The sequence below is a fragment of the Spermophilus citellus genome (genome assembly GCF_964194105.1).
Source record: "Spermophilus citellus genome assembly, chromosome: 2".
Classification (NCBI taxonomy): Eukaryota; Metazoa; Chordata; class Mammalia; order Rodentia; family Sciuridae; genus Spermophilus; species Spermophilus citellus.
In genome coordinates, this window is record NC_138183.1 from 178,368,538 (window position 1) to 178,512,716 (window position 144,179).

The 144,179-nt window shown below is 36.7% G+C and overlaps 2 protein-coding genes and 1 pseudogene across 3 annotated transcripts; 2 read left to right on the forward strand and 1 right to left on the reverse strand.

The window, feature by feature from the left end:
• The first annotated feature begins 14,308 nt into the window (after positions 1-14,308).
• CHORDC1 (cysteine and histidine rich domain containing 1) lies at positions 14,309-32,695 on the forward strand. The gene is made up of 11 exons (XM_081273080.1): positions 14,309-14,501; positions 17,922-17,971; positions 20,093-20,149; positions 20,821-20,978; positions 22,630-22,733; positions 23,505-23,563; positions 26,445-26,515; positions 27,413-27,518; positions 29,288-29,407; positions 29,901-29,963; positions 30,212-32,695. Exons 1-11 carry the CDS (start codon positions 14,438-14,440, stop codon positions 30,356-30,358), a joined length of 999 nt encoding a protein of 332 aa, XP_081129206.1. The 5' UTR covers positions 14,309-14,437; the 3' UTR covers positions 30,359-32,695.
• Positions 32,696-32,839: 144 nt separating this feature from the next.
• NAALAD2 (N-acetylated alpha-linked acidic dipeptidase 2) lies at positions 32,840-92,511 on the reverse strand. Its single transcript, XM_081273029.1, has 19 exons — positions 92,284-92,511; positions 91,327-91,438; positions 85,766-85,952; positions 83,879-83,980; positions 82,930-83,055; positions 80,415-80,601; positions 75,865-75,958; positions 74,764-74,862; positions 69,842-69,927; positions 69,476-69,595; positions 69,307-69,389; positions 67,146-67,209; positions 66,146-66,213; positions 65,191-65,282; positions 59,946-60,036; positions 49,729-49,993; positions 46,415-46,496; positions 45,033-45,125; positions 32,840-42,786 (listed from the first exon to the last, which is right to left on the reverse strand). Exons 1-19 carry the CDS (start codon positions 92,363-92,365, stop codon positions 42,597-42,599), a joined length of 2,223 nt encoding a protein of 740 aa, XP_081129155.1. The 5' UTR covers positions 92,366-92,511; the 3' UTR covers positions 32,840-42,596.
• An 18,556-nt stretch (positions 92,512-111,067) lies between these two features.
• On the forward strand, positions 111,068-117,577 carry LOC308637034 (tripartite motif-containing protein 43-like; annotated as a pseudogene). The gene is made up of 6 exons: positions 111,068-111,466; positions 112,289-112,384; positions 112,973-113,203; positions 113,935-113,957; positions 115,552-115,649; positions 117,064-117,577. The product of its transcript is annotated as a tripartite motif-containing protein 43-like (transcript).
• The last annotated feature ends 26,602 nt before the right edge of the window (positions 117,578-144,179 follow it).

Genomic DNA, 144,179 nt, shown 5'->3' on the forward strand with positions numbered 1-144,179 from the left:
GAATACAAGTAATGGGGCTGGAGTTGTGGCTAAGTGGCAAAGTGCTTGCCTAGCATGTGTAAAGCACTGGGTTAGATTCTCAGCACCACATATAAATAAATAAAGGTCTATCAACAAGTAATAAAATAAGAAAAAATAAAGAATACATGTAACAGTAAATGTGGCCAAGGATATGGGGAAGACGGTATACTCATACTTTGCTGGTGGGACTGCAAATTGATGCAAATACTCTGGAAAGTAGTATGTAGATTATTTAGAAAACTTGGAAAGGAACCACCATTTGACCAAGTAATCTTACTCCTTGGCATATACCAGAAGAACTTAAATCAGCACTATATTGATGGAGAGGTAGCTCAGTGGTACAGCACCCCTGGGTTCAATCCCTAGTACCAAGAAAAAAAAGAATTAAGAAAATATATCACTGTTCATAACAGCTCAATTCACAATAGCTAAGCTGTGGAACTAACCTAGGTTCAATTTAATAGATGAATGGATAAAGAAAATGTAGTACATATGCACAATGGAATATCAGCCATAAAGGAGAATGAAATTAATGCATTTGCCAGTAAAGGGATAGAAGTGGGAGCTATCATGCTAAGTGAAATAAACCAATCCCAGAAACCAAAGGCAGAATATTCTCTATGATGTGCAGATGCTGACTCACAATAGGCAGGGTTGGGGAATAGAGATTCACCAGATTGGACAAGGGGAATGGGGAGAATGGATGGGGGAATGGGAATGGAAGAGACAGTACAATGAATCAGACATAACTTTTCTAAGTTATTATATAAATACACGACCATTATAACTCCACATCATGTATAACGACAAGAATGGGACATAATATCATACTATGACATGTCAAAATATATCTATATTCACATAATACTAAAAGAACAAATAAAAAAGTAGGAAAAAAAGATTTTAAGTCCATCTGCAACCTTAGTTCCCATTTAACATGTAACTAACATACTAATAGTTCCAGGAATTAAGATGTGAAAAACTTTAAAAATGATTATACTGTCAAAGACTATCCTCTGTCCTCCTAAAATTCATGTCAATGTTTACACCATCTTACAGTCCTCAAAATTCTGAACACATTACAACATTAACTTAGAGTTCAAAATCTCATCTAAATCCTATTCATTACCAAACATAAATTTCCTAAATTCCTTATTTTATAATTAAAATCTCAAAAGTATTTATTTTGTAGGGAAATAAACAGATCAAATAAAGAGAAAGGCTTTAAATATTTATATTTATATGATCCCAAAGTATATTAAGCCAAGAACAGATCTGGGTAAAAACAATCTGATGGGACACATTTTCAACTCCATCAGACAATCATAATAGTTATATTACAGTATGCAAAACAATGCTCTGCCTTTTTAAGATGCCTACATACTTGAAAATTGTAAAAATTATTTTCTTATTCTTTGAAGAATTATGCAAAATATAAACTTTTTGGTTGATAATGGCTTTCATTCATTACTTTGAAAGTGTCCAACTATTAATTGTTGGCCTCCATATTTATGTGCCACTCTTAAAAGACTTCTTTGTACATGATGAGTCATTTCATTCTTGTCTGCTTCTAAGATTTTCTTATTGATTTTTTGCTTTTGACACTTTTATTATGTATATCTGTTAATACCTGAGTTCATCCTAATTAGAGTTCAATGAGTTTCTCAGATGTGTAGATTTATGTTTTCACCAAATCTGAGAAACTTTCAGACATTTATCTTCAAATATTCTTCTCCCTTTTGTCCTCTCTCCTTTTCCTCTGGAATTCTTGTTATATGTATGCTGGTAAGGTGTGATAATGTTCTACACATTTGAGACTCCGGTTATTTTTCTTCATTTTTTTACCTTTTCTATTCCATAGTCTGGATAATGTCAATTGACCAATATTAAAATTCACTGATTCTTCTTGTGTAAGGCCTACTCTGTTGTTGAACTTCTGTAGTTAATCTTTCATTTGACACTGTACTTCTCCATTCCCTAAGTCTTTTTAATTGCACTCAGGGGCACTCAACCACTGAGCCACATCTCCAACCCTATTTTGTATCTCTTTTAGAGACAAGGTCTCACTGAGTGCTTAGCACCTCATTTTTGCTGAGGCTGGCTTTGAACTCAAGATCCTCTTGTTTCAGCTTCCCAAGCTGCTGTGATTACAGGCATGCGCCACTATGCCTGGTCCAGTCTCATATTTTCTTTTTATTGTTTAGACAGTGTTATGGTTTGAATCTGTAATGTCCCCCAATGGCTCATGTGTTGAACCCTTGGTCCCCAGTGCAGCAAAGGTTCAGAAGTGAGCTCTTGGTAAGTGATTGAATCATGAAAGCTCTGACCTCATCAATGGATTAAACTATTAATAGGTTCATAACTGAAGTGTAGATTACTGGAGGTTGGTATGCATGATATATAGAAATCTCCATTTAACCAGTAGCTAAACACAAAGCTAACAGCAGGAGCTACATATAATAGGGATTGAAGAATTTGCAGAATTAGTCAAGGAAATAAATTTTTTTTATTTTTATTTACTATTATTCATTTACTGAATAGCTTATTCTTCATATGCACAAAATCCTGTTCATGCCATGTGGATTTTTTAGAGTTTCTTAAGAATTTCTGTGGTTTTGACTCAGCAATTTCACAGTTCAGGTCTTCTGTTAAAGTTTTTATTCTTATATGCTGCAACTGGTACCACCTCCTCAGGCAGCTGCCATATAAAACTATCACTGCTGACTATTTTCAGCAAACATTTTGAAGACAAGATTTTTCCCTACAGGTAAATTTTGAATAGGTCACATAATCCATAACCCATGAAAATGGAGCTCTTTCAAGGAGCTGCCAGAAAGATCAGTAGTGCCATCAAACTGATGATGGGGATTTTTTTTTAATTCCAAAATGATTCTGCCCTCTGCAGTTTTAGACTGCTGGATTTCATAGCAACCATTTAGCCAGTGAGAATGAAAATAGAGCAAATTAAAATGCCACACAGCTTGATGTTCTAAGCAACATTTAGCTCTTTTATAGAACAACTACTTTTTGGATTATTGCAAGGCTGGCTAATTTCAAGAGTTCTAAAAAAGTTTACTTAGTAAATTTTGTCATTGTTTTCATGGATGAGATCATTATTTTTTTGGGGGGGGGGGTCCTTACTCTACCATTCTGGAGTCCTAACATACATGGTAAAATATTTTGTTATTCTTCAGTGCTCAAGGTTAGAGGTCCAAACTCTATCAGTCTTCAAAGTTTCCATATGGTTTGGTCAGAGAAATGCTGAGAGCTTTTAGCTTTTCTTTTGTGTAGATAAGTGGCAAAATGTTTTTATGTTTCACAATATTACCTTTAAATGAATTAGATTCTCATTATCTTTTAAAATGCATTTAAACTCCAATTTCAGTATGAAGAGTAACACAAAATTGTATATATAACTTACTGACAACAGCTTACTTTATCTAGCTATCTAACATTAAATAATTGCTGCCTATGGCTTTTTAACCCTATTTTCCCCTGTTCGGCCAGGTTTGGATACAGGAAATTATGAAGCATTATCTAGCTATAAAACATTAAATAAAATGAATAAATGTCAACTTAATTTGTTATTTCTATATAAATCTGAGACTTACAATTTAGGATTCAGGGTGTACAGTAACAATAATTATGGGTCTGCATGGGTTAACAAAATTAAAGAATAGCCTTAAATCTCTTACACATTTAGGAAACAGTGTTAATGATCAGAAATTGACTTAGTCTAAGTAAACAAATATAAGACAGATCTTTAAATAACAATGTGGCCTTTGTATGACCATACACAAAAGAGAGCACTTACTGGTTATCTTGCTAGTAAATTTACATAAACTTTAATTTTATAAATTTTATATAACACTTATATAAGGCTTAGATGGATATGAAAGGGTAAAGTTTCTAAGCCTTAAAGCCTGAATTAAAAAGTGAAAGACCAGGTATTGTTAAGTTCCTCTGCTACACCCAGAACCTGAAATTCCTGAGATAGTTAAGACAACGCCCTACAGTCATTTAGCCTAGGGCCCTGTGCAGTTTGTCAGGTAAGCATACAGGGCCCGAACCAATCAGTTTGAATGTGTACCCCGCTTAGGAGTGACCAATCACCCCCACCCGACCTGTTCCCGCCAATGAACGTGCTAATCATGTATGAGAGTTGTTGTTCAATTTTCCCGCGCCTCATGCTGATTTGTTCTGATGTATGCAAAGCCCCCGCCCTCCCCAAAAAGTGTACTTAAGCACTGCTTAGCCTCTGCTCTGGGCTCTGGGCTGCTCTCGCTTCTTGAGTGAGCCTAGAGCCTCACCACGCTGAATTGGATCCTCAATAAATCCCCTTCTGCCAATTGCACGAGTGGTCACTTGGTGGTCTCTTCCTCCGACGTTTCGCCGGACCCTTACAGATATAGTAATCAGATGTACACATATACCTAGTCACTTATGTTTCTGGTGTCAACTATACCTATACCATTATAATCTAAATGACAACTGTTTGTTTAGCCAGTTATAAATAAATCGTTTAAGACTTTAAAACAGGTGCAAACACTAAATTCTTTAAGACTTAGTTTCACTAAGTAATGAGACCAAACAAATGCATATATAATGAAATTATCTTCATAGATAAGAGTGAACCAATGTTTTAGATTTTTACTTCATGTCAGTACACCAAAGTTGAAATAACTGACTGTGCTAACAAAAGACCCGGGAGGAACACAAACTTCAAAACCCAGCTCAGGTCTTTTCCCTGGTTTGTGAAGTTTGCTGAGTACGTATCCAATTTATGTTAAAATTGATTTACTCATTTTTAATTTAGGTTACCCATGAAAACCAAGTTTAGTTAACATTATAAGTCATTTTTTTCTGTTGAAGAAAAATCCTAGAAGCAGCAATGAACATTAGAAGCAATGGACATTGTACTTAAAATATTTAATAGAAAAGGACATTTCCCATTATCTGATCATCTGGAAAAACAATGTGGATTAGTGATTTTGATGGCTTCATTATCTTTCTTTACCCAATTTAAATTGAAGTTTTGAATCACATGAATCAAAGTTATTTGGATCAATATTTTTGAATTTTGAGCACTTTTTTTTTTTTAAGAGAGAGTGAGAGAGGAGAGAGAGAGAGAGAATTTTTAATATGTATTTTTTAGTTCTCGGCGGACACAACATCTTTGTTGGTATGTGGTGCTGAGGATCAAACCCGGGCCGCACGCATGCCAGGCGAGCGGCTACCGCTTGAGCCACATCCCCAGCCCCCTGAATTTTGAGCACTTTATATGTTGATTCTGATATACATGTGTAAACAAGACAGTACTCAGAACAAATAAGTAAAGGCCTTATAAATTTTAAAACTTATTAAAAGTTAACCCTTGTAAATTTTCCTCTGAATAAAGCACAGTGTAAAAAACTTTTAAGGCTAAGGATGTGGCTCAAACGGTAATGCGCTCTCCTGGCATTCTTGGGGTGCTGGGTTGGATACTCAGCACCACATAAAAGTAAAATAAAGATGTTATATCCACTGAAAACTAAAAAATAAATATTAAAAAATTCTCTCTCTCTCTCCTTAAAAAAAAAATTAAAAAAAAAACTTTTGTAGTTGGATAAAATAGGTCTGATCAGAAATTTTAACTTAGGTGCACAGAATAAAACTCATGAGCTCAGAATTTTAAAAACAAGAGTCCTAGAAAAAAATGATATGACCATGAATTATTTTAGTAAAGCAACATGAGAGAAAGAGGAGAAAGATAGAAAGAAAAAGAGAGAAAAAAGCTCTAAAATTAAAGAAACATCTTTTTTTTTTTTTTTTTTTTTAGTCTTAGGCCCCCTGTTGAGTCTGCCATTTTGCATTCCTGTGCTAGCTTCCTCCTGGCCTAGGCCTGGGAAATTGCTGCCTAGGGCTTTTTAGCCCTATTTTCCCCTGTTGGTAATTAGGCCAGGTTTGGATACAGAAAATTATTAAACATTATTAGTGGAGATGAGGAAGATGGCAGGGTCAAAGAACAATTGGGCCTTAGAATTGGTGGTACTGACAAGTTAAAGGGGAGAGGTATTGGAGTTGTTTTGTGTATATATATATGAAGGCCATAGAGTAGGAGAGGGTTCTCTCCTAGTTGGGGACATCCCAGCATTTAGGAAGTATGGAGAGATAGAGAGGTGAGGAGGCCCAGAGAACCTGAGGGTTCTGAGAAGTCTGCTTGGGGTTTTGGACATTGTTGAAAAGCAAAGGGTTGAGGCCTTGGTGAGGTTTAGGTGTGTGAGGAGAGGTCCAATGATTGGTAGAGTCTTTGTAGAACAAGAGGTTAGCATGATATTTGTAGGTATTATGGGAGTCTGAAAGTAGGGATTAAGTGGCTGTATATGTGTAAGGAAGTGCTTGCATCAGGCCATAAGGTGCACAGGTAATGATCCAGCACAGCTAGTCATTTTTAGTAGTGAGAAGCAGAGCCAGCAGATGGTTTTATTTTGTTTCAGATATGTTTGGTTAAGGAGTTTGTAAGTAAGGTTGAGAGTATGGTACAGGTGGTCAATGTTAAGTATAGTGAAATCAGAAGATCCAGAGGGAGTAAAGAAGAGTGATATCATTGGGAGAGCAAGGGGGAACAGGAGCAGGCTGGAAAGATTCGGAGACTGTCCATGAGAGCAGGTATGTGGAGGACTAGGAAGGTCCAGATTGGGAGAGCTATGGGATGCCAGAGGTGCTGGGGGTAGATGTGGGGCATGAGCTGGGATGACAAATAGGGAGGAGACTCATTTGCTGGATCAAAACGTGGGAAGCCTTGGGATCATGGAGTTAAGAATGGTCCATAGAGGGCTTAGTGGCCAGGAAGAGTTGAGCAGGTGAACAGGAAGAGCAGAGGGAGGATTTGGAGCAAAAGAACGAAAAGGGCTGAATATAGATAAGTTCCCTCCATTTTCTGGAGCGCTCACAGAAGTTATGTAAGTCCCCAAGAATGGTTAGTCAGCCAAATAGCACCATTGTCTAAATCATATTGAGGCCTTGCTTGATTGGAGAGAAAAATGAGTTTTGTACCTTCTTGTCCAGGGCCAAATGGAGAGGCCTAAACTGAGTTAATAAACATCCCAAAGAGAAGTGGGACAGGTATTGAATGGACTTATTACCATGGTGAGTTTACTAGAGAAGGCAAAAAGGCAAGTGTCTTTGAGTCTCAGGCTCCCAGTAGAAATTAGAGGAAGAAGCCCAGGGAGGGTCATCACCCCATCGCTGGGAGTTCTAGACTAACCCCAGTGGAAGAGGGTTCCAGAGGGATAACTGACATGGAGGTCTATACTTGGTGCCGAGAGAGGAGAGAGAAAACAAAACAAACAAAAAAATTAGACTCCATACCCAGGGGGAGACTCACCAGGGGATAGTCCATCTGGGGATCAATTGGCCCATATTCAGTGAATGGCTGAGGTGCTCCAATTAAAAAGGAAGATTCCTTGAGAGATCTGAATGTTCCATTTTGATTGAGGGTTTACCAAATCATGTCAGATCCCTAGAGGGAGAGCAGGGTCGATAGTGAAATGTCCCCCATCTGAGTCACATAAGGTTAGGATAGAATGCTCAAAGAATCTCTTGAGACAGAGTTCATGTTTAGAAAAAAAGTTTATTGACAGGTAAAACGTGGCAGGTTGTCCATAGAGTGGTACAACAGCCAGAGTTATTTGAATCAGGTTTTTATATCTTTTTTTTTTACCAAGGAAAAAGAGCAAGCTGGAAATGGCCTTGAGTGTAATAAGCTAGAATTGACCTTGGGTATAGGTGGTCTGGTAAAGTTAATTCCTGTATTTAGTAACCTTGGGTGGGGGCGGGACATGGAAACAGGGCATCCCAAGTTTCTTTTTCTTGGCAGCTCAGGACCCCGTCCCAGGCAAAGATGTTGTTCCAGAACCAAAATGGAGTCACTAATGTCCAGGATATCCCATTAATTAATCTTCACAATATTATTAACAATCATTATTTTTAATAGATAAGAAAACTAAGGACTATAGATGTTAAATAACTTACAAAGTCATTAATATGTTCTGGGCCACTGTGGGTACTGAACTTTCTCAATTAGTAATCAGAAAGGAAAAGATTAAACTTCTTTACAAAATTAAAAAAAAAAAGATTCTTGGGTTGGAGTCAATAAAACAATAACAAGAAGCAATCTATCTGCTGTTTATTAAAGAAACAACCAAAACAAAATGACTGAGGTTAAATAAGAATGAATGAATGACCTGAGGTTTATTAGGCAAAAACAAAGAAAAACAGCAAAAGCTAAAGCATTAACATCAAGGCAGATTTTAAGGCAAAAATGCTAAATGATACAAAGAAGCATTTCTTATACTAAAAGCATAAAATAAATTAGGTAGATTTTATAAAAAGACATGTACCTTTTCAGGATGAATAATACAAAGTCAAAATGCACAAAATCCTCAAAATATAATTATAATAAAATTACACATTTTTCTGAGTATTAGGTAGATCAAATAAAATGTCATAGAAAAGTCTGTTCTTCACATTAGTTATATCAAAGATATACACATACTTTAAAAAACATATCTACGAATAGAATAAAAACCAAAATATTATAAATCTTTGTCTTTATAGTCACTCTTTTCAATGATTAATGCATCATATTTTCTTCATAGCAAAAGTTATTTTCAATGATAAATAATTATCCTCAATGACAAAATTAAAAAGCAGCCTAACTTGTGTAATCCTAAATGAAGGTACTGTGTGGTTGATCCTTCCTACTGAAGTACAAGTAAAGCAAACACATTTGTGAAGGGACTATTTCTCGGCCTTTCTTTCTGTGATTTTTAATGTGTATTCACTAAATATAACACTCAACAATGAAAAATTTAACCCTCTAAACTGTTTTTAGCTAACATTAGGCCAGTATTCAGACTAAGTTAATATCCTCATAAAAGGAGGAAAGGGGGAAAGATGAGTTAATGGTGATGCTTCTTTTTTTTAAATAGAAAGAATTTTTTAATATATTTTTTTTAGTTTTCAGTGGACACAACATCTTTATTTTATTTTTATGTGGTGCTGAGGATTGAACTCAGTGCCCCGCACATGCCAGGCACGCTTGAGCCACATCCCCAGCCTAAATTGTGATACTTTTATACTTCTTCCTAGATGAAGCCATAAGAGAAGGACCATTAAGTAGGAGGGGTGTGTGTATAGGTGTGGGTATGTGTGTGGAAATTTCATATTTTCTTTTTTTAAATAATGGTTTGCTGCACAATTCAGTTAACCCTAAATCTCCCAGACTCGTTCCTAGTGGAATTTCCTCTGTTACAGGGCCTGGCCAACGTGGATGGCCCAGCGGGGAGGTTGTTCAGTTGATCAGATCTTCATTTGTCTTTTCTACTTTCTGTGATTCTGTCTGTCCCCTTCATCTTTCAGTTTTGAACATGGTGGGAGAGATGCTGCTGATGGTAGTGTTCTGTTTTCTGAAGGTTTCAAGAAAAAGCAACATCAAACAAATAAGCAAACAGTTTCTGCTTCCCAATTCTGTAGGACTAGGGGAGATCCCAAAGCTGTTTTGAATCATACAGATGCTGTCTCTGACACTATTTTGGGTGTGGGATTGGCAGTGGGTGACAGAAGTAAATGAAAGGCAAGAAGAAGAGCCAAGCAAAGGGATCTTGGGTCACTGTTCCTTCTACCATAGTTGTTTTAGAAATTCCAGCTTCTAGCCAGGCAATCCCATAATAACTCTATCATAGTCTCAGTAGTTACCTTGGGCCAAATGTGGGAAAAGATGCTGAGAAAGGTAATGTCTTTTTGTTGGGTCTGACACACAGTAGAATCAACAGGTAGGGAGAAGTACATCATGACAGAGTGCAGGAGATGATCCAAAAGGTTGTTTTCAAGGTCAGAAATCCAACACAGGTCTCACTGGCTTCAAATCAAGGTTTTGGCAGTGGTGCATTCCTGTCTGGAGGCTCTAGTGGATCATCTGCTTCCTTTCTATTCCAGTTTCTAGACACAGTCCATTTCCCTTGGTTGTGGCTCTTCCTCCCTCACCCCCTTTTTTATTTATTTTTAATTTTGAGACAGGGTCTAAGTTACCCAAGCTGGCCTCAAACTCAAAATCCTCCTGGTATTACAAACATCTACCAGCATGTATACTGAGCAATATTTTGGCCCTCTCAGAAATCTTGATCTCCTGCTTGATTTCAAATCTCAATTTCTCTCTCTCTCTCTCTCTCTCTCACACACACACACACACAATATTCATAATTGCTTTTGTACCTATCTTCCCAGGTTAATCAACCTTTCTCCAATAGTATCACATAATGTTCTAAAGGCTTATTGAAATTTATTCACTCAATTACTATAAAATACTTTCTGAATAGATAATGAATGGAAGGATATTTCTGTCTAATTCAGTATCCATTAGCAACTTGTAATTATTGAGGAACTGAAATATGGCTAGGCCAATGGGCAGGGCACATGCCTATAATCCCAGTGACTATAGAGGTTGAGACAGAAGGATGACAAGTTTGAGGCTAGACTCAGCAACTTGTTGAGACTCTGTCTTGACATAAGAAATTAAAAAAGGCTCAGGTGTAGCTAAGTAGCAGAGCATTCCTGGGTTTAATCTTTAGTATTGGGAAAGAAAGAAAAAGGAAGGAAAAAAAAAGAATGATAGAACTGGATAAGGTGGTACATGCCCGTAATCCCAAAGACTTGGGAGGTTGAGGCAGAAGAAATACCCAGTTCAAGTCCAGTCTCAACAATTTAGTGATGACCTCAGCAACTTAGCAAGACTCTTGTCTCAAAATAAAAATAAAAAAGGGCTGTGGCTTTGTGTTAAAGTACCCCTGGGTTCAATTCCCAGGCTGGGTCAAGCTGAGAAATGTTCTAAATTTTAAAAAAACAGACACTTTGGACACTGCAAAAAAAAAAAAAAATTCTCAATAATAAACTTTATATTGAGTATATGTTGAAATGATAATATTTTAGATACACTGGGATAAACATAATTGAAGTTAATTTCATCTGTTATTTTACTTTCTTTAGTGTGGCTATTATTAAATGTAAAATTACATTAATGTGATGGTCATCATTATACAAAATACATGTATGAAGATTTGAATTTGGTATCAACATACCTTATATACAAACAGAGATATGAAAAACTGTGGTATATATGTGTATTAAGAATTGTAATGCAAAAAAGAGAGTTCATGTATAATGGCATAATTTGGTGTGAACATACTTTATAGAGAGTTATCAAAAACTGTGCTGTAAATGGGTAATAATGAGTGTAATGCATTCCACTATTGTCATGTATATAGATAAAAAAAAGGATGGATCAAAAATATATAAATAAACGTTTATTTTTTGTATTTTGAAAAGGAAGATTATAAGAAAAAAAAGAAAATGTAAAATGTCCTCACGTTTCTGGCTCATACTATATTTCTATTGAACAGTACTGTTCTAGGGATAACTACATGAACGTGAACAAGCAGTCCATCTTTCAAACTGATTTTAGTCTGGTTAATAAAAACAACAAACAAAATCATATACATAAACATACAGACACACATGAACATACTCATACATGAATATTGTATATAAACCTAGGGAAGAAGAGTAGTATAAATCTTAATTCAAAATGATTATTTCCATATTGATGAAAACTTTGCTTATAAAATACTGCCACAAAATTTAAATAATGAGGTTGAATGATTTTTACAGATATATACAACTTTTTCCCTTACCAAAAATTATTTGAGAAATATTTCAAAATGTAGAAAAGTAATCAAGAGTATTATAATAATAGTTCTTTTCCACCAAAAAGAACTGATGGTAGTTTTATATTAACTTATTTAAGTCTTTTATTAATAATAAGATAGTTAAAGTTAAGGTAACTTTGGATATGTTTAGGACTGGGGAGAGGGGAAAGCTGGATGGATATAGGAAGGTTTGTATGTAAACTCTACATGTAACTAAGAGTTTCTTACTTTGTGGTTAGCACTAGACTAGGAAAGGAGTTGAAATCTGAAATAGAATGGACTGCACTGTTTCTGTACAGATTTTTTTAATCACAAGAAAAATTAAATTTTACCATTTAGTAAAATACCCAGAGTAAGAGCATAAGGTTTCCACATATTATAACTCCATTCCTTCTTTTATTCTTTGTTTTAAACATCTGTATTTATAAATGCCTTGGAGGGAGGGACATTGAACAGAAATCTTTAAAAGAATTATTTTAGTAATTCAATATTCATTGCTGAGTGATGCAACTATTGTCGACTTTGTTATTTTGTTCTTAATAGGCTTCTGCATTTTCAAAGAATCTATTATAAGCCAGGCATGGTGGCACAGGCCTGTAATCCCAATATCTCAGGAGGCTGAGGCAGGAGAATCACCAGTTCAAAGTTCAGTAGAAGAGAGGCTAAGCAACTCAGTGAGACCTTGTCTCTAAATAAAATACAAAATAGGGCTGGGGATATGGCTCAGTGGTCGAGTGCCTCTGACTTCAATCTCTGGTGCCTAAAGAAAAAAAATCTATTATAAGCAATAATTTTATAATTGTAATGCTATGAGTAGAAAAAAAAACTGGCACTAAAAATTAAAACTATTTAAGAGTGAATATACTAATAATCCTAGTAACATTGCCATGCTACTAAGATACTCAGACAATGACTTTGGTCAAGATGAAAATTTTTTTAAGAGTGCTTGATCTTTTCATTTCTAATTATGTATGATTAATTTCTATGGTCTATTATATCCATGGCTGGTAAAATTTTTAAAAATGGCACTGTCTTTGGAAAACAACTGAATATATATATTATCTTTAAAATATTAAAATTACTTAAAAGGGCTTATGCCCTTTACCCCAGTATTGCCACTGCTCAAACATTTTCCCAAGAGGGGAAATGTATGTGTGTATGTGTGTGTGTGTGTGTGCGTGTCTGTGTATACACACACACACATATATACATATATATACACATATATATAAAAAATTGATCATTGAATCTTAGGTACAATTGAGAAAGTTGGTGAGATTAAAGAAGAAAAAGTTAAACTACAGTGCATTATAAAAAGTATAATAAGGCATTCATAGGTGCATGCAAACAATGCTAATTCCAACATATATTTCCCAAACTTTGGATGCTATTCAATAAAACAGCTCATCTTTTAACAGAAATTATGAAATAAAATAGACAAACACTTATGCAAGGCTAGGTGAAGGATAAATTTGTGTGTTTATGCCATGATTATTACATAAAAAGTTAATATTGTTAAGTATAGGAAAGGAAGATAATACGTGAAAATGAATAGCCTTTTTTAACTGGGGTAGGAGGACTGAACATCTCTCTCATGAACAATCTTGGGATCCACGGAGGCATTATACAACTTTCTACTTTTACTTTCTAGCTACCATCATTTAAAATTATCCAGTGTTATCTGTCATCAAAAGCATTTTCTTCCCAAAAGCCCCATCTGATAAATACAAATTAGAACTAGTGTTGTTTGTAAGCGCGCTATTACTGTCCTTTATATTTAAAAAGCACTTGAATTTTTTCCAGAAGTTCCAGAATTAGAGAACTGAGTACTTGCAAAGGGATAACCAGAGGCTAATTTGAAATAGCAACCAGTATCCTAGGGTCTTGGAGAAATAGTAACAACTTCTGGCATTGTATTTGACCCATAATTTTCTTTATTAATCTTAAATGCTTTCTACTTCCAAAGTGATTTGACCGCAACTGTTATGAGAATTGGCCTAGACGCCTGCACTTCCTCAGTGCTGCCCACAGCAGCAGAGTGGACATGGATGGACACTGACACGCACTTACAAGGAAAGATTCCTCCACTCTTCCTCTCATTTACTCACTACGCGATCTGCGCGGGGTCGGTGTGTGGAAGGAAATACTGTAGTACTGTGTACGCACTTTGAAACAGCCAAGGGGTAAAGAGATATCAAAACTGAAGTATAACCCCCCAAAAGGACGCAGGGTCGTGGAGGGAGGCGGAGGGGGCGAGATGACCAGCTCGCTGCAACAGAGACCACGGCCAACAAGGACCACGGCCAACAAGGCGCGACTCCATCGCGGGAAGCCCCTCAACCCCCAGATATCTTCAATTTCTCCTCTTGGCGCTTCAATCTACACTTGCCCAGCATACACCTCCGACCTCCGCTGTCACTCGCGGGAGCCTGACCTACCCACCCGGCCAGCAACAAGAGATCCCGCCTCCTCCTCCTCCACCTCCGCCTTTTCTCTTCTCTACTGCGCCTGCGCGACCGGAAAATTCGCGAAGGTTCCTGAAGCGGAACCGGCGGTTTCCGGAAGCCGGCAGCCGCCCTAAGATTCAGGTCAGCGCTTGCTACAGCAGAGTCTGTCGCACTGTCCTGCGGTTCCCGGTGTTTGGTCCTTGCCTGTAACGGTGGGAGAAGAAGATGGCCCTGCTATGCTATAATCGGGGCTGCGGCCAGCGCTTCGACCCCGAGAACAATTCGGATGGTAAGAGAACCGCGCTGCCAGCTCCCCCTTTCGCCACCCAGCGATCTCGCGGGAGGCCTCCGGGTCCTCCGCGAGCCGCGGTGGCGCCGCGCGGGCCGGCGCCCCTCCTGGGCCTCCGCAGCTGCTGGAGACCCCGGCCGCCTTCCCCCAGCTCGGCGCCTAGCGAGCGCCAGCATCCGGCGCCTTCTTGCACCGGCGAAAACCCTGCCCCGTAGCTCCGACTGGATCCACGTGTCTCCCGGTCGACCCTCACTCGTATTTCGCCTCCAGTTTTGAACGAACACTCTTAACCTGCGTTCCCGCAGTCTCCTTGGGAAGTTAAAAGTTAAGGAGCCCTGCTAGCTTGCTTTGCGGTTCCGCTAGTATTGTTGACCGTGATTCCTTGGGGAGAGTGCGGGTATAGAGAGAGAGCAAAAGGAAGAGCGATGGGCAGCCGGTTAGCCTAGCATTTAAGTTTTGCCTCATTTTTAGTACAGAAGTTTGTCTTGAAAGTCTGCTCTACCAAAAAGTTTTCTTTGGTTAGAGAAATTGCTTGATTTTTCTTCTCTGAGTTTTGACACATCCGCCGTGGTGGCACATTTCATTATCCTTTGCAAAAGAATGTATATTCTTTGCAATGACCTCTTCGTTTTAATATGCCATTTTCAAAGTGCCCTAGCGAAGTATCCCTACAGCGCTTAGGTGTAGAGTTCCAGATGTAAAGTGAAAGCAACTACACTAGGTTAACGCTGGGAAATAACCACCGAATCTTAATTTTGATTCTTAAATGGAAGAAGGAAATAAGCTGATTCCTTGAATATTATAGGAAATGATAGTACTTCCTTAAATTCAGCTAGCATTTATTGTGTTTTTTTTTATCCCAGACATTAGTCTGTCACTTTACCACAGCAACTCTGTTAAGTATGTAGTAATAGAACCATTTAATAGATCAAAGGAATTCAACATGACAGTAACGTGGTTCAGCTTTGTGAAAGAGATTAAGATATTTGAAATATTTATCTTGGCAGGCAGGTGAATTGGTGACATCATTTAAAATAAGATCATTGGTGCAAGCTTTTAAGGAAAAGATAAACCCAGTTTATGTATACTTGACATTTTTATAATATAAACGTGATATTACCCAAAGGGAATGTTAAGATGTTTCAGTGGGTAACAAACTTGAGAAGAGGAATTTTTAGTGTCTAATGTTGGTAATGTTGATCGCCTTGTGTAAAAAATGAATGGTGTTTTTAGGAAGTTATCTTTGGATCTTCAGCTCAGAGGAGTTAAAACTTTTTGTTGGAAGTCAGTGTGTCCATGTGGAAATGGTGCTGTTCCTGAAAAAGAAGAGGGGCCAGGAAAGCCAACAGTGTAAACAGCCCCATGGATTGGTGGTCAACAGTACCAGATGCAATAGGAAATTCCAATAAGATTGGTGAAAGTTTATTCACTTAAGAACAGTGGGAATTATTTTTAGAGACTTTGGATAAATAGGCTAAATTGGTTGAGTGAATGGAAGATCAAGGAGATGATAGTAAGGATTAGAAGATAACTAAAAACACACTGTAGACTTGATTAGGAGAGACTTTTTATAGAATATGAGAGGATTGACCTTGTACAATAACTAAAATGGCATATTAAATGGGTAAAACTGAAGGTACAAGCAAGTTCCAAGTTATCTCTTGCATGGAGCTAGATGGCTGGTTCCATCATTCTTTAAAAAATCTTAATCTACACTCAGTACTTTGTTTCTTCGTGGTGTGGCATAATTCTCATGCTTATTGATTTCTCTGAAGATTTTTTCCCTATGAACAAAAATCAGACCCTATTCTAAGATGATAGACATTTTAGTTTGTAATACAAATTTGGCAGGTGATTAAGTAAAAAAAGACATGGTTGGTGACTTGCATATATTAAAATACTTTAGGGAAAAGCAAAACTTTCAGATAGTATTTTATTTAATCCACACATATGAAGAAACTGAAGAGCAATACAATGAGAATTTTAGCCAGAGTCCGACCCAATGTGAAAAGCTCTTGATAGTTAACCACTGTGGTGTTGTAGGTTCTTAATCTATAAAATTTGATTTGAACAAAACTGGCAAGCCTGATAAAAGCTAAAGAAGAAAATGTCCATCTGCTTGTTACTAGCTTTTGTAAACAGTGATTTTCTAATTTTGTCCATACTAGTTACAGGATTAAGATCTGAGTCATTCCTGCTGCCATTCTGCCAGAACTGACCACTGTTAAGACGACTATTGCCTCATACTATTTATATTATACATTGTAGACTTTATGTCTGTACATTAAATTTAATATTAGACAATACCATATTTCTTCTCTACTTCTACTCCCCTTTCAATTTCCTGTCCTGCATACACATTTCAACTGCCAACTTTGTTTTTCATAATCTCTTCCTAATACATGGGCTTATTTGCTGTACTAGGAAAATACCTAACACTTTCTGACCACATTAGTATAGTATTTATATAACACATGGTTACTAATTAAGTAATATTGGCTATTAATTCAGGATAAGGAAATTGCTCTGGGTACAAGGAATTAATAATTTTAAGGTAACACAGGAATCAGGTAGAGGATGGAAAGATAAACAGACTAAAGAGCTTGAGTGAGGTAGCCTCATGAGAAAATTACAGAGGTGCAAGTTGACAGTTTCTCTAAGTTCATTTGCTATCTAGCCTGAGAATAAGTGTGTCTATATTATCTATTATCTATTTTTTTTACAAAATATTCTACATTGCTAATTGTAATAAATAATTTTTTTTTAAGAGAGTTAAGTAAAGATTGGTGGCATAATGGGGTTGGGAAACAGAAGCACTGAATGATCATGACAACCCCAATGAGTGTAGGATTTACACTTCTTTTTAATGAGGTTTGTACCTAGGAATTGATGACCTGTTTAGGATAGTTAAATTAGTAGTTAGATATTACAAGTTGTTTAAAATGTGGATCCTGTTCTTCCAAAATATGTTTTGGGGAAATCTCTTGAGCAACCTTTATGGATCAGTGCATGTAGGTACACTTAAGTTTAATAATATTTTTGTAAAAACAGAATAGAAGTATGTTCATAATCTTAGGCATTGAAGTTTGATAATAAACAAATTTTACCACAAAGATTAGAAGAATATAGAATATATAATGTTATTAATCCTTAAACTGTTCTGTATTTCCTTTTTTTCCCCCTCAGAATTTTTATCTATGGACATCATGCTCTTGAATTAAAATCTTAACAGTTACTATTAATATAAGGCACTTTGTGCTGTGCATCAACCAAGCATTAGTGAATTTTCAAGGATCTTCAGTGTTATGTACATTTGGAAAAGGAATTAAATCTTAGCAAACTGAAGGAAATAGTGTTGTATACATTTTTCCTACATACATTGTAAAGAATGCCTTATTTTTTCTTTTCATTTTTGACCAGATGCTTGCACATATCACCCAGGTGTTCCAGTCTTTCATGATGCATTAAAGGTAGGAACTATATATATTTTCAGTTTCTTCCTATTTGTATAATACATTTAGAAATGTAATAGTAAATATTTTCTCATCTTTTTTTACTGGCATGTCTGCTTTTTAAATGACCATTGTGGGGGGCTTTATGTGTGTATTCCACTAAAAGCAAAGAAGACAGTGAATGATGATGTTTACCGGTTATAAAATATTTTATTTGCAGTCCAAATCATTTTCCTAATGATTTCTTTACTTTCTAATTTTGAAGGGAAATCGAAGCAGTTATGATGAATCTCGGTCTTTCAGTTTATCACTGTTGGCCAATAAAAAAAAGCTATGAACTTTAGGAATGATTGTTACAAACATGCTAAGTTTAGAATATGTTTACTGAAGAGAGAGATTACCAGTTTTTCACCTGTATTTCCTTAATGTTCTGGAGAATTACCAGAAATAATAGAGTGTTTTCTGACCATATTTTTTATGATGACTTTAAAAAAAATGAAAAACGGATACATTTGAGGAGTTTCCTTTGTGTATCTAAAAGAAAATGCTTCCTGGTGGCTGTCCTGGTTTTAGGTACTACTGCTTTTATGCTGAGAAACATAAATAGCCTTATATGTTTAAATGTTGTTGATTTCTTTTGAATGTTCTGATGATCTTCCAGAAAGCAGTTGGACTCTTTTGGCATTTAACTGACGCACAATCAAATTCAAAGTTATATAGTAAATAACAGTTTTATGTTAGCTTAGTTCTGAGTGAGGAGAACAGAACTTCATTAGGGCACTTTGAGATTTAACTCTTTTTACAAAACTTGATGGGGATGAAAACTGTGTTTCTGTGGGGATATTTATTTTGCTGGTGGGGGGAGGAAATGGAGATTTTTCTCTTTTCTGGATTGCCATTTATTGATTATTTTTCTTTTATTTCTTTTCCCCCTATACTATTTCCTCCTCTCTGCTAACAATAGAAATACTTGACTTTGCAATCTTTAGCTTCCTATTTTTTCTCATTCTGTTTATTTGCTCTCCAATGTCACCTCTGGGCTAATGATTTTTGTAGCATATCTCCATTCATGTATCTGTTCAGCAAGTTTCTAAAGCGAAGTAATTTTTCTTTTTCTCAGTTTTGTGGTTGTACTGTTTATTATTATCTCTGTGATATTAACACTTTTTGTAGACTTAGACTTTCCAAGATTATTGGATTTCACAACCCAGACTGTTTGGGTGAAATTTGTGCATCAGTATAAGGTCACTAGTTTTCTATTTAATCAAGTAGGAAATTAAACTTGCAAAAGATAGGACATTTTAATGCTAGAAGAATATAATACTCTAGGAAAGTTCTTCTCAAGAAAAAACAGTTAACAACCTTATGCTTTATATTGATCCTTTTCTTATTTTACTGAGGACTAGCAAAAGACCCAGAGTAGAATTTGAAATAGCTATCTTGTGTCATATGTGTATCCCAGTATTTGATTTAATTGTGTATATATGGTAAGACAGAGAATCTTTCTAACAGGATAACTGTTTTGAGATAAAGCTATCAATGCTATTAAACAGTCTAAGGTGGTGGGAATTGGTTTCCTACATCTCTATTCAGAGAAAATAAAACTTAAAAAGAAAATTGGGTTATAGGTACTTAAAATTTTCTTAAAAAAAAAAAAGAAATCTGAAAGTACATGTTGTGTAAAAACTCAATACCAAATTCTTTATGTAGTTGAGTATATACAAAGTTAGTCCCTAATCCAAATTTGGGGCCTCTCATGTCTTGAGATTTCTGCCTTTCTTTTCCCTACTCTCTGTAATACGTTAGTAGAGATGATAACTTCACAGCCATTTTTTTAAGGCACTTGATATTTTGTTCAAAAATCACAGTGTAGTACAGCGTAAAATGTTTTTCTTCTGAAAATTAGGAACTATTCTTAAAAATAAGCAATTTGTTTTAAGGTGCTTTCTTTCACGATAGGCCATAATACAAATCACTGTTTTTTGTTTTTTTTTTTTTTATCAAAATTTGAAAAAACACTTTAAAGCTGTGAAATATGGAAGTTACTTCAGGATTCAAGGAGATAAGTATAAGAAGAGTGTTTCAGTGGGTTGTGGTTTCCATAGAAATAATTTTTAAGTTTTTTCTTATGTTTTATAGGGTTGGTCTTGCTGTAAGAGAAGAACAACTGATTTTTCTGATTTCTTAAGCATTGTGGTAAGTACTATTTTTTCCCTAGATTATCTCCCTTAATGTACATTTTATGGAAGCTCCAGATTTGGGTAGTCTGATTTCTGTTATCTATTGACTCATCCTCATCAACTATCAGATAGCACTTTACTTTTAAAATGGAGTTCACCTTCCTTCCACAGCCTTTATAATAATTTATCTGCTTAGGAGATAAGATTTTAAGATATTAATTATTCATTGGTTATTTTATGTTTTTGATGTTAGCAGTATTAAAAGAACATCACAGAAGAAAGTGAGTGGTGGGCAACCATTTAAAGTATTTTCAGTTAGGAGAAATAAACTGTTATGATATATAAAGATACCATTGAGATATAACATTATTTTATATTCTACTAATAAAAAAAAGTTCAGTATTATGGCCTGTATTTTACAGGTAAGGAATAGGATTTTGAAAGATTATCTTGCTTAAGGTCATACAGCTTTTAAGTAGAACTGGTACACAAATTGAGATCTTGAGTACAAAAACTTTGCATATAAATAACTTGTAAAGTCTTTCTTAAAATATTTTATTTAGAGGTACAAACTCATTTTCAAATTTAGCAAATATATTTAGTTCATTAAAATAAATCAACATAATAAAAGTGTTTCTATAGTGGCATATGACAAGATAACTCTTAATGAATGCCTTTCACTAACAGGGCTGTACAAAAGGTAGACATAATAGTGAGAAGCCACCTGAGCCGGTCAAGCCTGAAGTCAAGACTACTGAAAAGAAAGAACTATCTGAATTGAAACCCAAATTTCAGGAGCACATAATTCAAGCCCCTAAACCAGTAGAAGCGATAAAAAGGCCAAGGTATACTTTTTACGGTTGCTTATTTTTGTCACACTTGAATAATAGCGTTTGTTCATGATATTTCTATTTATCATTTTGCGTGATAGCATTTTTCTCTTAAATGAGCCTTTAATTTTATTCCCACTCAACTTGAGGCATGTACACAGTGAAACTTCATTGCAGATTTGTTTGTCATACTATCAAAACTACAGGTTTATCTATTACCAGGGTAAGGGATTCACACTTTTTTTTTTTTTCACTTGGCATGTGTCTTCATTGTGGCATGGTGAAGTTCTGTGAAGTGGTTGTTCTTGCATGAATTCAGTTTAAATTGAAATATGTATTCATACTGAGAACTTTTTCTCTATTGATCTTAATCTTAAACATTAATCCAAACATTAATCTTTACTTTTAGATGCCTAAAAACTGTTGTTACTAATACTGAGGAATTTTTTAATGCATTTGATTCTGAAGGCATATTTCTTTAAAGTGTCTTAATGTAGCTTTTGCTCATTTTTAACTAAAATTCAGTTCTTCATAGTCATTTTCTAATCAAACAGACGGCATATTGGGTTTACTTTTGTTAGGCTAGGTCTTCATAATGCACGTTAAGTACTGAATGTTTTAGAACCAAACTACAGAACTCTAAATAGATGGTAAAAAATTTTTTTAAACAGCTCTGAGAAATAATTGACAACACCTATTGAAATATGTATTCATACTGAGAACTTACAGTGTTCCCGACTTTTTCTCTATTGATCTTAATTGAACATATTTATAAAGTATTGAATAATATGGGACCAAGATAAGATCCCCAAGAGACTTTTAGTGTGTTTGCTCATTAGTATTCTTGAGTACAGACCATTGTTAAACTACTCAGTAAATTATTTTACTCCAACTCCATTTATCCATAATCCTGGGATACTTATCAAATTCCTTGTTAGCCAATTTGAAAAATTACTGGAAAAAGATAAGGAAACATTTTATCCTAATTAATTTGATGATACTACAGAAATTATGAGGATAAAGATTTTTATGCACTTGTTAATGTCAGTTTTTTTCATTGTGGGTACAGCATGAATAGAATTTTTACTTTTATTGCTTTATTTATTAATATTCTTGATATTTTTGAATGGACTTAAAGTGGAAATGTAAAACTTAACCATTATGAAATGTCATGAGGATTTTGTTTTTAACCTCTTCCCATACAATTGTATCTGAATTTATAGTTCCATCTACCAGTATCCATATACAGTAAATCTCCATACTGGTAGAAATGAGTATGGATTCACTGCCTGTATGTTATGTGCATAGCATTTTACTTGGGCATGAAACGTAGAAGTATTCCACAGCCCCGTCCTCGGAGTTACTCATCTTGTCAAACATAGATTCCTAGTCTACTCTCTTTCCACTGGTCCTGATGATTATTAATTGAATGTGCCTACAATAATGTAATTACTTGAGACTTAATGTTTTAACATAAGAAAGACCTTTTCTGCTAAAATGTAGATTGTAAAATATAGCAACTATTTGTAAGATACTTCTTATTAAGAATAACTGGATTCATAAAGCATTTAATATCTCAAAAAGAAGGTTTTAAGGTTTTTTTAGTTTGATTACAAGGACATATTTGGTACATTAATAATAGTAACAGGGTTTCAAAATTCTCCAGCCCAGATGAACCCATGACAAATTTGGAATTAAAAATATCTGCCTCCCTAAAACAAGCACTTGATAAACTTAAACTATCATCTGGGAATGAAGAAGATAAGAAAGGTAAGATTTTGTTTTATTGTATTATAATTTTTTCTATCCAATAAACTCAACCAAAAGTTTACTAAATATGACCAATTGACACATTATAATAAAAATATTTTTTGGGGGCTGGGGATGTGGCTGAAGTGGTAGCGCGCTTGCCTGGCATGCGTGCGGCCCGGGTTCGATCCTCAGCACCACATACCAACAAAGATGTTGTGTCCGCCGAGAACTAAAAAAAAAAATATATATATATATATTAAAAATTCTCTCTCTCTCTCTCTCTCTCTCTCTCTCTCTCTCTCTCTCTCTCCCTCCCTCCCTCCCTCCCTCCCTCCCCTCTCTCACTCTCTCTTTAAAAAAAAAATATATATATATTTTTCCCAAATGCAAAATAATAGCTCAGAATAAATGTGTAGTTTATTCTATTAAAATTGAGAATCTACTTAAAGTTTTTCCTTCTCTATGGTTTATTATTTTTTAATAGTTTAATTTCTTTGATAATCAAAAATGTTTCTTTGTGTATGATGTAAAATATATTTAATGTTCTGTGACATATACCTAATACCGTAGGACAAAATTATCCTTTCATAAATTCTCTTTGACGTGGTTATTAGATAAGTAGTACGTTATAGAATACAAATACAACATATATCCTTTTGACACTACAGAAGAAAACCTAATTACAGTAGATGAATATTATATGACTTTTTGTAGAAAAGTTGCATCTTAAGAATGGCACTGCAGTGAACTTCTGTTATTTATTTATTTATTTATTTATTTTTATTTTAGAAGATGACAGTGATGAAATTAAGATTGGGACCTCATGTAAAAATGGAGGGTGTTCAAAGGTATGTATTATAAATCTTATTATGTTATGAAGTAGAATTTTAATTTTGAAGAAAGAGGGTGCAGTTCATTCTCAATTTAGAAATTAGTTGTGTGCCTGTTATACATTTGGCAGTATGCTGAGGAGTAGGGCTGTAAACATGGAATACAGACTAGAATCATGTGAGTCTGTCTAATCACCATTTATAAGCACTTTCTATGTGCAGTACATTGTGGGGTGGGAAATACTGGTTATTACCCAAAAAATCTTTTTTTTTTATGGAGCTGGTATTCTAGTATGGACGCAAATACAAAAAAAAAAAATGTTAAATATGAATTCAGGTAGATATGAAACAAGTAAAAAGAAGGAACTAGAGTGTTTGGAGTTGGGAGTTATCATTTAATAAAATTGTCAGTTATGTTCTTTTTTACATGGTGACAGAATCAGAATTCTTTATAATATAGTAAATGAGTTGTATACCTGGGGGAAGAGTGCTATAGATAGAGCAAGCAGCATGAGTAGAGGTGTTAGAGCTTGGCTATTCAAGGAATAACAAGTTCAGTCAAGTGAAGTGTGATGGAAAATTACCTATCTTAGGAGTTACAAAAGGATGTCTGTGACTAGTGAGTAGCCAATATATGCTGAAGAACCGCAGTGGAATTGGAAGAGAAACCAGCTTGGATGCTATTATGGGCAGAGAGATTAGAGTTTATTGAGAAGTTGTTATGTATGCAATATGATCAAACATCTCAATGAGACCTTATCCTGCTTACTTTGTAAACATTTTCTCCCTCTCTTTTTCTCTCCATGGCCTTTAAAACTTTATGTCATTTCACTACTATCTAACTTGTCCCACCACTCATCTAAGGTTTATAATGTTTTGGTTTGTTCTTTTTATCTCTTGATGCTTTGAACAGTGCCTGACATGGCAAATACATGTAGAATGTATAGTATAATTGGAAATATTGGTAGCACTTGCTAATGGATTGCACGTAAAAGGAAGTTGGGACTTGAACATCTGGGTGATTGCTGTTGCCATTAAATGAAAAAGTGAAGATGATGAGAGGCCAGGTCTTTATTTTTCTCTTCTGTTAAGTTTAAAATCAGGTTGCTGATTAAGGGGTGGCAATAAAAGTATTCACATGTATATGAGGTAGAAGTAGTAGATAAAAGGAAATGATTAATTCTTGGAGTGAAGGCAGTACAAATAGTAGAGTAATGGAAGAAAGAAGATCAAAGAGAAAGTGTTAGGTGAGTTTTGAAAACAATGAATGAGAGTTATGAAAATATGGGGGCAAAGTGTATTTTAGTAGCCGTGATAGCAATAGTATAAAGAGAACGTTAAGTAATAGGAATGTTATTCAATTTGCTAGTGTGGAATTGAGATTAAAAGAGGTTAGTAATAATAATGGCCAAATCTTAATAGTGCTGGGAAGACAGACCTTACTTTAGATTATGGAGACCATTATAGAAATTTTAAATCTTTTTCATTGAGGTATATAACAGAAATTTGTTAAATCATGTACAAATACAAGTTTATAGCTAAGGGATTTTCAGAGGAAACACATCATCATGGTAGAGCACTCTTACCATTCATTTTTCCCTTCTGCAAAGGATACTGCATTTTTCTATCAACATTAGTTGTGCCAATTTTTAAATTTAATATAAATAGAATCATAGAGCATGTACTTTCTTTTTTGTCGTCTTTTGTTAGGTTCATGTTTGTTGCATATAGTCATGGCTTTGTTATTTTTTATTTTGTTTCATTTGATTTGTTTTCATTTTGTTCTTTTTTGAGTTGCCATGAATATTTTCTCATACAGGGGCACATTTAAATGTGGAAAGCACCTGGAGCTAATTATTGTATAAGGTGTGAGGTAAATCACTCACACTTTATAAATTAAGAAAGTGATAGTAATTAGATATTTTACTGAGATAGCAGAAATCAAAGGATGAGAAATGAGGTAGTAGAAAACTTCGTATAGTGTAATTACCTAAAATCTGCTAGGTCATGAGTAGGGCTAGGAAATTAAACCAATAGATTTTTTCAGAGTAACAGGATTTCATGATAGACTACATGTAGGTGGACGGAGTGGAGAAACTAAAGAGCACTTACAGATGTTGATTTTGAGAGACTACTTATGATGCCATCATATAAGATGGGAAGAATAGACATATGGGGAGTTATAGTGATAAGTTTAAAATCTAACATACTGGGATTTATCTGCTCACATGATAACTTAGGAAATAAACACGCTTAATACTTCAGATTTACAAAATGTAAACATCAAATTTTATGTTCTGTTCATGTAAATAGTTAATATAAATACAATAGTAGAGAGAAAATAGGCTGCTGGCTGCTTCCATGTTTTATTAATCTAACTTGTGAATTCATCTGTAGAGATTTTACATATAACAGCTTATGGGGCCTAGATCATACAAACAAACCATGAAGAGATCCATAGATATAAATATAAGTACATCTGCAGCTCATTTTACCATTTGAGGGAAGAGAAATAACCAGCACTATAGAATTTCCAGAATTATGTATTAGATTTCTGTTAGCATTATCAATTAACAAATTGATAATGCTAACAGAGTTGGTTATATACCTAATCATGCTGTACCTCTTTCTGATGAAGATCCTAATCTGTTTTGAATGTTTCTGTAAATTTAAATACATGAATATGGTTGAATTTCAGGCTATGAAAACATTTAATATGTTATCTATTGCCTACTTTTTTATTTGCCTTTTCACAGGAGCCTAAAATTTAACCATATGTAAAATGGAATAATTTTTTATTTCTTATTGGAATGGCCTGCAATGGAGTACTAACAAATATGTGTAAGATACAACTGAGAGATAAGGCAGCTAAATTTGTTTTTTTTCTTTTCTCTTTTAGACATATCAGGGTCTACAGAGTCTAGAAGAAGTTTGTGTATATCATTCTGGAGTACCTATTTTCCATGAGGGGTAACTTATGCATGACTAATTAAAATACCTTATGGTAGAGATTAGAAACTTAAACCTTCATATATTTAGGTACTTACCATGCAGTGTTATTAAGTATTCTACTTAAATTGCTGTTTAATTTTTATAGTAACTTAAAAATATGGGATTTGTCTTAACAGAAGAAAAACAAGATTGCAGTTATTAAGTGGCCATTGTGATTTAAACACTGTATTTTCCATTTCAATGTGATGCTCTTCTTAGTTGGGCTAAATTCTTTTTTGTTTGAAAGACTGTCTGACATTTGGCAGGACATTTAGAATTTTGGCTCAGGGGCAATTAAGGCATTACTACCCAGGAAAACTCCTATTTTTCCAGTCTTCAATTGAGAGTTTGTCTGTAGTTTAAAGAAATAGGATGCTTTCAAAATCTTCCTCTGTTTCCTTATGTTTCAAGGCTCAAACCTGAAGCTGTTGCAATTTTAGCTTCCTGTGTTAGATTTTTCTTAAAGAATGATAATTTTCTTCTACTTTGGGATTGACCATCACAGGTTGTGTAAACATTAGTTGTTAATTTCATAGTCTTTACCAGGTTATTGAAATGAAATGATTATAAATCTTGTTGTATCACTTTTTGTTAGCTTGATGAGGACACTGGAGTGCAGGCTACCAGTGGAAAATTGATTGGAATTTTGTGATAGTTTTTAGTCTATGTCAGGAGCTTCAAATTTACATAATAAGTGGCATTCTCATTTTTAAATTAAGTCTTTTCTCACGTGTGTCCATTTTTACTGTTCTGTAACTTAAGCACTGGTAAATACTAAAGTTGCCCTGATTTTTAAATTATACTTGCACTATAATATTTCTATATTCAATTGATTGTGAGGTTTTACTTCTGAAAATTTTTTATAATTATTTGAAGGATGAAATATTGGAGCTGTTGTAGAAGGAAAACCTCTGACTTTAATACGTTCTTAGCCCAAGAAGGCTGTACAACAGGGAAACACGTGTGGACTAAAAAGGATGCTGTAAGTAACCTTTTCAAAATAATGACACTGAATTGTGTTTGAGTCATTTTTGAGAGATTTGAAAATCTTTCATTTTATATTTATAGAGGAATTCTCACCCTCACGAATATTTTATTAATATTTTGTTAATGTATCCTTCTTTGTTGTCATCACCTTCATTGTGCCCAACCCCTACACCACAGAAAAAACTGGTCTGAATCAAACTCTCAGCACTGCCTGTTGAGCAAAATAGCTGTTGCATATGTTGGTGTAGGTATATGGGTTTTTGTGAAATACTAGAGCCTGTTAAAGTGAAGCTTATTATGAAAATTAATTTCAAATCCTGTTCCCACATTATGTTTTGTTGTTGTTTTTGGCCACTTAAAACTTTAACCATTTACAGATGCACAAATGCCTCATCTAGTGGCCAAGGAGTAGATTGCAGACTTGTTTCAGTAGAATTCTTCTGAATTCCTTTGCTTACTCTGGGGAAATATTAATTAATCTTTCATGCTGTACTGACACTAATAAACTCCAAATAATGACCCTTTTCAGTTCAGATGGACACAATAATATCTTTATTTATTTTATTTATTTTTATGTGGTACTGAGGATCGAACCCTTGCGAGGCAAGCGTTCTACCTCTGAGATATAACCCCAGCCCCAAACTTGTACTTTTTTTAAAAAACTTTTTCATACTGGGGATTGAATCCAGGGATGCTTAACCACTGAGTCACATCGCCAAGACAACAACTTAACTTCAAATATAGAAACCTTTATTTTTTGTATTGAAACAGGATCTCACTAACTTGCTTAGTGCCTCCCTAAATAGCTGGCTTTGAACTTGGAATCCTTCTGGCTCAGCCTCCCAACGTGCTGGGTTTACAAATGTGTGCCACCATGCCAGCAAAATTTGTGCCTTTTAATTTAGAAAGTTATTGTAAATTTTCAAAAGTTAGAAATTTATTCATATTTGAACTGTTGACTTTGTATTCACACATGGTTAACTATTATAAGTGTACCCTCCAAAGTTAAATAATTCATTCAGCATGAATCTTCCGTTAGTAGAAAGTTATGTCTGCCTTTGTATTTTTCCAAAAGTTCAATTTAAGTATTAGATATATGAAATAGTAGCTAAGGAAAAGTTATGAGTGATAAATTTATTATTTAAACTTAGTGCAGTTGTACCAAAATGTAAATGATGCCTTTTATAATGGTAGTGTCATGGAGTTTACTTATGTAATTTGATTTAAGTTGTTCTCATTTATAAGACAAATCACCATTTGCTTCTTTAAGAAAATGAATTGGTATGGCAATAAACCACTAATAATTGAGGGTTACTTGAGAGTAATTGAGGATTACTTTTGCTTTTTTCCCTTCTTTTCCCTCTGTATGTTAATACATAAGGACAAGAGGATTATGTGCAAATGGTCATTTTTTCTCCCAAATTATTATTACTTGTAGAAAATATATTGAAGGTTTCCATATTTGAAGTTGTTGTCTTGTTTATCCCACTGAAGCAAACATCCTTTCTAATTTTCAGTCTTCAAAGAATGTTTTAAAAGAGGTACTTAGTGGATAATAGGATTTAACTATTAAAATACTCTTGTATTGTGTTATTTTATAGTTTAAACCTCTTGGTGGAAACTTTGGGAGTTGATTGTCCTAAAAACATTATGTTCTTAATTTGCATAGTAATTTTCCTCTACTTTTCACGGGTCAAATTCTTCTTTTGAACAAGTTAATTATACGGTGCTTTTTAAACTTATAAAGGTCTTCTTACATTTCAGGGGAAAAAAGTTGTTCCATGTAGACATGACTGGCACCAGACTGGAGGTGAAGTCACCATTTCAGTATATGCTAAAAATTCACTTCCAGAACTTAGTCGAGTAGAAGCTAATAGTACATTGGTAAGTACACTAAACAGCTGAATCTAACTTGTCTTGCTCACATTGTTTTGACATTACTGCATTATGAAATACTGTTCTTATTTCAATGGATTTTAAAATCTTTCCCATATAAACTGGGCATGATGGCAATGCCTGTAATCCTAGCATCTGGAGAGATGGAGGCAGGAGACTCCCAAGTTCAAGTCTAGACTCAGAAACTTATTGAGATCCTGTCTCAAAATAAAAAATAAAAGCTGGGAATGTAGTTCAGTGCCCAAGTATCCCTGAGGTTTCAATTCCCATTACCAAAATCAAAAAGTCTTTTCCACATCAAAAAATAACTTTAAATTATATTCATGGAAACTTTTATGAATGAAAATCTAAAATTTATTATAGGGTTTTTTCCTAAAGCATATTGGAGATAGAGTAGCTTATAAAACTTGCCTGATAATGTGGTATTTCATCCTCAGTATGAAACTTCAAGTAAATTTTTCTTTTCTTTCTTTTTTTTTAGTTAAATGTACACATCGTATTTGAAGGAGAGAAGGAATTTCATCAAAATGTCAAATTATGGGGTGTAAGTATTATGAACCCATCAAAATTTCGGGTAGTTTAAAGTACCATTTGTAGAATAAAAGGCAAATACTTTAATAAGTGAACTACAGATCTGTAACTTTATTGTCCTACAAAAAAATCTAAATATTGGTATACAAATGGCCTTAGAGGCTTGAGGTTGGGATTTTTAGCATAAGGAAGACCAATATTTTCCTCTGGACTAAATGAGACCCAAGTTTATTTACTCTTACACTCCTTGATATGTTACAGGTGATTGATGTAAAACGAAGCTATGTAACTATGACTGCAACAAAGATTGAGATCACCATGAGAAAAGCTGAACCTATGCAGTGGGCAAGCCTTGAACTACCTACAACCAAAAAGCAGGAAAAACAAAAAGAAGATATTACAGATTGAGGTCGGGGGAGGGCTGTTGCCTATTTCAGAATTCTGAATGTGTGGTGAAGTGGTGGCTTGCTGCTGTAACTTTTTGTTGTTGAATCAGGCATTTCAGGGTCATATTAGGTTTTTGTTTTTAAAAGCCAAAGTCAATTTATCTTTTTGTGTTGCCATATTTTGCGTTCCATAAGATTGATTATTCATATCTTCTCATTGGTAGAACCATAGTTATGTCCCTTACTTGAAGAAGCTGGAAAATAGCTCGAGTGTAATTGCAGTATTTCTTAGTGTATTATTATTATGTTAAACAAAGAAATAATAAGGGACATTTGTTTTTTATACTTCTGTTATCTTATAATTATTAAAGCAAGATGAAAATGTCAACTTTTTAATCAGTTTTTTTTTTCCCCCTCTTTGTGGACCTTTTGTTCCTATAATACTTGAAAATCTTCAAGGAAGAAATGAAGTTCTGCATTGTTTTTGTTTGTTTTTGTTTTCCATGTGGGACAGTCACTTTTTCCAAGAGGACTATCCTAGGTAAAGTGGGGGCAAAATATATGCACTGACCAACAAATTACAGTTTATTCACGGTTAATTTAATTTTAAAATTACATCATTACCTATATTACTTGCCAAACAGTATGACTTAAGAGTAAAGGAAACAAGACTGGAGAGAGATCAATTTGGTTAAAATTCACTATTTTTATAAGACTTAAGCAATAATATTAAAAATCTTTCTCCTGATTAAGGGTGTTTATGTGATGTTATGACTAAATGGTACCTGATTTTTCAGTCTAAACCCTCTTAAAACCTTCAGTTACCTATTTAAAAAAAAAAAAAAAATCTCTATCTGGCCTTCTTGATAGAAAAATACCTAAAATTATATCTTAAAGGATTGTGGAAATACAATAGAAAATGAGAAAACTAAATACATAAACTTTGCTTTATGCCTACTATTACATGTTAAATAAAATAGCTTAATTCTCCCAGAGTCATTTTTTTTTTAAAGGCTTTCAAGTAGAGCTTGACAATTATAGTAATACAATGTTGATCATATATTGTATTTTATTGGTATTAAATATATGTAATACATGCTTTGATTTATTTATGCTTCTCAGACCATTAGTGAATAGATCACTTTTTGAGGTAATACAGAGTTCAAGAAGGAAATTTTAAGAAATGTTATGCCATTCAAACTGGCATAACTTAATAAATTTGGATATTATTAGGCTTATACAGGTAAACCCCTTGAGTATATTCTAGGTTAATAGAACTCTTGCAAAGAAAAGTGTGCAGAAGTACTATTTTAGTTCATAAGAGGTTTGTATATATCATTCTGTTACTCTTAGCAAATAACTAGTAGATATATTAGTTATAATAATTATTTAAAGATCTAGCTCTGTCACAGTTTTACAAAGTTTGGCACCCAGGCTTTGTTGACATTAAAACAAATGGCAAGAAATTTGGGGCAATAAAAGTGTGATCCAGATAGAGAATGTAACTGTTAGTATTGAGAGAAGTATTTAAAGTTTTGACAACTTGTCTTTTTGGAATTAGTAACCTGTGTTGTTTGTAGACATGGAACCTTGTTTGGAGAAAGAAATTGATTCGTAAATTTGATTTAAAGTAATTATCGTTATACCTTTTGTAATGTTTTCTTCTTGAGGCTGTTTTCTCCTGCAAAGTGTCTTCATTTTTTAGGATTTAAATATTATTTAAAGCAGGTGAGAAATTCAAACCTCAGACTTAGTTACAAAGCACTGATTATTTTTTTTTCCTTTTTGATACAACTATGTAATCTAGTTACATTAGTGAAACTCATAAAAAGATAGATAGGTAGAGTATGTTTTACTTATCAATTTTTCAAAAAAGTTAATAAAACTTGTTAACTTACTGAGTCATTTGTCTAGAATTATGCTATGTCTTTCTTTGCATTCAAAGTAATTAATATAACAAAGCAGTAGAAAGCTGGGTATGTGAAACATTTGGTAACTGACTTCAACACAGGAAACTTGAAATGCCATTTTTATTGCCTAGCTAGCACATTTGCTAATATAAAGAAAGTAATGTTGAGCTTACTTTTTTAACCTCTTATTTTGAGATAATTTTAGATTGAGTTGCAAAAATAGTAGAAGTTCTTTAAATATCTTTCTCTTATGTTAAAATCTTACATAATCACAGGACTTTTATATAGCTAAGAAGTTAGCCTTGGTACAGTAATGTTAACTAAAATAGAACATTTAATTTTAACCAGCTATTTTTAGTAAAACTCTTGAAGATCTATCCTATTCTTGAGTCCTATTCTAGTTGTAATAATTTTAGTTAATATAAATGATTAAAAATATTAACAAACGTTTACAGACTGATGATGTAACTTCTTGGTGTACCTATACAAGGCAAAGGGCTGATTTTACTTTATAATTTCATTTTCTGCCAGAAATTTTAATTCTTATTAAGTATAAATTGTTTAGTTTTCTTTAAACAGTTCTTCAAGCTCCAAGAATGAAGAGAACCTTAAAGCATTCTTGCACATATTTTAAGGGGCCTTAAAGCTATTGTTTAACCCATCCCCCACATTTAAAAAAACAACAACATTCATTTCTAAGCCTGTAAATGGATGTCTTGAATACACAAACAACATGTAAACTTTGAAAAATTCATTTATGAGATCTGATATCCATTTTAGGGCTGTTTGAATGTTAAAAGATTTTTTGTTGTTGTTGTTTTATTGCAAATTAAAGTCCAGCTTGTTTTAGTGTTGTTTTGATAGATTTTTGTTTTTCCTTTTTTTGTTTGTTTGATAGGTGAGAAGTTGTTTCTCTTCCAGCTCCTTCCCTACAATCTTAAAATTTAAATTCATCCGGTGTTGCCTGGCTTGCCTTTTCTAAATTGATTATAGATGCCTATGGCTTTGTGCATGTGGCATTGTCCCTAAAACACAAGGCTTGAAAAGTTTTTTTTTTTTTTTTCTGCAGAGCATTGCTTAATTTTAAGTTTTCATGGTGTTTGTTGATGTAGTTTCTCTAAGAAAGTTTTCTAAAGATCGTCTTTTCACTAAATCCTTAATTAATGACTTTTTTTAATTCTCCAGTTTAGTAGGACCCCTTTAATGTACAATAAAATGAAATAAAACAACAGTTAAACGTTTTTATGTTGCTTAAAGCTGCATGTCAAAATAGTTTGTTTTTCCTTTTCCACTAAGCAGATATCCTGTTTAGATGAATAGATTGTTAAATTATTTTTTAAAGAGATTTTGCCAATTAAAGTAATATTAGTGATTCAGCTTAGAAAATACAAACCTCCCTAAATATACTTCACTTCTCCAACAGAGACATTAAGTGAATGTATTAGTTTTATTTATTTATATTAATTTGTTATTATCTGTGTCCTTTTCAGACTGCATGTAATCTTAACTGTGGGTGTTTTGACCATCGGTATTTCTGTTTTTTAGTAAAGTACTTAGCATATTAGTTGGTTCTTTAAAATATTTTACATGCAGCAATAGTGGGCTACTCACTATTCAAAGACTTTAAATGAGTATGAACATAGTCATAATGAGGTAGTTTCTGTTGATATATTTCAATTGGGGAATATAATAATTATGAGATAGTTTCTATTGTTATATTACAATTGGGGAAACTGATTTATTGCTCTGGTTCAGCAACTAGTGAGTTGGGGAGTAAAGATTTCAGACTTAGGCAGCCTGACTGTATTCTGTGCTGCTAACCACTATTGTGTGCTGCTTTTATTTACCCATTGAATGCATAAGCTTTGCAAAACATTGACATATAGCATGGAAAATTATTAACAGTATGTTGATAAATAGGAACAAATTTTTTGTTAGATGTGTTTGGTTAGAAAATAAATTTATAAAATAAATTACACAGTCCTTCTGCCTGAATGGTTTGGTTTTAATAGCCTATTAAAAACTTATCACTTGTTATTTGACAACTTTTAGAATAGTCTCAGAATCCTCAATGCAAAATACCATAAAAGTTTCCATTGCCATTTTGTTAATGACAATACATCTTTTAAATGAGAATTCATATTTCTGCATTAATGAAATGGCATAACTACTGAAGTATAATCAGGTTCTTTGTTTAATTTGGAATGTCTGGAACATCTAACTAAGAATGTCGGAAGATAGGATTGTAAACATGGGGACTAAATAGTAAAGGATCATTTGAATTTTGACTTCATCAGGTCAAGATTATCAGAATACCATTTCTAGACAAACTCTGTTACTATCAGGAGAAACTTATTGGAAATGCAAATTATCAGGTCCAAACCTAGACCTACTACATCAGAAACTGGAAATAGGGTCCAGGATGTGCAGAATAATTTCTGGATTCTGATAAACAGTAAAATTTTCAAAATTTTAAAGCCACTAAGAACATGGTAATCTCAGTAGGCTTATTTTTTTTAATGAACTTTTTGTTTTAAGAAAATCTGGGATTTGTAGAACAAAGGTGACGATATTACAGAGTTTCTATGTACACAACCAATTTCACCCCTCATTGACGTATTAGTGTAATATAACCCATTACAATTAATTGAACCAGTATTGATTCATTATAAACTATAGTCCATGTTTTATTCAGATTTTCATAGTTTTTGCCCATTGTCTTTTTTCTTCAACTGTTTTGTCTAGGAGACCACATTATATTTAGTCATTATTCCTCCTGTGTTTCCCCTTGTTTTTTAGTTTCTTAAACTCAAACACTGACAGTTGGTGTGGAGTATGCTATAGAATGTCCCTCAATTGGGATTTGTGTAGCTGCTTTTTTAAAGATTGCACTTATTTATGTGTTTGGGAAAGAAAAAACACAAAATTAAAATGCCATTCTCATCTTGTAATATCAAGGGTATACATACTGTCAAAGTCATTTGAGCAACTGACTTGCTCTATGAAGATCTCTTTTATTCACCCTGTTGATCTTCCTCCTACTGTATAGTTCATATTCATGAGGGCATGGGGAGTTATTTTCTTCCATTTCCTTTAGGACAGAATATAGAAGCCACTTTGCACAGATCTTTCTTTTTCCATTAGTCATTCATTTGTATTAGTATAGACTCATAGATATTTTATATTTGTGGTTAAAATTTAATGCTACTTTTTTTTGCTTAATTTATTCCAAGTTATTAACAGTTTTTTCAGTTGGCTCCTATTTTAAATTTTTGGCATAGTTGTTTCACTGTTGGGTTTTATGTGTGTTTATGATTTTTCTTTTAGTGTTTGTGTGTGTTTGAACACTTATTTTGTGGCATTTCAAGATGTTCTGAGCTCATTTTGTGTATTTACTATCCAAATTGAAGAGTCAGCCATTTCTTTATAGGAGAATAGTTTTAAAACCAGCATCTAAGTACTAGGCATGTTTATTGCAATTAGAATATTTTTACCCTTAGGCAAGGAAACCTGTTTTTACTAACTTGTGTGTTTCTAATCATCTGTATCTTTGTTAAGCTAACCATGAACTCATATGTCTCTTAATTCATTACTACATATCATTCCAACCTTCTTCCCTTGCTTATCTGTAACTTCCCATGGGTTCCAAATATACTATATCCCTTTGCTTAATTCTAACATTGCAGTGTCAGTATTGTTAACCCAATTGCCCATGGGAAACAACTTTATCAACTACAGTGTGTGCATGTAATCTTTAGTTTTAAAACATTTCTAGATACCTGCATATTCAAAAAGTTGAGCACTTCTTCCTTTCATCTCTTTGTTATATTTGTAATACAGTGTGTATTTTATAGAAAGATCATTTTGATAAAAAGGAGCATTTAGAAATGGTATAAAGATCAGTTAGGATCAGGGCATGAAATACAGCAGGAACAGCAGTAAAAGGAGATATATGAGAGACTCGGTGTCTTGAAATGAAAGGAATTTGGTACTAGAGAGAAACTTGAAGATAACTCCTAGGTATGAGAATAGAACAAGACAGGGAATCTAAACAAGATTTTGGAGGAAGTGATTTTGTCAATAGGACTGTAAAGTCAGATCTTTACAAGTCAACATAAGCTATCTGGGATGACAACATTAAGGTCTGAAGCTTGCAGTGAGGGATCTGGCTCTCAGAATTTGGAAATCACAACTAAATAGGCATAATGTAAATGCATCACTTAGCTTTTGTGAATGCAAAGTTGATGCATTGTGAACTTTGAGGGTATGTTATTTTCATTCAAAAAACAATGATAATTCTGTTTTTGAGTATGATGTAGTGCACAAGTGTGGAAATAAGTAAATCCAATATAGAATCATATAGGTGTATACTAAATATTGAGGGTATGCTACCCAAACCATCTGAAATGGGTCCTCCGTATGAAAGAACTTTTTGTTATCAGAAGAATGGGAAAGGAAGGCTGAGTGAACAGAAGCAACAAAAGTCCATTACAGACCTTGATCTTGTGTATAGCAATGATAAAGCAACTTAGCCATGATAGATTCTTAGAGGAAAGTGTCAGTTTTGTGTGTCAAGAAAAGCCACTTTTAAAAAATGTTCATTACTTTAGTCTTATTATAATTAATGAGATCATTATAATTACAGTTCTTTGTAAAACTTTAGGTTCCCCACTAAAGAAGTCTGAATTTTAGTGACCGATTCCAGACTACTAGAGACCAACTTTGACCATTTTTGATGCCTTAAAGAATTCTTTAAGTCCCTTTTGTTTCCCAATAAGGTTACTAAAATTTATCAGCACAAATGATGAAGTAGGGGGCAGAGAAAGGAAACAAATTTGTAAAGCCAGAAAGCCTATGAAAATGGATAATGGGAATCAGAATTGGAAGATGGTTAGAGAAAATCTAGTCCCCTTTTTTTTTTTTAAGGCAGGGAATTAAATCTTTCAGGAAAAGTAGGTGTCTAATTACTTCAGTAGAGTAGAGGGTACTTCAAAAATTACATTAGTTGTCTAGGCTTAGGAATTTGAGAAGTATTTTTCACAAGTAGTAACTTGAAGCTGCAGACTTGATAGCTATTTCACAAATAAAATGTGTCGAACACTTTGCTAAATATGTCAGGTTTTGATTTACTCTTAACACCATTCCAAGAATATACTGTGTTCTGTTATCTGCATTTAGAGACAAAAGAAACCTTCATAACTTGCCTCAGATGGAAAATGGTGAGATTCTGTTTCAAAATTAGTGACTTATGGTTTAGACATTAGGTGTCCCCCCAAGATAATTAACACAAGAAGGTTTAGAGGCAAAATGTTTTTTTTTTTTTTTAAGATACGAGGGCCTTAGTGTAATCACTGTATTGATTAACTACAGGTGGGGACTCAGGTAGGGTTGGTTGGAGGAGGTGGGATGATGGGATGGGGCCAAGCCTCTTGGGATTTGTATTTTGTTCCTGGTGAGTGGAGCACGCTCTGCTTCTTGGTGGCCATGTCCTGTCCTGTTTTCCTCCACATACTTTTGTCATGATTTGTGCCTAACCTCAATCCCTGAGGAATGGAGCCAGATATCTATGGACTGAGACCTCTGAAACCACGAGCCCCTGAAATTTTTCCTCCTCTAAAATTATTCTTGTCAAGTCTTGGTCAGAGCAGTGAAAAGGCTAAATAAAACTTTTTTTTTTTCCTTGACTCCAGAGGCCTTAAATTTTGGACAGTGAGACAAGACATCCAAGTCAACATGCAAAACCAAAAATAGACTGCCATATCTTAATGAAGTTTATCCCTGCCTTTTTTAGTATCAAATAACTGAATATTATGTAAAGAATGTGCTGTCAGTTTTTGCAATAGTCAATTGAGCCATTCACTTTTTTAAAAAAAGAGAAGAGAGAGAATTTTTTAATATTTATTTTTTAGTTTTCGGTGGACACAACATCTTTATTTTTATGTGGTGCTGAGGATCGAACCCAGAGCCCCATGCATGCCAGGCGAGCGCATTACGCTTGAGCCACATCCCCAGCCCCAAGAGCCATTCACTTTTTTAATAACTGTTTAAAGGGCCAGTGAGCAGTTAACAAGAATAGGGATGGATTCTGCAGGACTGAGTGAAAGTAAAAGTCTCATGGCTATGAATTTGTGCCCTACAGGCATTTTGTTCTAATAATCTGTACCTATAAATAGCCTTGGGCTGATCATCAGTTGGAGTCACTTTTCTTTACATCTCTGTGTTAGGTGTAAACAATTAGAAGGCAATGTACATAGATGGTTCTCTTTGAATTAGTAAAAGAGAAGCAATATGTTAAAGTTTAGTATATGAGGCACACAAAGTTGAATCATTTCAACTTGTGTAAAATATCCCATCACATTACAAGAGAAAGACATTTTAAGAAAAAACAGTTCCTGAACTCTTGGTGTTTTAATGAAGAACCACATATAAAATTGTTATTGGACACGTCTGTATAGTTTATCTACTTTTTGTATTTATGTTTTGTCAAAATCTTGAAGTGTTGAGATTTCCGAGTAGTTTTTTTCTCTCAGAAGAACTGCTTTAATGGATGTGAAATTTTAAGTTTTACTTATGTTTTTAATAAGATGAAAGTGTCTCTTTAATAGTGTTGTAGTCATCACTTTGCTTAATTAGTTTTCATCAACAAATGATCTTTGGTGTGCTGGGGATAACTGATCAAATAAAGACACTTTACTTTCAAGCAAGATTCCAAAAAGAAAAACAAGATCATTAAATAAAAGTTTGCCAAGCTGGGCGTGGTGGTGCATGCCTGTAATCCCAGTGGCTTGGGAGGCTGAGGCAGAAGGGTCACAAGTTCAAAGCGAGCCTTAGCAACTTAGTGAGACCAGTGTCAAAAATAAATAAATAATATATATAAAGAGCTGGGGGTGTGGCTCAGTGGTTAAGTGCCCCTGGATTCAATCCCTGGTACAATATATATAAAAGAGTGGCTGTGGAGCATATTTGGTACACTTTATAGAAGTACAGACAACAAGAGTCCTGAACAGAGGGGAGGGAAGTTCATGAAGATGAGAATGCAAAAAAACCTAGAGTGGAAGGATGGCATGGCTACTACCCCTTGCACCAGTTCCTAAGCAAATGTCAGCATTGGATTGGGACTTCTCTTAATTCTAGTACAGCATTGCAGTTAATACAGCCTTCAAAAATCTCTGTTGATTATCTCCTAAATTAAGGTGGCTCAGTCCATGCCAAGCCTGAACTTTAGCCTAATGCTTAGAATTGGAAAGAAAACAGTTGGTGATCTCAGTTATCCAAGTATTCAGAGATCTTTAGCACCTCTGATTTTCAGTGCTTCCATAGTTCTGTGGAATCTGAAAATATCTTGAGAAAGTTTAAAATATAAAAGTATTTCTAAAAATATTTGTTGTCTCTAAATATATTCAATCCAATTTTTCCTAGTTGTAACTGGAGCAATTGTCTGTCAGTTACTACAACATCCCCAGGAATGAAAGTCCCTATTGAAGAGATTTTAAATAGTGCATGTATGCTTACATTTAGGAAGATCATTCTAAGTATAATTATGGATATAAAGGAGAAAAGGAAGTGGAATGATCTCAAGAGAAGTCATATCATTTAAGTGAAAGATGGCTTCTCTGAATTTAGATTAATTAGATTGGAAATTAGAATATAAGAACTATTGAAAAGGTAGAGGTATAGGCATGGTGGTGCATACCTATAATTCCAGGTACTTTAGAAGCTGAAGCAGGACAGACTGTCAGAAAAGAGAATATAGAGCAAATGACTTCATAGTTAGAAAGCAACAACAAGGGAAGGCTGTCTAGCTTTTACCTATGTAGCACTATCATTTATTTGGAGGTGATTATTTTACCCTAAACTAATTTCTACACTTAAAAGCTCAAGGATCAACTAATTGATGTTCTTTAAAGTATGAACTTCGGGAAAATATTCAGATGGCCAGTGTGTGTATATGTAAATGAGTATTATTTATATCCTCAGAAGAACTGCTAAATTAGAAACCTGGAAGAGGATTTATATTTGTGAACTGTATTGCATCCCATAATTTCATATACTTTTTCCTGTTCAAAATGAAATTTTTTATTTTACCAATTATAAAAGGAATATATCCTGATATTAAAAACTTAAGCAACCCAGAAAAATACTGAGTCTTGCCACCCCAAAGTAAATACTGTTGACATTTTGTTGATATTTTTATATTTAGATTTATCACTTTTTTTTGCAACAAAAGTCACGGACAATTTACCATATAAATTAAAATGTATATATCATCAGTTTTAGGATTATACAGTAAGTTAATCAGTTCTCCATTGAAATTTTGTTCATTACTTACTCATTTCACTATGATATAGAATGCTGCAGTAAACATCCTTGTGTTATATATTCTGATCAATTTCTCTACAGAACAAATTTTTAGAATTTCTAAGTGTATATATATATATATATCTTTCACATGCCTATAGCTTAGTGGTCTACTTTAATATTATGTAACTTCTGATTGTATTAAACATGTTTAATTTTTTTAGATGACTAAAGTAAACTACTGTAGTATAATAGGAATGTATGGCTTATTTAACTTTGATTTTAAAAATCATTCATAAATCAGGCAATACATACTGACAACAATATATTTCTTTGTTATTATTTTCTATGTATTCTTAAAAGAAATAATCTTTCACTCGGGGGAATAATGATTAACAGCTCAACTGTTACTCAAATGCTCAGGAAGAAAATTTAAAAAAAAAAACATTCAAATGTGTAATTAACATGGGATAGCACATACCCTACATCCAGTATCATGGACTGATTACAGTGTTTCCCACATAGCTGCTTGTTCTGATCAATTGTTGATGAAAGATGAGAAAAACAAAATAACTTGCCAATTAAAGGAACAGTAAGTTGCAAAGATTAATACTTTATCCCAAATACATATTTCAAGTCACATATGCTGGTTAGCCTGTGTATTTCTTCAAAAAAAGCTGCCAGCAGGAATAATACCCTTCAAGAGATTTCCAAACTTTTGTGTTTTGTCTCCTTTAGAAATGATGTAAAGAGTTAGAAGGAACTGATGTCCAGTTATATATAATTGACTCAGTTGGATAGTAGAAATGTATGACTCATGGGTGTTAATCCTCTCTTTTCTACAACACAGTGCCTCCCCATGCATGCCAGGCAAGCGCGTTACCGCTTGAGCCACATCCCCAGCCCCAACTTGTTATCTTTTTAAAGCAGAAGACTTTGTGGTATTTTTCATAGAATAAGTGGGACACAAAATTTATCTTGATGACTCAAGATTACTGTTACACATGTGCTTATTTTATTATGGGGAAATGGTGAGACACCCTGTAGTAATGTTGAGTTATAAAAGTAATGTCTGTTTCTAAATACCCCAACTCTTTGTTATATTAAATCACATTGTTGGCCTTGTAAGGAGTGGCAGATGTAGTTTCTCCTTGCAGTCAAACTTGGAGTTGTCCCTATTTTACCCTAAACTAATTTCTACACTTAAAAGCTCAAGGATCAACTAATTGATATTCTTTAAAGTATGTGTGCCTGCCAATAAATCCATTCTAATTTTTGATTCTCAACTCTTTTTGGTAACATGGTTGAACAGTCAAGCTAATTGAAACTTAATTATGTTCACCTGTAATTCTGTGACTTCATAAACTCTTGCAGATGCTGATATGCTTTATAGAAGCTAGACTGGAACTTTGGAGCAGCTACCTCATCACCTATTAAATTTATGTATTTATTCAGTAGAGTTGAATTTATCAAAAGTTTAGATACTATTGACTTTTTCTGACAATTGGCACTACATTGGCAATTTTACAAGAGAAGATGTGCTATCCCAGTTTTTCTACCAGACCTTTATTTTTTTGTAGTCAAATTTACCAGGGCATAATTTTCATACAGTAAGATGTAGACATTTTTAGTTTGATGAGGTATGGCAAATGTGTACACTGCTGTAACAGCTCAAGATACAGAAAACGCATTTATCCAAGAAAGATTTTCCATATCTTTGTGACCATCTTTTCCCTCCGGTCGTTTGTCCAATCACCAATTTATATCTAGTTTAACACTTCTTCATGTAAATGGTTTTGCTTTATGTACTCTTTTATGTCTAGCTTCTGTCACTCAACAATGTCTTCCAGTAGCATTGCTTCATTTAATTTTACTGCTGAGTAGTATTCCCTTATGGATATGTATTCCCACAATTTATCCATTTATCTTTTGGTAGACATTAAAAAATCAAGATTTTAGAACACTCTGGCTTCACAGGCCATCAAAAAGACTAACTTCATCCTCAGACTTTCAGCAACACTTTTAATAGTTATTCACTTAGCTGATACCTTCTTATAACACTTCTTTCAGTGTTCCTGCTGCTGCTTGAATTGTGAAAACTGCAATAGAAATATGTTTCTTTACTTCTGTCCAGGCCAAATGAGGGTCTGCTTTATTTTCAATATCAAACATAGCATCATAAATCCCAGGAAATGATTCTCCAGCATATTTGTTGTGGCTACTTGGAGCAAAAATGATGTGCCTAAAAGAAAATATTCTTATTATTTAAAACAAATGGAAATGAATTACTACCATAACTATATTCACTTCAGAAGTTATTTGGGAAAGTGAAAGGGTGCAATACATTATATATTCACTTAATAAAGTAAGTAACTTTTACAATCATACACGGAAAAATTATTCCTATACCACTGCAGTAGACAAACTCTGTAATGTAACTACTTTAGAATATACTTTTAATGTTTAGTTAATAGTCAAAAATGTATTTTAAAAAATACAGTGTAGGCCAGTCACAGTGGCATATGCTTGTCATCCCAGTGATTCAGAAGGCTGAGGAAGAAGGATCATAGGTTTGAAGCCAGCCTCAGCAACTTAATAAGAACCTGTCTCAAAATAGTAAAAGCACCCCTGAGTCCAATCCCCAGTACCAAAAAAATAAAATTAAAAAATCAGTGTAATTTTTTTTGGAGGTTAGGTTGTAGAAACCTCATCAAATTTTAAAATGTGTTAGTCCTTAGACCCTTAAATCCCAAGTCCTAATTATGGAGATAGTAAATGTTCAAATAGGATACAACAATGATTGACTTCCATATATATTTATCATGTCCTATAGTAATAAATAACTGGGAGAAAAAACTCAAAGTGGTAGAGTGCTTGCCTAGCACATGTGAGGCACTGGGTTTGATCCTCAGCACCAAATAAAGATATTGTGTTGTGTCCATCTGCAACTAAAAAAATAAATAAATAAATGAGATAAATTATAAAATGTGAGCCATATAATATAGCAGTAGGCTGCAGATAAAAAGAGCAAAACTATACAGTAACATAGAAACCTAGAAGAGATTATTAAGGGAAAAAATATGTAAACTCCTATATGTTTCCATTTATCTTTAAGTAAAGATAAATGTTCATATTATAATGTGTGCATGTATATGTATGCAGACAATATGTGTATTATAAGTAAATGTGTACATATATACATGAATACAATTTATGCATACTTGTAAACAATATATACAGATAATAATGATATACATTTTATATATTCATACAAATATACATATATACACGTGTGAGTAAAGAAATTCCCAATAAACACTGAATTTCTCTGAAAATAGTGGGACTGAGTGAAATATAGGAGGGAGTGATGAAAATGCCTTGTCTCTTTTTTTTCTATGTGCTCCTATAAAGACTGATATTTTTATATTTTAAAATAATAGATGTTTGATTATAAATAATAGAAATTTAAAGAGATTAATAACAAGACTATAGATATTGTTTTTAACTTTTTGATTTATATAATTAACTAATTGCCCTATTTCATTTGCATGAGTAAACATTTATGTTCTTATTTAAAATTTATAAAACTAACTGCCATGTACTTAATGTATGCTTCTTTAATTTTGCCTCGCTCACACTTACTACGTGACAGAGCTGGGCTCCATAAACTTCTTATAATTACTTAAATGTTAATAATAATCACTGACATTTAGGAAGGTAATGTATACAACAATTTTTGGCATGTTATTTGTTGATAGATAGCCTTAGCAATTAACATCATTTTAATTGAGATGGGAAAGCCATGGAAGCCACTTAAACTAAATCTCACATCTGTAAGTGAACTTGATCATATATTTTATGACTTTACATTTTAGGACCTTTCTAATTTCCACAAGAAACCATAATTTACAAAGGACCTTGAGAAAACATGACTGATATACAAAAAGAAAACCATTATATTTCTTTATAGGAACATGGTAGCCATCTTTAAAAAACCTAAAATGTTATATGGAAATGTTACTCTACTTTGGAGAAAAGATCTGGGCCAAAGGGAGAACATTACAGAATAATAGATTTCAGATCTTTATGAAGAAAGTTTTGTAATAATGAGACCTTCTCTAACAGACTGGACTTCCTCATGAAGTAATCTTCCCATCCTGTATGTTAACTGAGAGTCTGTAAGGATTCATGTAGATAGTTCAACTAGCTGAACTCTCCAAGATCTCCTTTTAAATTCTATGGCTTGATAATTTTGTTAGAAGAGTTCTTATTCAATCCTCACCATTTGTAGAAAAATGTGTAATTTTTTGGTATTATGTATTATACTAGTATTAGATGCATAATATGCCCATGTTTCTTTCAGTATACATAGTCACCCTCTATTCATTTAATGATAACAGTTTACAGCAGACTTCGGGTATTTTTTTTTTTTCTTGTCAAAGTGAGGTATTTGGTACCCTTTAGTGGATTCCCTACTGTTTTCCTTACCTATAGAACTGTCTCCCTGGTAAACCAAGGGGATCAATGAATGCTCTTTCCAGAAGCATCAATTGGTCATTCATAATTCTCACTGCAATGGGACTTTGAGAACAAGAAATATGTAATTAAAACCTTTACTATAGAACCATATTTAAAATAATATTAAATAAAGATGACATGGAAAAATAATTAAAATCAATATATTTTTCTTTTTATCAAAAATGCATATTAATCCAGTACTGCTTTACATGATAAACTACATAGCAAGGTCATCATTCTGGCATTTATAATAACAGTCCTACTGGTAATGATTTGTTTTTCAAGGCCACAAGATGATCAAAAAGAACTGGAAGACAGTCAGCTAGGCATTTTGGATAGTACAGGGTGAACTACCAAGTTGTTTCTGACAAGTCACTCAGCCTACTATGGAAGAAATGAGCCAAATAAAGGCAGAATAGCAAACAATGACTGAAGGTTTTAGGAGTCCACAAGAAGGGAAGGAAACAGTGGGCTGGGAATTCCTTTTGCACTTGAAATTTTCAGACTGTCATCTTGAGTTCCCGGGGCACTCCTACAATTCAAAGGAGAAGAAAGTCTCCTTAAAATGACTGACAAAGCCAGGTGTGATGGCTCATGCCCTTAATATCAGCAGCTCAGGAGGACAGGAAGGACTAGAAGTTCAAAGCCAGCCTCAGCAATTCAATGAGGCCCTAAGTAACTTCAGGAAACCCTGTCTCTAAATAAAAATACAAAAAAGGACTGAGGATGTGGCTCAGTAGTAAAGCACCCCTAGGTTCAATCCCAGGTACCAAAAGAAAAAAAAATGACTGGCAAAGCTTTCTGTTTTCTGATTAAGTCTGAAAACATAATGTCACGGACTATAATGTGGAGCAATTTATGTTTATTACATAATGTTTTACTTTGAATATAACTTTTAAACTATTTTCAAGCTAAAACTGGCAACAAGTTATATGAATTCGATAAAGAAAGAATTATAAATTGATGCATGGAAGTGTTGGAAAAGGACTATAATGAAATAGAGTACAAATGCACTTAAACCCATAAAGCTATGAATGAATACCAGCTAAACAACACAAACTCCTAAAAACACATTTCTAGCCCTTGTATTGAAATGAGTGTTTAGACTTCCATTTACAACAGTATCTCCTAAATCACCTGAAGTTCTTTTTAAAAAGCAAATTTTAATTCTCTATGTCTTGGGTGGGCTCTGATTTCTGCCTTTCTAACAAGCTTGCAGGTAATGGTGATGCTATTGATTTGCAGACCATAATTTGAATAGCAGTGATTTAGAGCTGAATGCTTAAGGGAGTGAAAACAGTTCATTCTTTCAACCAGATTATTCTTCAAAACAGTAGGCATCTGAAACTTACTTATTAAGGTCAACTTCTGTGAGTCTTCTATGAAAATCTGAAGCAGCCTCTGAGAAGTTTTTTACAGCAGAAAACAAGGAGTCTTTTTTTTTAAAGTAGAAAAAAGAAATTACAGGCATTAGTGAGTCATATTTTAATTTCATTTTTCTGTCCTCTCCACACTAATGTGATGGAATAGATGCTGAAACTATTTTGTTACTGAACCTTCTTGTAGATTCATGAAAAGTATTAGAATATGTCACCAAAAATATTGTATGGAATTTTTTAAATGGCTAAAATTATTCTTAAGGAAATTACCACTCAAAAATTTAGAATATAGATAATTCTTTGACCTATAATTTACCCAAAGCCAATATTTATTCCTTTATATATTCATTTAATACATTTTTATTAGGACAATTACTCCACATAAAACACTGAATATATAGCTATAAATAAATGATAATCCCTGTAATTGTTACTGGATTAAAACAATAACAATTTTTTTTTTCCTGGCACCAGGGATGGAACTCAGGGTCACTTGGCCACTGAGCCACATCCCCAGCCCTATTTTGTATTTCATTTAGAGACAGGGTCTCACTGAGTTGCTTAGCGCCTTGTTTTTGCTGAAGCTAGGTTTGAACTCTTGATCCTCCTGCCTCAGCCTCCTGAGCCAGTGGGATTATAGGTGTGTAACACTGAGCCTGACTCAATTTTAATGTCCAAGCAGTACATTTAAGATCTTACTCAAAAGACAACCTGTGACAAACTGATATATCCAGACTCAATGATCAGGTTTGACGGGTTAAACTATTCTTTAGTTTACAAATTAGGTTCTCAGGACTTTTTTAATGCTACAATTTATTGTTTTTCATGTTTTCTAAGCAGGAGTTGATTGATGGATACTGGGAATTGAACCCAGTGTTGTTTTGCCACTGAGCTACATCCTCAGCCCTTTTTATTTTTAATTTTGAGACAGGGTCTTGCTGAGTTACTGAGGCTAGCCCCAAATGTGTGATCCTCCTCTCTCAGCTTCCCAAGTGTCTGGGATTACAGGCATACACCAACCACTGCACCCGGCTTCTAAGCAATACATTATTGTTTTGCTATTTGCATCATTCTGTTATGCAGACAAAGTATAACATAAAGTATTCATTTTATAGATACAGCATGTACAGCTCAGACAACAGGATTTCTATTAGGTCACTCTGATAATTGGTACCTTCAATATGAACACATTTAGAACGAAAAACAGGGTCTTTTCATCCTAGATTTTCTTCAATTTTACTTGTGTTTTAAATCTTGCTTAAATAATAACAGATGTGATGGAAACTGAGGGAAGAGAGTATTGAAGTTTTTAATTTTAACTGTAATAACAGAAGTTACAAGGCACAGTGGCACATGCCTGTAATCCCAGTGACTGAGAAGCCTGAGGCAGTAGGATCTCAAGTTCAAGGCTAGTCTCAGCAACTTAGACCCTAACTCAAAATAAAACATAAAAGGACTGGGGATGTAGTTCAGTGGTAAAGCTACCTGGGCACAATCCCCAGTATTGAAAAAAAGAAAAAGAAAAATATACTGAAGTCAAGATAAGAATGGAAATGTTTTCCTAGAATTTAGTGACTGAGGTCAATGACAATTTCGGCAAAAGCCACTTTCAGTAGATAAGAGCACAATGAATTAATTTGTGTGGCATGGAGAACTGGAGACAGGGAATGCCAATTTTGTGTTCATTCATTTGGTAATTCATCAGACCTTTCTTCTTCATTGAAAACATTTTCCAAGATAATGTTTTTGACTGGCACTAAATGAAGACTTTCAATAGTGAAAGAAGTAGTACACATCAAAAAAAGAAATACTGTTGAAAGATAGAAAAATATTTCATCTGAAGGATAGTCACCAATGAAGAAATTACTAAAATAGAGCAGAGCAAGACACTGACAGAGCATACCAGGTCCCAAACACGGTAAGCTGGTAGAAGAATGAATACCATTTAAAGGGAGCCCTTCTGTTGAGCTTGTGTAGTTTATGCCTCTTGATTGGACCCTGACTTATACAAATGGATAAGTATAATTCCACCAAAAGGAAATCTGGGCACTTATAAAGGCAACTGTATGCTAAATAGCCAAAGAAATATCAAGGACTCTCTTCCTGTTAACTCTGCTTATTTCTCTAATTTAATCTCTTCATTTCCTTCACCATGCAGAGATACCCCAATCATTGATATAACCACAATTCTCTGTATTTGCTTTGCTTTATTTTATTTCCATATCAAAATACCTCTGTTCTTTGTAACTTCATAAAGATTACTAACACTTGTGTAATAATACTTAAAATAACATATGACCACTCCATAACACTTTTCTGTGCTATAGTACTCTGTGTACCCTCTAATATCCTATGCATTTTGTCTTCTCCTTGCCCACATAAGATTTTAATCTTTGAGTATTTGACTAAGTCTTATAATACAATCTCTCAGAAATAACAGCACTTTCGACAGAGTAAACAGTACATATTTTACAATTTTGTTATCTAAGTCCCCCTGAATAATAAAAGAAAGTGATAATTAAATAGTAATAATAGGCAGCATTTATTAAGCACAGTGCTAACCACCACTGCTTTTATACTACTTAACGATCTCCACAATAAGCATTGACATATTATAGTCTTTCATTTTATTGTTTCACTTCTTTAAAAAAAAAAAAAAACTGGGACATAGAGAAGTTAAGTAACTTTCCAAAGAACACACAGACTAAATGGTAGAGCTGGGATCTAATTTAGGCAATCTTCCAGACCCAATACTCTATGCTGCTATTCTACATTATATTTTAATCCCTACTTTATAGGAGATATATGAAGTAGAACCAAAACTGAGTGACCAGTTAGAAAAAGAAAGATATTTACATAGTTATAACATATTTACATAGCTTATAACTATGTAAATAATTCTTCATTTACACAAACACTAATGGAAATATTCAGTGATAAGAATGTTTAATACATATATGTAGTAGAACGGGTGGTCTTCTCTAATTTTCAATATTTTTACAATTTCTTCACTTTGCTTTTGTAAAAGTGAAAAATGTTCTTAAAGGCAGTATAGTATAAGGAATATTTACCAATCCACTGCTTGTAGCACTAACTCAGCCATAATGGATTCATTCTAGACACATCAGATTAAATCAGATTCCTAATTAAGTAGATGTTCATTTTTGTGTAAAATAATTAGTTAGGCAAAATAAGTAATTATGACTAATTCTAGAATGAAACAGTATCTATTTATCATAAAAGATAATATCATCAAGCACTACCTTAAAGATTATAAAATGTCTTACCAAATGATACCCCCTCCTCTTTCAATTGCTGGTCATATTTCTTGGATAAATTGAAGATACTTGCTGCATAGTTTTCCAAAGCTGTTCCATAGTCTTGAATATTGAAAGGAATGATTATAGATTCTGCAAGCTCATATACCAGTGCTCCTCGTAATTGAGCCACAGAGAGCTGTTTCTTAAATGTGGGGTCATAAAAATTCTCTACTAATTCAAATGTTTCATAAATTGTGTGATATACAGGGTAGTTGCTGTATTTATCTGTTTTCTAAAAAAGAGAAGATTCAAGTGTAAAATAAAATTGGATATTTATTCAAATTAAAATATTTTATGTTATCAAGAGAAGTGACTGAAGAATTAATATGTATCCTGAGTTTTAACACAATAAAGCAAAAATATTGAAATTTAATTAACTAAAATATTGCAACCAAAAATTCACTGTTTTAAAATTTTACCTTTATTCATTTTATATTCATGCAGCTTTTATTCAAAATGCCGCTGCTTGAAGTTTTTCTTTATTGTATTTCTAATAACTAAAATTAAGGAATATATATTCGATCTGCACATTAGCAGTTTGAAATTATCCATCAATTCAACTGAACAATGGTGTATTTAATGTCTTCCCTCCCCAAGAAGTGTATAACCAAATCATTTAACCTTTATTACATAATTAAGAGCTACTATAATGAACATTAATTATGGTATAGTAGGATTGTATAAGAATATATATATATATATATATATATATATATATATATATATATATAAAATTTTAGTTCTTAGGTCTACCTATCCTAAGTTTAGTTTACCACCTGCTACCTTGTTATAGGATTATCATTCATATTATCATTCTTATTTAGTCTCACTAGAAAAAATTTTGTCTTGGTCACTCTCCTTCTAATTGTCTGTTTCTAATCTGTAGTGGTCTTAGCAACTACATAACTGCTCAAATTGATGACAGGGTACAAAAGTGAAAAGGCCTTGAAAATGAATTAAAAGCTCACCTTTTATGTACAGTTGACCACTAAACAACATTGGTGTTAGAGATGCTTATTTGTCCCCACACATATATTTCAAAATTCCAGGATAACTTTTCACTCTCCAAAAACTGAACTACTAATATCCTGTTATTGACAGGAAGCCTTACTGAAAACAACAACAATTATCATATATTTTGTGTGTTATATTATTCTATATAGTGAAAATATGTGAGAATCAGAAAAGATTACTCTTTATTATGCTATGCAACTTACTGGAGAGACAACTGATAATTCAGGGATAATTAAGTGTCATATGGCATGTGAAACAGATACTTGCAACACTTAAGCTCACCACAATACAATAGAACACAGCTATGAAATTATTATAGTAGTATAGTGTAGACTATAATTAATTTTAATACTTCTTTACATGTTTATATTTCTTTCTCCTGCAAATGATACCAGGTCTCCGTAAGCATTTGTGTGTAGGTTTCGATAAATTCTAAATAGTAATAATAAACTTTCCTGGTAGTAAATAATAACACAGACTATTTTTTAAATACATTTAATGTATTCATGACATACCTAATCTTTTATGTGTATTTTTTGACAGGGAGGCTACATTATTCATCTGTACATTTTTCAAATTGTAGTGAATCTCCCAAAAAAATCTACATATAAATGAGCCCATGCAGTTCAAACCCATGTTGTTCAAGGGTCAACTGTATTAAGTATAAGGCATATTAGTTTACAGAATTTATATATCTATTTTGTAATATTCTGGAACTGTTCTAGCTTAATTCTTTGTTCTTAATTATATTTTGGACTGTCAATTGGATACATACTATGAACATACAAGATGTTGGTGTGTTGCACTTTTGATTTGAAAACTGATTAAAAGCTGTGAAAATCTGTGTTTACTAATGAAATCTTCAGTGTAATTCATGGTTTAATTTACTTTTTTTATTGTTGGTCGTTCAAAACATTACATAGTTCTTAATATATCATATTTCACACTTTGATTCAAGTGGGTTATGAACTCCCATTTTTACCCCATATACAGATTGCAGAATCACATTGGTTACACATCCACTGATTTACATATTGCCATACTAGTGTCTGTTGTATTCTGCTGCCTTTCCTATCCTCTACTATCCCCCCTCCCCTCCCCTCCCTTCCCATCTTCTCTCTCTACCCTATCTACTGTAATTCATTTATCCCCCTTGTTTTTTCCCCCTTTCCCCTCACTTCCTCTTGTATGTAATTTTGTATAACCATGAGGGTCTCCTTCCATTTCCATGCAATTTCCCTTCTCTCTCCCTTTCCCTCCCACCTCTCATCCCTGTTTAATGTTAATCTTCTCATGCTCTTCCCCCGTACTTTGTTCTTAGTTATTCTCCTTATATCAAAGAAGACGTTTGGCATTTGTTTTTTAGGGATTGGCTAGCTTCGCTTAGCATAATCTGCTCTAATGCCATCCATTTCCCTGCAAAAATCCATGATTTTGTCATTTGTTAATGCAGAGTAATACTCCATTGTGTATAAATGCCACATTTTTTATCCATTCATCTATTGAAGGGCATCTAGGTTGGTTCCACAGACTTGCTATTGTGAATTGTGCTGCTATGAACATCGATGTAGCGGTGTCCCTGTAGTATGCTCTTTTTAGGTCTTTAAGGAATAGACAGAGAAGGGCAATAGCTGGGTCAAATGGTGGTTCCATTCCCAGCTTTCCAAGAAATATCCATACTGCTTTCCAAATTGGCCACACCAATTTGCAGTCCCACCAGCAATGTACAAGTGTACCTTTTTCCTCACATCCTCCCCAGCACTTGTTGTTGTTTGACTTCCTAATGGCTGCCAATCTTACTGGAGTGAGATGGTATCTTAGGGTGGTTTTGATTTGCATTTCTCTGACTGCTAGAGATGGTGAGCATTTTTTCATGTACTTGTTGACTGATTGTATGTCCTCCTCTGAGAAGTATCTGTTCAAGTCCTTGGCCCATTTGTTGATTGGGTTATTTGTTTCTTATTGTTTAATTTTTTGAGTTCTTTGTATACTCTGTATATTAGGGCTCTATCTGAAGTGTGAGGAGTAAAGATCTGTTCCCAGGATGTAGGCTCCCTGTTTACCTCTCTTATTGTTTCTTTTGCTGAGAAAAAACTTTTTAGTTTGAGTAAGTCCCATTTGTTGATTCTAGTTGTTAACACTTGCGCTATGGGTGTCCTATTGAGGAATTTGGAGCCTGACCCCACAGTATGTAGATCATAGCCAACTTTTTCTTCTATCAGACGCCATGTCTCTGATTTAATGTCCAGCTCCTTGATCCATTTTGAGTTAACTTTTGTGCATGGCGAGAGAAAGGGATTCAGTTTCATTTTGATGCAAATGGATTTCCAGTTTTCCCAGCACCATTTGTTGAAGATGCTATCCTTCCTCCATTGCATGCTTTTAGCCCCTTTATCAAATAAAAGATAGTTGTAGTTTTGTGGATTGGTTACTGTGTCCTCTATTCTGTACCATTGGTCCACCCGCCTGTTTTGGTACCAGTACCATGCTGTTTTTGTTACCATTGCTCTGTAGTATAATTTGAAGTCTGGTATCGCTATACCTCCTGATTCACACTTCCTGCTTAGCATTGTTTTTGCTATTCTGGGTCTTTTATTTTTCCATATGAATTTCATGATTGTTTTATCTATTTCTACAAGAAATGCAGTTGGGATTTTGATTGGCATTACATTGAACTTATAAAGAACTTTTGGTAATATCGCCATTTTGATGATGTTAGTTCTGCCTATCCATGAACAGGGTATATTTTCCATCTTCTAAGATCTTCTTCTATATCTCTGTTTAGGGTTCTGTAGTTTTCATTGTATAAGTCTTTCACCTCTTTTGTTAGGTTGATTCCCAAGTATTTTATTTTTGGGGGGGATATTGTGAATGGAGTAGTTTTCCTCATTTCCGTTTCAGAGGATTTGTCGCTGATATACAGGAATGCATTTAATTTATGCGTGTTGATTTTATATCCTGCCACTTTGCTGAATTCATTTATTAGCTCTAATAGTTTCTTTGTAGACCCTTTTGGGTCTGCTAGGTATAGAATCATGTCATCTGCAAATAGTGATAATTTAAGTTCTTCTTTTCCTATTTTTATGCCTTTAATTTCTTTCGTCTGTCTAATTGCTCTGGCCAGTGTTTCGAGGACTATGTTGAATAGAAGTGGTGAGAGAGGGCAACCATGTCTTGTTCCAGATTTTAGAGGGAATGCCTTCAATTTTTCTCCATTCAGAATGATGCTGGCCTGTGGCTTATCATAGATTGCTTTTACAATGTTGAGGTATGCTCCTGTTATCCCTAATTTTTCTAGAGTTTTGAACATAAAGGGATGCTGTACTTTGTTGAATGCTTTTTCTGCATCTATCGAGATGATCATATGGTTCTTATTTTTAAGTCTATTGATGTGGTGAATAACATTTATTGATTTCCGTATATTGAACCAGCCTTGCATCCCAGGGATGAATCCTACTTGATCATGGTGTATAATTTTTTTGATATGTTTTTGAATCCAATTCACCAGAATTTTATTGAGGATTTTTGCATCTAGGTTCATTAGAGATATTGGTCTGTAGTTTTCTTTCTTTGAAGTGTCTTTGTCTGGTTTAGGCATCAGGGTGATGTTGGCCTCGTAGAATGTATTTGGAAGTTCTCCCTCTTTTTCTATTTCCTGAAATAGCTTGAAAAGTATTGGTGTTAGTTCCTCTTTAAAGGTTTTGTAAAACTCCGCTGTATACCTATCCGGTCCTGGGCTTTTCTTGGTTGGTAGTCTTTTGATGGTTTCTTCTATTTCCTCAATTGTTATTGGTCTGTTTAGGTTGTCTATATACTCCTGACTCAATCTGGGCAGATCATATGACTTAAGAAATTTATCTATGCCTTCACTATCTTCTATTTTATTGGAGTATAAGGATTCAAAATAATTTCTGATTATCTTCTGTATTTCTGAAGTGTCTGTTGTGATATTGCATTTTTCATCCCGTATGCTAGTAATTTGAGTTCTCTCTCTTCTTCTCTTCGTTAGCATGGCTAAGGATCTGTCGATTTTATTTATTTTTTCCAAGAACCAACTTTTAGTTTTGTCAATTTTTTCAATAGTTTCTTTTGTTTCGATTTCATTAATTTCAGCTCTGATTTTAATTATTTCTTGCCTTCTACTTCTTTTGCTGTTGTTTTGCTCTTCTTTTTCTGGGATTTTGAGATGAAGTATGAGATCATTTATTTGTTGGTTTTTTCTTTTTCTAAGGAATGAAATCCAAGCAATGAATTTTCCTCTTAGAACTGCTTTCAGTGTGTCCCATAGATTCCGATATGTTGTGTCTGTGTTTTCATTTAACTCTAAGAAGTTTTTAATTTCCTCCTTGATGTCTTCTAAAACCCATTGATCATTCAGTAACCTATTGTTCATTCTCCAAGTGATGCCTGATTTTTCCTTCCTTCTTTTATCATTGATTTTCAGTTTCATTCCATTATGATCAGATAAGATGCATGGTATTATCTCTACTCCTTTATATTGTCTAAGAGTTTCCCTGTGACATAATATATGATCTATTTTTGAGAAGGATCCATGTGCTGCTGAGAAAAAAGTGTAACTTCTTGATGTTGGGTGGTATATTCTATATATGTCAATTAAGTCTAGGTTATTAATTGTGTTATTGAGTTCAATAGTTTCCTTATTTAACTTTTGTTTGGAAGATCTGTCCAGTGGTGAGAGAGGTGTGTTGAAGTCTCCCATGATCATTGTATGGTGGTCTATTAGACTCTTGAACTTGAGAAGAGTTTTCTTGATGAACATAGCTGCACCATTGTTTGGGGCATATATATTTATGATTGTTATGTCTTGTTGGTGTATGGTTCCCTTGAGCAGTATGTAGTGTCCCTCTTTATCCCTTTTGATTAACTTTGGCTTGAAATCTATTTTATTAGATATGAGTATGGACACTCCTGCTTGTTTCCGCAGTCCATATGAGTGATGATTTTTCCCAACCTTTCACCTTCAGTCTATGTATATCTTTTCCTATCAAATGCGTCTCCTGTAGGCAGCATATTGTTGGGTCTTGTTTTATGATCCATTCAACTAGCCTGTGTCTCTTAATTGGTGAGTTTAAGCCATTAACATTTAGGGTTATTATTGAGATATGGTTTGTTCTTCCAGCCATATTTGTTTATTAATGTTACTAAACCTGATTTGTTTTCCTCTTTGATTACTTTCCCCCCTTTACTGTCCTACCTCCAACTGTTGGTTTTCATTCTTATTTTCCATTTCCTCTTCCTGTAATGTTTTGCCAAGGATTTTTTTAAGAGATGGTTTTCTAGCTGCAAATTCTTTTAACTTTTGTTTATCGTGGAAGGTTTTAATTTCATCATCCATCCTGAAGCTTAATTTCGCCGGATACACGATTCTTGGTTGGAACCCATTTTCTTTCAGTGTTTGAAATATGTTATTCCAGGATCTAATAGCTTTCAGATTCTGTGTTGAAAGATCAGCTGTTATCCTGATTGGTTTACCCCTAAATGTAATCTGCTTCCTTTCTCTTGTAGCTTTTAAAATTCTCTCCTTATTCTGTATGTTGGGCATCTTCATTATAATGTGTCTAGGTGTGGATCTCTTATGATTTTGCACATTCGGGGTCCTGTAGGCTTCTAGGATTTGGGATTCTGTTTCATTCTCAAGTCTGGGAAGTTTTCTCGTATTATTTCATTGAATAGATTGTTTATTCCTTTGGTTTGGAGCTCTGTGCCTTCCTGTATCCCAATGACTCTTAAGTTTGGTCTTTTAATGTTATCCCATATTTCTTGGATGTTCTGCTCATGGTTTCTTAGCAGACTTGATGAGCTGTCTATGTTCTTTTCAAGTTGAAATACTTTGTCTTCATTGTCTGATGTTCTATCTTCTAAGTGATCTACTCTGCTGGTAGTATTCTCAATTGAGTTTTTAAGTTGGTTTATTGCTTCCTGCATTTCTAGGATTTCTGTTTGTTTTTTATTACCTCTATCTCCCTGTGTAATTGATCTTTTGCTTCCTGGATTTGTTTATGTAGTTCCTTGTCAAAGTGATCTTTCATTGTCTGATTTTGCTGTCTCATGTCTTTCTTGAGACTCCAGATCATCTGAAGCATGTATATCCTGAACTCTTTATCTGACATTCCATCTGTTGCAGCTATTACCTCTTCTAAAGTTGAGTTGACCTGCATTGCTTGTGGTCCTTTCTTTCCTTGTCTTTTCATACTGCCTGCGTTTCTTTCTTCTTGGTGAAATTGTTGTTTTTTTTAAATTTTCCCCCTATTTATTTATATTGCTCTTGTATAGTTGGGAAATCTCCCTTGCAGGGCGGGTAGTGGCTGTGTTCCTCCTCTAATTAGGGTGATGTGTCTACCACGCTGGTCAGTCGCGGGTCTGCCCACCCTGCGGGCGCGGGTAGCAGCTCTGCTCTGCTCCCACTCCAGTTGTGGTGACTACCACACCCTCGGGTCGTTGGTCCTGATCCGGATGTGGGCGGCGGCTCTGCTCAGCCCCTACTCCAACTGGTGTGACGTGTCTACCACGCTGGCAGGCCTCTAGGCCTGTTCCGCTGGTGGGTCGCAGGTCTGCCTACCTTGCGGGCTCGGGCGGCGGCTCTGCTCCACCCCCACTCCAACCAGTGTGACGTGACTGCCTCGGTGCTACATGTCCACCACGCTGGCAGGCTACCGGGCCTGGCCTGCCAGTGGGTCGCAGGTCTGCCTACCTTGCAGGCTCAGACAGCGGCTCTGCACAGCCCCTACTCCAAATGGGTTGACTTGGCTACTGCGCCGTCGGGTCGCTGGTCCTGTTCCAGGCGTGGGCGGCTACTCTCTTCAGCCCCAGCTGCAGTTGGGGTGTCGTGATACCACGCCGGCGGGTCACTTGGCCTGTTCTGGGCACAGGCGGCAGCTCCACTCTGCCCCTCTGGCCCCCACAGCACCCAGCAGGACCCAGACCGAGATGCAGTTACCGCGGGTTCCCCAGCTCTGGGACAAAGCAGCTCTGGGAGCCTGAACCCGGCCGCTCCGAGCTCAGTGCACGCTCTGCTAGGAGCAGGTTCCCAGAAGCAGTCTCTGTGGGTTCCCCACCTCTGAGCCAAAGCGGCACCAGGAGCCAGAACCCGACCGCTCTGAGCTCAGTGCCCGCTCTGCTAGGAGCAGGCTCCAAGAATCAGTCTCCGCGGGTTCCCCAGCCCTGGGCCAAAGCAGCTCCGGGATCCAGAACCTGGCCGCCCCGAGCTCGGTGCACGCTCTGCTAGGAGCCGGCTCCAAGAGTCAGTCTCCGCGGGTTCCCCAGCCCTAGGCCAAAGCAGCTCCGGAAGCCAGAACCCGGCCTCTCCAAGCCCGGTGCACGCTCCGTAGGAGCAGGCTCCAAGGAGCGGTCTCCGCAGGTTCCCCAGCCCTGGGCCAAAACTGTTCTGGGAGTCAGAACCCAGCCGCTTCGAGCTTGGTGCATGCTCCACTAGGAGCTGGCTCCAATACACAGTCTCCGTGGGTTCTCCAGCCCTGGGCCAAAGCAGCTCCGGGAACCAGAACCTGGCAGCTCAGAGCTCGGTGCACGCTTTACTAGGAGCGAGCCCCAAGGAGTAGTCTCCACAGGTTCTCTAGCCCTGAGCTTGAGCAATCTGTCTGCGAGACGCAGGCAAATACCAGCCTGAAATCACCTGTTCCGTAGCTGAATGAGCTGAGATCAGTAGAAAACAGGGATGATTACATCAGCTCTCCAAGATGGCGGCCGCTGTCCTCCTCCGTGGTCCGACCCGTGTCGAGAACCGAACTGGACCGCTTCTCTCCTCCGTCTCAAAGCCAGAACTCAGCACTAAGCACGACCATTGCACCGCTGGCAGGAGCCCCCAGAATCCGCATCGCTGCACCCCCGCTCCGGCACCTCGCCGCTTCCCAGCGCGCGCCGCAGACTCCAGCCGCGGGGCGATCCGCCGATCAGGCAATGCGACCCTCCGTGCGGAGAAATCGCCCGTGTCCGAGCCCCCGCAGCCGAACCTCACGCGATGGAAATCCCTCCACTAGATTCTGGAGCACCTCAATTTCACTGGAAATTCCCAACAAGACAGCCTTCAGCTGTTTCACCTCGTCTTTCTCCCGCACAGTGACGCGGCGCACGGAGGTGATGCACTCCCTTTGCTGCCATCTTCCCCATTTCTTAATTTATAATATAGACAAGTCAATATGGTATGTTGACTATATCCAAGTTAAGTATATCATCTGGGTGCTTAGGTGACAAGGATGCAAACTAGACACTGCAGAACAGAAGAATATCAAGTTAATAATTAAGAGAAACTTGCTGTTCTTTACTTAGAAGTCCTGGACTCATGATAGGCAGGATTTGGAATATGAAGAGGGGCTACTGACAATAGATAATACGAGTGTACCCCTCAAACAAAATACATCCTCCAACTGCATTTTCCTCAGGAAAAGAACATCAGAGCCTACAAGATGAGGCTAGGAAAAAATAAATAAAACTAAGCTAGAAGATGAGATTTTTCCAACTTACCATGAATCAAGAAAAGAATATGAATAACCTACTACTGATAACCATGTGGCATTACTCTGTGAACTGCCATTTCAGTGAATAAACTTAGTAGTGAAATACTCACAAAATAATCCAAATTACTTCCTGGTTTATCTAAAAGAGCAGGCAGTCTGTCTGCATCCCTGGAGTTCTTCCCAGGCCACATGTCTATCTAGTGCCCAATGCCAAACAACTCAGAAAACAGTTCCTCACCAATGGAAGGTGGATTCATTACATTGTTCCTATAGTTTAGAACTGAAATGTCCCCCAGAGTCCCATGAGTTAAAGGGTTGGTCCTCAGGTTGCACTACTAGACGGTAGCAGAACTTTTAAGAAGTATGCCTTGTGAGAGGTCTTAGGTCTTTGGGGCATGATAGCCTGGAAGGTTAGTGGCAATACTTCTTATTCTTATTTCCCTCTTGGCTTCCCAGCTGTAATTAGGTCAGCAGCTTTCCTGCACCATGTGTTCCCCACAAGATGTGCTTCCTCAACCAGGCCCAAAAGCAGTGATGCCACTGACCATGGACACAATTCTCCCAAATGCTGAGTCCAAATAACCTCTCTCTATCAGTTGTTCACCTCAGGTATTTGTTACAGTAATGGAAAGCTGACTAACACAAATGCTATATATTGAAAATAATAAAGTGGCTTACCCTGTTCTTGGTGTAACGAACTCTGCCTGAAGCAATTCCAAGTCTCTGAAAATAAGCTTCAAAATCACTTCCAGATCCCAGCTTGTTGATTCTAGATGTAAAATATGGAAAAATAAATAAAAATACATACATACATGATATATAATTAGATAACACAAAGTTAAGCAGATGATTAATGAATCCTGCCCCAAGAGTAGTAAGAAATTACATAGTGTATGTACTACAAGGATTAGTACAAGCTAATAGCCTTTGAGGTAATTTTTTCCTAGCCTACATTGGAAAATTACTGTAATAAATTTATAAATCTGCATTGAAGACAACCAGAGATTGGCAGTGTCATCAAAACTTGTAGCCTAGTGATGAAGCCATCTTTCAAATTTTCAGCATCTAAGAAAAGTGCAAAGCAATGTAGCTATGGTGCCTACATTGGAGAACTATAGTCCAATATGAAATTTGCCACAAGGAAATCTATATTTAAGATCATGAAGAATCTATGTGTGCCTCATTTCATTCCAAAAACAAATCTATTTATTATATATTTATTTGCATATAATTAAAATCACTGTACATATGCACATGCATATATATGCATGTACATACATGATCTAATGATGTGAAAATTTTTTGTGAACTAATGGTGAGTCAATAAAGCAGAATGCAATATTATATTTGCATTAAGAACTGTGCCTAATAGAAGGAAAAAGCAGGCCCAAATCTTCACCATGTTGCCTTAGGAGATGACTTCCTTAACAAGACTCCTAAAGCACAAAAAAAAAAAAAATAAATAAATGGGATGGATTCAAACTAAAAAGCTTTTTCTCAGCAAAGGAAACAATCAATAACATGAAGAGAGAGCCTAAAGAATGAGAGAAAATCTTTACCACATGCACTTCAGATAGAGTACTAATCTCCAGGATATATAAAGAACTCAAAAACCTTAACAGAAAACAAACAAACAAACAAACAAATAACCCAGTCAATAAATGGGTTAAGAAACTGAACAGACACTTTAAAAAAGAACAAATAGAATCGATCAACAAATATATGAAAAAATGTTCAACATCTCTAGCAATTAGAGAAATGCAAATTAAAACTACTCCAAGATTTCATCTCATTCCAGTCAGAATGGCAATTATCAAGAATACAAGCAACAATAATTGTTGGTGAGGATGTGAGGAAGAAGGTACACTCATACATGCTGGTAGGACTGCAAATTGTGCAAGCATTAGGAAAGCAGTATGAAGATTCCTTAGAAAACATGGAATGGAACACCATTTGACCCAGATATCCCACTCCTCTGTTTATACCCAAAGGATTTAAAATCAGCATAATACAGTGACATAACCACATCAATGTTTATAACAGCTCAACTCACAATTGCCAAATTATGGAACCAACCTAGATGCCTTTCAACAGATGAATGGATAAAGAAAATATGGTGTGTATACACACACACACATACACACACACACACACACACAATGAAATATTACTCAGTCTTAAAGAATGAAATGATTGCATTTGCTGGTAAATGGATGGTGCTGGAGAATATCATGCTAAGTAAAGTAAGCCAATCCCCCAAACCAAAGGCAAAATGTTTTCTCTGATATGCAGCTGCTAATTCAGAATAAGGCAAGCAGGCAGCAACTAAGGAAGAGTAGAGTTACTTTGGATTAGGCAGAGGGAGTGAAGGGAGGGGAGAGGATACAGGGGTAGGAAGGATAGGAGAATGAATCAGACATTATTACCCTGTATGCATAAATGACTACACAACCGGTAGTGTGATTCTATATTGTGTACAATCAGAAGAATGAGAAGTTATATTTAATTTATGTATGATATGTTAAAGTGCATTTTACTGTCACATATAACTAATTAGAACACATTTTAAAAATGCCAAAAGAAAAAGAAAGTGTATATTTCCAAACTACTAGATTATTAGATGTGTTTTGAGATTGAGGCCTTGTATGCTCTTAAAATATCTTTTGTATTCTACTCTTTGTTGAACAAGGATGTGAAACTTTTATGAAAGAAACACATTTAAGCTTTCAAAAGACTGATTTGGGATATGAAATGAGGCTATTAACTTCCACCTTCATTTACTAGTATTAGAAATAGCACTGTAGTAGAAAATAAATATACAATAAATTCAAGGAAGCTGCTGTTGCATGAATGAAAAGGGGAAAAAATTAACATATTATATATTATACAAAATCTTTATATATAATCTGTGTATATGTTCTATATACAAAATCTGTATATATTATATATAATAATATTACATAGATATAACATATATATATATATAATCTAAAATAATTACAGGTCAATACAATTTGGTGGTTGCTAACAATGCCTCTTAGTAAATTTACAAGCAAATAGTCCATCATTTGTTTTTCTTCCCTTCATCAATATCATGGGAAGTTATATTTTTATTAGTATCTACTACATATTGGAATAAAATTTTATATAAGAATACCAAATAGTGACTAATAATATAGCAAAAACATTTTGATTGAAAATTTGCAAAATTACATCCATCTGTGCTCTATTATAGGTTAAAAAATATAACCTATAATAGAGATTATAGCTCTATGGCTGTGCTGGATGATTAGCAGAACAAAACCTGGGAGAAGAAAGCTTTTATCAACTTCACTCCATGGCACCAAAATAGACCTGTCACCAATGGTACACAATAGAGAACACAGAGTCTAACCCACAAAACTTCAGTTACCTTATATTAGACAAAGGTGCCAAAAACATAATTAGATAAAAGATAGCCTCTTCAACAAATGGTGCTGGAAAACTGAAAATCCACATGTAACACAATGAAATTAAATCTCTCTTTCACCATGCACAAAACTCAACTCAGAGTGGATCAAGGACCTAGGAATTAAACCAGAGACCTTGCACCTAATGAAAAAAAAAGTAGACTCAAATCTCCATCATGTCCATTTAGGCCCCAACTTTTTTTTTTTTTTTTACTAGTTGCTCAAAACATTACAATGATCTTGACATATCATATATCATACATTTGATTCAAATGGGTATGAATTCTTACTTTTCCCATGTGTACAAATTGCAGGATCACATTGGTTATACAGCCACATTTTTACATACTGCCATACTAGTGTCTGTTGTATTCTGCTGCCCTTCCTATCCCCTTCCTATCTCCCCCCTCCCCTCCTTTCACCTTTCTCTATCCCATCTACTGTTATACATTTCTCTCTTTTTTTCCCTTCTCCCTCACATCATCTTATATGTAATTTTGCATAACAATGAGGGTCTCCTACTATCTTCCGTGCAATTCCCATTCTCTCTCCCATTCCCTCCCACCTCTCGTCCCTGTCTAATGGTAATCTTCTTCTCATGCTCTTCCTCCCTGCTCTGTTTTGAATCGCCTCTTTTATATCAAAGAAGACATTCAGCATTTGTTTTTTTAGGGATTGGCTAACTTCACTTAGCATAATCTGCTCTAATGCCATCCATTTCCCTGAAAATTCCATGATGTTGTCATTTTTTAGTGCTGAGTAATATTCCATTGTGTATAAATGCCACATTTTTTTTATCCATTCATCTATTGAAGGGCATCTAGGTTGGTTCCACAGTCTAGCTATTGTGAATTGTGCTGCTATGAACATTGATGTAGCTGTATCCCTGTAGTATGCTCTTTTTAGGTCTTTTGGAATAGTCTGAGAAGGGGAATAGCTGGGTCAAATGGTGGTTCCATTCCCAGCTTTCCAAGGAATCTCCATACTGCTTTCCAAATTGGCCGCACCAATTTGCAGTCCCACCAGCAATGTACAAGTGTACCCTTTTCTCCACATCCTCGCCAGCACTTGTTGTTGTTTGACTTCATAGTGGCTGCCAATCTTACTGGAGTGAGATGGTATCTTAGGGTGGTTTTGATTTGCATTTCTCTGACTGCTAGAGATGGTGAGCATTTTTTCGTGTATTTGTTGATTGATTGTATGTCCTTCTCTGAGAAGTGCCCAGATTTCTTAATAAAATTCCTGTAGCGCAAAAATTAAAACCAAGAAAAATGGTATTCCTTCAAACTCAAAAGCTTCTTCTCAGCAAAAGAAACAATCAGTGAGGTGAATACAGAGCCTACAGAATGGGAACAAATCTTTACCACAAGCACATCAGAGCACTAATCTCTAGGATATATAAAGCACTAAAAAACCTTAACACCAAAATAACAAATAACCCAATCAATAAATGGGCCAAGGAACTGAAGAGACACTTCTCAGAAAAGGATATACAATCAATCAACAAACTTATGAAAAAAATGTTCAACATCTCTAGCAATTAAAGAAATGCAAATCAAAACTGCTCCAAGATTTTGTCTCACTCCAGTCAGAATGGATCTATTAAGAATATAATCAACAATAAGTGTTGGCGAGGATGTGGGGGAAAAGGTACACTCATACATTGCTGGTGGGACTGCAAATTAGTGCAGCCGATATGGAAAGCAGAATGGAGAATCCTTGGAAAACTGGGAATGGAACCACCATTTGACCCATCTATCCAATTCCTAGGTCTATACCTAAAGGACTTAAAAATAGCATACTATAGGGACACAGCCACATTAATATTTATAGCACCACAATTCACAATAGCTAAATTGTGGGACCAACTCGGATACCTTTCAGTAGATGAATGGATTGGGAAATTTTGGTATATACACACAATGGAACATTACTCAGCAATAAAAGAGAATAAAATCATGGCATTTGCAGGTAAATGAAGTTGGAGAATATAATACTAAGTGAAGCAAGCCAACACCAAAAAACCAAAAGCTGGATGTTTTCTTTGATATGAGGATACAGATGAATAATGGCAATTGGGGGAAGGAGCATGGAAGGAATGGAGGAACTTTAGATAGGACAAAGGGGAGGGAGGGTAAAGGAGGGGGCAATAGGGTAGGAATGATGGTGGAATGAGTTAGACATCATTACCCTAAGTACATGTATAAGACATGAATGGTGTGAAAATATTCTGTGTACAACCAGTGTCTTGAAAAGTGTGCTTTAAATGTATAATATGAAATGAATTGCATTCTGCCATCATGTATAACAAATCAGAATAAATTAAAAAATACATATATATATATATATATATATATATATATACATTAAAAAATTCACTCCAATTATTGATGATACATATGAGGATTACATGTTTGGGGAAATGTGGGGCAGAGGGGAATTTATGGAAGAAAAGATGAATGTAAGTGATTTACCTAGGAAAACCTTTATTTTCAGGTGAAGGGTCTTTTTCCAACCAGCTTTCGTAAAGTGATTTACTCTCAAAACCATCATCTGGGCTAGACATCTAGAAAGATAATCAAATACTGGTGATTAAGAACAGAAACAACTAAATTTATTCCATTATAAAACTATATATTTGCTGGGCATGAACAAGCCCGTATTCCCAATGGCTTGGGAGTCTGAGGCAGGAGGATCACAAATTCAAAGCCATCCTCAGCAACTTAATAAGGCCCTATGCAACTCACTAAGACCTTGTCTCTAAATAAAATAACAAAAGGGGGCTGGAGATGTGACTCAGTGGTTGAGTGCCCCTGGGTTCAATCCTCAGTACCAAGTCCTCAGGTTAGAAACTATCTGGGTTACAGGCACAATGGTATTCCTACAGCTCTAGCTTCTGGGGAGGCTGAGACTGGTGGACTGCCCAAGCCCAGGAGTTCAAGACCAGCCAGGGCAAAATGGTGAGTCTGTGTCCTCTCTAGCTTTCAAAGTTTTTAGTTTTGATGGTCTTCTACTTTTATCATTGTTGTTGCCAAACTTTATCTTATGAGACCTGACAAAGTAACCATCCAATTTATATTTGTTGTATGAAAGGAGTTGCTGGGAAACACAATTTTTTGAACTCTGAGATTTTTCTGTAGCAGTTCAATGTTCTTTTCAGTGTAACAAAATGCTCTGTCAGATTAATATTGAGCCTACTATACATTATAAGTTAGGATACAATTAATAAGCACTATTATTAGAAAGAACAGACTGGAAATACTATCTTCACATTTATGTCACATAGTAAATTTCATATTAAAAGTTTTGTTTTTATTTGTCCTTTATATGAGTCAACCAACTTAAAATTAAGTGCCACTAGCTTAAGGGAAAAAAGTGTTATTCATATATCCATTCATCAGAAAACATAGTAAGACAGATCTTATATACCTCTTTTGTCAGTTTATACATCAACTGGTAAAGAAGGGGTGTACAGTCAACTCTGAGAGTATAATTGCCTGAAAAATAAATGAAACTACTATTTCATACTTCCAAATGAAACTTGAATTGTGCTTAATTCTTACATTATTTTAAAATTTTAAATAAGATATAGCAGTCTTTATATCAAATGCATCATTCCCATGGAATAAAAGAGGGTAGAATTTTCTCTCCAGGAATAGGAGAATCTGCCATACATATTTTGGGCTGAAAAAGGAGTAAATGGCCTTAGGTGTCTGAGGCAAGAGCTCCCACACAATTCAGACCTCATCCTTATGGCAGTATCTCTCTTAGGCAAAAGCAGTATAAGCCTACAGAATTCCATCTGTATTCACTCGTTCATTTCAATATTACATATCAAGATATTAGAGTATGTATGTATGCTCTGACATTCATCTAGAAAAATTAAAATTCAACAAAAGACTAGGGACATACATATGTCAAATTCAAAAGGAAAGAGTTTGTGCATATTCCAATAAATACAGGAAATATTCCTGTCTTTTTATACTTTTTAAGAAATTGTTTTAAAATAGGAAATATATCTATATAAAATATTCTGTAAATATTACAGGAAATATTTCTGTATGAAATATTCTGTAGAATATTTTTACCAAAATTTATTTAATATATCCATAGCAAAAATGTGGTTAATACTAGAGTTTAAGTAGTAGACCAAGATAGACAAATAAATATGGTAAATATAACAAAGAAACTAAGAGCAATAGGTTAGTTATGATTCCCAATAATTGATATGAATCATTATTTTCTCCATGGTAAAATAGAAAATTAAGTTATTACTGAGAAGTCTCATAGGAACAGAATATCTGAAATAGATAATAAGTTGGAATTTATAGACTTAAACAACACATAATGCATAATAACCATAAAGGAAAATTACTCTAAGTAAAATTTACTTTCTAAACATATTACTTAAAACTGAAATAAAATTTACCTTCTATAGATGAATCTGAATTGATATAAGCAACACTTCTCTCCTGGAGTATTTTTACATTCTCCTATAATTGAAGCAAAGTTGTTAATTCACAGTATTTACTATCATAAAAATATAAACAAAATAAGCACAATAGTTTTGTGGAAGAGTGATCTGCAAATATCTTTATAACCAAATACTTACACCTGCCTGTGACCATAGCTTCTGAGATAATGTTGATAATTGGTTGGTTGAAAACATTATGCAATTAAAACAAGAAAGAAGATTACTATGAATCAGTCGCTAATATATATAGTAATCGCAGAGAGACCCAAAGAAAAAGAAACATTTTCAATATGTGGTTCTTTGATTCTCTGAATCAATAGATGTAGGGATGAGGTTCCCAGATTCTGGGGACTCAGCCCCGATACACTAAATCAGAATTGCTCAATGTGAGGCCTGGAAATCTGTATCATCAGGTATCCTTGAGGATTAATCTTCACTCCTGTTGAGATTCACTAAGAGTGAATACCCATGTAAAGTTACCATTTTAAAAGCAAAAATAGAAAATATTCATACTATGTTAATAAAAATATAAAGAAGTGAAAAATAAAAAAGAACAGAGGAAAAAATGGTAGAAAGAAGGAGTGACAGGTTTGAACAAAAGTAATTCTGCCATACACACACACATACACAGAAGGGAACATGCTGAGAGAGCCCTTTACCTCTCTTTCAAGCTTTCTTCCTCATGAGAACAAGTTATAGTAAATACATTTAAGGCGGTATGGCTAGACCCAAATAACTGTCACCTCTTTGCTCTTGCCTACAAAGGCAAGATGATAGCTGCCTTTTCATTACATAGAAATGTACTCGGAGCTTCCACTATAACAGGTTTATAATGGAAATAAAGAAGATTTCTCATGTGTATTTATAAGTGTTAAGTTTGCTGTTGAATATGAATAAAGAGTCTTGGTAATAAACTAGGACAAGTATTATTTCTTAATCGCTATTTATATAAGTTAATGCAAAACATATTAATCACTTTCTGTTGTAAATTTCTTTACTCTGAGCTTCTGAAATTAAAGAAACAGACATATGTATTTATGTATATATGTATCATAAGAAATTACATATTTCTAAAAATAAATTCTTAATTAATATTTGATTCATCTAAAGTAATGTTCTTCCAACATGCCTTCAGAATACTAATGTAAAAATTAAAATCTACAACATACATATGATCAACAAAGCATAAGTGATATCAGATAAGTATCTCTGTGCATGATTGTATTCTCATGATTACTTGATTTGTATTATTTTCATAAATTTAAAGTAATGCAAGAGGAAATGAGTCAAGAGGGAGGCATTTTTTTAAACTAAACACAATGCAAAACACACATGCATGCTTCATAAGAACTCCATACAATCTGAACTGACAAAAGTTAAATACAGGTAGAAAGATAGCAAGTACTTTCACAGTGCACCTAAATTTATAAAAATGTATGAGCTCACCTCAAACACAGAAGAACTTAGAGATTACTCAATAGGGAGGCATAGGAAATAAACAAAAGAAAGGAGCATATGACACTTAGAGAATTCAGAGCCAGTTATGAATGAAAATCAATCATCTCTCAAGGAAAAATGAACCTGTGAAACTACACAGTAAATTGATTTATTAAAGTAATCCAAGTTACAAAGTTATCATTTTATATATATCCTTTTACAACATATATATCGTTAGCAAATGGTATATATGTTATAAAAGGCAAAATGTAACTATGGTTGCTATTTTATCTGGAATTTGTAAATGTGAAATAGTTATCAGAATATAATCATCTTAATTAAATAAGCTTTCCCAGAAGACCTCCAAGGAAACTTTAAAAATTTGAAAATTAGTTTCAATTTACATGTAAAAAGTGCTTCCTAATGTTGAAGTTACTGATTTTATTTTCACAAAACAAATGCAAATAGATTTGAGTAGATTTGTTTGTTGACTAAGAGGCTATTCTGTTTTGCCAAACTAATAAGAAAGTAAAAACAAATTCTATTTCTTAAATTCTGTCCAATCATTCTCCAAATTAAAACCATATAAAGTAATGGAGTCTAGCTGTGCTCATCCTGAGTTATATATTTGTTCTTTGTTGATCAAAACAGTAACAAGAACCTTGGCCATCTTATTTACCTCAGCCCATTCTGTAGAACCCAGCAGTCCAAATTCTTCTGCATCCCAACTGGCAAAAATGATAGTTCTCCTAGGTCTCCAGCCTGTAATCATTGTTAAAATACAGAGTTAGGTACACCTGCCTAGGAATAAAGGAAATATAAGGAAGTCACATTCTCTTATCACTTACCTCTTCTTATCAATTTTCCAAAACTCTGAGCAATTTCTTGCAAAACGGCTGTCCCAGTAGTTGGGTCAATACCTCCAAACACCCAAGAGTCACGGTGCCCTCCCAGAATAACATACCTGTCTGGAAAACAAAAACTTTGAATACATTATAAATATTTGTAATGTATGTCTTCAAATTAAACTTCCTCCTGCTTGAGTTTCTCCCACAAAAAAAATAATCAGCAAAAAGTAAAACCTTTAGAGTTGTACAATTTTCCCCAAATTTAGTAGTTGCAAATAAGTCAGAAAAATATCAATTGATGACTGAAATTCATATTTTCTTAGACTTAATCTTTGTAAAAACTGCTAAAAGAACTTGATGACTCACCAGGTTCTACAGATCCTCTAATAGTTCCAATTACATTGTAAATCCTTGTAATTTTATTGGTGTTATGAACTTGCATTCTAACTTTCCTAGAATTTTAAAAGGAATGAATTACTTCAAATATGGTATTATATTTACAGTTTTACAGTTTTCTTCCAACATTTTTTTTAGTTGTCAATGAACCTTTATTTTACTTAGATATGTGTGGTGCTGAGAATTGAACCCCGTGCTTCACACATGCTAGGCAAGTAAAAACTACTACTGAGCTACAATCCCAGCCCTTCTTCCAACATTTTATTATGAAAAATCACAAAACTACAGAAAATTATACAAGAATAAAAATACGTATATCAATCACCTAAATTCAACAATCTTTAATACTGAATGCTCTGTAAGGGAGCTGCTTTGTAAGGAAGTTGCAGACATTGTGACAATTTACACCTAAGTATTTAAGCATGCAATTTGAAGTCAGTTTTTCAAAACTACCTAATATTTATATTCTTCCTTCTCAAAGCTGTATTATGGATACTTATTTGCAATTCTAAGTAGTCTATTAAATATCTTGGGCATTTATTCAAAAAACTTTAAATGCATCTTACTTTAAGTATTAAAACATTAATGAAGACATCCTATTATTAATTAATAAACAGAAGGAACATAAGCCTATTATTTGAACATTTATCTTTATAATCTATGATGGTGGTCCCATAAGATTATAATACACCTGAAAAATCCTTATTGTCTAGTAACATTATAGTTGCTGTAATGTCATAGCCTAACATAGTAGTCGTACATTTGTGGAGATGCTGCTGTCCACTAAACTATTGCACTGCCAGCCATATAAAAGTGTAGCATGTGCAATTATGCATAGTACATAATATTATTTTTATCACTTCTTTAGAGTGTATACCTTCTATTTATTAAAAGTAAGTTGGTTATAAAATACTATTCCATGTTATACTGGCAAAAGCCTCATAAATCTTGTATTTAATGCAAATTAGCTAGATTTGTCTAAGTACATTCTCTAATGTTCAAGCAATAATGAAATTGCTAATATGCATTTTTCAGAACATATTCTCATATTGAGTGATGCATGACTCTATTAATTATATTAATTCCTACTGTTCAATAACTTTCTTCAAGACTATGAAAGTAATCCCTAGGTACACAGTTAAAGAACTGCCTGAGTGCTGCCTGTGAGAACCATGATAAATTCTGTTAAATGACAACTTGTGAAGCTCCTGCTAAAATGCACAATTACATAATAAAAAATTTTCAGACTCTCATTGTTGATTCTGATTTTAAATAGTCATTCATGAATATAAACTAACCAAATTAGAAAAAAAGGGAAAGTACAATCAAGCTCCGCCAGATAGGGAAAAAAAAAAAAAGTTTCATGAATCCAGAATGAGATGGGAAAATGTTAAACCATTTTTTCACAAGAGAACATAATAAGCCTTTATTTATTTTGGGGATGGAGGCACCAGTTGGTTTCAATTTGTGATTATTTTTATTTTATTATATTTATATTTATTATATTGTGTCCCACCAAATTACAGTGTGTTTCAGAATACACAATTAATCCACATGCAGCATTCCACTAAAAGTACCATGGAGAGAAAACTATTCAATGGTTTTTACATTTTAAGGCATTAAGTAAATTATTTTTGCTACTGAGAGATAAAAATTCATAACACAGCTGGGGTGCAGCTCAATGGTACAGCATTGCTTAGTATGAGCAAGTTCCTGGGTTCAATAACCAGCATCAAAAATGATAATGAGGATGATGATTATGATAATATATAAATACATAAATATTGTTTAGCATGTTTCTAAAAATATGATCCTAAAATATATGACTAGTAAGAAGCTAAAATTTATTGATATTATGTCATTAAATAAGAAAATTAAGAGTTAATGTAACAAATGAGAACTGAAGAAAAATGTTAGTCCAAACATGAAAACAAACATAGACCATCTGCTCAGACTCTCAAAGAATCTCATCTAAGTCTTTAATCTTTACATCTTTTTTTATTTTTAGTAGTTTTGACTTCCAGAGGTATTCAAATGAATATCTGTGAGCCAGGCATGGTGGCATACCCTTGTAATCCCACCAGCCTTAGCAACTATTGAGGCCCTAAGCAACTGAGTAAGACTTAAGTCTCAAAATAAAAACTTACAAGGGCTCAGGATGTAGCTGGGTTCAATTCCCAGTACCAAAAAAAAAAAAAAAAAAAAAAAAATCTGCATGTTTATCCTATCATCACTACAAACTCAATGCATCCCAAACAAACTGATCTCCAGGATGTAGGCTCCATAGGATAGGGCTGCTTGCCTCCTCTGTTCACTTCTGAACCCCAAGATCCCAGAATGGCACCTGGAGTTTAGTAAATGTTCAATAATATTTGTGAGATGAATGAATATACTCCTGTAAGAGAAAATTGTGAAAGATGCTAAATCATTTGTAATGAACTCCTCTCATTTATTATCTTCAACTAGACTATTTTACATCTCTGTACCACAAATAATTCATGTCCAATGAATTGGTATCTAGTGAAGTTTCATCTGAATCTTCCCTTATTATGAAATATGCCAGCTTTCCTACTGTTAAGTATATTAATTACTCTTGATTAAATCTGACATTCCTGATGAACTGATACATTTTGGTATTATCTGTAAATTCTTCTTTGAACCCATTCTTTCTTTTGGAAGGGTACCAGGAATTGAACTCAGGGACACTTAACCAGTGAGCCACATCCCTACTATTCTTTGTATTTTATTTAGAAACAGGGTCTCACTGAGTTACTTAAGATCCCACTAAGTTGTAGAGGCTAGCTTTGAACTCAAAATCCTCCTGCCTCAGTCTCCAGAACCTCTGGAATTAGAGGTGTGCACTGCCATGTCCACGTGAACCCATTCTTTTTTTAATTTATTCCAGTACTGGGGACTGAACCTGTGGCCTTGGGCATGCTAGGCAAGTTCTCTACCACTGAATTATCTACTTGGCCTTTTGAACCATTTTTAACATAATTCTGGTTTTTTTTATTAACTAAAGTTAAATGAAATCTGTAATACATGTTCATTTACATCCATCTAATAATCAGTTTTTAAGTTATCCTTCATTATTTTAGAGGTCCCTTTGAAACAAACGGTAGATTCATCTTGAAGAACAGATGTAGTCAGTTGAAACTCATTCTTCATATTTTCTATGGCTCTCCCAACTTTGTTGACATGCCATATGTCTAGTTTTACTTTTTTCCTTACTGGTTTTGTGTTTCGTTTATGTTTCCTCTTTGCTTAGATCAGAATAAGCTATTATTCACTGGTAGCAGCAATGATTAGAAATCTCACTTTATGTCTTATCATTTGGTTATCTAAGTGAATCAATGAATTCTGAAGATCTCTGTGGTAGGAGAGATAGGAAAGAATCTAGTTTTTAGGAATTTTTAACATTGTTCATTGTGCATTGTAAACTCAAATCCATCAAAAATTTTGTATCCACAGTGGAAAACAGTGTATTTGATATCTAGACCTGGGATTTCTTATGTCTTTGAGTTTACTCTTGAACTATGACTGAAATTATAGAACTGAACTTATGTTTTGTGTCTATCTACTCTGGTTTATAAATCAGATAGATTTTTACTTTTTGTTATATTATGTGTTTTTTTCCCTTCAGAAGACATAAGTAAACTAAATAGTCTCTTAAATTAAAGGAACTCTATAGTGATTGATTATAGAGATTAAAAACACAGAAACTGAATGCTTCTGAAGTTCCTATCAAGGAAGGAAGTTGAATTTAACCTAGTACTTTAACCTTTCTGAAATAAAAACAATTTCAAAAACTAAAAAACATTCTATCACACTGGGCATGGTGGTGCACTCCTATAATCCCAGTGAGGCTGACACAGGAGGACTGGGAATTCAAAGCCAGCCTCAGCTACTTAGCAAGGCCCTAAGCAACTTAGTGAGGCCCTGTCTCAAAAATTAAAAAATAAAAAGAGTTGGGGATGAGACTTGGTGGGGTGGTTAAGTGTCCCTGGGTAGAATCCCTGGTACCAAACCAAACCAAACCAAACAAAACAAAAAACAAAAACAAAACAAAAAACAAACAAAAAAAGCAAGCTATGGCATTTCTGATTTATCAGTGACATTTCCCTCTCCTGCAACATTTTAAGTGAATCAAACTTCTTAGTTCTAATCATGCAGGGTCATTCCACAAACTCTCTCCAAGTTCACACGGTAGCTAGCATTTCCTGCCTGCCTTGAGCCATTTGGAAATTTTTATTCTTTCTGTAGATCTAACTCAACAGATACATTCCACAACACTCCTCCTCTAGAATGATGCTTTCATGTGTTCAAAACAATGAGTCTACTGAGCTTTATAGTAGCTACATGATCTATTCATTTAAACTCATTTAATACACAGTAAGTAACCAATAATTGTTGGCTTCTTTCTCTGTTCTCCAATATTCCTTCCCTTAACATAACCTAATGTTTCACATACATATATAACATTCTGAAAGTTATTGGAAAAAAAAAATTTTAAACTTTAGGTGAAAGGAAAGTTTAAAAATTATTACTTGAAATGTTAAGTCTATAATTCAAATACAGTAATTGATGAAATTCTGAAACTAATGCTGAAATATTACCATAAAAATTCATTGATTCATGGTGCTAGGGATGTGGCTCAGTCATAGAGTGCTTGCCTTGCATGTGTGAATCCCCTTCAATCCCCAGCTCGCGGGGGGGGGGGGGGATTCAATGGTTCATTTTGTAAGTTCTTCTTAAGTGATATAAAATGATAAATTTTTCACTAGTGACAATAAGAAAAAGATATAAGCAAAATATGCCTGGTGGAACAGTTATCTTCACATTTCCATTGAAATATAAAACTTTTCCAAGTTATTAAAGTAATATAAAATTACCTGAAAGACTCATTCCCTGTAAAGCCAGGTCCTACATTGTAACTCACATTAAGAGCTCCTTTCCAGTTCTTATCTGGTGGAGCAGTTCCTCCCAAGTGGCTGTCAAGAGAGAATGAGATGACAGAAAAAGGCTGAGTATCACCATTTCCATGAAAAAAAAAATCAAGAAGTTCATGCTGAGGTAATATTTCACTCTACAACTAAGAATTATTTATTGACCAACTTGTCCATACCCCTTTTATTCTATATTCTGAGGAGCTTTTATTCTAATGAGAGAGCTATAACTGGAGCAAATAAGTAAAATATATAATATTTTGGTGCTAAGAGCTGAGGAGGAAAAACATATAATAGTGAAGGCAGTTGGGAAGCAAAAATCTCCTCACCCTTGATCTTACTTCTGTGGGGAAACAGTGAATGCAAGATATCCAACATTAGGAAATTCATAACTGGGTTAGGAAGAAATGAATTTTAAAGAAGCTGTCAACTATGTAGTGTGTACCCATAAAGAAATCATGAAGTTGTTCTGGCAGAAACATTTAAACAATGGGTTGGGAGATACGTAAAGAAACTTCAGTTTCAGAATATAGTATGAGCAAACATTAATTGTTGTTTACTATATTCTAGACTCTATGCTAACTAGTATAAATTAATGACAACCCCATCAGGGAGAAAATTTACTGCCCTTGTTTTATAAATAAGCAAACTGAATCAGAGAAGAATCAATTGGTCCAAGATCATACATCTAGTAAGTGGTAAGCATGATTGTATTTCTAAACTACAGGTTGGGTATAAATAAGTATTTATTGATATCTAAGTAAATTCAAATACCTGAAAACAAATCTCAAACCAGTATCCATTTTTATCTTTAAACATACCTTTGCATTTGAGAATTTCATTTAGAGCAACCAGAGCAATGTTTTCTTATTTCCTAGTCACTAAACTGACTGCTCCGGTTATGGAATAGAAGTGTGTTCCATCATTCCTACTTCAGGAATTATTTTGATACAAGACTTTACTTTTAACACAATTGGGTTTTATTGGTTTTAGATGAGAAAATGACAAAATGTCTTCCTCTCATATCCAACTAAAAAAACTATATACCGTAGTAATATTTCTGCATCATTATGTCCAATAGGATGTACAGGTATTTTCGGGATTCCAACTCCTTCTTCAATATTTAGTCTGAAAGTATAATCTGCAAAATCAAGTACATAAATGAAAACAATTGAAGAATCTGAGCAAAAACTATGTAGGAAATATTTGTATTATTATTATAGCTTTGCTTGCTATACACATTGTTTTCTGAGTACTGGGGATTGAACCCAGAGCTTCACCCATGGTAGGTCGGCCCTCTACCACTGAGCTATATCCCCAATATTTTTCTCATTTTATTTTCAGACAGGGTCTACCTATGTTTCCCAGATTAGCATCAAACTTTTAATCCTCCTGAGTAATTGGGATTATAGGCATGCACCAATATGTCCAGCCAATTTTGCTAGACATTTGCAATTATATAAAAATTAAAAGTTCCCCCCCAAAAAACCAAGCTATTGTTTTATTATGGCCTATTAGATTCAACAGTAAGAATTAAGTTGTTTACATTTTAAGGTAAAACTAATTGTAGGGTTTATAGATTCTCGATTTTGTTTTGACATTTCACCTAATTCTCTTTAACTTACAAGAATTTTCTTTAATTTCCTGAAGGATATTTTGAATCCTTCTTTGAGAAGTTTCAGTTAACTAGATGCCTAGAAAATGTATCTCAGATTCTAAAACTACAATTATTGGGAAAAATTGAATTCATAAGGTCTTGGGAAATTAGAACAAATATTTTATTCAAACAGTAATGCATTATTCTCTTCAAAGAAAGACAGAAAACTATTGAAAGCCTTAAAACCATGTAAGAACTTTTGGCTTTCAGCCAAGATTGAAGAAATGTTTCAAACAATGTAAAAATGACAAAATAGATGAAAAGATTGTTTTGCCAAACAACTATTTCTTATTAGATATAGTAATTGAGTATTGAAACAAAAAGTTTAACAATATATCTAGAAATTCAGTAAATATATAACTTAAATAGAAGTATCTATCTATTAACTTGGCCAAATTGAAATTTATAGAATACTGTATTCCATTTTTTTTCAAATACATATGAAATATGTGTTGGATACACTATATTTTGGACCATAAAACACATCTCAGTATCCATAAAAATCATAAAAGTTATATTCTCTGACCACAGTGAAATTAGAAACCAACATTAGAGTGATACTTGGGAAAACCCTGAATATTTGAAAACTAAATAACACAATAATAAATAATCTATGGGTTAAAGTAGAAATGCAAACTAACATGATAAACTATTTTGAACTGAATAAATAAAAATGGTATATCAAAAGTTGTACAAGACAGAGCAGTGCTTAGTAGAATAATAGCACTAAAACACCTATCTTAGGAAAAGGACAGGTTTCAAACAAATGAAATCAGATTCCAACTTAAAAGTTTAGAAAAAAGAAGAAAAAATTAAAGTTAAAACAATAGGAGAAAGGGAAAAAAATTTGGAATAAATCTAAAAATATATGAATCAAAAACAAAATAATAGATTTTAAAATGACACTAAAAGCTGGTTCTTTGATAAGATCAATAAAACTAATCAATCTCTAATAAGACAGATAATGAACAAAAGGGGAAACATAAATTGTTAAATAAAAAATAAAGGAGAAAATATCATTATGGTCTCAGTAGACAAAGTTTAAAAAAATAATATGAGTATTATGAAAAAATTCTACACTCTTAATTGTCTGACAAATTCAATAAACAAAATCCCTGAAATGAATTACCAAATTTCATTCAGGACTAGATAGATAACCTGAACAGTCTTATGCCTACTAAAGAAATTCAAGTGGTAGTTAAAACAGAAACAATTTCTACAAATAAACTTCAGGTCCAGAGGAATTATAGGCGAATTCTATCCCAATCTCTATAGACAAAATTTAACCAATTCTATATAAATTCACACAGAAAAATAAGGAAAATGTATGTGTCCCATTCCAGAAAGGCACAATACTATTACAAAAACATTCACAGACCACTTTACACTATGACCATAAAGAAAATATTCTTAAGAAAAGTTTAGCACACATGAAATAAAATAGAAAAATCAAAATAAATTGTGACCAACTAGTTTATTCCAGGATGGTATTGGATTAGCATAAAAATATCTGTATGGATTCAATGAAAGCATTAATAACATAGGATTGCTCAATATACAAAGAAAAAGCATTTTAAAAAACCCAATATAGGTTACTGACAAAAACCTTAAGCACATAGAAATGACCTCCCTCAGTCCAACAAAAACAATTCATTAAAACCTAGAGCTAATGTCATATTAAACAAAGAGTTGACTGTTGGTACATACTTGTAATCCCAGCTACTTGGGAAGCTAAGGCAGGAGAACAGAAATTTTGAGGCCAGCCTAGGCAATTTAGCAAAACCCTGTCTCAAACTAAAATTTTATAAAAGCACTCAGCATGGAGTTCAGTGGTAGAGTGCCTGCCTGGTATGTGAGAGCATCTAAATTCAATCCCCAAAATACTCTGCTACCAGAGAAAGACTGAATGTTTTCCTATAGAACAAAAACAAAGCAAGGATGTCTGCTCTAACAACTGTGTTCCACATTGTAAAGAAAGTGCTTACTGGCCAGTACAATAAGGCAAGAAAAAGAAATGACACATATAAAAATTAGAAACAAAGAAAACCGTATTTATTTGCAAATGATATAATCATCTATGTAAATATGCTAATGATATAATCATCTATGTAAATATGCTAATGGATTGTAAAAACCTTAAAAATAATTAGTGAATTTAACAAGTTTGCAAGGTAAAGGGTTAAGTTATTTTTTTTTCTAGAAATACAACAGCATTACTGTATATTGGTAATGAGCAATAGGACTTGAGATTTAATGTAATTTACAATAGTACAAAATTATGAAATGCTTATGAATAAATCTGACAAAAGATGTGCATGATCCATACAGTAAAACTATAAAACACTGCTGAGAGAAATTAACTAGTAAAGAGTTGTACTTTTTTCATATATCAAAAGATTCAAACATTTTAAGATGTCAAATCTCCTCAAATTGATCTACAGATTTCTTTTAAACTCACAGAAAAAAAAAATGTCTGTGGGATTCCCAGCTCTAAAATTCACATGGAAAGGACCAAGATGTGACAATAACTTTAAAAAACAAGAGTTGTAACTTAGAGGACTTACTTAAAATCCAGAATTAATAGCCACTGCCACATAACTACTGGCAAGGATATAAGAACTGGATTATTAGGTGGAATACAAAGTAGAGCAGTCTTTTTGGAAAACCAATTTGAAAATTTCTTTATAAGTTAAATATCAATCTGCCCTCTTATTCATCCATTCTTCTTCTAAGTATTTACCAAAGAGAAATAAATGTATACAGACTGACACTTACTTGTAAACTTGTTCGTAGCACTTTTATATGTAAAAGTTTCTGAAATGAAACAATCCATATGTCCCTCAACAAGTAAATGGATAAACCAACTCTGGTATAGCCAGTCAATGCAATATTAATCAGAAACAAACTATGACAGAAATGCCAACATGGATGGATCTCAAAATAATTATGCTGAGAAAAAGCAGAACAATGGTTGCCTAGGCATTGGTAGTGAGAAGGCAAGAAGAGTAGACAGAGAAAGGAAGAGTTTTAGGCGTAATGAATTTGTAAAGATGGCTTTACAGGGCTGGGGATGTGGCTCAAGTGGTAGCGCGCTCACCTGGCATGCGCGCTGCCTGGGTTCGATCCTCAGCACTACATACAAACAAAGACGTTGTGTCCTCCAATAACTAAAAAATAAATATTAAAAAATTCTCTCTCTCTCTCTCTCCCCTCTCTCTTTAAAAAAAAAAAAAGATGGCTTTACACATGTCAAAACTTCAAAATTGACATTTAAAATAACACTAATAAAAAAACCTTATTGGTATTTTTAAAATACAAATGAGTGATCTAAAGAAGCATACAATCCTAGATAACTTAGAAAATGTAAATCCTAGTTTGTTAAGAGCAATATTACTTTGGGTATGAGGAGCAACATTTCTGAAACTCTTGTCTAGTAAGGGTAAAAGGAGAATACCAACTGAATATTCCCTTCCCATGCCTACATGTCATGAGAATTCAAACTAAAAAATAATGCAAAGGCCAAGTGCAATGGCACTCACCTGTAATTCTAGTAACTCAGAAGGCTGAGGCAGTAGGAGTGCAAGTTTGAGGTCAGTATCACCAATTTAGACCTTAATTAACTTATTGGGACCTCATGTCAAAATAAAAAGATGTGGGAATGTAGCTCAGCAATTGAGTGCCCAGGGTTCAATTTCTAGCCCCAAATACATTCATATATATATATATATATATATATATATATATATATATATATATATATACACTACAAAGGCAATTATTTTGAATTCCTAGTATTAATAATCCAAAATTACATAATGCATACATTTTTTAGTTATTTTAATGTTATTCTACAGATGCTTGCTTTTTTCCCCATCTAAAACAGCAAGGAATCTTTTTGCAAAAAATGGTACACTGACAGGCTCATAGGCTCATCCATTACCTTTAGCTGGATAGCCTGGAGTGAGAGGGTCACCAGCACCATTCAAATTTAACACATTTCCTCTCTGCACTGCAGTTCCAGGAAGGTTCCAGCCTTTGGGATATGGCTGTACCCCAGGGGCAAAGTAGTCAGCTGGATCTGAGTACAAGATGATTCCTATGGCTCCTGCTAACATGGCATTTTTAACCTGTGTGAGGAAGGTACAGAAATGGCAAATTACTATTTATATAAAAAATCATAATGTAAGGAAATTTAGACATTGCACTTGATTATGCCATTACCTATTTAGTTCTCTTTGCTTTGAAGACAGTTCCCCTCTTTGTAGGCCTCACATTTGTGAAATATTCTATGGTTTCCAAACCTGAAAAATTAAAGTCTCCTTTCTTCTTTGGATATATTCTTTGTATATATATTTACTGTAGGGCAGATCATAGTGTATTAAAATGTCTTTTAAATATCTGTCTTCTCTACTGGACTGAGGATATTATTGAGAAAATACATCATGTCTTAATTTTAAATACCCACCCTCCAAAATCTCACACATCATAGAGTAAGCACTTTACAAATATTGGTTTAATTAAACTGACATAAAATTTTATGCAAAACAGTCATAGTGTATGAAGAACTTTTCAGCCTGTTTCTCAAAAATATTTTGAACAATGTAAATTGACCAACAATATGAAAATCTACCGTTTTATTCAGATTTTTCGCTGCTGTGACTAAAGGATTTGACCAGAACAATCCTAGGGAGGAAAAGTTTATGTGAGAGCTCACAGTTTCAGAGGTCTTAGTACAGAGAAGGCTAGCTCTATTCCTTGGGCTTGAGGTGAGGCAGAACATCATGATGGAGTGTGTGGCAGAGGGAAGCAGCTCACATCATGGTGGTCAACAAGCAGAGAGAGAAACCCCAGCTCCAGATACAAAATATATATACTATAGCCACACCCCCAATTAACCACTTCCTCTAGCCACACCCCACCTGCCTCTAGTTACCACTCAATTAAATCCAATTAATTTACTGATTGGGTTAAGACCTTCACAATCCAGTCACTTCTCTGAAACTTCCTGCATTGTCTCACAGGTGAGCTCTTGGGAGACACTTCATATCCAAACCATAACATCTACCCTGCGAGGTACTAAATCTTTCATCAGCAAAAGTATTATAGCAAAAGATGTAACTATCAGTCTTGATTAGCTAAAAGAGATCCCAATATTCAGAAATCATTTTGCTGTTATCAGTGAAAATATAATCTGTCACAATTTGGGGGAAGGACTGTTATAATTAGCCTGTCAAAATGCTGTACGAAGCTACACTATTATTTAGCCACTCCATTTCCAAGAATCTATACTATAAAAATGTTCATACAGATGTTTGAAGTGTATATGGACAAGAATGTTCACAATAGAATTATTTGTACTAGTAACCAATTCAAGATAAGCACTCGCTAACAAAGAAATGGTTAAATACACGGCTTTTCATTCCTACAAAATATTATGTTACCACTTAAATTAGTGAGATATTTATTAAGATATAGAAATTACTAAAACCAGCTATTACCCTAAGTGCTATAAAACATAAAGTCAGTTAGCCCTAGTGTGGCAGAGGGAAGCAGCTCTCATCATGGTGGTCAACAAGCAGAGAGAGAAACTCCAGCTCCAGATACAAAATATATATCCTATAGCCACACCCCCAATTAACCACTTCTTTAAATTAGTGAGATATTTATTAATTTATTTGCAGCACATGCAAAACAAGAATTCTACCACTGAGCTAGTAAGAAGATTGTTGTGAAACAATCCGAGTTTCACTTTGAGATTGTTGCTATAATTAGCATTCCCATTTTATATATGAGGAAATGTTGGCACAGAGAGGTTAAGGATCTTGCTCACAATAAAAGTGCAGGGGCCCAGAGAAGAGCAGACCCAGGTGGTAAGGATCCATGGACTGTACTCTTAAAGACTATGTTACATGACTTTCCGTGTAATGATATGAAAGAATATCCAAGTCATGGCTGAGTGAAATTATAAAGTTATCCAAGATACAGTGGATAATGACCTGTGTTTAATAAATACTAATTAGATCTATATATATTCTTACATATTATAATATATATTACTGATGTTATATAATATACTATATATTAAATATAATTACATCCATATATATGTGTGTATAGTAAATATATAGAGGTATGTTTATATATCACAGAATTAGGTTTGGAAAAAGCTATTAAGATTGATTATGTCTAGCCAATGAAGTTGAATAATGCAAGGGAGATTTTTATTTTTTAGTTTGTATACATTTCTTCAATTAATTTTTCAAAAGATATTATTCTTCTAATAAAACTCTTTTCCTTTATAGACATATGAGGTGAATAAAAAATAAAATTTTCTGTGTACCCATGGCAAGAAGAAAAGAAATTTCAAAGCAATTTTGGAAACCATGAGGCAAGCTGATCATTTACATCCACAGTATCTGTCCCCGTTCCTTCCCTCTAGAAAAGCTCCACCATACTTTATTTCCTCTGAAGATCTTCCCATATCTTGCAATAACAATCTTTCCAGTGCAGTTAATATTCATCTCTCTTTCTAGTTTGAAAAAGTCTTCAGTACGAGCATAGTTCACATATATGAGATCTCCCTACAGAAAACAAAAAGAAGAAAAAAATACCACTGCTAAAATTAAAGAAAAAAAATTTAAAATAAATGTGTTTCACAAAACTGCATCAGCAGAAGGTTTTTGTTTTGATTTCTTTTTTCTTTTTTTGTTTTCTTCATTTTTTTCTATACTGGAGATTGAACCCAGGGTCCTGCAGCATATGCAAAGCAAGAATTCTACCACTGAGCTACATCCTCAGTCCTTTTCTTTCCTTATTTGGGATTAATAAATATGCTATTCTATAGAATATTTTAGAGAAACTATCAAAATACTGAAAAGATAGGAGAAAAGGCAATCAGTAAGACATATTTTAAGTAGTGTGGTTTCTTTTGAAGAGATTATCAGTGTGTACAGAGTCATAAGAACTAGAGTAAATGTCATTTAAAACATTCACAACTATGTTTAATTTCCAAAATAACATTAATTTAACTGCTCATATGGTATGTAAATTCAGATTAAAAACAATGGAAATCAATTTATAAAAACATCTATTGCCCTTGCTGAATTAAAATCATCTTCAGAAGTTTCTTTGTTATTACAGAGTGGCATCTGCCTTACTGGGGTCTGTTTTTAATGTACTTGCTTTCTTTTTTGTTTTAGGTAGTCTTTTTTTAATTATTATTTTTATTTTGGGGGGCATGCATAGTACTGAACATAAAACAATGGGTGAGTATGTCTAATCTCCAGGTAAATTCCTTGGTTTTATTCCTCTACATAGTTTTTATACAATAAAGAAAGTTTTAAAAACTTGAATTAAAAATAATAGAGATAAATAAAACTTGAATTAAAAAATGTTTTACTTTACCTCTGGCATGCCTTGGGCTGAGAAAGCATTATAGGGAGGTACAATATTTGTCACATTCTCATATCCATCTGGAGGTGGTTCAAGATATGATGTTTTGAATACCTAGCAAGAAGTAAAGCATGTAAAGCTAGAAGAATAATTCCAGGTTATTATTAAGGTATAATTAATTTTTTCCAAGTATAGACTTAATAAGCATCCTAGATTCCATAATTAAGTAGGTAAATTCTACTGACAATAAGAAATAGCTCTATTATTATTATTATTTTCAAAATAATAGAAACTTTTATAAATGCATGTAGTCCCAGACAATTAAAAGCTACCATACAATGTAAAATGACATCAAAGTTGGACACAGTGTCATGTGCCTGTAATCCTAGTATTCAGAAGGATGCTACAGGAGGACCACTTGAGTCCAGGAATTTGAGACCAAACTGGACAACATAGCAAGACTTCATCTCAACAAAACCGAAAAGAGCAGGACTTCAAAGGCAGGACTCTTGGTTGGGGATGTGGTTCAGCGGTAGAGTGCTCATCTATCACATGTGAGCCCCTGGTTTCCATCCCAAGCATGAAAAAAAAAATTGCTAACAAAGGTAGCACACTTGTGATTTTCATTTCATGACTTTTCCTTTCAGCCTCCTTTGTGGTCCCTTTTTCTTTCATTTTTATTTGAATGTTACACATATTTTATCCCTAGCCCACCACTTGCCTTATTTTATATTCTCTCTCTGTGAGAGTTCATTGACTAACAAAATTTTGCCAACAGCTGTTGTGCTTATGTTGTCCAGACTCATATATTAAGAGCCCAAATAGTCACTTAGCTTTAATGTCTAAACTCAACAATTTAAAATATGAATTTATGTTCTCCCACCTGTAGCCGGTTCCTGGCTCTGCATCCTCTACTTCCATTAATAGCCTCACTAAGTTAGTCACCCACATCCTACAGTCTAGCAGTTATCCTGAACACTCTTCACTTCTTTCCTCCAAGACACTAAACAAGTCCTATATACTTCCTGTTTCTCAAAATCATCATTCTTCCTCACCTGCTAACATGCTAATTCAGGATTTCATCATCTTTCATCTGAACTACTGTCTTTAAATTTTAACTCCCTGCCTAGTCTAGGTGTAATCTGTAGACTCCCCCATCTATGTAAAACAGATAGAATTTTGTGGTCACATCCTTCCCATGCTTAGAACTTGCTTTTGTTCATGAGGGTCCCTCAAGACTATCTTCTCTGTGAAGCTTGTCCCGTTTATATCATTAAATGAAAGCTGCAAATACAGATGCTTAATAACTTAAATATTTCACTGGTCTACCTCTTACATTAGTCAGTTTGTATTTTACAGTCTTGGAATACATAAAAATCTTAAATTCTACCAATAATACTAAGATAGTATGTTTTCAAGTCTTTGCAATATTTTCTTCCAGCTAGAATTTTCTTACCTTACTTCTTCATATTGTTCATCTCTTGTGCTCTTTCATGACTTATATGTCAACTTATATAGGAAGACTTCTCTAACTCCCAGTGTGGGGGGCAGGTCTTGGGTGTGGGGGTGGGGTGAATGACCCATTTCTGTATAGATAAAGACCCTTTATCATACCATTCATGTCACTTACTATACTGATTTGAAACCCTGTATCCTATTGTCTGCCTCATCTTATTTAAGCAAAGGACCCATGTCCTAATCTTCATTCTGGCCTGAAGATCTAGCTTAGCATCATGCCTAACACATACCAGACACTGACTAGTTTACAACTTATTAACTTTTCTATATAATGTGAGTTCTACACACTATTAACAAATTTATATTTTTACTGGACTTTATATTCTAATCCATACAGAGTGTGGCATAATTATATGAAAAGAACCAACAATTCTCTATCACCTCAGTTCCATGTCCATCCACAATCGATATGCAGTTAGCATTTGTCTCATTAGGGTAAGAGAGGAGAACATCATAATGAGCCAAGTCGGCTGAATCTAGTCCAAATTTCTTCCACTGAGCTTGAATTTTGTTGGCAAGTAGTAAATTTTCTTCTGTTCCTGCCAGATGAGGAAGTTTTGTGAAAGAACTAAAATGAGAAAAAAGAAACCAATGAACAAACAAAAAACAAGTGTGAGTTAAAGAGTACATTCAGCTTGTGTGCCTAAGAAATTTTCTACATGCATTACACATCTTTTACATATTAAGTTATGAATTATATGTCAAAAATACTAAATGGCACAGCTAGAAATAATAATTTATAGATATGCCAATTTTTAAATTACTTATGTACAACTACAATTTTCATAATATTCTCCCTCAGAAAAGAATGCATTCCTAGGTAAAGACAATCAGAACAGATATGAGAAGACACCCTAAAACAAAGTTATACTGCTATACTAATGGTGCGCCTCCTTGCTGGTGGCTACTTATTCAGTAGACAGAGGACATTTGGGAAGAAATAATCTCAGTGTTTTCCAGGGACCAGTCAGGCACTTGTACACTTGACTTAACTGTTTCTACTATTGATTATGTCAATATAGTTGCTTGTTTATCTCACTAAGGTTAAGGTCTGTATATTTTGATATTTAAAATTCCCAGGGCTTAGCACTTGTCAGGTATCATGGAAATAATGACTGATCGAACTGAGTTTAGGCAATGCTACCTTGGTTCTGGGTGTAAATGAGTTATAGCAATTAAATGAACTCACAAATATACTTCTTACTGAGACACATTTTGCTTTAGGTGAATAATGTTTTAAAGTTTCTCAACCATCCCACTTCCCACTTGTGTCAGATGAACAATAATATAAACTTTTATAAATTATTTTTTAAGTTAAGCATAGGACAACCAAAAAATATATGGCAATAAAGGTCAATTAATATTTATTGAAAACTTTCGACATGCTAAGGACCCCACTGGCACTTTCACGTGTGTTATCTCATTCAGTCCTTACAACCTTCTACCTTTGTCCCCATTTTACACAAAAGAAACTGAAAAAAATGGTTGAATAGCTTCTTTATAATTGCGTAGCTAATAAGTGCTGGAGAAAGAAGCTGAAATTATACTTGTCTGAGTTTGAGAAATGGTGATATTTCACTATATATCACCTAATCTTATTACCCAACTGCTTACATCCTTGTATAGCTCCCTACATTCTGCATTATCAAATTCACACTGCAATGTGGCATAGGAAGCCCATTGGTGTCTGTCCCATATTTTCAACTTCATTTCCTCCCACTCTCTTTATTAACTGCTCTGGTCTATGTCATTGAGCATACTTCTTTTTCTCCCTGAAATGATTATGCTTTCTCTCTCATACCCTTTAGTCTTCACACAAGGTCTTCTCTCAGACATGAATATTGTCTCATCTACTGAATTTCTCTCCATCACCTTTCCCACCTGCAAACTGTTAATGGTTCATGAGGATCCCTCAAGACTATCTTCTCTGTGAAGCCCTCTCTATATCATTAAATGAAAGCTGCAAATACAGATGCTTAATAACTTAAATATTTGTTTTAAAAAGTATAAATGTGTTTAGAAAGAAGTAATTTTTATACATAGGGAAACAATGAGTCTGAGATATTTAATTTTTACTTTACATAATATATTTTCATTTTCTTTTCTGTAATGAGCAGATACTATCTTACAATTAGGGAAAAATAAATGTATTTTCTTAAATTAAGATGTTGGATTAACCATAAGCTTTTGCCTTTCATCTTTTAGAGAACCCACTGAAATGAAATACAGAAATGAAAAAAAAAAAAATAAGAAGGAGCAGCTGGAAATAACATCATTTACTTTTGAATTTCTCCCTGTGATGTAAGGTGGCCATCACATATTAACTTGGCAATGTTTAGGACAAAAAGCTTCTTTACAAAACAATCATTGCCAAAAAGAAAGAATTAGAATGACTGGCTTATGAACTAATCAGGAGATCCCTGGGCTGAAAGGAAGGTAATCATTACTGAACACATGCCCTCCTGGAAGAAGACAAACACAGTTGACATTCTGCCAACAAGAAAGTGATAGGGGAAAATCAAATTGTTCCCACAACTAATTCTTTTAACACAGTCTTGAATCTGTCCTTTCCCTGCTAAACTATTTTTCTGCATGTGTATACATTCCTTAAACTTATGATCAACAATTCCTCAATATCCTCTGCTCCTTCATGGAAAGTTTGCATTAACTACTGGCCTTAACAGGTATGTTCTGAGGACTTTGCTTATCTGCAATCTATTTAATTTCCATGCCCCTACCTATCTTGGAGCAAGAAGGATAACTAGGAGCCCTTCTTATTTTTCATTGTTTTTTTTTTTCTCATTCTTTTCCTTCCTTTCAAATAGCTCTTTTGGTGCTTATAACCAAATGGGTGCTCTCATTTGCAAAACTGTGGGCTATTCCTTTTCCTTCATTAAAGTCATGGACTCCTGGACTGGGGATGTAGGTCAGTGGTGGAGTGCTTGCCTAGCAACACAAGGTGCTGGGTTACATCCTCAGTATTGCAAAAAGTGAAAAATATTTTTTTAAAAAATTGTGGACTCCTAATGCACTGTATTTCCCTCTTTTCCTATTCCTATCATCCTTCTTAATATGCATTTCTGTATTCAGTCATACACAAAGGAAAGAAAAGCCAGTCTCAAGGATGTTCTTAATCATCATGAAAACCATTAATACATCATTTATCACCATATGTATGGTAATATATCCAAGGTAATATACAGCAATATAATATGGTATATTAACATAATATATTAAACATACTTTATAGATTACAGCAAAGTAATAGTAATAAAAATTTCAAGGTAAGAGCCAGCACCAAGGTTTACTCCTGATAACTCATGTAATTTTCTAGGTGCTTTCTTTTGGACACTTCATGATATGCAGCAGAGGTCAATAATGTTGACATCTTACCTGATTTTTTAAGTTATACAAATTTAAACATGTTGTCTCATTTCTTAAGATAGTCTGCATTTTATAGCATTTTACCAAATGAGCAATATAGACTACAAGTGATAGTCATCCCATTGCCCACTCATTCTTTTTCTGTGTCTCCAAAAAAGCATGTCAGAAAAAACATTTTGAATTAACTTCCTGATATCTGATGTACCTTGGTCATAAATTAGCTCAAATTTCCCAAGAACAGTTTAGCTGTTTTTATTCCTCATTATTGCTAATTCTAATTCATCCATGGGAATTAATATGGAATTGTGTGATCTCATTAAACCACAGCATGGACAAGGAGGAAATGTATCATGGAGTAAGCACTTCACTCTGCATATTGATCTCTAGGGTTCGGTTGAACTCTCAGAAGAAGAGAAATGAAGAATATAGGGACAAATGTCTTAAGAAATAATGAACAAAATCTTCCTAAGAAGGAAAGAAAAGTCTTTTCAAGAAATTTTGCAGGAATAATTGACTATTTGTATTTAAGATTATCATCAATCCTTAGATCGCACCATTATCAAAAATTAAGTCGATTTGGAACATTGACCTTAAATGTGCAAACTACCATTCTAAAACTTCTAGAAGAAAATATTTAAGACAATAGTCTCATAGACAAACTTAGATTAAGACAGAAGAAGTAGGAAGCATCAAACAAACAAAAATTGACTAAATGAACTTCATTGAGATTAGAAATTTCTGATCTTCAAAAACTCCACTATGAAAACAAAGGCCAGCTGCAGTAGAAAATATTTGTAATACATATGATTAACAAGGGACTTGACCCCAGAATATGTATTGGAAAATATATGGACAGAAACTTTATAAAAGAAGATATACTAATGTCTAATAAAAACATGAGAAGATGTTTAATATCATGAGTCATGAAGAAATGCAAATTAAAATTACGATAATATAGCACTATTCAACAATTAAATTGGTTAAAATCTGAACAACTGAAAATACTAAGCATTGCCCCGGATGTGGAGCTACTAGAATACTTACACTGATGGGTAGAAATATAAACTGTATGACCACTTTTGAAATCTCGTTAGCCTTTTCTTAAAAACTCTAAAGGGCTGGAGGTAAAGCTCAGTGTAATAGCACTTGCCTAGCATGTGCAAGACCCTAGGTTTGATCCCCAGCAAAACACACACACACACACACACACACACACACACACGAGAGAGAGAGAGAGAGAGAGAGAGAGAGAGAGAGAGAGAGAGAGAGAAGAAAAACACAGCAAATGCTTATCCTCCAACCCAATCATTCTAATAGAAATGAAAATTATATCACATGAAGACTTGTAATATTTATCTATATAAGCTTCTTTTACGATAATAAAAAGTAGAAGCAATCCAAATGTCCCTCAAGTACGCATTATAGAATATCTGTACAACGGAATTCTACTCAGTGATTTAAAAAAGAAGAAGGAATTAGTGACACATGCAACAACGTGGGTCAATCATTTTTATTTTATTTATTTATTTTTTTGGCAGTGTTGGGGATTGAACCCAGGGCCTTGTGCATGCCAGGTAAGCAATCTACCAACTGAGCTACATCCCTACCCACCTGAGTCACTCATAAAATCATTATTCTGAGTGAAAGAAGCCAGACAACACACAGAACATGCTATGAACACCACATTTATATAAAAATTTTAGGATATGCAAATAAATCTATAGTGATGTAAAACTGAACAGTGATTATGTAGGGTCAGGGGTGAAGGGAAGAACAAACTACAGAGTATGCTAGAAATATTTTGTATCGTGATTGAGTCTTGAGTCGATGGTTTGTTGCATACCACAGACATCTGTAAAAACTCTGAAGTTGTAGATATTATAGAGATCAAGATTACTTTATGTAAATTATCCTTCAATAAAGCTGATTTTTAAAATATCACTTCTTTGAAACAGCCTGAACACAGGAATAAATGTTATGCTAATTGCTTTCAACAAGTTCACAAATATCACTCTGAATATCACTCTTAGAAGATGGAAGATTGGCACTGATCATATTTTGTTTTCATGTTGCCCTATTTTTGAACCACAAATTTATATTAGCAAGAGAGGATCAAGGTTTAACCTGTGGCAGACAGAATCTGAAACACTGATCTCCTTTTCACTAAATCACTGAGCAAAGAACAAACTAAGTGAATACAGTGTATAAAAAATTAATAAAATTGCTGATTCAATTCAGGCTACTGATTACATCCACAGTGAGGAACAAAGAATAGCATTCACTTGCAGCCCAGAGCTGCATGAAGTTGAAACATCCCCCAGTAAGCCAACAGATACTTTTCTGGAGGATGAAATTAGGAAGAAAGACCTACTTCTTAACAAGTTATGGATTTCACACCAAGAGTGGTTTAAAGAGACATTTTAACTAACCGTAAATTAATGAGTAATATATAATTTCACACAAAGATTGTTCAACTGAATATAACCAGTTTTAATACACCTATGACTAAATAATACTTTAAATACTATGTTTAGAATAAAAATGCAAAACAAACCTACCGAAGAAATGATCTAATGTTTTCAGCTTTCATTTCTGACAACAGTTTCCCTCGTATACTTTGACCATGGTGTGGTGCATGGATTGTTTCTTTGAGAGGCTTAGTAAACCAGCCTGTGGGGGAGGGGGGGGAATACATATACACAATTACTTTTGACTTTATTAGAAGTAGAAACCAGCTGTGGTGCATTGGTGCATGCCTGTAATTCCAGAAACTAGGGAAACTTAGGCAGGAGGATCTCAAGTGTGAGGACAGCCTGGAACACTTGACAAGACCCTGACTCAAAAACAAAGAAAATTAAAAAGAAGAAAAAAAGCAAAAACCAAAAAAGGCAAAAAGAAAAAGAAAAACTGATGCCTAACAAATAGCTCATAGTGAACTTTTAAAAAAAGATCCATATAAAATGCAGAAAACCTCCACATTCCTTTGTGTGCTGCAATTTTGAGTGGGTTAAAACGGGTATTACTTGAGAGATGTGCTTTCCTTTCTTACATGTTTGCATCTCTGAGTTAAGGCCTTTCTCTTATTCTCGCCAAGGGATCTAATTTGTACCAGTTCTTGACACACAGGGAGTTTTCCAAAATTTATGTATTTAAAAGATAAAGAAAAAGTTCTTTGCAGTGCTTAGTCAATATTAGCTAATAATTTTGACTCATTACTATTACTTGGAAATGCAAATAAATTTTTCATCCCTGTAAACAGTGACAGCCCTAAATTCTCTTTTCAAAGCCCACAATAAAAGCCTGAACTCAGTGAGTTTATTTATTTTATTTTATTTTTTTCTTATTGCGGCCACAAATACATTCTGTTCGATTTCTAGTTTGGGTGCAGTTTATGGAGTTAGCCATGTCGTGAGCCTAACTAGACACTGGCCTGGGACAACCCACTCCCTCCAGCTACAGGCTTCCTCCCTTCACCTCTGCAGAGAGACAGCCCAGAGACTTGAGGGTACACTCACCCACCAGAAAGCCCACCAGAAAAGATGCCAGCACGACAATCAAAGACATCCAAAGGTACAGACGGCCCCTGGACTTCGCCATGGCTTCTGTTCTGAGATCTGGGCGCCAGCAGCCCTCGCAAAAGCTTGGGGCTGCAGAAGAGCAGAGAGCGAGAGCCTTGAAAGCGGCGACCTCCCAGGCAGCTTTCACCGCCGCTGACCGCAGCTGACCTTCCAAAAGGCGGCTCAGCCCTGCCAGTGGGTCCAGAGACTAAGGAACAGGAGTGAGCCCCCAGCTCCTTCTGGCCCCTGAAGTCCCCAGGAACCCTGGCGGGGAGAGAGGAAGCCCTGAAGAGGGAGGGGGCACTCTTCCTGTTGTCCTGCAACTTCCATTCCCTGGATCCTGCAGTATCCGGGCAAAGTCGGCTGTGGCAGCTGCGGGAAATGTTCCTGCTGCCTAAAAGACTAAAGCACTGTTTCTTCGCCAATCCCATCCCAAGAATTCCGGAATCTCGGCTGCAAAATGTATTTGAGCGTTATTTTTCATTCCTTTTTGATTGCTCCGGTTCCAGATTCTCGGACCCAATTTCCAACTTGTCAAACTTGGGAATAATCCAGATCCTGACTGCTCCACTGCAACTCACTAATGTCTCAACCATACATCAACACCAAAATGAGAATGAAATTCTTTTGTTCCACCCCCTCACATGAACAAGTCTCCAAATTCGGGTAATTCCTCTCTAACTGAGGTTTTCACATTCCTCACTGGAATGTTATAGATTCAAGTTAATACAGTTAGCCATGCAAAGGATCTTGCATTATTACAGTCAGTGAGTTTTGAGCAAATGTCACTGCCCCAGCCCTATCCTTCCCTTACACTTACCACACATTTTCTTTAAAGGTGTTTAGAAGATTTGCAAACAGAACTCCTGCATCCATCCATCTCACCCAGAGGGAAATTTTAGGAATTTACAACGGGCTACTCATATATAAGCAAAATCATTTTCTTTTTCAGCCAAAGCAACCTTTTTGCATGGGATTGGAAGGAGATGGTACCTCCAGGACTATGCCCTACCTTTGCTGCATTGTCTGCAGTTCTAATGGCCTTAGACAAGGCATCTTTCTTTGTTTTTAACAAGTTATTACAAGCAAATGATTTATTTCTCCTCAGTGTCATTGTTGGCTGATATATCTAATGTTTTTTTTTCCTCTTAGAACTTTTGTAAAATCCCTAAAAGTTAACTTTAAAATAAACATCTTTATTGAACTAATTGCTTTTTTAGAATATTTATATATTGTTTAAAGCCCGGCTAACCTCAGCTCCTTCAGCTACTGGCCCCTTACACATTCCTCAAGTGATTCTTCTGGTGTTTTTTATTTCAGAGACAAACACCTTTCCATGAATATTTTCTTTAAAAAATAAGTTGGTCCCTAACCCTATAGATACACAGCAGCATATACAGCAAGTTAGAATGAAATTATTGATAATGTGCAACAGCTGGTGAAATAATTATCCCCCTCAATCTTGGAGCACCCAGATTTATTTTATCTGTTTTACTAATAAAGAATATAGGGCTTTAAATAACTATCTAGTGTCAAACATTGGGACAAGAGTCTTCTCAATATCTAATATATAATATCTAATTTTATTTGTGCTTCACATAAACATTTTGAGGATCGCTTATGTAATTTGTTAATTTCTAGACCTTTGGCTATTTTTTTCTTCTGTTTTTCATGAAAACTTTGCTATTGCTGTATAGCTCTCAAAAGACATATGCAAATTACCTCTACAACAAAATTTTGTTGGAGAGAGACGGTGGAAACTAATGATTAAAATAGCTGCTTGTTAAATTAGTTTTTTCCCTACTCCTATCTTTTTAAAATTTATTTATTTATTTTGATTTTTTATACATGACAGCAAAATGCATTTCAATTCATAATACACTTGTAGAGCACAATTTTTTCTCTGCTTGTACATAGAGTCACATCATTTATGTCTTCATATACGGACTTAGAATAATGATGTTCAACTCATTCCACCAGCTTTCCTACCCCTATGCCCACTCCCTTCCCCTCCTTCCCCTTTGCCCTATCTAAAGTGCCTTCATTCCTCTCATGCTCCCCCTAACCCCCAGCCTTCATTATGCATCAGCATGCACATATCAGAGAAAACATTTGGTATTTGGGTTTTGGGGATTGGTTTACTTCACTTAGCATGATATTCTTGACTCCATCCATTTACCTGCAAATACCACGATTATATGCTCTTTTAATCCTGAGTAATATTCCATTCTGTATATATATCACAGTTTCTTTATCCATTCTTCAATTGAAGGGCATCTAGTTTGCTCCCATAATTTAGCTATTGTGAATTGTATTGCTATAAACATCGATGTGACTGCATCTCTGTAGTATGCTGTCTTTTAATACAGATCTGTGGTGTGCAGTGTTGTGGCTGGTGATAGTCTTCATACCCTGTCCTGTGTCCCCAGGTGCAGGCTGTCACAATGAACACTACAGAAATGCAGAAAATAATTAGAAATTATTTTGAAAAATTGTACTCCAATAAATACAGTTCTATGGTGTGCAGTGTTGTGGCTGGTGATAGTCTTCATACCCTGTCCTGTGTCCCCAGGTGCAGGCTGTCACAATGAACACTACAGAAATGCAGAAAATAATTAGAAATTATTTTGAAAAACTGTAATCCAATAAATACAGTTCTATGGTGTGCAGTGTTGTGGCTGGTGATAGTCTTCATACCCTGAAGACATCAAAGACATAGACAAATTTCTAAAATCAGATGATTTACCCAAACTGAATCAGAATGATATACACAAGTTAAACAGATCAATTTTGAACAATGAAACAAAAGATACCATCAGAAGACTACAACCAAGTAAAGCCTAGGACCAGATGGATACACTGCTGAGTTTTAGAAAACCGTCAAAGAAGAACTAATACCAATACTCTTCAAATTATCCCATGAAATATAAAAAGAGGGAATACTTCCAAACTCATTCTATGAGGCCAATATCACCAATTCGAAAACCAGATAAAGACACATGAAAAAAAGAAAACTTCAGACCAATATCTCTAATGAACATACATGCAAAAATTCTCAATAAAATTCTGGCAAATCAAATACAAAAACATATTAAAGTGATACAGCACCACGATCAAATGAGATTCATTCTAGGGATGCAAGATTGGTTCAACTTCTGGAAATCAATAAATGTATTTCATCACATCAATAAACTTAAAGATAAAAATCATATGACCATCTTAATAGATGCAGAAAAAAGCATTCAACAAAATGCAGCACCCTTCATGTTCAAAACACTGGAAAAACTAGGGATAATAGGAACATATCTCAACATTGTAAAAGTTGTTTATGCTAAGCCCAAGGCTTTTTTCTCATTCTAAATGGAGAAAAAATGAAAGCATTCCCTCTAAAAACTGGAACAAGACAAGGATTCCCTCTTCCACCACTTCTATTTAACATAGTTCATAAAACTCTATCCAGAGCAATTGGATGAAAGAAATGAAAAGAAATACAGATAAAAAAAGAACTCAAATTGTCTATTTGCTTATGACATGATTTGTATGACAGCAGCAGACAAACAGTATTTCCACTGCTTGAACCCCAGGTCACAAAGCTACAAAGAATGCCATCTCTCTCTAGCCTGCCATCTGGATCCTCTACTTCTAACTTAATTATACTAATTGAAGTCTGACTAATAGAAAAATTGATGTATTATTTAGCAAAATTTTCCAAATTGGCTAATTTTCCCATATAAAAATTAAATCACTGCTGGGCACAGTGGTACATGCCTGTAATCCCATGATTTGGGAGGTTGAGGCAAGAAGATCACCAGTTGAAGGTCAGCCTCAGCAATTTAGTGAGGTCCTAAGCAGTTGGTGAGACCCTGTCTCAAAATAACAAATAATAAGGGCTAGGGATGGTTCTCTGTGGTAAAGTATCCCTGAGTTTAATTTCTGTACCTGAAAGGGTTAAGTTTCTAAGCTGCAAAGTCTGAGTTAAAATGTAAAAGACTGGGCATTGTAAAGTTTCTAAGTTGCAAAGCCTGAATTAAAAAGTGAAGGACCAGGTATTGTTAAATTCCTCTGCTACACCCAGAACCTGAAATTCCTGAGGCAGTTAAGACAATGCCCTACTGGCCATTTAGCCTAGGGCCCTATGCAGCTTGTCACATCGGCATACAGGGCCCAAACCAATCAGTTTGAATGTGTACCCCACTTAGGAGTGACCAATCACCCCCGCCCGACCTGTTCCCGCCAATGAATGTGCTAATCATGTATGAGAGTTGTTGTTCAATTTTCCCACGCCTCATGCTGATTTGCTCTGATGTATACAAAGCCCCCGCCCTCCCCCAAAAGTGTACTTAAGCACTGCTTAACCTCTGCTCTGGGCTCTGGCTGCTCTTTCTTCTTGAGTGAGCCTGGAGCCTCAGTAAATCCCCTTCTGCAATTGCATGAGTCAGTCTCTTGGTGGTCTCTTCCTCCGACTTTTCGCTGGACCCTTACATATCCTCCCCCCAAAAAGGTTGATTTACTAACTCAACCAACTCTTATTGAAATGCTATAGCATGCCACTCATTGTGCTTAATCCTGAAATTAGTATCATTTTATTTATAAAATAATGATGATTAAATAATTAAATAATAGATAATGATTAAATAATTAAAAGTAACAGTTTCAAGAAGGAACAATATTTCCTCAAATATGAACATTATTATGCCCTATTAGGCAGCATTTGTAATCTATATCTTGACAATTCATTATAAAAAGTCCAGTTAGTTTGTTCAATAAGTCTTTGGCCTTTTGTTAATAATAGAATCTGCAAGCATTCAAAATTCCATTTTAATTAAGCTCATAACAGAAGGGGTCACTATCAAAAAATAGTTTCTAATTATCAACATCTCAACAAATATTTGCATCTTGCAAAACACGATTAACAAAGCAACATTGTTGGTTGATATGAACCCTTTTCAGTCTTTCCTTCAAAGCTGGAAAGTGAACTAGAAAGGTATTCCATTGGAAAAAAAAATCTCAACAAAACTACTTGAAGTGTACACAATATTTTTCATCTTCCTTTGAAGACAATATTGCATCACTGTTGGAATCAAATATTTGTCATTCATTCCCAAGACCTTATAAATTCCATTTTCCCCAATTATTTCTAGTTTTAGAATCTGAGACACATTTTTCAGGCATCTGGTTAACTGAAACTTCTCTAATTCAAAATATCCTTTAAGAAATTTTAAAAAAGGGCTGGGGTGGTGGCTCAGTGGCAGAGCGTTTGCCTAGCATGTGTGAGGCACTGGGTTCAATCCTCAGCACCATGTATCAATACATAAAATAAAGGTCCATTGGCAACTAAAAAAAAATTAAAAAAAAAAAAGAAATTTAAAAAAATATTGTGAAATTAAAGAGAATTAGGTGAAAGGTCCAAACAAAACTGAGAATTTATAATCCCTATAATTAGTTTTTCTTTATAATGTAAACAATTTAATTCTTACTGTTGGATCTAATAGGCCATAGTAAAACAATTGTTTGATTTTGAGGGGAATTTTAATTTTTTATAAAATTTCAAATGTCTGGGAAACCTGGCTGGACATGGTGGTATATGCCTGTAATACCTGGATATATATTTTAATGTTTACACTTAACAAAGTTCACACTTATCCTTTTTATAACCATACCAAAAAAAAAAAAAAAGTCTTAATTATCTAGGGAAGTGGTGAAGCCAGATTTAAAGTTAGGTAGTCAGTGTAGTTAGGTAAATTGGGTCTAATACCGAGTAAAATCTAAAATGGAGGCCATGCTGGGAATGACTCAGGGAAAACACAGGACAACTCATGGAATGTTAATGAAGTCCCGAAAAGGCCCTAGGCCAAAGTCCACCTCAAAGAAGTGTTAATAAACAGCCCCCAGCAAACTTAAAGATAGCCCATCACAAAGAAGTGTCCCACCCCTCGGGCCTTTCAACCTACATTCCATCCCCAAAACTATAAGAAGGAGAAACAACCGCACTTCCACGGATTCCACCTCTTGGGTCCCCTTCTTCCTCTGGGAGAAGTCTTTTCTGCTGTCCTTTAATAGACTTCTAATTTCTACTCTGACCTTGCCTCGGCGTGCTTCTTTGGTGTTATTCTTCAACATCGGGGAAGCAAGGACTCGTCACCGGTCAACAGCGGTAACATATTGGAGGTCCCATACCGAGATTCTACACCGAGGTAAGCGCCTCTCTATGCACCCCATGTCTGTTTGAGGTGCATCTTTCTCTCTTTCTTTCTGGAGGTAAGGTGGGCACCCGACGGCTACTTAAACGCAATTAGTGCAGCCGCCACTCTACAAGACTCGGGTGAGAGGTTTCCCGGCCTAGGCAGCTCTCAATCACCTGTTCAATACAGAGCAGGCATGTAGGGTTCTGTCAAAGCCGCTTCCAACTTTTCTGTCTGGGCCCAGAGAGCAATTGGCGTGAGTACACAGTGTCCCTAATCCCGATCTGCCTCGGATGCGTTGAGGTGGAGGAAGGAGTTTGGAACAACTGCGGAATTCTGCTCTGGGCTACTCTCAGAGGATTCTTAAGGTTCCTTTCTCTTGAGCCCCCTTCCGACAGCCCTCATGGGTATCTAGGGTGATCGGTAGATGAATGGCACTGAGGGAAAGCCCCAATAACATTTGCCTCCATATGGGCCATGCAACACTCCCAACCCCGCATCCATTCCTCCTGGATGCTTCCCTTCCTTCGAAGGTCAGAAATGTTAGCAATTCAGGTTGCAGGACTGAGAAAGGCATGGGATAATTAGTAAAATCTGCCCAGGTTCCCTAAGATGCATAGGTAATTTTTACTAGTCTGTTTTACCGCCCCAATGTTTAAAATGTTCTGTGTTCCTTAAGCTACTAGAGAGGCATTTTTAGAATCAACTCCTTAATCTTATCAACTCTAAGGTAATCTGCTACCTTACAACCAGTAGATATCCATTAACACTTAGGCGGCTCCTTTAGTCTACAGAGCAAAGACAACAACAAAAGAGCACAGGATTCTCTTTTGCAATGGGTCTTTAGTGGTCGGGAGGAAAGCAGTAAGGCCCTTAAGTCTGAATCCTCCCAGGGTCTCTGGCACAGGGCAAACTGAGACCCTAGCACTTTGCTAAAGGGGACCAGAAACCCCTTGGCAAAAGCAAGATGAGAGACGGGTTTTCTGGACCGTTTAGGAAGCTCAAACTTAGGGAGACATCCCTAATGAGAACAGTTTTCTCCAGTGCAGCGTGGGCACCTGAGTCCTGTTTTCTTCTCACTCAGACAGGAGCTTCTCTCTCCCCAATACGCCAGGTGGACCACTAGCCTGCGTATTGAAAAATTGGGATAGATTTGAACCTCAGATGCTCAAGAAAAAGCACCTCATTTTCTTGGCCTGGCCTCAATACAAACCTGGCCACCAGAGGAAAATATCAATTTTAATGCAATTTTACAGTTTGATAAAATTTACAAAAAAGGAAATGGTGTGAGATGCTGTATGTTCAGATTTTCTTTGCTCTAAGGGAAAATCCTAAATTATGCCAACAGTGTAAAGTAGACTTAGCTATGATATATGCCATGAAGAGAGAAAATCTTGAACTCACTGAGGAAAAAGAATCAAGAGAAAAATTTGGGCCGATCAAAGTACATACCCCCTTCCCCCTTCAAGACCTAAGGCAGATAAAAACTGACTCTACTGGAAAGTTAGGAGATATGCCAGATTGCCTAGGATTGGATCTATCCAAAGGAGCTAATCTTGCAAGTGAAAGGGAAACTGAGGAATTCCCAGCAGCTGCCAGAGCCATTTTCGCTTTGGGGAAAATTTCCTCATAATTTCCCTGCACTTAAGGATTACTCCACCTAAATGCAGTAAAGTCAGTCACACTGAGACCCTTAATTTTACACCTATAGTTGCCCTTATGTGAGAACATCTGGTCCACTCATGGGAAATCTAAGGTGCCACTGATAGGAGTCATAATTAAATGGAAGTTCAAAACCTGGAGAGATATTTTCTTATCTGGTCTGTTTTAAAGGTTATTATAGATTGTTTCTTGGGGATAATCTAGGCTAAATGTGTCTAAAAGATGTTTCATTGTAACATCTGGTATCTAAATGAGTTTGAAGCATTACATAATCTTGCAGTTAAAAGTTGGGGTTAGTTAATTGTTTAGTTTGTGATTTCAGATAATTCATGCCAGAGAAATTAAATACTTAGGATAGAAAATTAAAAGAACTCTACTTCCAAGTTGGCAAGTAACTCCCAATCATTCAGTTTTATTTTTTCATCAATTTTTGAACTGGGTAGCCTAAGGAGATTTCACTAGGTATACATTGCATTGATTTGGGCAAGGATAGTAAATTATGATTTGGTATCTGTTTCTCTCAGTGTGTAAGATTTAGGAAAAAGTGTTGAATTAAAACGTTGGTCTGGCTTATTGAAATTACATTAATTAGCAACAGTCTTGGGAATTTTCAAAGCTTAATTTTAGATATACATGGTAGTGTGTGGATTTTTTCCAGGTGATTTAATGTAACTTAATACTACTTTAGGAACTTCAGAACAAAGAAAGTGGCTTAATGATCCTGAAAAAATTTCTTCTGTGGTGGCTTTTATATTATCAAGAAAGATCCTATTTTCAGTTTCGTGTGAGCAAGTTTTTCTAGTGTAGGAAGATATAAAGATGTGAAATTTTGTAAATTGTTTCTTAAACTTTTACCATATTTTCAACTTCCAAACCTGAAAATTGTGACTTATGGTTAAAATGCCTTAGACGTGAAGTTTCTGCTCAAAATTCCAGTTTTCCCAGTTCCTTCCAGACCTCAGCCAGGACTTAAATTGATATGAAAATAGAAGAAGCCTGGAGCACTCAGTAGGAGACAGATCTAAGGCCCAAGGAAAAAAAGTAAAGGTGTCTTACCTGAACTCAAACTAGATTAAACCAAAGAGTAAATTGTATGGCATTTACTAATTACTGGCCGGTCAATTTTTTCTAGGACTTTTGCCTTTTCTTAGATTCTATGTTTTTTTTTTTTTTTTTTTGAGCTCATGATTTTTATCCTACAGACAAGTTAATGTTTTTCTGATAAGTTCTATTTTTGATCAACTGGAGTTTTTTATTTTTTTTACTTCTCAGTGGACACAACATCTTTGTTGGTATGTGGTGCTGAGGATCGAACCCGGGCTGCACGCATACCAGGCGAGCGCGCTACCGCTTGAGCCACATCCCCAGCCCAACTGGAGTTTTTTAAACATTGCAATGAGATTTCACCTGAGACGGCTGCAAGGCCTTTTGTGTTATGTGTTACACTTGTGTTACGTGTTGTATGTCGGTATGTCTGTGTGTGTGTATGTCCATATATCATACAGTGATATGACAATTGACAGATGAGGAGCACTCATGAAAAATTAAAAATGGATCCAAATATCTTTGATTCACATGATTCAAATGGCTCAATTTAAATTGGGTAAACAGATGAACGTAAAGATGTCTTTAAAATTAAGCTTATAAGTTTTTCTAGGTGTTCAAAAAGGCCTTAATAAAATGTTAAATCTGCTTAAATTCAAAAATTTACAAGTATTGTTTCAAAATGTGAACAGAAGGAGGTTAACAGATAAAAAAGGAGAAACTAAAAGGTTCTAGATTTCTGGATAAGAGTCTATATGATTAAGTAATTAAGAGGGTTTAAGTAAATGATATAAAGAAGGTCTGTGTAAGTTTTTGAGCAAGTAATCTTAAAGACATTAAACAGCTGGTTAAACAAGTGCTGTTGTTTTAGAGAATTGTGCTATGTTATTTCTTTAAAAGCTAAACTTGGTTAATATAAAAACATCAATGTAATTGGTGTTCATATCTTCCAGGTATACAAGTCTGTAAGGTAGAAGCTTTAGAAAGAGCATTATATCAAGCTGGTGTTCTAAAAGTGTATGGTAATTTTAGGCTTAAAAGAAAAACATGTTGGAAATTTATTTATATCACTTGTACTTATTATCAATAAGTTATGTAAAGTTCCATGTTACTTTTTACACCGAGATAGAATTTAAATGTATTTTTAAGTTAATGAGAGCCTAATCTATGTAAAGGTTTTATTACAAAACACAAAAGTATTTTGCTACTTTTCTACAAAAAGCTAAAAGCTTTCAGCCTTTCTTTAATTCATGTTTTAGATGTGATATTATGTTGTGTTAGCTAATATTCATGTGAACTTGAGCAACAATTTATGTAGGCTTTGTAAAATGATGTCTAAAAAGCAAAGATCAGCTTCAGAACTACAGTATTTAAGATTTATGAGCCCTGCCTTACTTGAGATAAGGCTCTATGTCCCATCTCATGTGAAAGTGACTATGAAAAAAGTAGGCTAGATTTCAGTACATTTAAAATTGTGTCCAAAAGTTGGTTTTTGTCAGGATTGCCAGGATCTCAAACAGGGGATATACTCCACCAAAATTCAAGGTAGCTATTATATGAACTAAATGTTTTTACTCTTGATAATTTTATCTTGTAGTTTTCTTATAAATGATTTAAGGTTGCCTGTTAATGTTTTGCAGAGGTACTGATTTAAGAGCTCACTACCTGGGTTAATTTAAGACAAGAAGTTATCACCTACAGGATAGAGAGATAGACATTAAAGTCCAGTATTCTTAGTATAAGGCTGTTAACTTATTTGCTAGATGTTTAAGATTAAGTTTTAAAATTAAAAATTTGGCTCTTGCCCTCTGAGTCAGTCTGAATCAGGGAATAGGAGACTTCTTCAAAGGGCTCTGCAACTCTAGGCCACATAACCTCCTGATCAGGGAGATTAATGAGACCAGTGGAGGACAGGAAGCCAGTCAGTGCATTTGCTGTGAAGAGGAGGGTCATCAACAAGGGAGACATCCTTGATGCTTCTGAGGGAAGCCGTATGGTCAAGCAAGGCCTGGACCCATCCTAGCGCAAATGGCACTAGCAGAACTGAGAAGCTGCTGTGAAGTTCCCGAGGACTTCCCAGAGTAACTCAGCTGACTGTTAACAATAGATTGAAATAAAAGTCAGTTTGACTTGCTTCATCTTAAACACTTAGCAAAGACAGTCAAAGCCAAAACACAGCTATTCCTGGACATTTTAATAACAATGATAGTTAAATGAAACTTCCATAAATAAGTAAACTGGAGGCTACAAAAGAGATTCTCAGACAGGAATGCCTGATAACTATCAAAAGAAACTGCCAGAGTAGTTTTTAGTTTAAGGCCCACAGATATTCCTAACCTACACAGGTAGGCTTGGTGTTTGCTAGTATGAGTATCCAGCCCTAGGTAACAAAATTAAAGATTTCTATTAGACACAGAGGTCATACTAGTAAAAGGATTTTGCAGGATCAGATGGCATTAAATTATTAGACTATATCTTAAAGGAAAAGACATCTGTAACCCTAAATGTTGTGTTGACATCCCTGACATTTCTGGCAATGTGGCAAATATCCTTAAAGATTTACATGCTCAGATAGAAACCATGTCCTCAGCAACTTTGTCATGGAGACAATATCTTAGCTCCTGGTTCTTGGTACTTCCTGGTGGTAAACATTGTTAGTCTTGTCTTTGCCATCATACTCATTGGCATATTCCTGTGCTATGGGATTTATTGCTGCATCAATATGGTTCCAGTACTAATGAATTCTCGTTTCTCTTATAGACCACCCATCACTCAAATGGCCCTCCAGCCTACCATGGACCACTCGATAGACCCAATTTTTAAAGGGCGACTCCAAACTGCTTGCCCCAACATCGCCCCTTTTGTCAGCCTGAAGAAGCCAGAAAGATCTTCTTTGCCCCCTTTCCTTACAGCAGTAAGGAGTTCCCAAATTAGAGGGGGGAATGAAGCCAGATTTAAAGTTAGGTAGTCAGTGTAGTTAGGAAAATCGGGTCTAATACCGAGTAAAATCTAAAATGGAGGCCATGCTGGGAATGACTCAGGGAAAACACAGGACAACTCATGGAATGTTAATGAAGTCCCGAAAAGCCTGGGCGTGCTTCTCTGGTGTTATTCTTCAACATTGGGGAAGCAAGGACTCATCACCGGTCAACAGCAGTAACAATGTATTACTCTTTATCTCAGAACAGTTCTTGGGAGAACAAGAGATAAAAGTTTCATAAGCTTCATGAATAATCTCCTCCTCCTCCTCCTCCTCCTCCTCCTTCTTCTTCTTCTTCTTCTTCTTCTTCTTCTTCTTCTTCTTCTTCTTCTTCTTCTTCAGTCCACCTCAAGGAAGTGTTAATGAACAGCCCCCAGCAAACTTAAAGATAGCCCATCACAAAGAAGTGTCCCACCCCTCGGGCCTTTCAACCTACATTCCATCCCCAAAACTATAAGAAGGAGAAACAACCGCACTTCCACGGATTCCACCTCTTGGGTCCCCTTCTTCCTCCGGGAGAAGTCTTTTCTGCTGTCCTTTAATAGACTTCTAATTTCTACTCTGACCTTGCCTCGGCATGCTTCTTTGGTGTTATTCTTCAACATCGGGGAAGCAAGGACTCGTCACCGGTCAACAGCGGTATCAGTGGTTCCTGGCATGAAGTCCCCAGACCAACAGAATAAATATCACTTGGCAACTTGTTAGCCATGCAAAGTCTCAGGTGAATCCTAGAACTAGTAAATCAGAAATGAAGCATTTATGTACAGCAAGTACCACAAGTGGATTCTGATCATGCCAAAGACTGAGAAACACTGAAATGAAATGGCAGCCTGAAATGAAATGAAATTCCAGCTACTGTGGAGGCTGAGCAGGAAGATCACTTGAGTCAAGCCTTGAGCCAGGAAAGTTGTGACCAACCTGAACAATACAGAGAAATTTCAGTTTACAAACAAACAAAAATCTCAGAGATTTGTTTGTGTTTTAGTTATGTGAAAGTTTATTCTGTCATGTTGAAGCCAGATTTAAAGTTAAGTAGTCAGTGTAGTTAGGTAAAGGAGGTCTAATATCAAGTAAGATCCAAAATGGAGGCCATGTTGAGAATGAATTCCAGGAAAAGCAGAACAATGAAGTCCCAGAAAAACCCAAGGCCCAGAGCCCATCCCAAAGAAGTGTTAATGAAACAGCTTCCAGCAAACATAAGATGCTGACTCAAAAGTCCTTCCTGCCCAGATTACTTCTTTGGCCCACCTGTGCCCCACCCTTAGGGCCTTCCCACCTACAGTCCATCACTGAAAGATAACAGAACAAAGGATAGGAATGGGGAGGGGAACCAGATGAAGACCTTAGGTATAAAAAGGGGAGACAACCGCACTTCCACTAATTCCACCTCTTGGGACCCCTTCTTCCTCCGGGAGACATCTTTTCTGCTGTTCTTTAATAAACTTCTACTTTCCACTCTGACCTTGCCTCGGCGCCTGGGCGTGCTTCTCTGGTGTTATTCTTCAACATTGGGGAAGCAAGGACTCATCACCAGTCAACAGCGGTAACAATGTATTACTCTTTATCTCAGAACAGTTCTTGGGAGAACAAGAGATAAAAGTTTCATAAGCTTCATGAATAATCTCCTTCTTCTTCTTCTTCTTCTTCTTCTTCTTCTTCTTCTTCTTCTTCTTCAGTTCAGGGGGAGTGAATTCAGGGGTATTTTACCACTGAGGCACATCCTTTATATTTGTTATTTTGAGACAGAGTCTCACTAAATTGCTTAGGGCCTCACTAAATTTCAGAGACTGGCTTTGAACTTGCAATCCTTCTGCCTCAGGCTCCCAGAAACTGGGATTATGGGATTACAGGTGTGCCCCACCCCACCCAGTTTAGATGAATCTCTTAAAGTTGCACAGAATAGGCTGGGACTGGGGCTTGGTGACAGAGTGCTTGCCTAACCTAGAGAGCTCTGAGTCCTGGTGGGCCCTGAGTTGAATTCATTCCCAGTAGGACTAAAAAATAAAAGAAAAAAGTGTTATAATTTCAATGTGGTTATGAGGCCTAACTATCCCAGTCAGTTTTTTTTTTTTTTTTTTTTTAGTAGAAGACTTGATGACAAAAATTAATTAAGGAAGACAAGCCTAAATTCCCAATATAAAAATAAAATTTTAAAACTTTTTCCCCATCATAGAATGTCTCCTCAAAAAAAGTAAGGGTTTAATATACTCAGAGCATGAGATTTTCTTTAGTATATTTCTCAGCCATAGCTCTTCCATTCACAAGTTGGAGACATTGCAAAATTAAATAGGTGATACTGTTTTTTTTTTTTTAAATGTGCTTATAAAGCGATCAAAGTGTAGATTTCATGTGTGTGACATCTGAAAATCATATTTTTCACTTAATCTTTCCGATGTTTTAAAAAGAGAATTCTGCATACATGTGATTCCCCCCAAAAAGCTGAATCAGCATGAGATCAGCATTTTCAAAGTTGGTTACCTTCAAACAGGTAACCGGGTGCCCCCTAGCGTTCAGTTACCGGAATTGCCAAGGCTACTATTTTAAAATCGTTCCTCAGTCCCAAATTCCACAATCAGTACCTTTTTGATACTGGGAATTGAACCCAGGGGAAATTTAGCTCTGAGCTACATCACCAGCCTTGTTTACTTATTTGTTTATTTTTAAATTATAAGACAGGCCAAATTCCTTAGGTCCTCACTAAATTTCAGAGATGGGCCTCAAACTTGTGGTTCTCTTGCCTCAGTCTCCTAAGTGGCTGGGATTACAGGCATGCACCACCACTCCTGGCCTGGATTTTCTTAATAAATATAGATTTTAGACTTTACTGAAGAGAGAATGGTGCTAGAAATTTTGATTAAGAACTGGACATAAAGCCCCTGAGTTTAACATTTATGGGCCCCCAGAGTATAGCTGTGCTTTTAGAACCCAAGATCATTTCTAGAAAGCACAATTGTAAAACTTACCAAACCATGAGTTGTGTGTGTGTGTATATATATATATATATATATATATATATATATATATATATATACACATACATACATACATGTACTTTGGAAAACTAAAAGATCAGGTAAGAATTCTCATTCCTTCTGAAACCCGTTCATTCCTACAGCTAAATCTTGGTTTAAAATATGCCAGGAAAGGGAGGCACCCAGGTTTAAAGATCATTTTGGAAGAGTGGGACTATGAGTTATTCCTTTCTAAAACACTATTTTCCCAAATCAATAATTAAAGAAACTATTTCTGATTTTTTCCATTGTTGTTTCCTTTTTGTTATAATAAGCAAATTACAACTGACACAGTGAGGTCCAGGAGACTAAGGCAGGATGATGCCCAGTTCAATCCTGAACAACTTAGACTGTATCAAAAAATAAAAATAAATAATTATAATGTAAATTAAACATTAAGTTGCCCCACAAAGTTCTATGAGCTAGGACTTCTGGCCTTTCTCCCCTGCACCCCTGAAGTGGGTCAGGCAGTGCCAAACCAAATTTCTGCCATTTATGGAGGCCTTGGGAAGTGTGATCTGGAATGTGAGGGCAGGAGAAATCTCCAGGGTGGAGTGCAATCAGTGATGTTCTTAGATTAACATAAAAAAAATCATTAATGACTGCATTATTCTCTGCATGACAGGATAGAATTAAAGCCAATCTCAAAGAAAACATTTTCAAATTTTCTAAAACATTTGTTAAGTGCATAAATTGATGATACCTCTTTTCTCCCATTTTATAAACAAAAATAAAAATATTCCAAAAAATTCATTTAAATTTGATATTTGAAGGGTAAATTGGTAAATAATCAGCGACTGTTGATGAGAGGAGGTTTCTACAAGATTGTTTATGGAGATCTCTGTTTTGGACACACCTAATCAATCATCTAATCAATCATCCACTCAAGACTATCCCAAGCTCCAAGAAATGCAATCATTTGGAGAAAATGGGTGTGGTTTCTGGGGCAATAAAAGGACACTGCAAGAGCCCAACTTGTTCTTCTCCAGAGCTCACAGAGGGCCTTTGGGACTGGCTGAGAGATTTCGGAAGTCTTCCACTACCACACAGAGGCCCTGATTCCTGTGTCGGCGGTGAGCCCACAGACATATTTCTTACGTGAGTATACAGAAAAGCAGCTCCTGCTACTTTCCCATATCAAAGCAAACAAATTTGTGAATTTTAATTATCAGTAAAATGAACTTGTTTTCTGTGAAGTGATGTAGTTTGCTTTCTTAGTAATGTTTAGACTGCTATTTGTTGTCTTGTTGCATGCCTTGGAATAAATTTGATGATTAATTTTACATATATAATTTATGTATTCCATTGTTGTTACTATGTATTAAAGGAACCAGTTTACATCCTCACAAAAGTGTACAACACTTCCTTTTTCTTACATCCAGAATTTATTATTTATTTTGTATTCTTGATGATTGCCATTCTCATTGGAGTGAGACTCACGAGTTTAGTTTTGATTTGCATTTGCCTGAGGGCTAAAGATATTAAAATTTCTTTCTTTTTTCCTTCCTTCCTTCCTTTGTGTGTGTGAGTGTGTGTGAAGAGCAGGAGAGTACTAGAGATAGAACCCAGGGGTGTTTACCAACTGAACCATATCCCCTGACCTTTTTATTTTTCATTTTAATACAGGGTCTCATCAAGTTGCTTAGGCCATACTAGGTTGATTGATGATGGACTTGAATTTGTAGTCCTCTTGCCTCAGATTCTCTAGTCTCTGGGAGTGCAGGTGTGCACTTGGTGCACGCTGGGCCTTTTTTCATATAATTGTGGGTCATTTGTACTTCTTTTGAGAGCTGTATGTTCAGTTCATTAGCCTATTTATTAACTGGGTTATTTGTTTTTATAATGCTTAGATTTTTGAGTTCTTTCTGTTTTGAATAGATACATAGATAGATAGATAGATAGATAGATAGATAGATAATCTGTGGGAAGAGAGGTTGACAAAAATTTTCTCCACTCACTAGTTTTTCTTCACTCAGTTGTTTCCATGGTGTGCAGAAAGCTTTTAATTTGGTGCCATCCCATTTACTGATTCTTGTTCTTATTTTCGGAGCTGAGCAGGTCCTATTCAGGAAGTCCGCTAAAATGCATTCTGCCAGAAAGCACTGCTTGTTTCCTGGTGACAATTAAATTAATTATGTGTTTTTCCAGTGTGATAGGTATTTGGTAATGATTTTAATGACTTGCTAGATATACCTATTTGTTGTAATTTGTATTTTTTTATTACAAGAGTATAGATAATAAAGATAGGAGGGTACCACAAGAGGTTAGTATATTCCTGTTAGTAGATTTTGGCTGAAATCTGATTCAATTTTGCAATGTTAAGCTTAATCATCAGCCCTTAGGTATTTATGTATTTATTTTTATGTAAATTTTAAAATTTATATATGACAGCAGAATGCATTACAATTTTTATTACATATATAGAGCACAATTTTTCATATCTCTGGTTGTATACATAGTATATGCACATCAATTCGTGTCTTCATACATGTACTTTGGATAGTAATGATCATCACATTAACCCTTAAGTATTTAGAAATTGTTTTGGGGTAGTGAATTCTAGTTGAAATAATAATAATACTAATAATAATAAGTAATAATAATAGTAATAATATCTAAGGAGATATTTAAATAAAATAATTAAGGGAATAGTTCAATGGTAGGGGCATTTCATTCTTTCTTTTTCTTTTCTTTCTTTCTTTTTTTTTTTTTTTTTTTTACAGTGCTGGGAACCAAATCCAAGGCCTCTGCCATTTTGGGCAATACTCTACCACTAAGTCCCTAGCTTTCATATGCCCTTTTCTATACCAATTATGGCCAGTGAGCAATATGATTGATGTTAAAAGCATTCAGAATCCACATTATAAAACTCTAATTGGGTCAAACATTCATGGTTAAGATTATTTAGAGGAATGTCACATTTTTATGAAACTGAGGTTCTTTCTTTGTTTAAGAAAGGAAGATTTATAACTTCATTTGATAAGATAGTTCACATTTTCTGTAGGTATTTGAATGTGGCAACTGCGACATAGGATACCAAAGTGTAATGATCATTGGGTGAATCTTTATCCTAATTATGTTTCCCAAACAATTGAACATGGATACAATTATGGGACACTTCATTGTCTTGTTTTCTAGACAGCTTTGCTGAGCCTGGTATCCATATTCGTATATAGGGTCCCCATCTCCTTCACAGCAAATTTCTGGATCTTGAGTGCCAGAGGTACATGCCTTGAAGCCCACTCCCTGGATGGGCTTGTGATTGCTGATGGGGCATTTTTGGTCACCACTCCTTGATGGCAGAACAACCCTTCTCCCCACCATTCTTTGTGAGAGCCATTCTGCCTGTGCCCAAGCTGGAAAGGAAGAGCCCTAGGGATTGTAAGGTTCTGTTTTATGCATGAGGCAAAAATAGGATGGGGATGCTGATGACTAGGTAAGCAATAGTGATTTCTAAAGTTTTTGAGAGATCTCTTTATACCTCCATTTTCTGTTTGTGCCATGCAAAAGAAAGGCTATTCTTCCTAGACATAGGCTTATTATTGGGTCATAACTTGAGTACAATTTTGATTAGTTTAATCCTAGAAGCTAGGGAGGCTGAAGCAGAAGAATTGTGAGACCAAACCCATTCTCAGCAAAAGCAAAGAGCTGAGCAACTCAGTAAGATCCTGATTTTAAATAAAATACAACATAGTACTGGGAATGTGGCTCAGTGGTTGAATGCCAATGAATTCAATCCCTGGTACAACCCCGCCCACACCAAATTTTTTTTGTTTACTTAGTTTCTTGTCTTTCCAGACTACATATATGAAGTTGTTCTGATTCTCTTCCCTTAAAAAAATAGGGGAAAAAAGAAGAAAAGAATGGACTCAGACATCCTGCAGAGAGAACTCACCTGCTCCATCTGCATGAATAATCTTACAGACCCAGTCACCATATGCTGTGGGCACAGCTTTTGTTGGCCCTGTTTCTGCCTTTTGTGGGAAGAAGCCCAAACTCCTGCACATTGCCCTATGTGCAGGGAGCCATCACAGCAGATTGACTTCAAGAGCAATATTCGTTTGAAGAATCTGGTATCCATTGTCAGAAAAGCCAGTGTCAGGCATTTCCCGAGCCCTAAGGATCACATGTGTGTGACCCACAAGGAGAGAAAGATCTTCTGTGAAGAGAACAAGACCCTGCTGTGTTTGCTCTGCTCCAACTCCCAGGAGCACAGGGCTCACAGACACTGTGCCACTGAAGAGGCTGCTGAGCAGTACAGGGTAAGTGATGCTTCTGAGATAGCTAGAGGGCAGGGTGACTAAGACTATAAGGCACAAGAACCATTGTTACTGAGTGCCATATATAAGTATAGGTAGCAGTGATAAAATTATGAATAAAGTATGTGATAGTATCTATATTCATGGAAACTGAGAGTGTGAGGAAACTAATTTATTATAACCTATTTCAATAACTTGATGATATGGTTTTACTGCTTAGGGCACTTTAAAGTTCTCATGATTATAAGAGTGTCTAAACTAACAAAACTAAATGTTCTGCTGGATGTGGTGGTGCACACCTGTAAACCCAGCTACTCACAAGACTGAAGCAGGAGGATAATCAGTTGGAGGATGGCTTGGGAAAATTAAAATATATAATAACTTCTTAAAAGGACTGTTGATGTAGCTCAGTGGCATAGCACTTTCCTAGTATACATGAGGCCCTAGGTTCAATTGCTAGTATGGTGGGCAGGGAAGTGGTACCACAAATTCAAAGGGCTTTTATATAGGATATATTAGAATGAAACACACAGAATATTAGTGTCATTAGATCCAAATTATGAAGCAAATTGCCACCCTACCTATGAATTAACATTGCCCATGTATTTGCCAATTTCTCTAGGAAAATGGTTTTATTACATTGTGTGATTCCATAGTCTGAATCCCCTAAAATTGATAATTATCCACACCAAGCAGGGAAACCCTAGCCTCTGTGCTGCATAAAACTTTTTTTTTAAATATAAATTGCTTGAAATTCTTCATCATTGTGGGCCTGAAAACATAATCAACTTGCTTGTCCAGTGTTCAACTTTTGTTCTCTCACAGGAGAAGTTTCTAAAACTAATGAGATCTCTTTGGAAAAAGATCCAAGAAAACCAGAGAAATCTAAAAGAAGAGAGCAGAAAAATTAACCAATGGGTTGTAAGTATGAGAGTCTATTTCTCTCAGAATCAACCTAGGATAGGAAAGGTAGACATTTATTGATTCATCAAGTGAGTTGGAATCATCACAAAAATTTAGGAAGATCTTTCTTGATAGCTTCTACTTGTTGGAGTACAAAACTGCACTGTACTCAGGGAGAACTGTTGAGCTATGGAGCAGGGAAGTTTGATATTATTGACCTATTTACTAACAAAAATGAAAGTGTTGCATACAATTATTTGTGAGTTATGCATGAATTCAAAATGACTTGCATTCAGACTTTCTGATTTGAGAAGATATATACAGGAATTACCAATGAAAATCTTTCTTTCTGGTTGTTTCAACAAGTCACGAAGTAGATGAGTTTGAGAGAGGAGTGTTCTGCCTCTTACTATAGTTAATAATGAGTGAAAAATAAATGAAAGGAAGAGAAGAATGAATTAATGGTTTATGAGAAATAGAAAGACACGAATTTATGTACATAGTTTACTAGCATAAGACATGAGTCAAGATGAATAGATGATGTTATAAAGTGGAGGAGGGTAAAGTTGACCTGATATTTGATCTAAGAAATTCGTGTCCTTGCAGTGGTATGTGCATCTGCACAGAGAGAATACCAAGGCGGCTTATAGGGTGCTGCATTTCAGTGTCCATGAAGAAGAAAAAGAACATTTGGAGACACTTTTAAAGGAACGCAAATTGACTATACAGAAAATTAAGAAAAGCAAAGCCAAAATGCTTCAAAAGGGGAAACAACTAAAGAAAGACTATCAAGAGCTGATGAAAATGTGCCATAAACCATATGTGGAGCTGTTTGAGGTAAGTAATTGGGACATGACTGAAAATATTTTGTGTCTTGGCCACATTATTTGGTACCAGAGACATATTTATATGCATTCTGCATTTTTGGTGGGATCTTCCCCCTTTGGGAATAACACTGTGATTTCATGCAGCAAGCAAGCTTTGTTAAATTGTGACAGTAGGTTCCTCAGGATATGTTTATTTCTGAAATTATCCTTTTGTAGGTTACTTCATTAAGAAATAGAAAGAAACCGGCTGGGGCTGGGGCTCAGTGGTAGAACATTTGCCTAGCACTACCGCTAAATAAGTAAATCAAATAAAGCTCCATCAACATCTAAAATATTTTAAAAAGAAAGAAAGAAAAAGAGCATTTTATTCATGGGTATTTCATTTTTGTCCAGCTGAGCAACATGAAGAAATTTGAAAATAGTTAACATTTATTACATTCTTTTTTAATTTGAATGTCCTTAGTTCAAGTTGTCCTTAGCACATGTCACTATGTGAATAAGTCCTGCATATGATCTCTTTTCAGACAGTTGCTGGTTTGCAGCATTGCAGAATAACCCTCAGGGTTTTGAATTTAGCAAAAATGAGATTCTTCCTGTTTTATCTTTATGTTAGAAAATTAATTTACAAGGAGTGTTGAGGTGGTGGTTGTCATTTTTTAAGTTTCTCAAATACAAAGGCTTAATGGTACAATAGATAATTCTGATGAAATTTAAGCTTTTCTTTTGTTTTTTTCTTTACAGAATTTAGAAGACACATTGGCAGAGTAAGTTTGACTTTTAATGCAAATTGGGGCACCACAAAGGCTGTGAATACCAATGTGTTTCTGACAATGAAGAAAGTACTTATTGAGATAGTGTACATTTCCTCTATGTGTCTGTGTTTTACTGAATATGATTTCTTGTTCCCTTTTTATCAAAACTGAGCTTTTCCTTCCCTGGAGCTGAAGGGTGTAGTTTTTGCTGAACTGAAGCAGAGGTTTCTAAAGACAGCTATCTATAATTTTAGATTTCAAGTCATAAACAAATTGATGTACATGGAATAGTCCTTACCAGGTGATAGGTGAGACAAGTAGGCAGAGAAAAAAGTGAGAAAGATTCCTTAAGACTAGAACAATCCTGATCTGGGCACAGTGAAGCAAGCCTGTCATCCTAGTGGCTCAGGAGGCCGAGACAGGAGGATCATGAGTTCAAAGCCAGCATCAACAATTTAGGAGACTCTGTCTCAATTAAAACAAAAAAATACGGGGGATGCTCTCAGCACTCTTTGGTATCAATAAAACAACAACAACAACAACAACAAAACTAGAACAATCCTACCCCATAATTATGTAGTTACACTAAATGTCAGTGTTAGATCATTGTTAAGTGATATAGGAACCTTTAGGATAAAACTCCTACATTAACATACTGTCAAAGCGTCCTTTCATTTATTTTGGCTAAAACTTTTAGAGAAATTTACAAAGATTCAGCCTATATCTCAAAGGTCACTGAGGCAATCTAAGTTTTTCTTTTAGACCCATTACATCATTTAGCTCAGCAATGTTTTTTTTCTGTCAGCCAGAAGTGTTTGCATCAGCTATCTTTACTGTGTTCTCATCTGCCTTTTAAAACTTTTATCATGTGCTTGATGATTTCCACTTGAGAAAAGTAAGGAATATATGCCATCTCTTCAACTTGAACTATGGATCCTTGATTGAGCATGTTCAGAAAGGTACATATTTTGGCTGGACAAGGTGGTGCAGGCCTATAGTCTCAGCAATTCAGGAGGCTTAGACTGCAATTCAGGAGAATGGCACATTCTTTGATGTCAGCCTCAGCAACTTAATGAGACCCTGTCTGAAAACAAGAAGGGTTATATGTATAGCTCAGTGGTAAAGTGCCCCTAGGTTCAATCCATGGTACCAGAAAGAAAGAAAGAAAAAACAACAACAGAGAAATGTACATCTTTTTCTTTTTTTCTTCCTTTTTATTCATGGGATTTCAATGAGGGCCTCCTACGTGTCAGGCATGTTCACTGAGAAATATTCCCAGTCCAGAAATGTACATCCTAATGCAATGGCCCCCAAAGGGAATATGTATAGACTCCCAGAATAGAGTCCTCAAGCTTTCTTTCTTTGGAGAGAGCATTGCTTTTCAGACACCTCCCATCCTCTTCTTACTTCCTGTGGGCTATAAATATTTTTCCATTTTATATTCTGGTGTGCTCCTTTCCATTAGGTTTCATTAGAATATGATTTTGATGATTTTGATAAAGAACCTTTAGTTGAGCCATTACCATTATGTCTTAAACACTGTTTGAATCTATCATTGTTGAAGTCTTTGGAAAGATCAATTTATTTATTTATTTTTTGCTTGCAGGTATGAGTTAGTGTTCCTGCACATGCCCCAGCCTGTGAGGCCACAGCTCAGTGCTCAGCCCATCACTGGACTGAGAGATGAACTTAACCACTTCCAAGGTGGGTGTCAGTCTGTTTGCGGGACAGCTACACTGTGCCCTACAATGATGGTTTTCTATGGGTAATCATTCTCTCTTCATGCTGGCTCGTATTCCCCCTGGCCCCCGGGGCTTGTTACCGGCCCTGGTTTCTTGTGTGCACGCCAAAGAGGCCAGCTCCCAAGGCCTTGAAAGATTTGTGGTGTCTGTTTTCATATTCAGCCTATAACAGTCATGTGGGAATGTCCTGACCTGCTTGGGTCTGATAAGGTTCCTGGTTGAAGGCTTAGTATGAGTCGACAAGAACCACTTGTCCCCCTCCGTCCTTGCTCCCGCCTACCAGTAACTTTCCATTCTGTCTGAAAGAAATATATAAGTATGAGCTGAGATTATAAAGAGAGACTCTCCCTGGATGAAGAACCTTGGTGTCCTGTGAATTCTTTTAACCCCGACGTCTCCCGCCGGACTCGGTCCTTTTCGCCGGACGCGGCATCTTCATTAATCGTTGACCTAATAAAAGTGATCAGCCTGCAACTAAGAATACAAAACATATTTATTGATGTATACCATGTTAAAATATGGAACAATGTAAAGAAAAAAACATAAATGAAATGTTGTATACAAGCTCTGTCACAAAAGTTTCAATTAAGGAAAGGAAATAAAAAGTCTCACTAAGCCCTAGAAACATCATCACATACAATATCATTTGTTCACTGAGTCACACTAATGGACTCCAGTCAAGACAATTTCAAGAGCAATTAATTATGATAATGGGTTAATTGAATTTAAATTTGTAAAAATGGTTTTCTTTAATGTTTTCTGGTAACTAAATTTGTAATACATTACACTTGATATAATAAACAGTATACAAATATAAAGTAATGAATTCACAGAACATTTTATGAACAATGATGAAGTAAGTCATGACTTGGTGAAGCAGTATATGGAACTCCATGGTAGACCTAACCCTGACAGGTTAGTTTAGCAGAAAAAGATGGAACCAAAAGTAAAAGGCAGAATATTCTTAACGGGAAACCAATTCTGTAATAAATAGATTTTCTTAAATATAAACTTGGTTTCTTAACCAGAAGATTGTAATATCACTGATACATTTATGTAATTATGTAATAATAATCATATTATCTACTATCCATGATTACATTTATTTTTGTCTTTTTCTTTTCACAAGAGAGAGTAATGGAGGTTAATTTTATTGCTATGGACTTGAGAATGCTCAGGTCTCCAGATTTTCGAGTGTCATAAAAAATAAGCAGCAGAAGTAAGCTCTATAATCAATGAATTTTTAGGAATATTTTCCCTGTAGTTAGTACGTGTTCAGATTTACTGGTAGCACTTGAATCTGATGTTTTTCTAGCCAAAGCTTTTCCATTAATCTTTGCTTGTCTGATTTTGGCTGAATTATTCTCTCTTCACAGTGAACATTTCGTTCCGTAATGAAATAAGCAGTCACAGTGTAGTGCTGTGTGATGTGAGAAGACTGATGTTTGGAGAAGATGATGAAGATGAAGCTTTGAATTCTGACAGATCAAACTATTTTGCTGCATTGGGAGATCAGATCTTCACTTCTGGGAAACATTACTGGGAGCTGGATGTGTGTGGCTCCTGGGACTGGGCTGTGGGAGTCTGTAGGGATCCTGTGGTAAGGAAGAACCACACACTGCTTGAATCTGAGGACATGTTCCTCCTTTTATGTGTGAAGGAGGACACACATTTCAGTCTCTTGACCACCTCCCCAGTATTTTCTCTCTATAAGAGAGACCTATGGGCCATGTTGGTGTGTTCCTTGATTTTCAAAGTGGAAGTGTGAGTTTTTTGAATGTTGCCAGGAGGTCCCTTATATGGACATATCGTATGGGGTCCCTGAATTTCCCTGTCAGGCCATTTATTTTCCACAGTCCACACATAATTAGGGATAATTCAGGAAGCTAACTTCTCTGCCCGAGAACTTCATATTTAAGGGACCCCTTCTCAGTTGAAGCAGAGCAATTACTAGGACTATTTTTTATCCCTATCTTAATGTAACCTCATTTTATTAAATATGAAAATATGATACAATATGAAATTTTGTTTGCTCAATTTTACTTTAATAAAACCATCTTTAGTTGCCTAAAATATAAGCTGTTGTTGATCCAATGTTTCATGACCTTTGTGTGATTACAAAAACATGGGTTTGTGACTCCGAGTCTAGCTTAATACAGGAACACAAGAGTTTGCACATCTACACAGATCTGGCCATCCAGAATGCATGTGTCAGTTTGAAATCTTCTGGATCTATTCAATTCACCTTAAAGGGGAAAAGGTAGCATAGGTGTGTGTGTTGCCATCATGGTGGGCACATGTAATTTTTCACATTAACTTAATGAACAGGCATTGTAGCTCAGAAGAATGTCTGGCATTCAGGGTTTGATTCTATCAGGGGTGGGTATATGGGGGTTCAAGATTTATGATCATTCCCCAGGGCATGAGACATGAGATGGGAAGATAGTGAAACAGAATACAAACTTGTACTCTCTACTGACTTTTCCATCTTGCCATGATACAATAAATACTCAGTTGATTTTTCATGGTTGTCATGTCATACTCAATCATGTTTATGAATGTGTTTCTGACATCAAATGTTCTTCCTGAATATATTGTAGAAATCAACAAATGTTTGTTAATAAAAAATTAAAATGTAAAGCTTGGTAGACTTTGTTGTCAGCCATACCCGGGAATGGGTGTTCACTATGTAGACTTGCCAGTTTTATTTCTTACCACTTCTGGTGAAAAGACTTATGCAGTTTACATTTCTTGAACATTTATTGTGTAGCTTATATATAAATATATCCTGTATGATTTAAATACAAAAATACTTATACTGCTGTGCTTGGTGGAACATGCCTGTAATCCTAATGACTTGGGAGGTTGAAGCTCAAGACCAGCTTTATCAATTTAGTGAGGGCCTAAACAAATTATCAAGAGCCTGCCTCAAAAGTAAGTAAGGGTTGGGGGTGTAGCTCAATGGTTAAGTGCCCTGGGTTCAATACTCAGTACCAAACAAAACAAGAAAACTACCTACACTACACTAATTGTGAAAAAGAAGCTGAGCCAGGAGGAATTAAAGAGATTTGAAATAAGGTGATGTTTCCAAATGAGATTTCTTTAGGTTCTGTGTGTTCCCTCTCAGGTGAATCAGCTTAAGTGATAGACCAGCATTCATTCTAATGACTGAGTTCAGATAATAGAATGCAAGTAGAGCTTACCCTAGTACCTAACAGAGTATCCAAAAAATAAATATTGGCTGAAATATTAAAATATTATTAATAGAAATAATTAACTACTTTAGTTTTCTTTAGATGCATTTACTTCCTATCATTGGCTTATCTATGATGTCAAGTGCTACCAGCAAGCTCAGTCTACCTTCTTTATTCTCAGTAGGTAAAGTTGCAGCCTACACTGCTAATAAGATGGAATTTATGCAGTTTCTTACATTCATGTTCATACTCATATATTTTTAACCTTGACAGTAGCTTTATTTCTGCATTTTAATCGTGCTCACGAAAAAACAACTTAAAGGTAGTTTAAATTTTTCACATAGAGTACATATTTGTGAAAATGCCTGCCTTAGGCTTAACATGAATTGCTATGTTCTAGATCAACACAGTTTTTAGTATTTTAGTATTTTTCTTCTAACATTAGAATGAAAGCATAGTGTAAGCACATGTTGTGCTAGCCTGAGGAAAGTTTCCAAAGTTCTGCTAACATAATAGGACAGGAAAATATTAGAGGATAATGTTAATGAAAGGCAAGAAATCTAGATTTCCAGTTTTGAATGTTAAGGAGGTTCCACTATTTTGAAATTTGAAATTATTATTTTATAGTATAATGTTGATTTTGAAATTTCCCCAGAGATAAAATAATGTACCAGGGGAATATGAAGGTCCATAGTATTAAGAAAGCATAAAATTGGACTTAGAATGATGTAGACAATCAAGAATGAAATTGACATATTATTAAATCACTAAGTCAAAGGTGTTGTAAATCTCCATTATGTGTCAAACACAAAATACTTTTATACTTTGAAGACAAATGCATATGAAAAAGAATATGTGTTTTATAACAAGTAAGATATGTCTGTTTTTTTAAAAAAGAAAATATTGATCGTAGGGGTATATCCATGAAAAAAATAATGAGTTGTGAAGAAATTATATCATTTATAATATGTTTAATACCACCAAACTGTGGGTTCATTTCTCTATTTCTTGTTGGTATTGGAAATAGAACTCACTGGGTACTTTACCCCTGAGTTACATCCCCAGTCATTTTTTTTTTTTTTTGAGACATCATCTTAAGTTGCACAGGGCCTCACTAAGCTGCTGAGGCTGACCTCCAACTGGTGCTCCTCCTGCCTCAGTCTCCCAAGTCACTAGGATTACAGGTGTGAGCATGTGGTCTGAAGGTTTTTTTCTCACTGGTACTCAGTGTAAAGTCAAGTCTCTCATAGGATCTGTTAGGGCACAGGCCAATCAATGCTAATTTTAAAGGAATTGGCCAGTGTGTTGTTGTTATTTGTTTCTCGGGATATAGGAGGTAGTCAAAAGGAAGATTTTTAACAACTGGATATTTAATTATGTATGCAAAAAAGGTCAATTTGTTGCCATGTGCCATCCAGCAGAAAAGCTAAAAAATATCCTGAGAAGCAAGCCACTGGAGAATGGCTTGCTGTTTTCTACATCCTTTATGTTTCCATTCTATTCGTTAAAACTTATCTTCTTGGCACACCCAGCTGCAAGATATTTCTGGGTATGCTGGATACACAATGATAGATATTTTATTTATTTAGAAAAAATAAATAATAATGGGCACAACAGAATATATACTCAAGAGTTCATGTTCAGTGCAATAAAGTACTTTTTTTTTTTTATTCAGGGATTGAATCTAGGAGCTCTTAACCACTGAACCATAGTCTCTGTCCTTTTGCTTTTTGTTTTTATTTTGGAACAGTATCTCACTAAGTTGCTGAGGATATCACTGCTGTGCTCAGGCTGGTTTTGAACTTTTGAGCCTCTTAGCCTCCAGAGTGGCTGGGGTTACAGGTGTGTGCCATTGCACCCAGCTGAAAGTAAGGTAGTCTTTAATCAGGGATTTGAGGATACTTTGAGTTGAAACCAGGAGTGTTTCAAGTGTGGGTAAACTCTGCTCTTCAACCTTGGTAATGTGTTGAGTGTTTCCTTATTATTTTCTAAGTGAGGGTCATATGGCAAGGAGCAGCTTACTTGTTTTTAATCTCTTAAATGGATGACTAAAACAGAAACGATTCTCCAAATTATGAAAATGCTTTACAGAAATGTTTTATTATTCTTACTCTTCGGACCAACTAGATTCCATAGTTGACTCTCTTCCTCCTGTTAATTTTACACAGTCCTTTATTAACTAAGTATATTATTGAATTTTTTCCTCACCGTGACCAAAATACCTGACAAGAACAATCTAGAGGAGGACAAGTTTACTTGAGCCTCACAGTTTGGTTTCAGAGATCTCAATTCATAGATGGCTGACTCCATTACTCTGGGTTCAGAGTGAAGCAGCTCTTCAGAGAGGAGGGGTCCAGGAGAGGGAGGCTGCTCCCCTTGTGGTAGCTGTAAGAAAGGAGACAGGGTGGGGGGAACTGGGACACAGGGAAGATGTACTCCAGGATAAATTTATGTATCTATTTAGTAATTTCTTTCCAGCCATTATAACAAGAACTTCTTACTCTAATGATGCTTCTGAAAATATTTAATTACATTTTAAAAAACATTTTTGTGGTTCTGGAGATTAAACCCAAGGGCACCCTACCACTGAGCCGTTCCCTGTCCCTTTTTAATTTTTTTTTTTTTTTTGAGACAGCATCTTATTATACTGCTGAGGTTGGCATCAACTTTGTGATCCTCCTGCTTTGGACTCCGGAATCATTGGCTTGATAGTTTTGCAGGATTGCATGCAGGTTGTTACATTTACTTACTACCTTTCAGTTTTGAAGACCTGTATCAGAATTATTATAACCTGGGATATAAAATAGAAAAGTAAAACCAAGGCAAGAACACTGGAATCCTTGACAATTACATCAAAGATAAAGACTCTCCTTGTTGTTTATTCATTTACTTCTTTTATTTTTCTTTTGGCAGAAATTTAATTCTTCAAAGAAATATCAATAAAAACTTATGGGGAAAGTGAAAGTAAAGTGACCACAACACTCAGAGCGACCAAGAGATCTTTATTGCAGCAGTGCAACAGAGGAGAAAAGAGAGAAAGAGAAGTGGTGGGGGTGCCCTGCTGGGGAAGGCTTTTATAGCCCTTCTGCTGTGCCGCCTAAATCTAGCGTCTCTGGGTTTGCAAGCTGCCTTGTTGGCACACAAGGGGGTTAAGCGCTTGGCCTTGAGTGGTGGGTTCAGTGTCAGCCCTGAGCAGGGGGTTAAGTGCTCAGCCTTGAGTGGGGTTGAGTGTTCAGACTTGATGCAAACAGGTGATAAAGGACCAGACAGAGGGGGTTTGAGTGTGTGGGCTATCCTGCAGCTAACATTTGTTCAGCCTACCCTGCATCTAACAGAAAGAATAGGATGTGTTGAGTTATAACAAAGCAGGTGAATGTAAAAGGAAGAGTTACAAATTGAAAAAGAATATCATTGATACAATGCTGAGAAAGGGGTTATATGAAGGACACACTGTGAAAAACAGATATTCAAGGAATTAATTGAGATGGTGAATTAGTAGCTGAAAAGAAAACCTGTGTGGGGCTGGGGATGTGGCTCAAGCGGTAGCGCGCTCGCCTGGCATGCGTGCGGCCCGGGTTCGATCCTCAGCACCACATACCAACAAAGATGTTGTGTCTGCCGAGAACTAAAAAATAAAAAAAATATTAAAAATTCTCTCTCTCTCTCTCTCCTCTCTCACTCTCTCTTTAAAAAAAAAAAAAAAAAAGAAAACCTGTGTGTAACAAAATTAAGCAAAGCAATGATAAGAGCATAAATGGAGTGCTTGCCCTGAGCCCTCAGTGTCACCAGCAGAATCCAGTTTATTGCTCCAACTGTGGCTGAGGGTACTGTGGACTTGGAGGAACATCTTCCCACTGTTCTGCTGTCATGTTCACTTTGGTTTATTGCTAATGACCAATGATTCAGGATTATGTGTTAAGGATATTAGATGATGGAAACTGTACTACTTTCAAATCAGAAAGTGTTATTTTGGCTTCCAGCTAACTACTAATTGTATGTGTTATTGGGGTACAATTTCTTCTTCATTTCTCTTTTTTTTTCCTTATATCTCTTGATGTTGTTAAATAAAATACATCAGAGTACATTGATTTGGACTGAGCTCCTACACTAAGCCTAACAGACCAAGCATGGTGCTGTTCTGCATGCTGGTAATCCCCGTGGCTCAAGAGGTCTTCAATTCTCAGGGGATATATATATATATATATATATATATATATATTCTCAGGGGATATATATATATATATATATATATATATATATATATCAGACTAAGTTTACAGAGTTTCACCACAGTATCTGAGCATCAGGTAATCACAGAATGCTCTATAACTTAGTAACCAATTAAGTTGTCTCTATATCTCACTTCCATCTTCTATAAATGCTGTCAGGTAATGTCCTGGGCTGGATTTCCCTGAAATTGTTTTAGTCTAGGGGCTGTCTGATTTGAGAACTGCTTTTGTTTTATTATGCATTGCACTGTTTTATTTATAATTGCTCACATAAATACTTTTGAATTTATTAAGATTTTTCTTTTGATTCATAGAAAGGCAAAATTTTGACAAATTTGGTCAAATAATCTAATTCACTTTATTTTCAACTCATGAATTTTATTTCATTTATAAATAGAGAAGTGTAAAAAGAAATGAAAACACAGAAATAGAGAAGCACTCTGCCAGGTGTAGCAGAACAATTGGTTTTTATAAGGTAGTTTGAGCAGAAGCTAAGGAAGGGCATAAGACAATGTGAACTGATTAACACCACTTTGCTTTCCTTGTAAGGGTGAAAAGAACCCTTAATGTTAACACAACATTATCTTACTGTGTTGGATAAAAACTGGCCTGTTTAGGTGATTGGCCATTCTCTCCTGTTTTCTCAAAAGGAGACTCCTATCCATATTATTTATTTATTTTTAAAATTGATTTTATTTTTTTAATACCCAACTTCAGAATGCATTACAATTCTTATTCCACATAGAGTGCATTTTTTTCATATCTTTGCATATAAAGTATGTTCACACTAATTCATGTCTTCATACATGTACTTTTTTTGCATTACAATTCTTATTAAACATATATACCACAATTTTTCATATCTCTGTTTGCATATAAAGTATGTTGACACTTCATGTCTTCATACATGTATTTTGGATAATGATGCCTGTCTATTTTATTTAACAAATACAATACATATTTTAAATGTAATTATTTATTATGTATTATGTATGGTAGAGTGGCAATATGGTTTTATTCTTTTTAAAACACTATTTCTAAAAATCAGTAAATAAACAAACATTCTCACATTTCTTTCCCATTGTTCTTTTCTTTTTGTAATAATGAGCAAATAACAGGTGTCACAGTTTTGCACACCTGCACTTCCACCACTTGGGAGACTAAGGCAGGAGGATCTGGAGTTCAAGGCCAGCCTGAGAAACTTAGACTATATAAAAAACAAATATTAATAATCATAATGTGAACTATAAATTCAGTTGCCCCACAAAGTTCCCTGATCTAGGAATAATCTTGGCCTTTCTCCCACACACTCTTAAGATGAATAAGGCAATGCCAATCTCAATGCCTGCTCTTGCTGGAGGCCTTGGGAAGCATGATCTTAAATGGGAGGGCTGGAGAAATGTCCACTGTTGAGAAGGATCAAAGATATACTTGAAATAAAATTTTAAAAAAATAAATCAATAACTGTATCACTTTCTACAGGACAGGATAGAATTAAAGCCAAACCGAAGCAAAATATTTCCAAATTTTTCAAAATGCTTGATAAAACCATAAACTGATGACATTTCTGCTCTATCATTTCATTAAAAAATAACAATATTCCAAAATTTACACACTTAAAGTTGACCTTTGAAGATTCAATTGTTGTAAAATCAGTGGCTGTTAATGAGAGGAAGTTCTTACAAAAAAAATTTTAATGGAGATTAACCAAGGTGTTAAATGAATCTCTATTTGGTCCATACTTAATGGATCACCCATTCAAGCATCTAGCCCAATATTCAAGAAATGCAATCTCTTGGTGGAAGTAGGAATTATTTTAGGGGCAATAGAAAAACAGAAAAAGAAAGAAAAAAACTTGAAAATCTAACTCATTCTTCTCCAGAATTCACAGAGTGCCTTTGGGACTGGCTGGAAGATTTCTGAACTCTGCCAGTATCACATGGAGGCCCTGATCACTTCATAGTTGTCATATTATTACTTCTGCAGCAAGTAGTGGTTAGCCCACAGACATATTTCTTAGGTGAGTATACAGAAGAGCATCTCTGACAGCTTTATCATATCAAAACAAAGAAATATGTGAATTTTATTTATTAGAAAACTGAACTTGTTTTCTGTGAAGAGATGTAATTTGCTTTCTTAGAAATAATTAGACTGCTATTTTCTTATCTTTGTACATCCCTTGGAATTAATTTGATGATTAATTTACTTCAATAATTTATGGACTCCATTGTTGTTCCTTTGTAGTACAGTAACCAATTTATATTCTTACCAAAGTGTATCATACTTCCTTTTTTCTCACTTCCCAACAGAATTTATTGTGTTTTTGTTGTTGTTTTGTTTTGTTTTGTATTCTTGCTGATTGCCATTCTCATTGAAGAAATATGTCTGTGGGCTGCTCCTTAATAAATTTCCTTCTGCAGCTCTAACCAAGAAGACCAATCCAGCAGCGCTGATCTCCTGCAGCGAGCTCTCCTGGGTTCTCCCACCTGAAGCTTACAGTGCGCAGGCTCGGATAGGCTCGCTGAGCCATAGTGGCATTACAGCAGCTGTTTGGATGCAGGATGTCAAAATCAAATGCAGCACAGTGTTACATAATCTATTTCAGAAAACCTTTAAATTTAACCTTATATTTTTATTTGACCAATAAAATCATATAAACTCATGTAAACATGATATATTGAAGTACAGACACATTGTGAAATCACCAAACCTATCTAATTAATCTATGCATAACCTATTCATCACGCAGCTATTTTGTAATAAGAATACTTAACATCCTCCAGGCATGGTGGTGCAGGCCTATAATCACAGCTGCTCAAGAGGCTGAGGCCAGAGAGTCACAAGTTCAAAGTCAGCCTCAGTAACAGAGTGAGGCCCTAAAGATTGCTCAGTAAGACCTTCCTTGTTTTAATTTTTTTTTAAAAAAATTGGGGATTTGGGTCAGTGGTTCAGTCCCACTGGGTTCTATCCATGGTATGTATGGCTGTATGCATGTATGTATGTATGTATAAATAAATAAATAAATAAATAAATAAATAAACAAACAAACTTGACATCCACTGCAATACCATTTTCCAAACACACATTCTATTATTATTAAATATACTCACCATGTTGGCAAATGGCTAAATTCTCCATATATACTAACCAACAAAAATCCTCAATTACAGTGAAAGCAGCACACATTAGATATTCCAGGAGATATTAATTTAATCATGAAATTTGAGGGAATGCACCACTTCTTTGAACTAATACAGCATTTATGTATGTACTTGCGTATTTCTTTTTGATCCTGACAATTGAATCCAGTTAATATCATAACAAGCCAAAAATCAGTGATGGAAAAACAGAAGGATTTACTTCACAGCTGCCCTGACACCCAGTAAACAATGTTTTTACTGTAGCTTAAATCAAAGACTATGTGCTTAATGCTCAATCATCCATAGGTGTTGAGAAAATTAGGACCAGTGGGTCTAGGTTAAGCATTTAATTGAGTCTTTTGAAATTAGCTCCCTAAGCAACTGCCATTCAAGTCTATTGATTCTCCACCAAGACAAACTTTCAATCCTAAGAAAAGTGCTCCATTCAGAGCCAGAGCACTGTACCTTATTTGTTAAAGCAGATTACACTTCTTTGCCCTTGGGTTATTTGATTCTCATTACCCCCTCTGGAAAGGGTGTGAATGAGCAGGCCAGACACACTGACAACAGAGGTTCACTGCCCCACAGATGCTCATTATGGGGAGAGTCAGATTCATAATCATAAAAGAATGATTTCATTTCATAAATACCTCACAGGACCATCTCCAGGGGTCTTTGGTGCAATAATCAAATAAGAAATGTTGCTCTAGTTATTTGTTATAACTTGATTATATATTTTACAACAAATTTTGTATCTGTAAATAAATGATATTAAAGTATTTTAGGATTTTTTGCTGTCTTTTTGTTTGTTTGTTTTACACATCTGCCGCGTCCGGCGAAATGGACCGAGTCCGGCGGGAGACGTCGGGGTTAAAAGAGTTCACTGGACACCAAGGTTCTTCATCCAGGGAGAGTCTGACTTTATTATCTCAGCTCATACTTATATATTTCTTTCAGACAGAATGGAAAGTTACTGGTAGGCGGAAGCAAGGACAGAGGGGGGCAGGTGGTCCTTGTCGACTCATACTAAGCCTTCAACCAGGAACCTTATCAGACCCAAGCAGGTCAGGACATTCCCACATAACCATTATAGGCTGAATAATATGGAAACAGACACCACAAATCTTTCAAGGCCTTGTGAGCCACATCCACGTTTTACATACTGCCAAACTAGTGTATATTGTATTCTGCTGTCCTTCCTATCCTCTGCTATCCCCCCCTTCCCTCCCCTCCCATCTTCTCTCTCTACCCCATCTACTGTAATTCATTTCTCTCCCTTGTTTTTTCCCTTTCCCCTCACTTCCTCTTATATGTAATTTTGTATAACAATGAGGGTCTCCTTCCATTTCCATGCAATTTCCCTTCTCTCTCCCCTTCCCTCCCACCTCTCCTCCCTGTTTAATGGTAATCTTCTTCTCATGCTCTTCCTCCCTGCTCTGTTCTTAATTGCCCTCCTTGAAAGAATTCCCCACGCAAAGACACTTCACTGGGAGAATTCCAATTTTATTGCAAAAAGCTGTGTGCTTATATAGAACTAAAGGGGAGATGGTAGGGCTTAGATAAATGGCAGGCCACCCGTTTATTGGCAAGTTCTTCCAGATATCAGCTCCTGCGCTCAGGAATTAGTTCTCATTGGGGCTAAGGTTCCCCACCAGCGAGATTTGAAATTGGTGCAGGCGGGAGAGTTTACAAGGGCGGGAACTTTTCGCGCCACTGCAGAGAAGAAGGTAGGAAGAAGAAGTCCTTAGGCGCCATGTTGGGGTTTTTCTCTGGGGTACGGCTGCCGTTTATACTTTTCCCAACATTCCTCCCTTTTTGTTTTCTTAGGAATTGGGGCGTCGTTAGTCAGATCCGGCTGCTTTCTGCTGGGTGGGGGCGCCGTGGGGCCTAGAAAGGGAAGTGGAGGAATGTTCGGGGGGCAGGTCTGGGGATATCATGGCAGCCAGAAATAAAACCCAGTGGCTATAGACAGCTACTTCCGTAGGGGTGAAGTCTATGAAAGTTCCCTGAAGCCACAAGTCGTCGATGGCATCGAACCAGTCCTGGATGGAGGAGATTGTTGGTATCAGCCACTGGTCCTGTAACAGAGACTCTAGGAAATACTGGAAGCGTTGCCTGGACATGGCGTCACCAGCACCTGAAGAAGATCAGAGCGAATAAAAACAGAATGAAGATAAAAATTAAAGCAAAGGTCAATTTTTGGCAGAAGTTCCATGTTGGAGGACTGACAGAGAAGAGGCCAAGGGCCATGAGGAGGCTTAAAAGGACATAAAGACTCATGAATCCAGGATGGCAGATTAAGAGGTTCTCCGAGCTCGTGTCTCCTGCTGTCTGATGTCCGTTGCATTCCATCGTGCCTGGTAGGGAGCCTCAGCACTGAGTGAACTGTTCTCTTGGAGATGTTGGGGGTTCACCGGTCATCAGAGGCTGGTAGTGCCTAAGCAGAAGCTGGTTGAAAGTTTGATTAGAAATTTTCTGCAATTGGGTTTGAAGGAACTTCATTATGCAGGGCAAGAGAGCACAAAAAAGGAGCATCCCAATAAGGGGCCCCAAGATAGGTAGTAAGTACGTGGCAAGAGAGGATTGGAAGAACCCCGTTATGGGATTAGAGGAGGTGGGTTTGAGCAATTGGGTCGATAATTCCTGCAATTTAACAACATTTTTTTCTATTAGCCCAGGCTCATTAACATAGTAGCAACATTCCTCTCTGAGGAACAGGCATGTACCCCCTTTTTCTGCAGTGAGAAGATCAATCGCTCTTCGGTTCTGTAAAGCCACTTGTGCCAATGAAGTAACCTGCCGCTGCAAGGAGCCCAGAGACTCAGCAGTGGTATCGAGTGCTTCCTGCAGTTTTTGTTGTAGGTCATTGGATGCCCATAGAGCATGACCTATAGCTCCAACAGAGAGTCCAAGACTCACCACTGAGGTTGTTAAAGTGAGGCCTACCAGAACCGGCAGAAAGACTGCCCTACAGGTGCGGGAAGGTAGGGCCAACTGTCGGAATTCGGTGGGAGTATACAAAGACAGCTGAGGAACTACAGTAACCAAGAAACATTGATTGTTGAAGTACTTAAAGACCCGTTACACCAGAGGAAATGTCCAGGTTGCATAAACGCAGGGCTCGATGGGGTGCTATAGCTCAAGGAACAAATGGGTAAAGGATTCATTGTTGGCAGGTGGAAACAGATGAAAGGAAATGAAGTATTGGTGGAATAACTTTCCCATAGTGGGATACGTGTCACGTGTAGGGGTTGTCCTTTCTTAGAGAAATTGTAGGTTTTTGCTGAAATATTTCCTGCCGCTAATGGGACCGCTGCTAGAAGTGGACGACTAAGTGAAGCACAGAGAAAGCACTGAGAAGTAGGCACAGAAAGAGGGGTGGAGTTTAATAATCGAAGAGTTTGGTGTAGCAAATTGAGCCATGTGGGAGGGAGGCCTGAGGGGGTTGAAGGCTCTGAATCCTCTTTGGATGGGCTATGGATAAGATCTCGAAGTTTTGATTCTGACTCCTTGATGTGTTCGACTACCTGGATGGTTGCCTTAGGTGGCATAATCAGGGTGCAGCCAACAGTCATCCACCCTGTGGGTCTGGCTGAGGTTGTCCGAGCATAGACAGCAAACTCAACATAGTCCCAACGTTTGGCCTTGGGGTCAGGTAAATCTAAAGTATACCATCCATGGTTATCAGATGAAGAGCCTTTATGCCATTTAGGGTAACTAGAAGTCCATCCTACAGGGTAACCAAGTGAGTGGTAAGAATAGCTACCACGTTCATCATGGAACCTGCATGACCAATAGGGGCACCCATTATATATCTCAGGCCACCAATGGCAATAGCCTTTGGTTTGATCAAAAAGGAAGCAAATGAAAGGCCAGTTCCAGCTACCAGGGATGAAGGTCCTGGAAGGTGACAATTTTAGGGAAATAGAGGTGCAGTTGTGGATGAAGCAAGTAGTTGCATCCACTTCGCGGACCTTCTGCATGCCATGTTCTGAGTATCCGTTCCTGAAGAGTGAATAGATACATGGTAGGAGAGGAGGGTAAAGACCGGTCCTGACAGAGCACAGAAAAGAAGCAGAGCACAAAAAACAAGCAGAGAGAGAAGACTGGGGTGTTGGGAAAGCTCATTGTGCCTTCTTCAAGAGGAATTGGGCTGCGGGGAACACCATGTGAGCCGCAACTTAACGGGGTGAGATGGGTGTGGAGAGCAGGAGTAAAGGGGAGGTTCAGGAGGTGATTCTTGGAGTTCCTCTGGGGTGGTCCTGTCGTCAGCAGGTGGGGCCTCCTGGTGATATGGCTTCAAACTAGAAATGTGAATCCAGGGAGTGAAACGGTTGTCTGGTAAGGAGAGTTTGGCGGCGGTTGGGGTACAGAGAATGACAGGATAGGGGCCTCCCCATTTTGGGTTAAGAGGCCCTTTCTCCTCTGGGGTATTATAATAGACTAGACTTCCAGGTGTTAAGGGAGGAGTGTTTGGAGAGGAGACTGGGTCCGGAAGAAGCCAGTCCTGATATTTCAAGAGTTCCGAGCGGAGATGAAACAAGAGAGGCAAAGACAAATCTCGGGTGAGCGGTCCTTGTGAAACCACCAACCCAGGGGGTATAAGAGGTCTTCCATACATTATCTCAAAGGGAGACAGTAAAGATGGTTTCTTAGGGAGAGCTCTGATTCGAAGCGAAGCCAAGGGAAGGAGTTTGACCCAGTCTAAGTTTAATTCCATTGTCAATTTGGTAAGGACTTCCTTTAGAGTCCGATTTACCCTTTCCACTTTCCCTGAAGCCTGGGGGCAATATGGACAGTGGAAATGCCACTTGAAGGAGAGGGCTTGAGAGACCTTTTGTGTGACCTTAGAAATAAACTCAGGACCATTGTCAGATTGTAAGGAAGTGGGCATACCAAACCTAGGGATGATGTCTGTCAGTAAGATTGAAGCTACAGTGGAAGCCTTTCTATTGGAAGTGGGAAATACCTCAACCCAACCAGAGAAAGTGTCCACAAAGACAAGGAGGTATTTAGTGTGCCATACTGTGGGCATGTTGGTGAAGTCTACCTGCCAGTCAGCAGCAGGAGTGTGTCCCCTAGCTTGGTGGGAGGGGAAAGGTTTAGGCCTTAAAGGAGTATGAGGGTTGGTCCGCTGACAGATCTGACAATTAGAGGCTATATTTTGTAGCATGGCTTTGTCAGAGGGGGTGAGGGAAAAGAAGCTCTGTAAAAAGAGGGTCAAAGACTGAGAGTTAAATGGAATAGAGTATGAAGGAACTCGAAAAGATCCTTGTTCTTACTGGAAGAAGTAGGGGCTTCAGATGAGCTGTCTAAAGTGGCCATTATATGTCCTCCAGGGGGGCCATAATTGGAAGTGGTAGCAGCCATTCGTGCCACCTGCTCAGCCCTGGCGTTGCCCTCAGTGATAAGAGAGCCGTCCTTCTGATGGGACCTACAATGGACAACTCCCAACTGGGTGGGTAAGTGGGAGGCCTCTATCAGATTGGTTATAAGAGCCGAATTAGTGATTGCATTACCTTTGGTGGTAAGTAGGCCTCGCTCCTTCCATATTGCAGCATGGGATAATAGAATATGGAAGACATATTTTGAGTCAGTATAAATGGTGAGGGATTTGCCTTGAGCTAAAAGGCAGGCACGAGTGGCTGCTATGAGTTCAGCCTGCTGGTTGGTAGTTCCTGAAGGCAGAGCTTTGGCCTCTATAATCTCAGTGGCTGAAACTACAGTGTATCCAGAGTAATGAGTGCCGTTCTGCCTAAAGGAACTGCCATCAGTGAACCAGATAAGGTCAGGCTTGGTGAGTGGTCCCTCAGAAATGGAAGGATGACAGGGGAGTGTGGTGAGCCGTTTCTGCGGACTGTGGTCGCCATTACAAGATGGCGCTGGCTCCGCTGTGGTCTGTAACAAACAACTCCTTATTTGGGAGAGTTGGCGCATGGTTTTTTAACACCCTATGAGAAAGCTCCACGTGGCAGCTTCGCATTGGGGCTTGAGATGCTTTATTAAGGCTGGGAGAGGCATCCGAGAAGGAAGAAGAAGAAATATCAAGGACCTGAATAAACGGCTGAAAGAAGATTCCTGTTGTTGCGTCTTCCTTGCGGGCAAGGGGGTCGCGACAAGTGGTGCCGAAACCCGGGAACCAGAACTTTCAGTCGTCAGGGGTGGTGCACCGGATAGTCCCAGGTAAGTGGGACCCGCGACCAAAGCGGGGATAGTCCCAGTAAGTGGGATCCGTGACCAAAGCGGGGTCAGCTCCTCTACAAAGAAAGAGAGAGCCTCATATTTTATTGCAGCTGCAATGTGTACTTTCACTTTTGTTTTCTGTGTTTCTTTTGTCGTCTGTGTCTTTTGTTTTCTGTGTTTCTTTTGTTGTTGTGTCATGGGTGCCGCATCTTCAAGTCCGCTTCTCCTGGCCCTAGATGGCCTGTTACGTTCCAAGGGCCTGGAAGTGAAGCATCGTACTTTACAGAGATTTTTACAGAAGATAGATATTGCTGCACCGTGGTTTGCATTTTCGGGCAGCCTTACCATACTTAGTTGGGATAAATTAGGCAAAGATCTTGACTTTGCTTCTGAGCAGGGCATATTAGAGGGCGGGGTGATACCCCTTTGGAGAATAGTCCGTAGTTGCCTCACAGAGGACAGATGTCATGACGCACTTACTAAAGGACAGGAAGTTCTAGAACAATTACATGAGGAGAAATCAGAGACGGCAGGAAGTGAGGTATCTCGGGAGGATGGAAGTGTGCGGAGCGTGAAACAGGGGAAGAGGCGATTGTATCCAGATCTCAGTGCGCTGCACACACCTCCATGTGAAAGTGGGTCAGAGGAAGAGGAGAATGAGGAGGAGGAGCTTGGGAGGCTGTCTCGCCAGCTAGGGAGTTTAGCTGTAGGAGAAGGGAGCAAAGATAAGCAGGGGCTCAAGAAATGTGATCCTCCGGATCCACCGCCGTATGGTGGGGGTGTTTCGGGGAGAGCTTTCCATGCTCAAACATGGAAGGCTGTTCACGCTGAGATGGGTCTTGCTTATCCAGTTTTTCAGGACGATAATAGGGGAAGATTCCATGAGCCTTTAGATTTTAAAATTGTGAAGACCCTGGCGGAGTCTGTGCGCACTTATGGGGTGGATGCCGCCTTCACACTAACTCAGGTGGAGAGTCTGTCTAGATACTGTATGACTCCCTCTGATTGGGCTAGCCTTGTTCGGGCTTGTGTTTCCCCAGGTAAATATTTGGACTGGAGAACATTTGTGTTAGAGGGCGCAATAGAACAGGCCGCCCAAAACCATGCGGCGGGACATCCTCATTGGGATAAGGACATGCTTTTGGGGCAAGGTAGATTTGCTAATCAACAGACAGGATTCCCTCTTGAGGTATATGATCAAATTAATAACATTTGCATTCGGGCATGGAAGTCACTTCCAAACAGAGGAGAGGTATCTGGTAATTTGACCAAGATTATACAAGGCCCTACAGAACCCTTTTCAGATTTTGTAGCAAGGATGGTGGACGCCGCTGGAAAGATTTTTGGGGATCCTGATAGAGCCATGCCCCTTGTTAAGCAATTGGTCTTTGAGCAATGCACCAAGGAATGTAAAGCAGCAATCGCTCCTTATAAGAACAAAGGCATAGAAGCATGGATGAAGGTGTGTAGAGAGATTGGAGGACCTTTAACTAATGCAGGTCTTGCAGCTGCTGTCCTTCGGATTGCAAAAGGGGGCGGTCCTGCCGCCGGAACGTGCTTCCATTGTGGTCAACCCGGTCATGTCAGACGTGAATGTCCCAAAAAAGACAATTTTACTGGACCTCCTCACGGTGGCCCTTCCAATGGCTTTCGTCTACCGGGGTTGTGTCCAAGATGCAAAAAGGGGAAGCATTGGGCAAAAGAGTGTAGATCAGTGAGGGACATTCATGGACAACCTATTTCAGCTGGGCCAAAAAACGGCCAACGGGGCCCTCGACCCCAGGGCCCACAAATATATGGGGCAGTGGAGAATGTTACACCCGAACCCGAGACATGGCCATCTCTACGCCATCCCATGAAACGCGGAGAGCCACTACAGGTGCCGCGGGATTGGACCTCTGTTCCACCTCCAGACTCGTATTAACACCTAAGATGGGAGTCCAATTGGTGGAAACTGAGTTCAAAGGGCCTTTACCACCTGGCACTGTAGGTTTGCTAATTGGACGTGCATCCTCTATTTTACAAGGTCTTCGTGTTTTCCCCAGAGTCATAAGTCCTGATACTGTAGGGATAGTAAAGGTTATGGTGGAAGCTCCAGGGGGCATTGTGTCCATCTCCCCAGGAGATCGGATTGCTCAATTACTAATTTTGCCTAGTTTGCATAATCACTTCCCTGCTGACTCAAGGTCACGGACAGGGAATGAGATTGGTGCCACCGGAGGGAATTGTGCTTGTTTGTCACTAGATATGAGCAATCGCCCTACTTTGGAATTAAGCATAGAAGGTAAATCTATTGTGGGATTACTTGATACAGGAGCAGACCGTAGCATTATAGCGCTTAGGGACTGGCCTAAGGGATGGCCAGTGCAGACTTCTGATCAATCTCTGAGAGGACTTGGATATGCCCAAGCTCCTCAGATTAGCTGTAGACATCTATTCTGGAAGGACGTAGAAGGACATAATGGTACCTTTCAGCCTTATGTGCTTGATTTACCTATCTCTCTATGGGGTCGTGATCTGATGAAAGACATGGGGTTCACTCTTAGTAATGATTATTCCCCGGTGTCTCAACAAATTATGCAAAGTATGGGGTATAGGCCAGGTTTGGGACTAGGAAAACATTTACAGGGACGTAAGCATCCTGTACAAGGTCATGAAAAGCTTGACAGATTTGGTCTGGGTTTTTCCTTGGGGCCGCTGGGGCTCAAATACCCATAGCATGGCTCACCGAGGAGCCTGTTTGGGTGCCTCGGTGGCCTCTTCCCTCGGTTGGATTGGCAGCAGCCCATGCTCTAGTTAAAGAACAACTTGACTTGGGTCACATCCAACCTTCTACTTCTCCATGGAATACTCCCATATTTGTCATTAAGAAAAAATCAGGGAAGTGGCGCCTACTGCATGATCTACGAGCAGTTAATGCTCAAATGCAACTTATGGGGCCCATTCAAAGAGGGCTGCCTCTGCTCTCCTCTGTTCCTCAAGGCTGGCACATTATTGTTATTGACATTAAAGACTGTTTCTTTTCTAACCAGATCAAAGGTTTGAGTGGGTAGTGTTGCCGCAGGGAATGGCTAATAGTCCCACGTTATGTCAGATGTATGTGGGGAAGACACTCGCACCTCTCAGACAAAAGTATTCCTCCATCAAGATCATTCATTATATGGATGATGTATTATTGGCTGCTAAATTAGAGCAGACAATTCATGAGGCCTATAAAGACCTAGTGAAGTTGTTAGCTCAATATGGACTGCATATTGCACCTGAAAAGGTTCAAACAGGGGATTCTATTAAGTATTTGGGAGCAATAATTGGGTATGGCAAATTACGACCACAAAAAATCACCATACGAACTCAGGATCTCCAAACTCTAAATGATTATCAAAAACTGCTGGGAGATATTAATTGGATACGAGGATATTTACATATTTCTAATGTTATGCTACAGCCTTTGTATGCTACTCTTAGGGGTGATCCAGATCTTACTTCCCCTCGTAGCCTCACTAAAGAGGCTAGAGCGGCCCTTATGACAGTAGAAGAAGCTATACAACATGCTACTTTATGCAGGCTCCAAAGTGATAAACCTTTCCAATTATGTGTGCTTGCCACTATGCGGCAGCCTACTGTTGAGCGTGCTCATCGCACCTTAAAGGAAACTTTACAAAAACATAAGGGGGGTATAGGAGCTGAACATACTCCTAAAGAACGCCTGTCCTTAGCTCTCTTTACCATTAATTTTTTGAATTTGGATATTCACGGTCGCTCTGCGGCCGATAGACATGTGTCCCCTCAGCCCTCTGTGAGTGGCTATGTTAAGTGGAAAGATGTTCTTACGGGCCAATGGAACGGCCCCGACCCCGTGCTGACATGGGCACGAGGATCTGTATGTGTTTTTCCCCAGGATCGCACGGAACCATTGTGGGTCCCTGAACGCCTGACAAGAAGAGTCTTGACGCCAGCTACTCAGCAACAAGAAATACCACAGCAATCCCGTGATGAGGATCTTCATTCTGCTGAGCGCTCTGGCTCTGGTGCTGGTGCCGATGACATGGATGACACCAATGCAGTGGTGGGCAGCGGCACGGGCTTGGCCAATGCCGATGCCGGTTCATGATTTAATGATTCCAGGAATGCCTCCCGTATCATTGGCGAATATTTGGCCGGAAATTGGTCCAGATAAAGCTATGATCATACAAGCTCTTGCAGCTTTAGAAAATGGCATCTCACCTCAAGTCTGGCTTGCGCAGATTAAACAGTAAATCTTTGACATGGTCGTTGCACCCCAAGTTTTATGAACATTGCACTGGGATCGACATGTCTTTCTTTGTTATTCTCTTAGTGTTGGAAAGCCCTTGCACTCTGCCGGCTTTACTGCCATTGCACGCAGATGGGTTTCCACACTAGTGCTTTTCTATCGCCTTAAGACCCGTGCCTTTCTTTTAGGGTGTTGCCAACTTGTTTGTCGTCGTATTTCTATACAGCCACAGTTCAGCCTCAGCCATCCCCCTTCGTCCACCATCATCACGATACAGGATGCGAGGCAAGGCACTGCACTTGAGTGATCCTTGAAGTGGACCTCAAGGAGAGCATGTCCTATTGCATGCGGGTTAGACGCGTCCACGCCCCGTCCCACGAAAAAAGGCGTCGGCTGATATGGCCTCAGATCTGGGGAAGGGCCCTCCTTGGGGCTGAGCCATACTATGCAGCCACTTCTGCACAGTGGGATAGGACCTCTACTCTCGCCTGTATTGTTTTTGGAAAACAAAAGGGGGAACTGTGGTGAGCCGTTTCTGCGGACTGTGGTCGCCATTACAAGATGGCGCTGGCTCCGCTGTGGTCTGTAACAAACAACTCCTTATTTGGGAGAGTTGGCACATGGTTTTTTAACACCCTATGAGAAAGCTCCACGTGGCAGCTTCGCATTGGGGCTTGAGATGCTTTATTAAGGCTGGGAGAGGCATCCGAGAAGGAAGAAGAAGAAATATCAAGGACCTGAATAAACGGCTGAAAGAAGATTCCTGCTGTTGCGTCTTCCTTGCGGGCAAGGGGGTCGCGACAGGGGAGGAAATCATCTAATGTTTCCAAGCAATTATGAGTTGGTGTGTCAGACGTGGGAGTCATTAGGAGCAGTGAGGCAGGGTTCAGTGCAGAGCAGGGGAGGAACGTAATATTAGGGTTTTCCAGAAAGGAAGTGAGGAGTGACAGAACTCTGGATGGAGGAAGGGTTTGAAGGCCCTTATAAGCTAAAAGATCCTTCAAGTGATGTGGGGAGTGGATAGTTAAAGGGGCCCCAAAAGTCAGCTTAGAAGCTTCTTTGTGTAAAATTTGTCCAGCAGCCAGAGCTCTTAAGCAAGGGGCCCACCCATGGATGGTAGGGTCTAGTTGCTTGGACAAATATGCCAGAGGTGCAAATGTAGGCCCATAGTTTTGACTGAAGACCCCAAGTGCTTGCCCCCTTTTTTCATGGACATATAGATGAAATGGTCTTGAAAGATCAGGAAGGTGAAGGGCAGGTGCCTTTAAGAGGAGTTGCTGAAGCCTGCGGAAGTGGTAGTTGGGGGAGGAGGCAAGAGATTCACAAGGGGGTCCCTTTGCTAGGTCATACAGGGGTTTGGCTAGAAGAGAATAATTTGGGATCCAGGCCCTAAAATAACCGGCTAGTCCTAGGAATGATAGTATTTTGGCTTTCGTATGGGGCACTGGAAGATTAGAGAGGAGTTGCCTCCTGTCCAGTGTTATTTCCTTTTTCCCGGGTGTAAGGCGAAAACCAAGATAGGTGACAGAAGACTGGGAAACCTGGGCCTTGTGGGGAGACACCCTATATCCCTTGTCTGCTAGGAAATTAAGAAGCTGGGCGGTGTGGGATTGAGAGTGTTCCCAAGAGGGACTACATAGAAGAAGGTCATCGACATATTGAAGGAGAGTAGAGTCAGGACAGGTGGGGTGAAAGTATGTGAGGTCCTGGGCAAGAACTTGGCCAAAGAGATGGGGGCTATCCCTGAATCCCTGTGGGAGGACAGTCCAGGTAAGCTGATGAGAATGGCGGGTGTGAGGGTCAGTCCACGTAAAAGCAAAGATATCCTGAGATTTTGAGGACAAGGGAATAGAAAAGAATGCATCTTTCAAATCTAGGACCGAGAAGTGGGTAGTAGTGGCAGGGGTCTGAGAGAGGAGGGTGTAAGGGTTGGGCACTAGCGGGTGGATGGGAACCACAGAGGAGTTGACAAGGCGAAGGTCTTGAACCAGCCTGTAGGACCCGTTAGGTTTTTTTAACTGCCAGAATGGTTCTAATCTTGGGTACAGAATTTGATTAGAAGTTTGGGCTTGATGTCTGGTATGAGGGAGAGTGTGGCCAAATTTTTTATTAAACATTTGAGAGGTGAGGCTTCAGGTACAGACGAAGAGGTGCCCATAGTCACAGGGAGAGATGGAAGAGAGAAAGAGAGAATAAGCATAAGCGAGAGAGACAAAGGGAAAACCCGGGCTGGAACGGCTTCCAGGAAGCCCAGGGCCAACGGGGGTCAGGTGGGCGTCCCCAAAATGACCAGCCGTTTCCAGAAACTACAGAGGGCACTACCCGGTCATCACCAGTGGAGTGCCATCTGTGAGACCCAATGGGGTCGGAGCCGTGGGCAACCTGACATCAGGAAAGTTTTTGACTGCAGCGTAAAAAGTCAGTAATGAAAACAGAACTCCGACTCTGGCAGAATGCAGTTCCAGGCCGGGAGTTCAGTTTTCCCCGAGTAGAAAGGCAGCTTCAGCCAGACACAGCAGCCCCGCAGGAAACGGCAACTCTAGCCAGCAGCAGCGGCAGCAGAGGAGGAAAAAACCCACAGAACCTCTCGTGTAAACTCAGAAGCCTCACGCCCCAAAGGGAAACGGATCACCAGAGGGTCCACTGTGACCAGTAAAGGTCTTAGTGGTGTGAATTCCCTCCCCCCAACAAGCGTCTGGAGTGTGCCGGACGATCACGGTCACAGTACCAGCTTTTAGCCCGAAGGGAGTTGGCGAGCCGGGGTCAAGGGAAGCTTACCTACGGTCGGATCAGTGGTGAGTGCAGGGGAAAACAGCGGACCAGGGTGGAGAGTCTTCGGCAGAGCAGGGGACTGGGCTCTTGTTGGAAAGAGCTCACCCGTATCCTCACATGGGGCACCAGAATGAAAGAATTCCGCACGCAAAGACACTTCACCGGGAGAATTCCAATTTTATTGCAAAAAGCTGTGTGCTTATATAGAACTAAAGGGGAGATGGTAGGGCTTAGATAAATGGCAGGCCACCCGTTTATTGGCAAGTTCTTCCAGATATCAGCTCCTGCGCTCAGGAATTAGTTCTCATTGGGGCTAAGGTTCCCCGCCAGTGAGATTTGAAATTGGCACAGGCGGGAGAGTTCACAAGGGCGGGAACTTTTCGCGCCACTGCAGAGAAGAAGAAGGTAGGAAGAAGAAGTCCTTAGGCGCCATGTTGGGGTTTTTCTCTGGGGTACGGCTGCCGTTTATACTTTTCCCAACACTCCTTATATCAAAGAAGACATTTGGCATTTCTTTTTTAGGGATTGCCTAGCTTCATTTAGCATAATCTGCTCTAATGCCATCCATTTCCCTGCAAATGCCATGATTTTGTCATTTTTTAGTGCTGAGTAATATTCCATTGCTGGCTCGGATCCCCCCTGGACCCTGGGGCTTGGCGCCAGCCCTGGTTTCTTGTTGTGCACGTCAAAGAGGCCAGCTCACAAGGCCTTGAAGGAGCTCACAAGGCCTTGAAGGATTTGTGGTGTCTGTTTTCATATTATTCAGCCTATGATGGTCATGTGGGAACGTCCTGACCTGCTTGGGTCTGATAAGGCTCCTGGTTGAAGGCTCATTATGAGTCGACATGAACCACCTGTTTTCCCCTCCTCCTTCCTCCCGCCTACTAGTGACTTTCCATTCTATCTGAAAGAAATATATAAGTATGAGCTGAGATAATAAAGTCGGACTCTCCCTGGATGAAGAACCTTGGTGTCCTGTGAATTCTTTTAACCCCGACGTCTCCCGCCGGACTCGGTCCATTTCTGCCGGACGCGGCAGTTTGGAGGTTCCGCCGACCGGAAAGCGGAGGTAAGCGGACGGGGCTTCCCTCCACGGAGAGGGGGGACTGGAAGCCTTCCATAAGCAGAAGGGGTCCTTCCATACAGTAAAGAGACTGGAAGCCTTCCATTAGAAGAAGGGGTCCTTCCATAAGAAAAAGAGACCTTCCATAAGAGAAGGGGGAAAAAGTTGCAACTTAAATAAGGAACCATGGGTAACTCAGCAGCAAAAGTTCGTCTGGCCAACGAACTCAGGGAGCTGTTGAACACACAAGGAACGGGAATAAAAACAAAAACTGCAACCGAATTCGTTGAAGTTATTGCCCAGGCATGTCCTTGGTTTCTGACAGGGGGATTTCTTAATAACAATGATTGGGATCAGGTCAGATGTGATTTACAAAGATTGTTGAGGGATCAAGGTCCGGAAAGTATCCCAATCGCCACTTTCTCTTTATGGAGATTAGTTAAAGATGCTTTGTTAACTGACAAAATAAAGATTAAGGAACAGCTTGCAGAATGTGAACAAGTCCTTAACCAAGTTCAGGAAGAACAGATGGCAGCCTCTCTAAAGGAGGGGGACCCTCCTGAAGTCCCTACTGGGAAAATTAAGAAACACCTTCAGGTTAATCTAGAGAAGGATGTTGAAGATGCTTGTTCCCTCTCTGAGGAGGAGGAGGAATTAGAAAAGGACATACAAGAAATGGAGGGCCGCTTAAAAAGGATTATCTCAACAGCGCCTAGTGCACCCCCACCTGTCCCTCCTCCTCTTTATAATCCTTATTGGGATGGGCACGGAGATACCGCCATCAGGCGGGCCGGGGTCCATTGGAACCCTAAAATAGCTCAGACCTTTCCTGTGATAGAGAACATTGATGCTGATGGACAACCGACCCGGGTCCACATCCCTTTAGCCTTTAAGGATATCAAACAACTTAAGGAAGCAGTAATTAATTATGGGCCTCATGCTCCTTTTACGTTGACTCTCTTTGAGTCCTTCTCCACTGATCAATTAGCTCCTAGTGACTGGCAACAACTTTGTAGGGCTGTTTTATCAGGAGGAGATTTTTTATTATGGAAAAGTGAGTACCATGAGAGATGCCGTGAGTTGGCCCAAATTAATGTGAACGCAGGCCATCCACGGAGAAATGTAGAAATGTTAACGGGGACTGGGCCATATGCCACCATTGATCAGCAGATAAATTTTGATCCAGGAGTTTATGCTCAGATTGCCTCAGCTGCTGTACATGCTTGGAAGGCCCTTCCTGTCTCCAACATAGAGACAAAAATTTCAAAAATTTCTCAAGGACCTTCCGAGCCATATTCAGATTTTATAGCCCGCCTAATGCAGGCAGCGGGAAAAATATTCCCAAACCTAGAACAGGCAATGCCTTTTATTAGACACTTAGCTTATGAAAATGCTAATACTTACTGCCAGAATGCCATAAAATCCTCACGGGCTAAAAGTGTTGATGAAATGATTAGAGCATGTAAAGATATAGATGGGCCCCATATCACCGGTCAGGTCCTAGCCGCGGCCCTTAAAACTGGTTTTCAAAAATTTAACAATCAATTTAACGATCAAGGGACTAACCCACAGGGGTGCTTTAAATGTGGCAAACAGGGTCACGTACAGAGAGATTGCCCGACATTTCGTAAAAATCTTGGTGGAAGAAAACCTGGACTTTGTCCCCGCTGCCGTAAAGGCAGACACTGGAGTAGTGATTGTCAGTCCAGATGGGACGCTGATGGACACCTTATACCGTCGGGAAACGGGAGCAGGGGCCGGCCCCGGGCCCCCGAAACCAAAGTGTACGGGGCAATGCCGAGACAGAATCCAACCTTAGAGAGCAGGCGTCTCCGCCGCCTCCCACTAACCAACCCCTTTCTATCAGCCAACTCCCCCGGGGAACCCCAGGAAGTGCAGGATTGGACCTCAGTTCCACCTCCCTAGCGGTACTGACCCCACAAATGGGACCCCAGATATTGCCAACTGGAGTCTTCGGACCCCTTCCTGAAGGGACAGTGGCATTAGTACTGGGGCGAGGTAGTGCTGCTCAGCGGGGATTGAGAGTCCTTACCGGAGTTGTTGATTCTGATTATCGGGGAGAAATAAAGATTTTAGTAGAGGCAACACAGGGTCTTGTTGTCATCCACCCGGGAGACCGTATAGGCCAGTTGGTGCTTTTGCCCTTGGTGTCTGTCCCTGGACCTCATCTTCTGGGATCCCGAAAAGGGGGGGCATTTGGCTCCACCGGGATTCCCGAAACCTACTGGGTGGCTCACTTGGATTCACGCCCCAAATTTACATTAAAGGTACAGAATAAAACCTTTGAGGGAATATTAGACACAGGAGCTGATGTTTCCGTCATCTCCGATAGACAGTGGCCTCGTGCCTGGCCTCTTCAGAGTCCTTCTGCTGTCCTACAAGGGATAGGTCAAACTAGACCACAAAAGAGTGCATCCTTTTTGAAGTGGGAAGATAATGAAGGTCACAGTGGTTTCTTTCAACCTTATGTGGTGGCTGGGCTTCCCACAAATCTTTGGGGAAGAGATCTACTCCAACAAATGGGGGCTATCCTTACTACTCAGACCTTGAAAGACAATAATCATTTTGTTAATAATGTAATGCTGGATATGGGATGGCTACCTGGACAGGGCTTAGGAAAGGAACATGAGGGCAGAACTTCCCCCATAGACCCAATGGGTCAAGTCATTAGAAAAGGAAAGGACCGACGAGGACTGGGAAATTTTTCCTAGGGGCCACTGAGGAGCGGCCACCCCCATTAGCCATTACATGGCTATCGCATGATCCAGTGTGGGTAGAACAGTGGCCCCTGACAACAGAAAAATTACAGGCTGCTTCTTTACTAGTTCAGGAACAACTCAACCTGGGACATTTGGCACCCTCCACTTCTCCTTGGAATACTCCTATTTTTGTAATTAAAAAGGGATCAGGAAAATGGAGATTATTACAGGACTTACGGGCGATTAATAAAACCATGCAGCCCATGGGGCCCTTACAACCAGGGCTGCCATACCCGACTGCAATCCCTAAGGATTGGCATCTTATTGTCATAGACTTAAAAGATTGCTTTTTTTTCTATTCCTTTACACCCAAAAGACCGAAAACGCTTTGCCTTTTCCCTACCATCCATAAATTTTAAGGAACCATACCAACGGTTTGAGTGGACCGTCCTACCCCAAGGAATGTCTAATAGTCCCACAATGTGCCAATATTTTGTAGCCGAAGTTTTAAAACCTTTTCGGCGCCAATTCCCTCAGCTGTATCTTATTCATTATATGGATGACATTTTATTAGCAGGGCCACAGAGAGACTCCCTCCTTCAGGCTTATGAAACCCTCCAGTCTCTTCTACAGGGAGCAGGACTGATTATAGCCCCTGAAAAGGTTCAGTTCCAACACCCTTTTAATTATTTGGGATACATTATCAATCATATTGGGATCTATCCCCAAAAGCCTCAATTCCAAATACATCACCTCAAAACTTTGCACCAATGGCAAACTTTCTTGGGAGAGATACAATGGCTAAGTCCATCTTTCCATATTACTACAGGGGAGCTTAAGCCTCTGTATGATCTCCTCCAAGGGGACCCTTCCCCTACCTCAGTCAGGAAACCCACACCTGAGGCTTTGCAATCACTAAAACTGATAGAGAAGGCCCTA

Bases quoted from the DNA above. Each gene is read 5' to 3' on its own strand.
- NAALAD2 (XM_081273029.1), bottom strand. From the start codon at position 92,365: ATGGCGAAGTCCAGGGGCCGTCTGTACCTTTGGATGTCTTTGATTGTC. The intron at 69,928-74,763 runs GTAATTTTATAT...TTAAAATTCTAG, and splicing joins ACAGGGAATGAGTCTTTCAG to GAAAGTTAGAATGCAAGTTC. The intron at 69,390-69,475 runs GTAAGTGATAAG...CAATGATTACAG, and splicing joins TGGAAAATTGATAAGAAGAG to GCTGGAGACCTAGGAGAACT.
- CHORDC1 (XM_081273080.1), top strand. From the start codon at position 14,438: ATGGCCCTGCTATGCTATAATCGGGGCTGCGGCCAGCGCTTCGACCCC. The intron at 14,502-17,921 runs GTAAGAGAACCG...ATTTTTGACCAG, and splicing joins CCCCGAGAACAATTCGGATG to ATGCTTGCACATATCACCCA. The intron at 20,979-22,629 runs GTATACTTTTTA...AAAATTCTCCAG, and splicing joins GAAGCGATAAAAAGGCCAAG to CCCAGATGAACCCATGACAA.